This window comes from Camelina sativa, chromosome 8 (genome assembly GCF_030686135.1).
Source record: "Camelina sativa cultivar CO46 ecotype springtype chromosome 8, ASM3068613v1".
Taxonomy (NCBI): Eukaryota; Viridiplantae; Streptophyta; class Magnoliopsida; order Brassicales; family Brassicaceae; genus Camelina; species Camelina sativa.
The window spans coordinates 19,088,940-19,210,835 of NC_141887.1; the positions used below are offsets into that span (position 1 = coordinate 19,088,940).

The 121,896-nt window shown below is 34.8% G+C and overlaps 11 protein-coding genes, 3 long non-coding RNA genes and 4 pseudogenes across 40 annotated transcripts; 11 read left to right on the forward strand and 7 right to left on the reverse strand.

The window, feature by feature from the left end:
* Nucleotides 1-32,162: 32,162 nt before the first annotated feature.
* Nucleotides 32,163-39,695, reverse strand: LOC147940164 (uncharacterized). 4 transcript variants are annotated; one of them, XM_087461575.1, is made up of 10 exons: nucleotides 39,355-39,695; nucleotides 38,087-38,926; nucleotides 37,386-37,953; nucleotides 37,050-37,300; nucleotides 36,910-36,972; nucleotides 36,718-36,789; nucleotides 36,417-36,615; nucleotides 36,244-36,309; nucleotides 35,875-36,133; nucleotides 32,163-34,786 (listed from the first exon to the last, which is right to left on the reverse strand). In XM_087461575.1, coding segments are annotated over exons 6-9 (495 nt in total). In that variant the 5' UTR covers nucleotides 36,720-36,789; nucleotides 36,910-36,972; nucleotides 37,050-37,300; nucleotides 37,386-37,953; nucleotides 38,087-38,926; nucleotides 39,355-39,695; the 3' UTR covers nucleotides 32,163-34,786; nucleotides 35,875-35,905. The 4 variants fall into 4 exon arrangements, 3 of the variants coding, with proteins under 3 accessions (XP_087317701.1, XP_087317702.1, XP_087317703.1); XR_015563808.1 differs by lacking the exons at nucleotides 32,163-34,786; nucleotides 35,875-36,133; nucleotides 36,244-36,309 and having other exon boundaries at nucleotides 36,416-36,615; nucleotides 37,055-37,300; nucleotides 37,386-37,538; nucleotides 37,632-37,953; nucleotides 39,355-39,681; XM_087461576.1 differs by lacking the exons at nucleotides 32,163-34,786; nucleotides 37,386-37,953; nucleotides 38,087-38,926; nucleotides 39,355-39,695 and having other exon boundaries at nucleotides 35,591-36,133; nucleotides 37,055-37,183.
* Nucleotides 39,696-40,223: 528 nt separating this feature from the next.
* Nucleotides 40,224-42,012, forward strand: LOC147940165 (uncharacterized). Its single transcript, XR_015564593.1, has 2 exons — nucleotides 40,224-40,459; nucleotides 41,678-42,012. It is a non-coding gene; the product is annotated as an uncharacterized LOC147940165 (long non-coding RNA).
* Nucleotides 42,013-43,871: 1,859 nt separating this feature from the next.
* On the forward strand, nucleotides 43,872-45,045 carry LOC147940166 (putative F-box protein At3g23950; annotated as a pseudogene).
* Nucleotides 45,046-46,731: 1,686 nt separating this feature from the next.
* LOC104709588 (uncharacterized) lies at nucleotides 46,732-47,497 on the reverse strand. The gene is made up of 3 exons (XM_087461177.1): nucleotides 47,306-47,497; nucleotides 47,029-47,235; nucleotides 46,732-46,941 (listed from the first exon to the last, which is right to left on the reverse strand). The coding sequence occupies exons 1-3, from the start codon at nucleotides 47,495-47,497 to the stop codon at nucleotides 46,732-46,734; spliced, it is 609 nt and encodes a 202-aa protein (XP_087317303.1).
* An 8,179-nt stretch (nucleotides 47,498-55,676) lies between these two features.
* LOC104707277 (uncharacterized) lies at nucleotides 55,677-57,359 on the forward strand. Of its 10 annotated transcripts, none has more exons than XR_015563885.1 (5): nucleotides 55,677-56,279; nucleotides 56,398-56,455; nucleotides 56,547-56,685; nucleotides 56,778-56,894; nucleotides 56,975-57,359. It is a non-coding gene; the product is annotated as an uncharacterized LOC104707277 (long non-coding RNA). The 10 variants fall into 10 exon arrangements; XR_015563892.1 differs by having other exon boundaries at nucleotides 55,760-56,133; nucleotides 56,589-56,685; XR_015563887.1 differs by having other exon boundaries at nucleotides 55,773-56,279; nucleotides 56,589-56,685; nucleotides 56,778-56,933; nucleotides 57,013-57,359.
* Nucleotides 57,360-60,935: 3,576 nt separating this feature from the next.
* Nucleotides 60,936-61,510, forward strand: LOC109126051 (uncharacterized). Its single transcript, XM_019229119.2, has one exon. It carries the CDS (start codon nucleotides 61,077-61,079, stop codon nucleotides 61,338-61,340), a length of 264 nt encoding a protein of 87 aa, XP_019084664.1. The 5' UTR covers nucleotides 60,936-61,076; the 3' UTR covers nucleotides 61,341-61,510.
* A 7,226-nt stretch (nucleotides 61,511-68,736) lies between these two features.
* On the reverse strand, nucleotides 68,737-70,868 carry LOC104707278 (putative methylesterase 12, chloroplastic). Its single transcript, XM_010423593.3, has 5 exons — nucleotides 70,487-70,868; nucleotides 69,784-70,023; nucleotides 69,505-69,648; nucleotides 69,246-69,380; nucleotides 68,737-69,113 (listed from the first exon to the last, which is right to left on the reverse strand). The coding sequence occupies exons 1-5, from the start codon at nucleotides 70,739-70,741 to the stop codon at nucleotides 68,841-68,843; spliced, it is 1,047 nt and encodes a 348-aa protein (XP_010421895.2). The 5' UTR covers nucleotides 70,742-70,868; the 3' UTR covers nucleotides 68,737-68,840.
* A 338-nt stretch (nucleotides 70,869-71,206) lies between these two features.
* On the forward strand, nucleotides 71,207-74,188 carry LOC104707279 (immune-associated nucleotide-binding protein 9-like). 4 transcript variants are annotated; one of them, XM_087461809.1, is made up of 6 exons: nucleotides 71,207-71,341; nucleotides 71,695-71,926; nucleotides 72,223-72,491; nucleotides 72,603-72,767; nucleotides 73,498-73,549; nucleotides 73,834-74,188. In XM_087461809.1, the coding sequence occupies exons 2-5, from the start codon at nucleotides 71,695-71,697 to the stop codon at nucleotides 73,513-73,515; spliced, it is 684 nt and encodes a 227-aa protein (XP_087317935.1). In that variant the 5' UTR covers nucleotides 71,207-71,341; the 3' UTR covers nucleotides 73,516-73,549; nucleotides 73,834-74,188. The 4 variants fall into 4 exon arrangements, with proteins under 4 accessions (XP_087317935.1, XP_010421896.2, XP_087317934.1 ...); XM_010423594.3 differs by having other exon boundaries at nucleotides 73,498-74,188; XM_087461808.1 differs by lacking the exon at nucleotides 71,207-71,341 and having other exon boundaries at nucleotides 71,689-71,926.
* Nucleotides 74,189-76,509: 2,321 nt separating this feature from the next.
* On the reverse strand, nucleotides 76,510-77,111 carry LOC147940167 (uncharacterized). The gene is made up of 2 exons (XR_015563098.1): nucleotides 76,924-77,111; nucleotides 76,510-76,848 (listed from the first exon to the last, which is right to left on the reverse strand). It is a non-coding gene; the product is annotated as an uncharacterized LOC147940167 (long non-coding RNA).
* A 1,203-nt stretch (nucleotides 77,112-78,314) lies between these two features.
* LOC104709589 (immune-associated nucleotide-binding protein 13-like) lies at nucleotides 78,315-79,748 on the forward strand (annotated as a pseudogene). The gene is made up of 4 exons (XR_015563895.1): nucleotides 78,315-78,487; nucleotides 78,757-78,960; nucleotides 79,040-79,308; nucleotides 79,406-79,748. The product of XR_015563895.1 is annotated as an immune-associated nucleotide-binding protein 13-like (transcript).
* A 4,195-nt stretch (nucleotides 79,749-83,943) lies between these two features.
* Nucleotides 83,944-86,387, forward strand: LOC104709590 (immune-associated nucleotide-binding protein 12-like; annotated as a pseudogene). Its single transcript, XR_015563673.1, has 7 exons — nucleotides 83,944-83,989; nucleotides 84,253-84,342; nucleotides 84,599-84,884; nucleotides 84,966-85,238; nucleotides 85,332-85,496; nucleotides 85,590-85,730; nucleotides 85,913-86,387. The product of XR_015563673.1 is annotated as an immune-associated nucleotide-binding protein 12-like (transcript).
* A 3,011-nt stretch (nucleotides 86,388-89,398) lies between these two features.
* On the forward strand, nucleotides 89,399-92,790 carry LOC104709591 (immune-associated nucleotide-binding protein 12-like). Its single transcript, XM_087461179.1, has 7 exons — nucleotides 89,399-89,410; nucleotides 89,520-89,694; nucleotides 89,832-90,017; nucleotides 90,480-90,565; nucleotides 90,629-90,793; nucleotides 92,010-92,144; nucleotides 92,692-92,790. Exons 1-7 carry the CDS (start codon nucleotides 89,399-89,401, stop codon nucleotides 92,788-92,790), a joined length of 858 nt encoding a protein of 285 aa, XP_087317305.1.
* Nucleotides 92,791-93,134: 344 nt separating this feature from the next.
* LOC104707281 (immune-associated nucleotide-binding protein 13-like) lies at nucleotides 93,135-94,814 on the forward strand. Of its 4 annotated transcripts, none has more exons than XM_010423600.2 (6): nucleotides 93,135-93,222; nucleotides 93,319-93,565; nucleotides 93,651-93,919; nucleotides 94,001-94,168; nucleotides 94,260-94,397; nucleotides 94,484-94,814. In XM_010423600.2, the coding sequence occupies exons 2-6, from the start codon at nucleotides 93,340-93,342 to the stop codon at nucleotides 94,691-94,693; spliced, it is 1,011 nt and encodes a 336-aa protein (XP_010421902.1). In that variant the 5' UTR covers nucleotides 93,135-93,222; nucleotides 93,319-93,339; the 3' UTR covers nucleotides 94,694-94,814. The 4 variants fall into 4 exon arrangements, with proteins under 4 accessions (XP_010421902.1, XP_010421901.1, XP_010421903.1 ...); XM_010423599.3 differs by having other exon boundaries at nucleotides 93,187-93,222; nucleotides 93,305-93,565; XM_010423601.3 differs by having other exon boundaries at nucleotides 93,188-93,222; nucleotides 93,298-93,565.
* On the reverse strand, nucleotides 94,745-99,219 carry LOC104707280 (agamous-like MADS-box protein AGL11). Of its 4 annotated transcripts, none has more exons than XM_087461441.1 (8): nucleotides 98,916-99,219; nucleotides 97,321-97,503; nucleotides 95,853-95,934; nucleotides 95,704-95,765; nucleotides 95,516-95,615; nucleotides 95,378-95,419; nucleotides 95,249-95,290; nucleotides 94,745-95,170 (listed from the first exon to the last, which is right to left on the reverse strand). In XM_087461441.1, the coding sequence occupies exons 2-8, from the start codon at nucleotides 97,500-97,502 to the stop codon at nucleotides 94,985-94,987; spliced, it is 696 nt and encodes a 231-aa protein (XP_087317567.1). In that variant the 5' UTR covers nucleotide 97,503; nucleotides 98,916-99,219; the 3' UTR covers nucleotides 94,745-94,984. The 4 variants fall into 4 exon arrangements, with proteins under 4 accessions (XP_087317567.1, XP_087317568.1, XP_087317569.1 ...); XM_087461442.1 differs by having other exon boundaries at nucleotides 98,468-98,938; XM_087461443.1 differs by lacking the exon at nucleotides 98,916-99,219 and adding an exon at nucleotides 98,842-98,902.
* A 2,917-nt stretch (nucleotides 99,220-102,136) lies between these two features.
* Nucleotides 102,137-103,516, reverse strand: LOC104707283 (uncharacterized; annotated as a pseudogene).
* LOC104707284 (uncharacterized) lies at nucleotides 103,449-105,434 on the forward strand. 4 transcript variants are annotated; one of them, XM_010423603.3, is made up of 6 exons: nucleotides 103,449-103,754; nucleotides 103,852-103,928; nucleotides 104,235-104,385; nucleotides 104,479-104,583; nucleotides 104,862-105,071; nucleotides 105,151-105,434. In XM_010423603.3, the coding sequence occupies exons 1-6, from the start codon at nucleotides 103,650-103,652 to the stop codon at nucleotides 105,256-105,258; spliced, it is 756 nt and encodes a 251-aa protein (XP_010421905.1). In that variant the 5' UTR covers nucleotides 103,449-103,649; the 3' UTR covers nucleotides 105,259-105,434. The 4 variants fall into 4 exon arrangements, with proteins under 4 accessions (XP_010421905.1, XP_010421904.1, XP_019084044.1 ...); XM_010423602.3 differs by having other exon boundaries at nucleotides 103,478-103,760; XM_019228499.2 differs by having other exon boundaries at nucleotides 103,509-103,760; nucleotides 105,161-105,434.
* A 30-nt stretch (nucleotides 105,435-105,464) lies between these two features.
* Nucleotides 105,465-109,911, reverse strand: LOC104707285 (N6-adenosine-methyltransferase non-catalytic subunit MTB). The gene is made up of 6 exons (XM_087461444.1): nucleotides 107,502-109,911; nucleotides 107,191-107,274; nucleotides 106,985-107,089; nucleotides 106,779-106,887; nucleotides 106,188-106,339; nucleotides 105,465-106,051 (listed from the first exon to the last, which is right to left on the reverse strand). The coding sequence occupies exons 1-6, from the start codon at nucleotides 109,554-109,556 to the stop codon at nucleotides 105,635-105,637; spliced, it is 2,922 nt and encodes a 973-aa protein (XP_087317570.1). The 5' UTR covers nucleotides 109,557-109,911; the 3' UTR covers nucleotides 105,465-105,634.
* A 1,517-nt stretch (nucleotides 109,912-111,428) lies between these two features.
* Nucleotides 111,429-112,484, forward strand: LOC147940168 (uncharacterized). Its single transcript, XM_087461180.1, has 2 exons — nucleotides 111,429-111,779; nucleotides 111,861-112,484. Exons 1-2 carry the CDS (start codon nucleotides 111,429-111,431, stop codon nucleotides 112,482-112,484), a joined length of 975 nt encoding a protein of 324 aa, XP_087317306.1.
* The last annotated feature ends 9,412 nt before the right edge of the window (nucleotides 112,485-121,896 follow it).

Here is a 121,896-nt window from a genome sequence, read left to right on the forward strand (position 1 = left end):
TCACTCCCCTACCCAACTCTCGTTGGAGAAACATGACCAAGCATGCAATAAGAACCGATTCATTATTGTCAATAAACCCTTTACTCATCTAATCTCTTAGGCTAAGTGAGTGAATCTCTAATATTGGTTGATTCAAGCATTTCATCTACACCTCTCGGTGGTAAAACACCTTAGATCTAATCTCACCCTCTCGGTTTGTTGACAGCATTAAGAACACCATTCTAGAAGGGAATTTATAAAACATAAACAATCAAACTAAGACATCCTAACCGATCAAGAACACAAAATCATCTATCCCATCCCTAGAAATTTTACTACACTACTCGGAAATCATTGCAAAAGACATAGAAACAAAGATAAACGAAAATTGCATTGTATTGAAAGACAGAGTAGAGAAAATAGAGTACAAAGTAGAAATCTAAAGAAATAACAAAAAGATATAAAATAAATCCTAACAAAAGTGGAAAAGGGTTTGAGTCGCTCTAGATCTCTCTCAGAAGCTCTCGCTCTCTAGTTTGAGGGTATGCGGCGTGCTAGGGCGAGAGGAAGAAGAGGGGGGGTTTATATATGAAACCCCATTAACCCTAGCTTCCCAGTCCTGCCCGAGGGTCTGCTCGATGGGGTACACGAGGATGTGCTCGGGTTGCTCTTCGGGTAGGTCCTCGGATTGTTCTTTCTGTTCTTGGATCCTCTTCGATCGGGTTGGCGTTCGGACTGTTCTTCCTGCTCCATAGCTCCTTCGCGTACATACTCGGATTTGACCTTGTTTCTCCCCTTTTTCGGCTTTTAAGCACCTGTTTTCATCCAAATTATGCAAATGAAAGAATGCAACACCCTAAATGGCCTAAATGTTGATTTCTACAGTAAATGACCTAAAAATGCTAAGGTTGGGATAGAAACAATGCAAAATATGGACAAAAAGTGATGCTTAAAATATGTAAATTAGAGAGTTATCAGACCCCCAAAGTTAAATCTTGCTAGTCCTCTAGCAAGGAAGTAGGAGGGTGCGGTTTAAAAACGGGAACTCATAACCTTTATATTCTGAGGGAAGGATTCAAGTTATTGTCCTTAAAGATAGTTTAAAGGTGCTAAGATCAATCAACATACTTACAAATATTTTTCTATGCTTATTACCATGCATCGATCTAGTTCAACCTCCAACTAAAAGTAAAGACTTGCAATTCCAAAGAACATCTCTTTCACATTCATTTAAGTGTTTGGCGAATTCTTGCAAATAAAAGGTAAATCAAGCTCAATCGGTTTCAAGGGTAAGGCTTTTTTGGTAAGGTGGCTTCAAACAAATTCTTTGGGTGGTTTTCTCTCAAAAGAAGAAATGCTAGACAGTTGTGAAAACTATCTAAGATTGAGACAATTTGGGCATACAAAGCTTAACTCTTGATAATCTACCCTTTTCTCATTCATTTCCTTTTTTTTAATCAAACCCCATAGAACAAAACTACCCACAACCTTAATTTTAACTCTTTTTTTTTTTTTGTAATCCCTAAAGTCTAAACTTTAAACATCTAGCTCTCTTTTTTTTTGTTTTTTCTTTCTTTGCTAAACTCCTAATATGTATATATATATATATATATATATATATTTTTTCTTTCTTTCTTTCTAGGAGACTATAGCAAGATCTTTTTTCTCTTATTGAACTGAACCTTAGGAACTTCTTTTTTTTTTTTTTTTTTTCTCAACCCCATCCCAAATAAACATGCTAACCACCTATCTTTCATAACCGATTCTATTAGCTAGTCCAAATGATTCTAACTTAGCTAAATCAAGAGCCAGTTCTTTGTCGTTCTCAATACTCTCAAGGTTTCACAACCTATAGCACAATGAAAAGGTCCCACTCAACAATTCACAACAAGGTTTGAAAGAAAGGTTTGGGTTCAAGGGTAGGAACAAACAAATCGGGTTAAAAGAAAAGATTGGTAAAAATGGAGTGTTAACCCGAGTTTTAAAATTACCATGAGCAAGTATTCAAATTCCATAAGCAAGACAATTTAAGTTCAAATTAAATCCAATAATATAGAGATGATTTAATGTTCAAGTAAGTTTCATACAAGTGGATGAGGCTTTTAAAAGACACAAGGTTCTAAGCAAAGATTTTTCATTTTTTCCAAAGATTGATCTAGCGACAAGGAACTGTGATTAAGGGCTATAGGTTCAATCCTAAAGTTTGATTTAAAACAAGGTGGTTTTAATCATTGTCCCCTATGATGCATATGCAACAATCCTATATGAAGCAAACTAGACTCAATCCTAATATGTAAATGCAACTACATGAACATTCTTTTTTTTTTTTTTTTTTTTTTTTTTTTTTTTTTTTTTTTTAAAATATTTTTTGGGTTTTTCAATGCACATAGATGTAGACTCAAATGAATAAAACTAGCATGAAAAAATTTGAAATAAGAAAATAAGAAAATAAAACACAATATTATATACATTCTAGGACCCTCCCCAAACTTAAATTACACAGTCCCTGTGTAAATAAAAGTCTGAAAAAGAATCCAAAAATCACACAAAATGAAATAAAACTAAATGCAATGTTATTTACAAAGGTTGGATGAATGTGGTACCTCATGAGTTGGTGAAGGAGGTTGTAGCAGTCTCCATACTCGCCAACATGTAGCCAGGGTCGCCACCAGCTTCAGCAGGTGCCGGGATTCGCTCATCAGAGAGCTCGGTGATGCACACGGACGATCTGCTTGGACCAGCATCCGAGGGGTTGATCGGGTAAGGCGTCGCGTAGGTCATCGGGTATGGCATAGGGTAGTATGATGGATATGGTGGGAGAGGTCCGGAATGATCGCCCATGTAACCGCTTGCAAGGTGCATTGAGTAGGGCATCTGATACGACATCTAGTAAGGCATAGGGAAGGTACGTGAGTGATGTATTGACATGTCTTTACAGGGACTATCTTGGTGATCTTGGTCCGAAAGTTAAACCTAAAAGTGTCGGAATCATTTTCAATAAGCAATTTAGTATAAAGGTAATTACTATGTTTCGACTGACTTATTGATAATAATGGCTGACATATCATTACGTTATGGCTGGAGTATTAATACAAAACTGGCTGGATTATTAATACAAAACTGGCTGACTTATATGAATGTCTTGGCTGAGTTATTACATATTGATTCTTTACGGCTGACTTATAGGTATGTATAGGCTGAGTTATCTATATACTATGGCTGATTTATTAATTTGTTGGTGTCAATAGATGGGTTATTGGAAGGCATATCGGACGCTGTTAAAAGCAAGGCATATCTATCAGGGAACTCCTGACGAAAGTTTTAGCGAATTGCCTTCTTACCTATACATGTTAAGAAGGGAAAATCCGGGTACAGTCACGCGTCTTCAATTAGATGATGAAGGAAGATTCAAATATCTTTTTATTGCTTTTGGTGCGAGTATTGCTGGGTTTGCTTTCATGTGCAAAGCTGTTGTTGTAGACGAAACGTTTCTCCATGGTAGTTAAAAAGGGACGCTTCTAACACCCCTAGCTCAGGATGGTAACTTTCAAATTTTCCCAATAGCTTTCGCTGTTGTTGACACTGAAAATAATGAGTCTTGGCGTTGGTTTTTTACACAACTCAAAGTTGTCATTCCTGATGAAAAGGATCTTACGATAATCTCCGACAGACATAAGTCAATAGGGAAAGTGATTGGTGAAGTGTATCCGTTGGCTTCGCGTGGAATTTGCACTTACCATTTGTATAAGAACATCTTGGTGAAGTTCAAAGGAAAACATTTGTTCTTTCTGGTGAAAAAAGCGACAAGGTGTTTTAGGCTGTCTGATTTTAATGAGGCTTTCAATGAGATTAAAGCACGTCATCCCGAGCTAAATGGATACCTCCAAAGAGCTAGTGTCCGAATGTGGGTGCGTGTTCATTTCTTGGGTGAAAGGTACAATTTAATGACAACGAATATTGCAGAATCAATGAACAAAGCACTGTCAAATGCTAGAAGTCTTCCCATAGTTTGACTGCTAGAATCGATACGGAATATGATGACCAGATGGTTTTCTGAACGGAGAGAGGATGCGAAATCGCAGCTAACAACGCTCACTCGAGGTATTGAGAAACTGTTACATGTAAGTTTACATAAGTCAGTCGTCAATGTTGATAACTCAACCATAATAGTTTCCGTATCTCAGCCGTAACTGTTTTCATATATCAGCCATAACCATTATAGTTTTCATATCTCAGTCGTGACTGTTTCCATATCTCAGCCGTAATTGTTTTCATATCTCAGCCCTAACCATAATAGTTTTCATATCCCAGCCATAATTGTTTTCATAGCTTAGCTGTAATTGTTTTCATAACTCAGCCTAAAACGTTTTTTTTGTTCTACTCCCTACTAGGACCGTGCCACCGCATCAAGACTTATTTTCTATTTTTCCTACGTTGATTTTTCCACCGCATCAAGAGTTATATTTTTCCACCGCATCAAGACTCAACGTTGATTTTTTCTATTTTTCCTATCTAACATTATGCATGTAATTTCCCTATCCACATAAACAACCTCCAATGGATAAATCAGCCATTATTCACTATAACTCAGCCGTCACATGAATTGACGAGATCTTTCGTTTTCCCGTAAAAATATAACTCAGCCGTCAAGTCATATGTGATAATTCAGCCAGAACTCACTGTAACTCAGTTGTAACATGTATAGACGAGACGTTTCGTTTCCCCTTTAAAATATAACTCAGCCGTCAAGTCATATAAATCAGCCATTTACTTTCAGATTGTTTCTTGTGATAACTCAGCCGTAACATGAATCGACGAGACCTTTCGTTTTCCCGTAAATAATATAACTCAGTCATCAAGTCATATTTTGGCGGAAAACCATAAGTTAACCTAATAATAGACGTTACATTTCGTTTTCCTATTGTTTTTCCTTTATATAGACCTAATTCATATGTCTTACTCTCTTCCATCTCATTATTCGTTTCTATTGTTTCTCTTTATATTCTTCTAAATCACATATTTGTCTATCTGTTACACCTTCCTATCGATATGGAAGTTGTTCCTCACATTGATGGACAGTTTTTTAGAGAATATTCCGGTTCTAAACCCTGGTGTGGGTATCTATGTTGACAAAACCACTGTTATGTGGTTCAAGTTCCTTCACGTTATCTCTATCGCGATTGGAGGAATACTTCAACACAACTGGCACCATGCGTGGCCGACGTACCGATTGAGTCCTTTCCATTTAAAGAGACGATGGTTTCTCCTCCTCGCAGTAAGATCACTAAAACAAACCACCATATTAATATTATTCTATACTCTTATTATTTCTTTCTTTTAATTGTAGCGTAAATACATGTGGGATCCAAAGCATACTCTAACGGTCTGGACGCAGTTTAATTTGGTGGCTAGAACATTATTCAGATCCCAGATGCGTGCGCTCAAGAGGATATGGGCGAGTGGTGGCAATAAACCCGAGATGCTGACTAGCATAGTTTGGAACGATTTGGTCGATATGTTTGAAGAATTTGGCCCAGATGACATCGGTTTTAAAAAGTGATTTTCATTGTACTGTCGTGTCGTCTTCTATATTTCTTTTTGTTTTAACTTCATATTAATATAAATCAGCCGTTAATGCGATATCTCAGCCATTACGAAGTTATAACTCAAGCATATTGTACAATAACTCAGCCATAATGTATGATAAATCAGTCATGACTTTAGTATAATTGTTTTCATAACTCAGCCATGATTAATAATAACTCAGCCATCCCTTAAATTTGAATAACTAAATAACCGACCAAACCGAACCGAACCGAAAAAATAATAATAGTGATATTCATATTTCCATTCTAAATTTAAATTTTGAGTTATAATAATTTAAAGGGATTCTAATTTAAATTTACAAATATTTCATAACTCAGCTGTTTAAGTCAAAATTTGTAATTTTTAGTTATATCTCATATCTCATAATTTTGAGTTATAACATTTTTTTCCTTTTTTGTTTTTCTTTTATTCGAAATTTTTAGTTATATCTCATATCTAATTATTTTGAATTATATATTGTGAGAAAATCTGACTTTATGAACTTATTATGTGTGTGAATTTCAGCAGACACAAAATTAGTGACTGTTTGCGTTTCCCCAACAACACTTTTTGTAATATCGAGAGACGTCGTTGACAGAACGAAAGACCAAGGAGAAAAAGATTTATAATGCGTTTTCATATTATTGAGAATCTCGCAAATGATAACTCAGCCGTCATAAACTATAACTCAGCCAACCCTCCAATTAGAAGACTAAATTTTCCCAATTTGGTATTATTTTCGGTTATTTTTGGTTATATTCGGCTTCGTTTCGGTATATTAGATTAATCTACCTAAGTACAATATATTTTGGGTTATTTATGGTTATATATTCATCTAACCGACCCATAACCGTAAATAACCGGAAAATAATTTCAAAAAATTCAAATGGTTATCATATTAGTATATCCAAATTACCACCTTAAACCAAACACATTAGAACCAAAACCAATCTGTTAAACTAAAATCCATAATGTTACTCATCTGAACTCTACACCTCAAACTCTAACCCTAACCCTAACCCTAATCCCTAATCTCTAAAGTTCAGGTTTTGAATGTTTTACACATTCTGACCAGAATGTGAAAAATTCACTCTTTGTCTATAATTATTATTTTTTATTGGTTATAATAATAGTAATATACATATTTCTATTCTAAATTTAAATTTTGAGTTATAATAATTTTAATTTACAAATATATCATAACTCAGCCGTTTAAGTCAATAACTCAGCCATATAGTCAATTGTTTGGATTTTTTTTATTAAAATTTAAAAAATTGAATTCAAATTTTGAATTCCTTTTTAATAATAAATCGTTAAAAAATATATTTATTACGCTTGTGAATGATAACAAGAAACATAATTAATGTTTGCGTCTCCCCAACAACAGTTTTTATATACTCGAAAAGGTATATAATAAATTAATATGGTCGTTACATAACTCAGCCGTAACACCATTAATATGGCTGTTGCATAACTCAGTCGTAACATCATTGTTAATTTAATCTACTATCCTAAGTCAGTCGTGTAAAGTACATAACTCAGCCGTCACGTATATTATTGTTAAACGACTTCGTTTGATTTATTGTTTTAGTATAAATGATGGGACTGTAGTGATTTTTTGCTTTAGTAATCGAGTGAAGATGGGCGCAGAGAGATATCTACGGCGGCAACTCCAGGGCTGATGAGAAAACTGCTTCTGAAGCACTAACTGAGGTACATCTCTGGACCATTTGAAATCTCAAAGTATTATCGTAATATTGTGTTTGTGGTAATGTAGGAACTGAATCGTAAGGAAATAAAGATGAAAATGAGGTATGGCAAAATCTGGAGGCACGACAAGGGCATTCCAGTCAGGTGTAATTGTGGTGCAGTGGTTCTCGTTGCCACTTCTAATGATCCTAGCACGAGAGGAGAACTTTATTTCAGTTGTCCGTATGAAATCACAGATGTAAAGATTTGTGTACTCTTATTTTTTTGTTCTGCATCTTGATTTTTTTTATATTGTAATATGAGTTATGTACTATTTGTAAGGGTCCAGGTCAAGGCTGCGGTTTAAGGAGGTGGTGGACTGATGCATTGCGCGATGAGTTTGCCAATACTAAGGAGGAGAAGAATGAGATGATGCAGGACTTGGATGCAGCCAAGAAGCGCATTGAGACTCAAGAAGAAATTATCTTGAATATGGAAAAGAAATATGACGCGATAGAGAAGAAGTTTGAGAGCTTGAACAAGTATCTGTGAGCTTAGTCAAGCTATGTTTTTTATTTTTTTTTGGAATTGGTATGAACTCTCTATGTAGTGGTGTTTTATCAATATATTTTCCTAACTCAGCCATTACTTTATTATAACTCAGCCGTCATAAACTATAACTCAGCCAACCCTCCAATTAGAGGACTAAATAACCGAACCGACCAAACCGAATCAAACCGAAAAAATAAAATTTCCCAATTTGGTATTATTTTCGGTTATATTCGGCTTCCTTTCGGTTATATTAGGTTAATCTACCTAATTACAATATATTTTGGGTCATTTATGGTTATATATTAATCTAACCGACCCATAATCGAAAAGTAATTTCAAAATTTTTAAAAATTTGAAATGGTTATCATATTAGTATATCCAAATTACCACCTTAAACCAAACACAATATAACCAAAACCAAACTGTTAAATTAAAACCCATAATGTTGGAAATATGAACCCTACACCCCATATCCTAACCCTAACCCCTAAATGTCATGTTTTGAATGTTTTGCACATTTTGATCAGAATATGTAAAAAAAATCACTCTTTGTCTATAACTATTACTTTTTATTGGATATAATGATTGTAATATTCATTTTTCAATTCTAAATTTAAATTTTGAGTTATAATAATTTTAATTTACAAATATTTCATAAGTCAGCCGTCAATGTCGATAACTCAGCCATATTAGTCAATTGTTTGGAATTTTTTTATAATTCGAATTCAATTTTTTTAATTAATTTAAATAATATATTGTGAGAAAAGCTGTATTTATTATGTGTGGATCTGAGCAAGCACAAAATTAGGGATTGTTCGTGATTCCCCAACAACACTTTTTGTGATATCGAGAGACGTTTTAACTAGATAATTTATTAGGAATCTGATAGAACGAAAGACCCAGGAAAAAAAGAAGAATATGTTTTGATATCTCATAACTCAGCCGTACGAAGTACATAATTCAACCGTAATTCATAACTCAGCCGTGTGAAGTATATAATTCAGTCGTAACTTAACCGTAAATCAGCCATAACTTTGAAAATAGACAAATCAATGTTCTACATATCCAAGTACAATTCCTACCAAAAGAAATCCAAATTTTTTACATATCATAGTACAATTCCTACCAAAAGAAACAAAACGAAGGACATAATACATTATTTAAACTGACCCATAAAATCAGGTGCCTCATCGTATATTTCTGCTGCCATTTTAACCCGTATAGCCTGGATATTTTGATCACAGATGTCATCGAAAGACAAACCAAGCGCTAGACATTCTACAAACTTTAGAGCGTACAGGTCACAGTCACCAACTTGTACGTTTTGAGGGACCTTGGAGGCACTCCTCCTCCTGAAATTGAACTGATACTAGGTGTACGATATCAGTTCATCATTGCTGGAATCATCCCCATAAACACCCTACAAGCATTCAGAATTTTAATATCACTTTCTTTGGTTGCTTGTCCCACGATGTTATCATAGCAATCAATATGCCTCTTGATGAAATCCACGTGCAGCGCCACCCAGTGATCGCCTCCAGTTTGTGGAATAATATACAGGTGATCCACATCTTCTATCCACTTCAAATTGGCCGGTTGATCATGTCGAATAAAACCATTAACTAACTCTTCATAACTGTTGCCTTTGAATTTAAACAATTTGGGTTTTATCTGGAACTAAGCATAGTCATGAACCATCGTAGTGGTGAACCACGGGTCTATAAACGCAATGAGTTTGTTGTGGAATGGGAAGGGATCTCGTTTGTACCTAACCCTCAGGAGTCTCATATACGCGCCCATGTGCTGTAAAACAGAAAACTGACTAGTAAACAACAACTCAGCCATAATGTAAGAGAAGTCAGCCGTAAACAATAACAACTCAGCCATTATGTATTATAACTCAGCCGTAAACATAATAACTCAGACATCAAGTATTATAACTCAGCCGTAAACAATAATAACTTACTTCATCAGACAGCCACCCAAAGTGATCATCCTTCTTTGGCCAGTTCTTTCTTTTGGTGATGAGAGTCCTATAGAATTCAATATCGATTGATGCCTTGCCTAATGGTTGATTCCTAACAGACAAGTAAACACAGGTTAATATAATGTTAACAACATCTGTGATTAACAAGGGTCTAAAGAGTCATACTCGGATGTCTTTAGGTACTCCAAAAGTTTTTGCAACCTTACCGGATCAACAGGTGCCAGAGGATCATATATTCCAGCTGCAGGTACACATTTCTTCCTCATGCACGTTAGTCCGTTGTCTCCAATATAAGGAAAAATCCTTCCTAGATGATCTTGTTGTGTATTCAATGCACTCCCATCTGGGGAAAGCTTAACACTATCCAGCCTTATACCTTTAAATCTATCAAGCTTAATCTTTTCCTCCACATCTTCCTCAGATTAAGGTTCAAGTAAGTTGTTTTCAGCTATAAATTGTTCTGTCATCTCACATACACTGCTGTCAGAAGCTTCTGCACCAGCATCTGCAACAGCTTCTCCCTTATTCAAAGCAGGTTCTACAAATTGCAATGGCCTCACGGTAGTAGGCTTAGTAGTAGGCTTAGTAGACTTTCTAGCTATTTTCTTTTGCTGATTATCCACAACCTCATCAGCATTTGCCTTCTTTGCCGCCAACTCTTTGGCCTTCTTTGCCTCTGTTTCTTTGGTTCTTTGCCTATATTTCTTTGGCATTTTTCCTAGTGTAAGGTCGTGGTTTCGTAGCAGTTGGTTTCGTAACAGCTGGAGACTTCTCAATGAAATCAAGAGGATCATCTTTATCAAACTCATTATTCAGATTCTTACTGATCCCAGCCAAACCACTGTCATCACCAGATTTATTTACCTGTATAACATAGCGAAGACAATTAAAATAATGATAACTCAACCTAAACATTCTAGAAAATCAGCCATAAAATTAACATAAATCAGACATTACCGGAGGACTGGTGAAGAAGTAGTTATGATGCGTTTTTGGTGGACCTTTTGGTGTCTGTAGTTTTGCTACCAGGTCCGGTCGTACCAGGTCTTTTATTTTAAAATTTGAAAACACATCAGTCGTGTTTTGGCCAGTTTGCCCAACACCCATGGAAAGCACGTGCTCTTTCATCTGTTTGAGTTCCCACTCAAAATATCCAAGCCTGGTTTCAACGCCGGTCATCCTTGGGCCAAATCTTTCATCCATCCTCAATTCTATTCTATCTCCAATCTTTCTCTCCAGATTCTCAGACATATTTGCAATAATTGTATCAATGGTGTCAAACCTTGAGTTTAAATTCGACACCAACTCCACGAGAGTACTAACCGACACATCTTTCCCAACATCTTCCTCCTCACTAGCATACTGAAACAAATACACAAACCGTCGTAAACAAGCTAACGAAAGGTTACATAAAATATAAACTCACTATACACCATATCACTTACCTTTATTCCTTTCTTCTTCTTCTTCCTCTTCTGTGCAGCTCCTTCACCAGATTCACCACTCTGACTGTTGGAATCTTCCACCTTCTGGAGTTTCTGCTTCTTTGCGGGAGGAGATTCAGACTCAACAACTGCTTTATCTTTTAGCTTTTTCTTCTTATCACTCCCCTTAACATCCCAAAAACCTTTAACAAACTTATCCTCATGTATGTCTTGGATCAGGCGATCAAGTGCTGGGTCGTCTTCTTGATCTAGCCAGATATGAAATAACTCGCTTACATCATCCTTCATAACCATTTTACTCACAAGCAGCTGTAACATAAGAGATTATGAAACCCATCAGTAAGTTTTAACTCAGCAATCACAAACCATAACTCAGCCATCACTAAATCATAATTAAGCCATTACTAAATCATTACTAAATAATAACTCAACCATCATAAACTATAACTCAGCCATTACTAAATCATAGCTCAGCCATTACTAAATCAAAACTCAGCCATTACTAAATAATAACTCAGCCACTAATACACCTTACCTCACCAAGCGTTTTGATCTCTTCAGCAATTGCCGATTCCATCGTTGAACGTGTACGATTTCCACCCCATTGAAGCAACGGTATGCCACCGTTTTAAGTTTTTGCATTCCCAAATCGTTCTCCAAAGCATTTGACTGACTCATACGACCAAGCCTAAAACACGGGTGTAAAACCAGTAAGGGTGTACGACTTTCCCGTAGGCCTCAACATATTTATAGAATCAACAAGAGCTTCAAATGCTGACCGACCCCACAGATAAGTCTTCATGGCTTCATCATCAAAAACTCTTTTCGCACTTTCAAATGGTATTCTAGAGTTATGATGCAAGGCATAAAGTCCAATGGCTTGAAGAAACAACAGCCCCAACCATCTACGGGAATTAGGCAACCATCCCCGTCACACTTTTAATCCTTCCCTGAGTTCATCTAACGTTGGACCTTCCCCACCAGGCACATTCAAAAGTCTGAAGAACGCTTTGTAGTCCTCTTAAGGTTCAAACATTTCTGTAGGCATTGGGTCTATGTTTAACCCCGTCATATGAGCAAATTCATTCAAGCCAAACCTGATAGGTTGACCACTGACGAGAAACCAAAGCTCTTTCTTATGTATCCTTAACTGGTTACATAGTAGGAAATCTACAATCTTACCAGAACACATGAATTCACTATCAACTAGCTTAAAAATTATTCCAATAGGTACATCTGTGAAAACCCATCCCGTGACCCCACTAGCCCACCGCTAGCTTGCCCCCATGGATCCTAGAGCTGGCCCTGTAGGGCATCGATCCTAACCCCTCACCGTGGACAGGAACTACTCATCCAAATCCACCAGTAGGTTATTGGTGCGCCAAGCGTTCCTCGAACCCTGGTCCCCACCCTTTAACAACCTTTCCACATGACAAGCTGTCACCAATTGACCTGCAGATCAATTTATATGTGACAACCCGTCCCGTGACCCCACTAGCCCATCGCTAGCTTGCCCCTATGGACCCTAGAGCTGGCCCTGCAGGACATCGATCATAACCCCTCACCGTGGACAGGAACTATTCATCCAAATCCACCAGTGGGTTATTGGTGCGTCAGGTATTCCTCGAACCCTGGTCCCCACCCTTTAACAACCTTCCAACAAGACAAGCTGTCACCAATTGATCTGCAGGTTGTTAAAGGGTGGGGACCAGGGTTCGAAGAACGCCTGGCGCACCAATAACCTACTGGTGGATTTGGATGAATAGTTCCTGTCCATGGTGAGGGATTAGGATCGATGCCCTGCAGGGCCAGCTCTGGGGTGCATGGGGGCAAGCTAGCGGATAGGCTAGTGGGGTCCACGGGACGGGTTGTCACAACATCCTTCATTTCCTTCCACGTATCCTCTCCTATTGAATCCCTAATCTTAGGGAAATCTGCCATCTTGAAATTGTTATTAATGAGTTTACTATCTAGAGTAGACTTTCCTTCTGGGTAAAGTCTTGGGGGGGTAATCCATTGCTTGTTCTTCAGAAATAACCTTAGCCATCTGATAAATATAATTCAACAGTAAAGCATAAAACAAATCAGCCATAACATACAAACTCAGACATAAAGCATAAAATAACTCAGCCACATATACATAACTCAGTCGTAAAGTATAACATAACTCAGCCGCAAAATAAAACAAACTCATAAATCAGTCGTAAAGCATACAGTAAAATCAGCCATCGAATCGAATAGATCTAACAAATCAGCCGTCATATGTATATTAACGACGGCGACAATCAATCAGCTGTAAACCATCGATAAATAAAACAAACTCATAAATCAGTCGTAAAGCATACAACAAATCAGCCATCGAATCATAGATCTAACAAATCAGCCGTCATATGTAAATTAACGACGGCGACAATCAATCAGTCGTAAAGCATCGATAAAAATCCACATTCAGCCGGAAAACTCGAAAATAAAGGTTCGACACATACCAGAACTCGTAAACGAAGACGTCTGTAGACGAAAACGAACACGACAAAGAGAGAAAGAGCGACGACGAAGAAAGAGTGAGCGACGACGAAGAAAGAGAGAGTGAGCGAGCGAGGACGCGAGAGATGACAGCGAGAGAGTTAATAAGACAGAATATCGCCGCCGGAACTAGGGTTCGGCGACGAGAGACGAGAGATGACGAGAGAGAGTTTTTTTTCGCGGTTTATGAACAGTAACTATTCAGTTTCTCTGTCTTTTGATATAAACAAGAAGAAACTGTCTAAAAAAAAACTGTCTAGTGATGTGGAAAAGGTAAAATGATGTGTATTTTAATTTGCTGATGTAGTTTTTTTTTTAATCAAAATCGAAAAACTAAACTCAAGCGTTAAATTGTAATTACACCCAAAGCACTAAACATTTGAGCAATTTTTAGAAAATTATTAGATCTGAGGAATAAACCAAGATTTGGAGTATATCTGAGTAATTCTTTCTAACTATTATCATTGATAAAAGGTACTATTTTGAGTCAAAGGAAAAGACATGTAATAATTCTTGGCATTAATTTTTTTATTGTTTATAAAAGGAAAAAGGGTCCATCGATTGTTAAACTAGGGCTATTTAGATCCGGTTTGTTCATCTTATTTCTGTGTTCTATTTTAAGACATATTTGCTTGAGTAGTTAACTTGTGATTGATCCTAGTCGTCTTTTGCCCTTAAAAAAAAAAAAAATCCTAGTCATTTTACGTAAGTGATGTAAAGTCGTTTGCATTAACTTGGATGAACGTGTTACAACTTGTGTCAGTTGAATTGTAAAACTTAACGAACCATAATCGAACCTATTATTCAAGGTTGTATAATTTCAAAGTTGCATGCGATTGTTCAGTAACTAAGTTGCTAGGCACAAGTAGTCGAGTGTTTTGTAGTTCATGTACAATAAATCATTGAGATTTCCTCATCTAATTTCCTAGCATAAATCGATCCATGATAACCTGAGAATTCCTGTAGCCCAACATTTTGTAGATTGATATTTCAATTGCTTATTCCATGTTTTTCTGTTTATATTCATCGTAAAATCCCCAAACAAAAACCCCTTCTTAATTTTTATTTTATCTTTATACCTTTTTAATATATATATTTATTTTTCTCCAGCTTAGTGTTTCATAAACGCATCACACTCTTCTAGTTCACAATCATATTTTATAATGGAAAAATTTCAGATGAATATATATATATATATATAGATTATGTCTATGATATTTATATATGTACGATCAAATATAGGCAAATCTCAATTTTCAGTCCATGACGTTCCGTTGGTTACACGCTATTATGATATTGGTCCACGATTTAAGTTTTAATGTTTTGGTCCACGTTTTTATGGCTTTGGTCCACGCCATGTTTTGATCCACCTTTTAATGTTTTTGGTCCAGGCTAAGAAAGTAAGAAATATTCGATGGAAAAACTAATGCATATCTGAATTATTTGTTATGAAAAAATCACCATAATTAATACTATCAGAAAAGTGAAGTTAGCAGTATAATTTTTTTGATCGAGTAATTAACTTTTTAAAACTTTTTTTGTCAAAAAAAAATCATTTAGATAAATCAAATTACAATTGGTATGAATATGAAATCATCATATTTAAAACTATTCTAACAGTGAAGTTAACAGTATATTTTGTTTGATCGAGTAATAAACTTTTGTAAATTATATATAATTAATTAGACAAATCAAATTTACAATTGGTATGAATATGATATATAGTTTTATCATTTAGTAAAATATTTATATAAAATGAAATCCAAAATTGTAAATCATTTTGTTTTATGGAATTAAAAATTATGGATATATTTACATGGTATGATGGAGAATTATATAAATTAATTGAATCATATTTCTATATTTATATTATCAGAAAGTGAAGTTAGAGTATACAATTTTTGATCGATATAACTTTTGTAATGTTTAGGTTATATATAACTGATGATAGAGTAAATCAAATTTAGAAGATTACAATTAATATGACTATGAAGTATTTGTATCATCTAGTAAAATCGTATTATATAAAGCTTGATGTCAATATTTCTCATTAACAAGATCGTGACACGTGTCAAATATATTGATTAGATGTTGACACGTGTCAAAATTTTCTTTTTTTTTATAAACGTGGTAAGACAGCTAATTATATTTACAGAATTTTACATGTTTATATTTTTAAAAACTTATTTTCTAAATTAAGAATAAAAACTAACAAAATCAATATATTTTTCATTGTATGCTAATTGTATTATACGTTTGTTCTCAATAAAATTTGACATATGTAAGAAAAACTTAATTTATCAAGCATGCATATTAATCAATAAATTTTGAATAACAAAGTTAAAAAGAATAACATAAGTTATTTAACATAATTTTAGCCAGATCTAAATTGTATTTATTGTTGTAATATATTATTTATTGTAAGTAATACAAAACCTTGAAATAATAATGAACTTAAAAAGAAAAAAATTCAATACATGATGCGTGTTAGTATAGTTTTAAATGTTTTATGCAATTATGACATATAGAAGAATAATATTTAGGATATTTTGGTTAATTGATGAAAATTGACAAAAGTAGTACCTATGCAATTATGACATATAGAAGAATAATATTTAGGATATTTTTGGATTTCCAAAAATTTTGTGGATGTTAACTGATTTTTTTACTGATTATTTTTATTGTTAAATTTAAAATACTAACCAATATACATATTATCTCATTTGATGCTCATATTATTTTTGTTATTAAAATTTCAACTCTAATCCATGAAGAAGTGAATTATGGTTTTATGATGATATAGATAGTTAAATATGATTACTAAACTGAATGTCTAATGATGAAATTTATTTTAGATTAAAAAAATTCAAATATTAAAATATGTATCATTTTTTTAAAATTCATCTAAGAATATTAGTAAAATTTTGTTTATGTTTGATTTTATAATTTCAACACATATATTTTTGTAATGCATATGTTAAAACATAAGATAATTCGATATAAATTATAATTTATGGGAATGAATATTCAGTTATTTGATGAGAAAGTCTCTATATCTATATATATGTATTTATTTTATAAATTACACTCATTTAAAATTGATTATGACATGAGGTAAAATTAGTACTTATGAGATAACAACATAACAAATATATCTTAAATAATGTTGAGTCTGTTTTTTTGCGAATTATATTTTGTTAATTTTTATTTATATTTTCAATTCTTACTAAGATATAGATTTAATATGATGTATTAATTGTCTTTGATATAAAATATTTAGTTCTATGCATTAAGATGAAATGTGTAGTTAAACTTAAAATATGATTTATAAGAGTTTTTGGGTAAAAGCACAAAGATTAATAAACAATAAATATTATGTCATTTATAAAACTTCAACCAATAGGAAAATATACTGCATAGTTCAAATAGTCATAAATTGTTATATTAATAAAAATTGTACATAGAAATTTGAAAAAATATAATAAAATAGAGTAAAAAAAGCCTTAAAACTCTTAAAACTCTTATATAAGGGAACAAGAGAGTATTGAAATGAAATATAAGAAATTCATATTCAATATTAAAATATTACAAGATAAAATATAAATAGATATATATTGCTATTTAATTTTTATCCGCGTAAAAACGAGAACCTTATCTAGTAATTGTATAAAATGTAATAAAAAATTTGTAATCATTATGTTTTCTATTTTACAATTAAAAAGAATATGGATAAATTTACATGGTACGATGGAGAATTATATATGAATCGAATCTTTTCGACGACCCAATGCAAAAATTTGCGAGAGAACCCTAAAACTCTAGAATGGAGACAAAGATAAAATTGGTGGTTCATGAGGAAGCATTGCGAGACAAAGATAAAAAAACTAGAACATTTTGGCTCGTTTATCATTGAGGAGCCTTGCGAGATTCATATCAGTGTGCAAAGAATGGAAATCGCTAATCAATTCTGGGTTTTTCCGAGAGTTCTACGAGTCACTCAACACGTCATCGTCCTCTTCCGTGTCATGGTCAATCATGAACAGAAGGAACCAAACACTGGCGTTAGAGATTGTAGGACACCATGGATGCAAGATATGGGGACTGACGGATTCCCTAGGTTCTTACATGCATCACAAATTACACACCTATGAGGAAAACTTGTGTCTTGAGCTGCACGGATGGAATTGTATTGCTTTATACCGAAACCATCGAAGGTGCACCAACCAATGTATCATGTAGGAAACCCCTTGTTGCAACAGTGGGTTCCAATCCCTTTTTCTCTACATCTCACGGTTTTTGATGTCGTGAGGTTACAAGGTAGTGTGGACATTGGTCCCATTTGTGGTATCTGCGAATCTAGGATTTTTTATATATTCTTCCGAAAAAGGAGAGTGGAAAACTGAAAATGTTCATTGTCTTCGTTCCATGCTGTGGACTAGACTAAAGTATTCGGTTTCTTTGAATGGGATTCTTCATTGGCTTTCCTCTATTGGTAGCGACATAGACGCAAGTTATGTTGTATCATATGATTTCTATAATGGAGGTGATGTGTTTCATACTATACCTTTTCCTGATCTCCATGAATTATATCCACAAACTCGGCGTTTCAAGAGAACAATCACAACGTCTGTAGGATTGTGGTGTATTGCAACGTTTTCTCGGATAATGGAGTCCCTACAATCAAGGTTTGGAGGCTGATCTCTGCGGATGATCATCCTAACGCATGGCAACTCTCGTGGAAAGTCAACACCAATTTCGTGCTCGGTGCTGATTATTTTCCCGTGGTGATGCATCCTTTGAACTATGAGATCGTATATCTGTGGAGTAGGAACGAGAACGCTCTGGTGTTGTTAAACTTGAGGACACACAAGTTTAGGCTTTACAAGGAGTCACCACCGGAGGAGAAGGTGAAAAATGCTATTGATGGTTGCATCATGAGATTTAACGGTTGCAAGGAGTATATGTACTCTATCTACTCAATTTATGTCAATGGCATTCTCGGTGGTGTTCACAATCTCTACTTTTCAGCGTACGTGCTCCCACGCTGGCTTAAACCCACTGCCTCAACGTTCTTCTTGATTATCTATGTTTCTTAATATGTTTATGTCATTTTCTTCTTTTCAGTTTTTGAGTTTTCCTTTTATTTTATGATACACAAGTTCGTGTGTATCGACAGAAACCATGTTTATTAGGATTTACATGGCTGGTTATCCAATTGATTAGTGTCTCAGTCTTGAAACATTTGATGGGGTGTGTTCTACCATAGTGGTTTGGCGGCTTAACTCTTAATGAGATGAATTAGTTAACAACTTTTTGGTAATGTTCACTATCTGGACTAAAGATAAAAAAAAAAACAATTCCAATGACTGAGATGGATTAGGAGGATGCTACGTGAACTTCTCTTTATCATGATTCATTAAGGAGAGATTCAGTCGAAATTAAATCAACTTCACTGCCCTTGGAGATATATTTACTACAACATTAAAGCCACTTCATGAATGTCCACTACAAGAAAACATGATTTTTACGAATACAGTTGACGTCTACATATATAGTCGTTATTTTTAGCGACTATTTAACGACTATTGGACGACTATTGTACGACCATAAATATTGGTCGTACATTAGTCACCTTTTTATGACTGCATATAGTAGTCGGTATGTTAGTCGTAATTTAGCGATTATGTTATGACTATATCGCATACCGGAACATGTAGTCACTAAATAGTCGTTAATTTAGCGACTAATATGCAACTCAAGGTAAAGATAGCTAAAAAGTCGCATATCAGTCGCTGTTTAGGAAAATTTAAAAAATTAAAATTTAACCTCAAACCCTTAACCAAACTCCAAAACTTAAATCATAAACTCTAAATTTTTAATTTTCAATTTTTAATCTTAGAAATTAATTCATAAACCATACAACCAAAACATAGACATTGTTTATATTCATAAACCAAACTTTAGAACTTATAACAAAATCTATCCCAAATCTTAAATCTTAACCCTAAACCCTATACCCCAAACCATTAACCAAACTTCAAACCCTTTAGTAAACTCTAAACCTTATATTATAAACTCTAAATCTTGAACTTTCAATTCTTAATCTTATAAATCAATTCATAAACCATAAAATCAAAACTTAACCATTATTATATATATACATAAAACCAAGGTTTAATACTCACATAAGAAAGTCTAATTGATATAATATATCCAAAAACTGAGATGTAAGGCTGAAAAAAATTATAGTTTTCCAAATCTTATATTATTATCAAAACTTAACCCTAAATCTTAAACCTATATCCCAAATCTTATACTTTAAACATTAAACTTTCAAAATTTAAACTTTTATAATAATTATATAAAAATTATTGCATAAACCATTCAACCAAGATATAACCATTATATATGTATACAAGCAATGTGTAACCATATGCATAGTATATTTAATTATGTTTAATATATTATGTACTATTATTATTTTTGAAATTTGTTGTTTTATGTTTAAATAAAATGTTTATATGGATGGATATATGTTTTTATGTAATAACATATTTTTTTTTTGAATTAACAACAACATTTTATGGGCTAATAACATTAAAATTGAATTGAGCTAGGCCCAAATCGAATTACACTCTTTTAACCCATCTTCTTCCAAACTCATCTTCTTCCTATACTCTTTACGACAAAACCTACTTCTTCTTACTCTCTTCGACAAAACCCTAAGCCGCCTAACTCATGTTCTTCTTCTTCCAATCTCTCTTCTGAATCTTCAATCTCTCTTCTGTATCTTCGATCTCTCTTATCAATCTTCAATCTCTCTTATCAATCTCTCTTATCAAACCCTAAGATACCTAATCGAGGAAGAAAGAGAAAACTTGTTTGTAATGTTTCTCAGAGTCCCGGAGGGTCAAGACTACGACCTACCAATCTACCCAGTCAGTACGACTTCACGCCGGCAGTCCAAGATCCTCATCCGCAGCAGACACCTGAAGAAGAAGTCTCCATTTTGCCACGACATTCAACGCAATCCCAGATGCAGGACTATCCTCCGCCTCAACAACTATTTCAGGGGTCCTTTACTCGCCTACCTAAACCTCAAATACACCGGTCTCCTTCAGAAGAAGTTAACTACAATCCAGCGACTCATGCAACTCTTCAAGATGACCCTCTGCCTTCTCCAGCTCAACGCTCTCAGACTCGTAGTCATCCATCGCATCCATCGTCCCAAGGCAACAACTTCGAAGAAGAAACTGCTGCGGTGTTGCCGGAGCTCTAGGAGGACGTGGTTCGGGCTCTAAATGCCCTGCTTCTGGTGCCAAACAGGGATAAGTTCACCACGGTCCTCTCTCCCAGACCCATACCGAACACCCAATGGTATGATTTTTCTCTCTTCTCATGTATTGTAATGGTGTTTTGTGTATGTTAGAAGAGAAATCTGTAGGTCAATGCTCGATAACGAGAGTAATTTTATTATGATTTTGTTTGGTTTATTGTGTTTGATGATCCAAGTATAGTTAGTATAGGTTTTTCTCTGTTTTTGGAAAGATCTATTGCTTGTGTAATGAGTTTCATGTTTATGTTTACTGATTCAAGTATAGATTGTGTTCATTTATCAAACCGTAAAAACTTTTTCTGGAGATTCATGTTTAGGTTTTTTTTTATCCAAGTATAGGTTTTGTCTGTAGACCCATCTTTGCAAAATGATCTTTGTTTTCTCTTAGATTCTCATGATCATGTGGTTCTATGTTCCATGAGTCAAGATAGTTTTTTGTCTTGGTGAGTCAATGTTTTGTGAATGTGCGTATGCATATTGTTTCTTTTGACTCATTAATTGATGCCTCTTGTATTGTTTCTTTTGGTTCATGTGTATGGAGCTTTTAAGTAACCTACTGACGAAGGCTTATTTGTTCATGTGTATGGAGGTTTACTTGTGACAAAGGATCGAAATTTGTTCGGAAGATTACTAAAATTCTTCTAAACAAATTCGAAGGTCCCTTCTACAGCTGGACATGTGTGACGCAGGACAAACAAGAGAGATACTTCCTTGAGTTCGCGGTAAGGATGTCACATTACATGTCTTCTTTTCACTCATAATAAGCCTTATGTCACATAGCTTTACATGTCTTTTTCACTAAAAATAGCTCCTTCTTTTTTCTAGAAAACCCACACCTGGGATCCTTTGATAATCGGAACTGTTCAAGCTTATTTTGAAGAAATCTGTCAAAAGCGGATCAAAGACATGGTTAGCAATGTGAGGACTAGTCGAGTTCAACCAAACTGGATTGGAAACACTCTCTGGAGAACGATGGAGGATTACTGGGACACTGAAGAAGCACAACAAAAGCGTAAAACCTACTTTGATGCCCATATGGCTGACCGTAACGGCCTAGGTCCTCACGTCCACCTCTCAGGGCCAAAGTCGTATCGACAACTTCAAGACGAAATGGTTAAGTAGCTATTACTTTTGCCACTTTTAATTCTTACATAACTGTTATTTTTTTTAGTTAATCTCTTCTAACATTGCAGGTTGAGGAATTGGGAAGAGAAGTCCAACTTGGTGAGGTTTTCATCAAGGCACATAGAAAGCCTGATGGTACATATGTTGATCGGAAGGCAGAGAAGATTGCAGGAACATATGAGAAGACTGTTCAAGAGAGGTTGTCTCAGCTCAAGGCAGAGTCTTTTGTTGTGTCAGATGGAGAATCACGGCCACGAGAACTCACAACAGAAGAATATGCAGAAATTTTCCTAGAGGTAACTTTTTTTTAAAACCAATACACATTTATAGTCTTGGAGTTTAATTTGTCATCCTCTAATCTTAACTTTTCTCATATTTTCAAGTCCACTGAGAAGGATTCAAGAGGAACACCTTATGGAGTTGGAAGCCTCAAAGACTGCCTTGTCAATGGAACGCATAAGCAAGCATGTGGCTCTTCTACCTTTGTGGCTCTTGAACAACAGTTGAAGGAAGCTTAATGCATGATAGAAGAACATGCTACTCAACTGCAGCGGCGTGATGCAGAAATTGCTGCTCGTGAAGCTGAGCAATCCAAAGTTATTGCTGCCCAGAAGGACAAGATTGAACAATCAGCTGGATAAGGTACTCTTCACTTCTAGCTCATCTTATACAATCAGCTGGATACTTTACAAGTATTTTTGCAATAGGTTTCAAATGGGATCGTTTCTTTTTTCTTTTTTCAATAGTGAGCTTAATATTTCTTTGTACCTTCACCTTTTCAACTTGGCAGAACCTTAAGGTATTGTGGATTGCAAGGATCAGTTATCCTGAGTTAAGAAGGATACAAGCACAAGAAGCCTCACTTGGGAAAAGATTGGAAGAAGCCTTTCATGTTGTTTTCTTGATCAGTGTTTTTTCTTTTTGTTATCTTTTGAACTTGGGGTTGTAATGAATATGATGTTACTTAAGATGTGTTTTGTTAATGTAATATTAATTGTAGTTACTTTTATAATTGTTCAAATATAAGAATTAGATCTAAATCCAATTAAATAGAATTTATAAAACAAAATTCAAATATAAAATTTTATATAAATCAAAATAAATATTTATATAGCGAAATTATTGTGTTCCAACACGAAATATTTATATATAATATTTTTTAAATACATAATCGTAAATTAGTCGTCAATTAGTCACTAAATTTGGTGACTACACGAATACTATTTGGTATAGTCGTAAATTTAGTCGTAAAGTAGTCACTAAATGTAGTGACTACTTTACGACTAAATTTACGACTATACAAAATAGTCTTAGCGTATTCATAGCGTAGTCGCTAAATTTAGTGACTATTTTACGACTAAATTTACGACTATTTATTTTAGCGACTCTCGATTAACGACTACTGGTTTTAGTCGCTGTTGCTTGTTAGTGACTAAATAGTGACTAATAGTGTAGTCGCTATTTACCTGTTTTCTTGTAGTGGTCAAAGGATCCCGATCCTGGCCAAGTAAAAAAATTCATAGTTTGGAATTGTTCTGAGGAGATCAATACTAGATCTGCACACAGAAGGTCAAGGCCTATTCTTTGACCACTATATAGCCTTGTTTTAGAAATCGCTAGGCACTAGTCGGATGGTTGAGGCAGACCTAGCGATTACACAGGGATTAACCGAAAACTAGTTTTAGAGCTTCTAATCATCGAAAATTATATATTATTATTTAATGAGGAAAATTCCAAATAACTTTGATGGTGCTTCTATCTAACATTGGAAAGTTTTAAGGTTTCAATCTTTATAACTGAGGTGTTGATTGGTTCTCCCGCTACCTCCTACAAACTTTGCATATACGAGTGGTAGCGGTTGCTAGCGATTGGTGCCAATCACACAAACCGCTTACCAGTTGCTCCTAACCGCTCGAAACTACTGAATTCCAAAAGCTGTTTCCCATAAGCTTTTGCGGTTGCGAGCGATTACGGTTGGCAATTTTTTTTTTAAAAACAAAAAAAATCAAAAATATTAAAATATTTTTCTGATATCTTCAACCTAACCATTGTACCCATTAAGAATGAGAGAAAATGAAGTACAAATATGATTGAGGAGAAATAAGATTATTTGTGAATTTGATGTAAACCATTACAAAAAAATAAGATTCCAGTGGACAATAACCCGGAAAACTTGATGTAAATAAGATTGTGGGAAGCAGCTTTTAGAATTCTTCCTTGACTGCGCACCCACGACCCTAAGACACAATTTACATATTTTTCCTTATCATTTTTTGTTCGATTTACACCATACTTCACACAAAATCTTCAGATCGAATTATAAATACTCAATTTTCATCATAAATCTAACAAAAGTTTTCTTCACAGATCCGAATTATTGGCCAAGTTTACTAAACTCGCGGCGGTTCGGTGCTGTCGAGCGCTTTTCCGGCGATTAACTGGCTGCCGAGACCGATTTTTAAAACAGGGCTCTATATGAACTTTTCCCTTTTCAACAAATTTTAAATTTTCAATCTGTTGATTGACATTAATTACCATATTCACCATTAACAAAATACAAATCTGTAATTGCTATAATCTTCTCAATAATCATATTGTACATAATATTTATTTTACATGTAATATAAAATTTGTTTATAATCATGTAACCAAATCTCTAATTTGGTTTAATTATCGAGACCGTAAGCTATACATCTTTTTTTCTGAGTAAATTTGAAATATTTATTAAGAAAAGTAAAATTTGAAAGAACAAACAATTAAATAAGTAAATAGAATCCACATAGGAAAAGAAATTAGTGAAAATTATTTAAAAAAGTTAGTTTAATTAAATATATTGAACAAATTACGAGAAATGCCCTAAAATACCATCAAAATGGTTTTTCTTGCTCAAATACCACACATTCCTTATTTTCCCACTAATACAATTCATTAATAAATATAATGACTTTTACTCTTGCATTTTATAAACTCAAATTGTGTGAAAATTTTCTCATCCTTCGACACAAATTTCTCCGACGAGATATGATGGTACAAACTTTTTTGACGAGATCTTCCGGTTACAATGAACTCCATCTTTGTCTTCCTCTGACGTCGTCAATTCCAAACTCTCTTTGAATTCTATAATTGTTTGTCTCGCCTTTCAGTCAATTGATTATGCTCAATTTTGTGAAGAGTTGTTGCTTTGTTGAGGCTCCGTTGTTGTGTTCCATCATCTTCGGTGATATCTGTTAACTTTGTCTAGCTCCGATATTAGTTTAGTGAATCGATCTTGCTCAATTTGGTAGTGGTTCGTCTCAATTCGCAAGCTCAATTTTGTAGTGGTCGATCGCAAGGTTCTTTCTAACTGGATTAGTTTTTCGAATCATAGATTTGGATTAGGTCGTGACTATGATTGAGTTATTCTCACTTTGGGGGAGTGGAAACAAAACAATAAAGGAGTCTGGGATTTTGCAATTGATTTCAAACAAGGAGGATATCTCTTAGTGAAGTAGATGAGAGTATCACATATAAGGTTTTAGCTGAGATGGTAATTGAAGATTTTGGACTTGATTGTTTAGTGAATGATATCAAACTTAGCTATATGCTTTTCTTCAAGGATGAATTTGATGAATGATCGTCAAGTACATACATTTATTAGAAAATTTCAAGATGATCCTGTGTTGCGTTTATGTGTAACGGTGAGTGAATGCACTATAGTTTTCTTATTGCATTAATATATTTATCCCATTTTTGATGTTTCATTTTTTTATGTAGCTGCCTAATTATTCTAGGAATTTTGAAAGTAATATTCAGTCAGCTATTTTAGAGAACAACCGATGCATTCAAGGTTTACAGTTTTCGAACAGTGATATATGTGTTGCATCAGTTCAAGATCTAACCAAGGTAAACTAATCTCTATTTTTTTTACTCAAAAAACAATGTCTTACAAATCATAGAATACACAAGTGCTTTTTGTAATAGGTGCTTGTTGTGAGTATAGATAATAGAGTCTTATATATAGTTAGAATCTTTCTTTGGGCATTTAGTGTTAGGGCTCTTAATGTTATTAATTTAGAAGGATATGGTCTGGCTGAGTAGATATGAAATGACAGGCATAGGAGAAAGAAATGAACTGAAATGATTAAGAATTATATGTTGAAATGAAGTCTGATATTTGTATGTCAGGAAAGTCATCCTAAAGTTTTATCAGTTATCAAGGCATTCCCTAATTGTTACATTTTCTATGTGCTTATGTTTGTAGAAGATTCATGAACCAAGTGGAAGTGACGCCACAGTTTCTGAATCACATACCGATGCCTATTCAACTGCTGAAAAAGTGATTTATGATGGTAGTCCTATAGGTTGTTCACATCACACTCAAGCAACTGATTGTATACATGAGGGGAATTATTTCAAAAACAAAGCAGAGTTGATGATGACGATACGGTTGTTTGCATTTGAGTTCAAGTTTGAGCTGATGATAAAGATGCGGCTGTTTGCACTTGAGTTCAAGTTTGAGTTGAGATCTTTGTGGTCAGACAAAACGAGATTGATATTGGGATGTGTTGATCCTAGTTGCAACTGGAAGATGCGTGCAACAAAGCTCAAGTCATCTGATTTCTTTGTAGTGATTAAGTATATGGGCAAACACAATTGTGATACAACTTACAGATATGCGAACCATAGGCAAGCCACTGTCAAACTGCTTTGTTCTTTTATTTGCAGTCATTTTGCAGAAAAGAAGGCTGGACTCAAGCCTAAACAAATAATTGAGAGAGTTAGATTAGATTATAGTGTTCATATAAAATACAAAAAAGCATGAAGAGCAAAAGAGGCAGCTCAGATTTTGGTTAGAGGCACTCCTAAGGACAGTTACCACAACATAGCAAAATGGTTGTTCATGATAAGGAAAGAAATCCAGGATCAATTGTTTATCTTGAGATGGGTTATGGTACAAAATTCAAATATGTGTTTATTGCATTCGGCCCATCGATAAGAGGTTTTGCTTTTCTGAGAAGAGTGATTGTAGTAGATGGCACCTTCTTGAAGGGGAAATTCAAGAGAACTTTATTAGTAGCTACAGCACAAGATGGAGATCTTCACCTATACCCGATAGGTTTTGCTATTGTTGATTCAGAAAATGATAAATCTTGGAATTTGTTTTTTAGGTGTTTTCGTAGTATCATACCTGATGCACCATATTTGGTGTTTGTCTCTGATCGTGCATCGTCCATTGCAAAAGCACTTACAGAGTTGTAGCCAGCATCACATCATGGAATCTGCAAATACCACCTTGGAAACAACATCAAAGTGAGTTTCAAGGGTCAATCATATTTGTCACTTGTTGATTATGCAATCATCGCTTATACTTGTGAAAAATTTGATAAAATATTCATCCAGATTCAAGCTGCAAATCCTACGTTGGCTGAGTATTTACAAAAGGACAAAGTGGGCTCCTTCATATGCTCCGTCAAATCGTCACAATATTATGACAACAAACATTGCAGAGTCGTTTAATCCGTTGTTGAAAAAACCACGAGAGTTGCCAGTTCTTTCTCTTCTTGAGACAATAAGGCTAACTTTGACTTCGTAGTTTCATGAGAGACGTGAAAAGGCTGCTAAACATGACAAGCTTGTCACGCCGCAAGTAGTGAAAAAATTGGTATTAAGGTTCTCAGATGCAATGAAACTTGATGTTTTCCAAGTTGATGAAGAGGTGTTTGAGGTGAAGGACAACATTAACAAGTTTATTGTTCACTTGAAGAACATGCATTGCAGTTGTTGTGTTTTTGACATCGACAAAATTTTGTGCATTCACGCCACTACTGCTGCGAATTGTTCAAATAGGGATGATAATAAGTTTGTTCATGTTTGCTACTTGACTGAGACATGTGTTAAAGTATACGCTGAAAGCATACACCCTAATGGAGATACAAAAGATTGGATTTTACATGAATCTATAGCGGAATTCTTTTGTGCACCTCCATTTAGTAAGCCAAACAGTGGGAGACCACAAAAAAAAAAAAAAAAACAATGTGTTGGAGAATTTGGGGTGACAAGTGCAGTAGATGTGGCACAGGAGGACACAATAATAGTAGTTCCCATATGATTATTTGTTAGTGATATCTTTCATATAATAAATTTATATGTTTAATCTGTGACATTTTTGTGAAATGTATTTTAACATTTATCAAATTTTTTTTGGTAGGTGTGGAAGAGGATGACCCAACAAAGATGATATGTTTCATACTTTACAGAAATATATTCTTTAATTTGAATTTTTAGTTTTCATTTGATTGGGTAGCCGTTCTGATATGTGAAACATTAAGGCAACACAATTTTATCCTGTAAAGGAATGACATCCTAAATACCTGAAAACCCTTCCTAAATATCATTCAGTTTTTTAGGAGATGCAATTGTGTTACCTTTGTGTTGATTTTTATGAAAACTTTCAGTTTCTTAAACGTATATTGTTGTTTTTGTGTGTTTTAATAGGTTGGGAATGCATTTCTGCATCAGTATTATCAGGCCATTCTAAATTACATGATATGTTTCTACTATTAGGGAATGACATCCTAAATCTCAAAATAGCCTTCCTAAAATTGTAACATCTGCGAACCGGAATTCCAGTTTAGGGGATGCATCGATCGATACAAGGTCGGTTTTCGTGAACGAGTTTAAGTTAAACGTTGCGTTTTGGGGTTAGGGAAAACCGTGGAATCGTTTATAAAAGGGAAACTCAAGGGTTTGGCCGAGTTTGGCCATTTTTGGGAATAAGAAAAGAGAGAAAGTGTTCTTGGTGAGATTTTTGGAGTTCGGTCGCTGTTCTTTCGAGATCTGTAGGTGGGATCGTTGTAGGAGATTACTAGGAGTGTAGATCTGCTTGTTTAAGGTTCAGAATCTTCTTGGCAAAGGTGAGTGCATGATCATGACGTATCTAAGTTTGAGATTTTCTTTGATTTGCTTGTTTATGTATTACCTAGATTGTTAGAACGTTATTGAGTCGTTTGAGGCTTTGTGAGGCTTTCTTGTGGCTTGGGATCGAGTTTTGATGGTGTAGGAACGAAGAAAAAATGAGAAGCTTCGGAGAAAAAACGATGCTCGGTCAGTGCCATGTGGAGGCGTCGGTCGATGCAATTAGGGATTTCGTGAAATGTCAAGCATGCGTCGATCGATGCAGTGTTGGTGTCGGTCGATGCAACCCCAGTTGGTGTCGGTCGATGCATTGGTTGGTGGCAGTCGATGCAATTGTCCTGGTTTGTTGTTTGTTGTTGATTGTTGTTTGATGGTTAGAGTTATCTCAATTGTTTGTGTGTATAGCTCAGTAGATGGAAAGATTGTCTCACTGAGTGTTTATAAAATACTCACGCATCTTATATGTGTTGTGGTGCAGGTAAAGGCAAAGTGTGATCGTGGAATCAAGGCGATGAAGAGGAGGATGTTCTAGTGTCTCGTTAATTGTGGTCTAACTTATGCTAGGTTGTTAGAGATGAGTTATTAAAACATTGCTAGGTTTCTGGTTTAATGTTTTATGTTGCTGTTAGTTGGATTAATGTTGATATTGGTTTATTGGATTATTATTATTGGTTATTGATTTAAAGGTATCATTTATGTTATCCGCTGTTGTGTGATTGTGGTTAGGTGACTAGTGGATATGAGACCACTAGTTTAGTATTATTACTATATTAAAAAATAAACGGCTCGGGTCGTTTCAAAAATAAATAGTTTATAATATTTCTACATATATTTTAATGTTTTTAATTATTTTTGTAATAATAGGCTATGGCTTTTTGGGTACTCTCATACTCAAAATCGATTGGTGTCGCGGGTTCGAATCACGTGTGTGCATTTTATCCTTTTTAAAAATATTTCTCGAAAAAAATGCTACAGCCTTAATGGTTACTCTCACACTTAAAATTGACTGATGTCGGGTTCGAATCACCTGTGTGCATTTTATCCTTTTATATTTTATTTTAGGGAATGCCATCCTAAATCTCATAATAGCCTTCCTAAAATATCACTCAGCCTTTCTCAATCTGGAGAAAACTACCACACATATTCAATTAACATCAAAAAAAAGTTATTTCACAAAAACACACCATGTTCCAAGTATAGATTACATTAAAATCCTATGTGAAAACAAAAACCATATGAATCCATTGTAAATTATAGATCTTACATTTGAAAACAAAAGTCAACCTCTAAACATCTTGATCTCCTTAAGAATGATATTCTGGTAGATATCAAAACATAACTTTGCTTTTATATCTTCTGAATACTTGATATATCATGGTTTTGTGGTTTTTAACCATGATATAAGGAATCTTTTAGAGTCTTTTGATTTGTTTTCTAGGATGTTTTTGAGTCTTTACAGGTTTTCTAGGATTTTAACATGGATGGAGCAAAGTGAAGCGATTTGGATCATTTGGGAGCAATTCATCAAGGAAGAGAAGTTGGATTCGATTCAGAGTGATGGTGTCGGACGACACACTATTTTGTCTATGAGAGAAGCCAGGTTTTGAAAGTTTTACAAAATTACCCGAAGTTTTTCATATTTGCAACACAAGTCTCTGACGTGTTTTAGGACATATAAATAGTATTTTTAGGTTTTACAAACCCTCAAATTATTTTCTAGCAATTTTTATTTTCTGCAACCCTGAGAGATTTTGAGAGCTTTGGAGAGAGAGAGAGAGAGAGATCTGCTTTGTAGAAGAAGAATTCTTGAACTCCTCTTTACTCTTTTAATTTCAAATTGCTTATTATTCAGAATTATGTTTTGTTCTTCATTGAATATATCTGAGTAGTTTGCTTGTTAGGTTCAGGGTTTTTCACAGGGATTTTATGATTTATTAGATCTGTTTATTTAGGATTCATTATCTTTCTAGATCTTCATCTTAGGTTGTTCTTCATATTAATTCTTGATTGATCACCTAGAATTAATACTTTAGGAAAATAAATTGATATGAGAATATAATTGATTTTCCTGATAAAACTTTTTGATGAGCAAAATTAATTCTTGCAAAGAGATTTGATTTAGTGATTTTGTGAACAATCTAAACTTATTTTTAAAGCTGATTTATTACCGACAATTTTGCAAAGAGATTTGGATTTTCTGGTTTTAAATTTATATAATATTTGCAGTGAGAACTTATTTATTTTACAAAGGTGTTTAGAGTTTTAGATCTGTTCTTAATTGCTTAAATCCTAATTATTTCTTGATATAATAATTTGTAATTTCCTGAAAAATTCCCTAGGCCTAGCTTTTTGATCTTCTGAATTTACAACAGCTTTTATTTAATACTTTGCATTGTTAGACTTGGGTCTTTGTGGAATTCGACCCCTAAGTACTGCAGTGATCTCTTAATTTGAGAGAGTAGCTCTAGGGATTAATTTGAACTTATCAATACTCTTCTTGAAGTCTACTCATAATCTCTTCTACGCCCAATGAATGGCATTGCACCATCTTTAGAATGAATGATACATAGTTTGCCTCATGTTAATACGGCGAAAGAACTTTTTAGGGCATAATACTTTATAAATTGTGTCAGCTCATATGGTTATGTGTACCCTTTGGTCCGACATATGAGATAAGGTATCATTTCTGCAAAAAAAAAATTACTATCAGACATATATCTTCAACATAAGATTCACACCATAATAAAAAAAAGTTCATACCTGCAAATGGTTGGATATGAGTTTTCACTAAGTCACCTTTACTCTCATGAGTTTGGCAATCAAAAACAGTAATCTTCCTAAACTTGAAGCTTATTTCCATTCCAATTACGGGTTCGGGTAAATATTTTTGGATTCGGATCGGTTCAGATAGTTGATGATAGAACCAAAAAATACCCTTTCTTTTTCGGTACCAGTTCGGTTCGAGTACTTTGGATTCAAAAGTAACCAAAGTACTCAAAAAAACCTTAGACATCCAAGAAAAAATATGAAATACTTAATTAAAATAAAACTTAAGACCATTTCATTACATTATATCAAAGAACATCCAGACTAAACCTATAAACATTACAATCCAGATAAGTCATTAAAAAAAAACTTAAGAAGCATTGAGAGATATATTTCATTCCAAACCATTACATAAACCATAGCAGTGATAGATTGATAGTGTAACTAAGAAGAATCTCAGCTCGCGGGCGGAGGTGCTTAAGCTGTGACCCTCCATATCACCCGACGTCTTTTGGTGGTGGTTTAACGGAGTGAAGCTCGGAGGTGCTTAAGGTTTCTTTGCTTAGGGACGGCTTTAAACCAAAAGCTTTTTTTCGGTTGCTTTCTTTGTCGGATCTCTGTTGCGTATGGGTTCTCATCTCTAGCTAGGGTTGTGACTTCGATGAATTGTCTGGGATGAGTCTGTTTTCTCCTCTCGGCGAGTTACTTCCTTAGATCTGGGATTATCGTTGGTGCATTACCGTTTCTCTCTCAGTTCTTCTTTTCGTCGTTGTAGGGTGGTTGCGGCTGTTCGACGTTTTCTCTGTAGCGGAGCTTGAATGCTGGTTTTGGCGTTTAAGTCCACTCTAGCTATTTTGTTTTTGTGTTAGTCTTCGAAGAAGCTGTTGGCGCCCTTGAGGTTTTGAAGGATGGCCTCGGATATGGTTGCTCGTGGCAGCAAGGATGAGGCAATCACGCAAATGTCCTAACTTCTCGGTTTGTAATCGGTGTTTCCTCTGAAAGCCTCTAGTTGTTGTTTAATCAATGCTTTTCTTGTTGTATTTTCTCTCATATTGTAGATCTTTTAGTTGTAGATTTTGGTCTTTCTGATTTCTTTGTTTTCCCTGTAATTTCTATCACAAATTTGAACATTGGTATAAAACTTAACCTTTTACTAAAAAAACAAAACTAAGAAGAATTCTCCTCCAAGTTTAGACCAGGAGTCTCCAAACTTCAAATAGCGTCTTTTGTCCATGCCTCTCTTATATCAAAAATAAATCAGAATAGTGGACAAAAATATGAAAACTGAAACTAAAAGTTTGAAAGCAACTATAAGACAAAATATGAAACCAACGTGACATACTGAAAAAGAGTTACCTTCTAATTCAAGTTGATTTGAGTTTCAAACTATGAAAAAGAGTTAACCAACAAAAATGTTAAATCTGAAAGTTATATACAATGATATTAAATGTAGTATAAGATTATACTGTACCTCTTTCAAGTTTATCTAGTAACTCAACATCAGCAAGAAGTTGTGCATTTGTGGCAACGGTTTTTTCATTGAACTGCATATCACACTTCAGCCACTGCTCTGTGCACATCAACACCTCCAGCAGATAATGAGTTAAGTAACTCCTGTGTGGCTCTAGGATACGTCCACTAGTGCTAATAGCACTTTCAGATACAACAGATGTCACTTGCATTGCAAGTACATCCTTTGCAATTTCCGACAAAGCAGGAAATCTTTGAGCATTGAGCTTCCACCAAGACAAGATGTCCCATTTTGTACCAATCATAGTCTTAGGATTTTCCACCTTTTCCTTCAAATAGAGATCCAACTCATTCTTTGCATCTTCAACTCCTATTTCATCAACCATCTCCTTATAAGACAAATCCATTGTATACTTCCATAAAGTATTCATTGTACAGTTTGTCTTCAGCCTCTAACTTGTCGAATGTCAATCTAAACGTAATGGCTCTTGTTAACATCAAGTATGTAGAATTCCACCTTGTCTTGATATCCAAAAGCAAACTTCCCGTAGTCATCTTCCCTGTCACTATTTTTATCTCAAACGAATTACATCTTGTGGAAGAAGACCTCACATATTGAATGACATTAGTAGCATTGTCGACAGTGATGGTGAATAACTTCTCAATGCCTCACTCAGCCAAACAATCAAGTAGAACCGATGAAATTGTGGAATCTTTGTGATCTGCCACTTACCTAAACCCTATGATTAGCTTCCTCAATTTCCAATTAGCATAAAAAAATGCGTTGTGGTGACCATATAACTAGCTTCTGTAACATGAGCAACCCATATGTATGTCGTAAGAGACACTCTTTGTTGATTCGTAGAAAACCATAGCTTCAAAGATGCTTTCCTTGCCACAAATATTTCAACTATATCTCTGGTAGCTGTTCTCCTTGAATGCAGTTTATATAGATTGACTTTGTTGCAAAAGTGTCTCCAAGCCATGCATTCAATAAACGCAAGGGGAAACTGCGCCAACACAAGCATTTCATTGGTAGCTTCTCTGAATATATCCTCAAAAACTTCCGCGTGCCGAAGATTTCCCTCTTGAGTAAATAACAGTCTAAGAATTCTTCTATAGCCATGCATTGTGCTGCTTGTGTATATCCAGATGCTTTTGCAAGTTTGAAGTCCCAGATGTTGTTGCACATCCAAAAATCCTTAAACCATAATGACATTTGCATTTTTTCTCCTTGTCCACTAATCTCGTGAAATGATTCCATACAAGAGACCTTGTATTGAACTTCTTTTGCTGAAGAGGTTCAGAATTACCACCACTATCTTCTGGAACAGCTTTCCTCTTACCTCTACTATCATCTCCTTTTTCTTTTGTGTTAGCTTCTTATGTTTCTTTTTCTCGGTCTGAATTGTCTGGAAATGATGAAGAATCCATCTGAAAGATAACGCAAAGGAAACAAATAAGTAACACATGAAGCTAACACAATCAAATATTTTCCTAAACACAAAGTAAAAGAATTTGGAACATATAAAAGTGAAGTTAAAAAAGCTACGACACAAGTTCAAAAATGAAGACTAGATTATAGAGAAGAAAACATATCCCAATTATTTACATGAACTCGATGGATAGAGAGGAAGGCACTTTCATATATTTATATATATTATATACACCTAGATCTCGACTTTTTGAATTCAAAGAACATAATCAACAATTTATCCTAAACATATATGAATGGCAGAGAACAAATCACGAATTAAACAAAATCTGTCAAACCACATACTTACATGTTATACAATTATATTTATATTATTATATTTATGTGTGAAATGATAGAAGATAACTCTTTAGGAAAACAAAACATAAGGAAACAGACTTACAAACTAAGAAAAATTGAGATTTAGTTGGTAGAACAATTAAAATTAGTACCAAGCAGGAAGAATACAAGTCACAGACAATTCTAATCGCACGAACAACCAAGTCAAACAATCAAATTGAATCTAAGGCCTAAGACTCCATCAAGATCATGCCACTTCTTAATAGGGGACAAACAGAACCCAACTTCCCATTCACAATATCAGTGACTTCTTTTGGAAACACATATTGTGCTTTCAAATGTTATTTTGGAAAGTCTCTTGTTGTGAAAATAGATGGGATCCTGATTTATTCTCAACCAAAATAATCCTAGAGCTGCATCAATGTGCTACATTTAAAATAAGAAAAAGACTTTAGTGTATTGGAGAAATTGAATTAGATCATTATATTAAATTTTTAACATTCAGGATAGCATTCATGAAACAGTTTATTATGTGTAAACATAGTCACGACACAAACAAACTAACCCACAAACCAAACCAAAAGAAAACAAAGATTTGTGAGCAGTAAAGTTTCTTGCAAATACGTCTCTAGTCTTCCCATCATATTCAACCAATGTTGGGTTAATGGTTTTGTATCCATTATCACTCTGAAATTATCAAAAACTTACTTTTAAAAATAGACTAGAATTCTTAAAACATCACTTTTACCCTGGTTTGATATTTGAACTTTTCCAAGAATTTAAATCTTCCATGTTATTGAAACTTGGAGATATGAAAGAATTGAACGTTGGATGGAGAGCATATGTGGCAGGGTTTCTTGGTGCTTTATATGGAGTAATGGTTGAAAATGATGGAGTTGTGAGCCGATTGCTCCGCCTTGGAACTTGATTTTCACTATCCCCGTCAACTCTTTGCTTCTTTCTTGGAAAAACATTTTCAACATTTTTATCCAGCTTCCTCTTTTTTCCTGAAATCGATATGTAGTAAAAAACGTGTTTATGAATGTCTTCTTTTACTTTTACAAAAATCAGCAATGATATATACAAAACAAACAAAAAATGAATTAAATTGACATACCTCAGGTGAATTAAAACAGTCAAGATCGAATGATGGTTTATTGTCATATGAATTATATGTAATGTCCTTTTGCAACATAAAAACATATGAAAAAACTTAAAAACAAATGGTTTTTGCCTTATTCTTTTTCATCATCTAAAAGACCTTAATATAATAAAATTGCCATGATATACCTTCTCTTGTGGATCATGTTTGTCTTCTTCTTTTTCATCATCACCATCATTTGGACTCACTCCTTCTAGGACATTATGACTATGTTCGTGATCTTCTTCATCAAGACCATCATTTATATTCACACATTCTTCCACATGATGACTTTGATTGTCATCTTCTTCATCACCACCTTCTTGAAGGAAGATTCTCTTCATCACCCTACAAGCAAAAAAAATTTTTTAGGAATCTTTATTATAAGCGTATGAAGACTTTCCTATAAAATTAAATTACAGGAAAAAAAAATTATATAATAAATCTTACATCAGCAGTTGAATTGAGCTTCTGGGTCATCTCCTATGTTTGGGTCTCGACATTTGTTTCATCTTTGTTAATCTTCAAACATTTGACAGTAAATTTTATCAATAACTCTCCCAATGTGACAATCACATTTTTATCTGCATCTATGTGTTTAAAATCGTTTTAAGAAAGGTTTATGAATCTTTTTTTTTTTACCTCATTTGTTAAATTGAGCTTTTCGGTTAACTCTTCCATTTGAGTTTCGCTTGGAGTTAAGAACTGGAGATAAATTATTTCATTCGTCAATATAATGTGTTAGAATATTTTCAAAAAGTTCTAAGAATCATTTCATTTACATCACCAGTCAAAACTTCTAGATTTGGTTCACCTTCCTTCTCTTTTGCATTTAGTTCACCTTCCTTCTCTCTATACAAGAACTGTATTTGTTCTTTTCCAAAAAATTGTTCTTTCTTTGCACTCTTCATTTTCTCCATTTGTTCTCATACATAACTTCAACTTCTTGCAGCAGATGTACACACTAAGACAATGAAGGTGTTGGAGAATGTGTTGGTAATTGGAAAGAAACTGTGTCATGTCCACATAAGTGCTGAAAAAGCATTAGAAGCTTTTAGTACATGATTTAGACTACTTTCCCTAAAACTCAATATACAAGTAAGAAACCAATTCCTTACCTCTTTAGGAATCTGAGAGTCAAAAACCTGAATCACATGCTCTGTATTTTGTTCAGCGGGAGAACTGGTAAATGGACGGATCGCATCATCTTTGTACAAATTTGTAATTGGAGAACTGAGAAATAGAGGGATTCCACTATGTTCGTATTGCTCCTACAACACAAAATAAAAACGGTTAGCATTTACATGCATGAAAAAAAAAATTTAAGAGGAAGCTGGAAGTTGATAAAATAAAATATGTTTTACTAGATCGTCAGTATTCGTAGGTTTATAACTTCCCAGATTCTTCTCTATTTTTGATAAACGGTAGTTGATAGCTTTGAATCCATTTGTAACAATGTTGTACAGTTTGTCTAGCTTATCTATTAGTGACTCTCCAGAAGAGGCTGGTTTTAGCGTCTTCTTGTTATGAAATTGGTATGATCTGATAGCAGATTCTTCCATCACGACACCAAAACCTAGTGCTTTTTTTGTTAGTCTTCAAATTTCAGTTTGTAGCCCTTGTTCAATACTTCTACCAACCAATTCAAATCTTGATCATGAGTGTCTTCCAAGAAAATTGCATCTTCTGCATCACCAGGTATAGAAGACAATATGTGAATAACCTTCAACTGCTGAAAAACAATTTATGTTTAGTAAGACAGTCTAAGTTACTATTAGTCCTTCAAAATTAAGAAAAAATAATATTAAATACAACTTACATGATTTGATGCTTCAATGTTCTTGACTTGAGCAATTAATGGATTAACTGTGTACGTATATTTTTCACACAGATATGTTGTTGGTTGTTCAATTACACTCTATGTGCTGAAAGATGACTGTAACATAGGAACAAAATCAAGAATCCACAAGTGTATTGCCAACGGATATCCATGTAAGTCGTACTTATTCTTCATTAGATTTGATGGGACATTCTTCTTAACTGATGTAATCAGAAGATTATATGCATCTTTCCCCCATGGATATTAGCCAAGACATCCAGATGCTGAGCTCTCTTAAGGCTTTTTGCAAGAAGTTTATTCCCTGTGTACCTCTGACAAAAGATGCAATCAATCGCCAGAGAGAACCTTTCATCCGCTGCCTCTGAATCAGTTTCTAGTTAAATATCACAAACATCTTCAAATGTGTGAGCATTTTCAGTGTTAGCCCGGTTATAAAGATTTTCCCGTTCATCTTCATCACCCTCCCAAGCAGAGCATTTCAATCCAGTGACCATATGGAATTCTCTTATTGAGAATCTCATAGGTCGTCCTCCAAATGCATCCAAAGTTCATTTTCTTTTGATTCTTTTAAGCTCCTGCCATAAAACAATGCACCATCTTCCCTGACATCATCAATCCTCTGTTGATAATCTTGAAAATATGTCCTAGAAAGGAATTTTTGATCCTCTTATACTCTGCAACCGAGAGGATGCTTTTCACTTTTGTGATGCGATCGTAGTTTAGAAACTGGTTTATCTTCAAGTCTGATCTTGGCTCCTCTCCTATGTTGAAACAAAGTTGAGGAAGCTTGTTTTCTGTAGGGAAAGAATCACCAATATCCTGCAACAAATAAAAGAAAGAGAAGAACACATATTATGTCAGGAAAGTCATCCTAAATTTCATATATGCTTTCATGAATTTTAAAAAACTAGCATCAATCAGACTCTAGCAGCGCCATTGTACTCAACAAAATTATCATCCCCATTGTTATATCAATCAGCTCTTAGCCATGTCTCAGACCAAATTGTTACATAATGAAGAAAACCCACAAAAGATAGTATTTTTTACTAGAAAATCATAAGAATCTACTGAATTTTTCACCCAATTTATTTAGGTTTTTGTTGATTCAGTAAGGCCAGTATCACACACAATCGTTTCAAATTACCCAAAATCAAACCCTAAATCACACAATTATGGATTTTACAATCCTTTCAATATTTACACTAGCTAGAACGAGAATAGTACGTTTAAATGGATCTGAAGCTTACTTATAAATGGCGATAAACCGATGATAAAGTGTCGTGTGATAAGAAGATCCACGGAGACGAGATTCAACAAAAACACCGACTGTGAGAAAAAACAAGGCTAGATCGAGGCAATGTGTGTTAATACAGTGCTGAATATAGAGGATTTTGGTGGCTAAGGTGAGGCGAGTTGAAGCAAGGTATTCCCGAAACGACGAGATGAAGCAAGGTATTCCTGAAACGGCGAGACAAAGCAAGAGAAGAGATAGAGGCAATGAGAATCCGTCGAGACAGGTAGACGATATAGACCGGCGATTTAGACCAGCGAGGCGACGAGAGTTCGACTGTATCAGATCTCTTCGTTCGAAGAGAGAAGAGACACAAATGAAGGTTTGAGAAATTTGAGGGTATTTTCGTCATATTGTTAAATGAGAAATGTTAGAAATGGAAACTGTTGGACCTTGTGGTATTTTTGACCCAAAAACTAATATTATGGTAGCCATGACAAATGTCCATGAATTATTGTATGAATAGTTATTTAGGTATTAATAATTGTTTTATCCTTAACAGTTTTCTCTATTAAAACATCATTAATATTGTAATATCAATTAATTATATATTTTACAATGAATATTATTAAATATAATAAATTATTTACCTTTTCAAATTCATTTTAAAATTATTGTATGAATAGTTATTTAGATACTAGTAGTTGTTTTATCCTTAACAGTTTTCTCTATTAAAACATCATTAATATTGTAATATCAATTAATTATATATATTATAATGAATATTAATAAATATAATAAATTATTTACCTTTTCAAATTCATTTTAAATTTACCTTACAATTAATATTAATGATATATATGTGTTAGTTTTATAGTGATTTTTAATATAAAAAATTTGAGTCACCACCTAAACACAAAATCAGGATCCGGCTCAATAAACACACCACAAGGCCGGCTCGTCTACTTCTCTAAAAATTTTGAGTCACCACCTAAACTTATGGTGGTGTGACTACGCTGTCTTCTCTCTCAATTTGACTGCTTGCCAGTTATTGTCATAGTGGTGTGATGTTACTGATATGACTCTCTTGTACTTGGATGAAATCGTTCAAACATGCGGTGGTAATATTCAATTCGTGTTTCCATCTCATTCACGACACGCACTTGTATTTCATCAACATGTTGACCATAAAAAAAAAATTATGTTGTGAATCAAATTATATAGTTGCATTTCAAAGTCATTATGTAGTACTCTTATCTAAAAGATAGTTTGTCAAAAAATGGACCGAAAATTTAATTATTGATGAACTAAATGACCAACTATTTAATAAATATACAACTTGAACGGTTCATGAAAGACAACACTATGGACCTGTGCATCCGTCATAATCATCAACAGTTCATATCTGTTCAATTAGGTATTCCTCTATTTCTGCGAATATTTTGTAGGAACATATTGATTTCACGGCTAGTGCTAGGAACCAGAACACATACCCGAACTAATTCGAACATATATCAACATTACCCTTAAGCCAGGACAAAATAGTTTTTAGTGGGACTGAAACCCACCACCTTAAGCAATTATTGGGTGCACTATAGCCATTGTGCCACTTTAATATCTTGCTTTAATATTACTAGATGCAATTGTCCCCACAATCTATAATATGGGTTTGCCCCTTGTTGTTTATACTAGTTCTACTTTTTTTTTTTTTTTTGAAATTTTAGATATAAGAGATTATAATTATTTCATAAAGACTTAATTACATATTCTTTATTTTACACTCATGAATTTTAGATAAAAAATTATTGTTTCTACATATTAAAAATTACAAATAAGAAAAAAGACAAAACAAATAGAATATTTTCAACAATAAACGTGTTTGCCATAACTTTTCTTCACTTTCAATATCAAAATTATAGAGATTTGAATTCGGATTTGTTTGGAATTTGGATTGAATTCGAGTATTTTGTTAAGCTTAATATGTAAATAATCAGAACCGAACCCAAATCTAAAGTATATTTCGGGTATTAGGTAAAACCCGAACCCGATCCGAATCTGATGGGTGTTTATCCGAAATCCGATCCAAATACTAGAAATACCAGAATAGTTCTAGAACTCCTTTACCGAAATACCCAAAAATCTGAAATATCCGATCCAAACCCGAATGGGTAACCGAACGCCCAGGCCTAGCTAATAGTGTCATAAGATTTCTTCATTCTTTCAATTAACAAATATTTCCATGTTTGCTTTATAAATGCTACCCAAAGAGTCGTCACCATAAAGGATAATGTCAAGAACCAGTTTCTTGTAACCGTTTTTTATTGTTTCATGATCTGCAGGTGGGTCAACCGCCAAAACAACATACCAATCGGTTAATTCACCTTTGATTTTCTTCGCAATAGCGGTCATCAATAACTGCATTGAGACGGAGAAGACCACAAAGTTCAGGATCAAGATTTTTTGCCTTGACAGTAAATTCTTTTGCTCTTCTAGCTTCTTCTCTAACGGTGTATGATCCATCCATTTGCATCACTTTTTGGTCAAAATAGTGTCACAAGATCCTGTTAAACAGATAGATTGATCAGTGAAACAAGCCAAAATTGCAACAGTGTAATTTCCAATTCGTTGAACAAAGCTGAACAATTAAGAATCTAAGAGGGAAGTCTTTTACATATAACAATTCCAAGTCAATGATAACACAATTTTTGTATACAAATAGGTTGTTTGCATCCCAAAATTCGCTAAAGATCAATCATGTAATTTAAGATCCAATGATATTGTCCTTCACATTAATATATCTTCCTTAAGATCTGTTCCAAATTTAGCAGTTTAAATCCTAAGAGGTATAAATATACAGCTTAATAAACAACCCCGGCCAATTCTAGAAATTCTACAAATGTACACATGCACCCGATTATTGACAATTATATCCATATATTTAATTGGTTTTAGATCCACGTGTTTAGAAACTTCTCAAACCAAAATCCTTATTTGGTTTATAATATTTTAAAAACATAATAAAATATACTAATAATTATTTATTTAATATGAATCATATGATATATAGAAATATGAGTACACTATAAGAACATATTAATTATAAATAAATAATATCAATTATATTGTATCATCAAATAATATCAATCGTATCATATTATCAAATAACCGTAACCGTATATAACAGTAACCGCTTGAACCGTAACCGTTTAACCGTTTGTTAAACGGTTCTGGTTAAGGTTACAAAAATTTCTAACCATAACCGATGGTTAATAAACCTTAACCGTGACAACCGTAACCCTGGTCATGCCTATGTATAGCTAATAAAACATTTGTGTTTGTCGTCCAGCTTTCTTCTTTAAACCTCAAAATTTGACTCAAACATCAAATTAAGGTCTTGCGATGTCAATCCTTCTTCTTTAGACCCAAAAAAAAATTAATGAAAGAATATCAACTCATCTATAAAATCATACACAAAAATATGTTTTACAGTTCATAAGAAATAAAAAGCACAAATGTAGATAAATAAGATAATTTATATTTTGCATCAATATTTAGAATATTTTAAACTTTTAAAAGGTTTCGAAATATAAAATTTGAACCTTTTAAAAAATTTCAATATTTATAATATTTTAAACTTTTAAAATTTAAAACTTATAATATTTAAAAACTTTTTAAAAGCTAAGACCTTTTAAAAGTTTCAATATTTATAATATTTAAACTTTTAAAATTTTTAAATATTATAATATTTTTTGAAACTGTTTAAAGTTCTAATTTGATCAAATAAAAAACCAGATCAAACCAAATAAAACTTTTAAACTTGGACGCCTGATAAATCAAGCTTTCCTGCTCATTCGTTGTTGGAATCATATTAATCTTATTTATACTGGTTTTCTGAACTATTGTCTAAAAAATTATAACCGATGTGGGATATTGTGGTTAGTTCTTTGATTTCCATAAATTTAAAATTTTCTTTTTTCTAAAAAATTCTGTAAATTTAAAAAATGTTAATGATTGACATGTCAAATCATGATAGGTTGTTTAAAATAATTCTTAATATAGAAAATTCTGGAAATTGTATAAAATGTTAACAAGTTATATGTCAAATTTCTATTGGTTGTTTAAAATCCTATATGAACAGCCTTAGGAGCTTATAGCTCCTACTTTTTATTAGTATAGATTTCTTTTTTTTCGGTTCATTTTAACTGAGTTGAGTAATTATATTTTTTGCAATTGATTTTTTTTTTGGTTTAAGTAATTTAAATTAACTAAATATAATTATTATGTTTTATTTAATCATTATCTAAACTATTAACCATTTTTTTGGGAGAATTAGATAAACTCAAAATTGACCCTAATATACGCTTAATGTTCGGTGAAGATAGCTTAGATCTTGATTATTTGGTCATAACATTAAGCATAACATTAGTTAAATTAAAGCAAACGTGAAAGCCCAAAAAAAACCTAATTTGTAGTTGCAGTGTGTCTTATTGATTGCTAAATACTCGTTAGTGGTGTCGAGAGCCTGGGATTAGGATGGAGCAAAGAGAAGTGAATCTTCCGGAAGAACTGGTGATAAACATAATCACAAAATTACCTCTGCAAAGTATCGTTAGATTCAAGCTGGTGTGTAGAGATTGGAAATCACTTACGGAGTCTGCCACATCTAATTGGTCGATCCTACATGGAAGCTATAGTTGTATTAACTCTTGTTTGGAAGAAATAGAACTCAATATACCACGTGAGTCATCCTCGCATGGTAATTCTCATTATTGGTCTTTTGCAAGTGGAGTGATCCGCAAGTATACTCAAAAAAATGTTAAAATCAAAGAGATTTGGATTATGGCCTGCGCTGATGGGTTGATTTTGTTGTGTCTTCTCGAGGAGGACATGACGAAACGTTACTACATTGGTAGTCCTGTGTTATCACAAATGGGTTCAAATATCTTCTCCTCCGTATCTTCCTCAATACCATTTTTACTTCGTTGATTTGGGACTTGTAACACAAATGCACAACGGTTCCCTCTTAGGTTACAAGGTGATGCAAAGCACAACACACTGATGTTTCTAAAACCTGGACATTTCAGATTTATTCGTCGGATACGGGTGAAGGGAGTGTTCAACACGTCTCTTGTCCTGGTCATGGTGTGTCACACTGTACATCGAATCCTGTTTCTTTGAACGGGAAACTTCAGTGGTTCCATGAGTCCCGTAGTATTTTGATCCATGATTTCTTCTCTTATGATGATCAAGTTCGGGCCATATGCCTACCCGCCAGGATGCGAGGTAGTCGCTGGCATCGAGATGAGCGTCCAAGCTGTATACGGAGTTGCCTTTCCCCATCTATAAGACGGTCTGCACCACATCGCAAGGATACTTTGTGCTTATCGAAGCTGGATTGATAGACGAGTTCAGGAGCTATAATGTTAAGGTTTGGAAACTTAAGAGTGATTCATGGACTTGGGAAAAGGCATGGGAAATCAACATGGCATCTATGGGGCTTGGATTTTACTGTGTGCCAATGGCAATCAACTGTTTTGATATCGACATCATCTACCTACGGGACTTAGACCGCAAATACTTCGTTACTTGTAATCTTCAAACCCAAACAAAATCTGAGAGTACCAACTGCAAGGAAACTATCTTCTGCTTCGAGTCACATTCATGCCTTTCACAATTTGTTCCGTCCTTGCAAATCGTACCTATATAGGAACCCAAGATGATATTGATATACTTTATGCTCTAGCTATAATTTTCGTTTTGTTTCAACTGTTAACACTTGGAAAATAATCAAACTATTTCTAGTGCTTTCAATCCATTTGCAACTGTTTGTCTTTGTATAATTACTACTATTCATACACATATCCTATGTCCTGTCCACTGGCTCTTTGCGTCATGCCTTTATCAAGAAACATATGCAAAATCTACCTCTGGTTTTACAGGTCGTATAATTGATTCAAGAGTACTTATATATATGTTTGCTTCTACATATTGAATCAAATCATTAATCCAAGTAAATAAACGATATGTTGTTTTTCATGCTCGACTCTTGGTAGTTAAGTCCATTTTTAGTTTGAGAAATATGATCCCATGACTCTTCGCCAATGGTCGGTCATAGCCTAGCAACACACACACACACAAACTCGGCCAATCTAAGTAAAAAAAACAAAAAAAAACTAAATAATCATGCCTTTTTAAACTAAATTTGAAAGAACAAACAATTAAAGTAAAAATAAAATTAAACAGAAAAGGTTAAGTAGTATATATATAAAAAACCTATTTTTCTTTTTTCCTTTTTCACATATGAGGCAATTCTTGAAAGCCAAAACCCTAATTATACTAGTTACATACATATTATTAGCCTTCGTCCTCTTTAGTTTATTTGCTAATCAACTAAAGAAACAATCGATGTTTGATCTACCCCGGAAGTGGTAGAGGAAATTCTCTTTAGGGTTCCGCCACATCTCTAAAACGATTGTGATCTACTTGCAAACGTTGGAAATCAATACGATAAAACTACAATGTGTTTCTCTTCAGGTGATGACACCTCAGCATTTTGGAGAATTAAAATAGATAACCAATCAAATTATAAGAATTAATGCAACTCATCATTTATCTCCAGTAATAATTTTCGGTTCCACGTCACTTTACTCTAGATTTTTTTTTCTTATGTTAATATTGATTAAAAAGCATAAAAAGGTAAATGTTACAAAGCCTATATAGGGCTTAATCGGCTAACACACATTTAAGAGAAACAAATTTGAATCTAGGTAACCCAAAAAAAAAATAGTTTGAGAATAGTTGTCATTTCGTCGTTAACTTATGCGACTACTTGGCTACTATCGGAAGACTATTTGAAGACTATGTTACGACAACTTTGAGCCACATTTAATGACTGGTTTGACGACTATAGTGATTAAAACCATAATTTTTTTTTTTTTTTATAATTCGAATTTCTAATCAAAGAGAAACCTAAAATTCACACTTTTAATACCCAAAAGTTCACCACAATCGTAATATGTTAACCACATTAGCAATTACAAAAAGTAGACAATATTTATAATAACCAAAAGAGAACCAAAATGATCAATCAAAAACTATGATTGACACATCATCCCAAAGTAACAAGTTCATAATAACCAAAAGAGAACCAAAATGATCAATCAAAAACTATGATTGACACATCATCCAAAAGTAACAAGTTCATGAGAGTTAAGGACTAGAGAGAAGTAGCCTAAGAAGTAACCTAAGAAGGAGATGTTCTTTGTGTTGGAGGGGCGGTGGATGCATCACTTGATTCAGACACAAGGAATTCCACAAAGGCCGGATCAGTTTTGCGCAAGTACTCTTCCAAGTGTTCTATCTTCTTCTGTTGCTCAGCCACAACTTTGGAATGTTATGCTTCACGAGCAGCAATCTCAGCATCACGTTTTGCATTATAGGCAACTTGTTCTTCAATTATACGATGAGCTTCTTTCATTTGCTCTTGCAATGCTACAAACGACGACTCTCCTTGTTGATAGCTCTTGCCATTGAAAAGATCCTGAAGATGATCCTTGAGGCTTCCAAGTCCAAAAAGATTACCTCGTGAATCCTTCTCAGTGGACTTAGATAAGAAAAACTGAAATTGTTAGTTCTGAAAATGAAAGTTTTGAGGACTCTTTAAATATAGATTGTAAAAATGGTACTTTACCTGAAGAAAGATGGCCGTATAATCTTCTGCTGTGAGCTCTTGAGCTCGTGAAGGATCTGACTCGATCTCAAATATCTTAGCTTGTAGGTTTTTCTCATAAATTGAGAAGATCTTCCCGGCCTTTCGATCGACATACGTACCATCTGGCCTTGTATGTGTCTCTTTGAAAACCTCACCAAGACTCACTGGTCTCCCAAGTTTCTCTTCCTGGAATGATACAAAAACAAAAAAAAAGGTTAAGACATAAGTTAAAGTTACTCATCAAGCCTTGTTTGACTTGTTGATACGATGTTGGCCCAGATAAGTGCATGTCTGGACCGAGACCATTACGGTCTGACATACGAGCATTGGAATAGATTCGACTCCTTTCCTGTGTTTCTTTAGTATCCCACTGCGCAACCATTGTTTTCCAGAGAGTACCCCCGATCAATTTAGGTTGCAGTCGACTAGTCCTAGCATCGCTTACCATGTTTTTCATCCGGCGTTGACATATATCATAGAAAAACTGTTGCATTGTCCATGTTATCAATGGATCCCAAGTGTGTTTTTTTTAGGGGGAAAAAAATAGAATTAAGTTAGTGAAAAACAACAATTAAAACCTATCTATGAATGATATATGACAGAAAACTATACTGCAAACTCAAGGAAGTATCTTTCTAGTCTCTCCGGAGGCACATATGACCAATTATAGTATGGACCATCAAATTTGTTTGTAAAAACTTTAGTAATCTTCTGCACCAGTTGTGATTTGACATCACGAGTAAACCTCAGAACATAAGAATCAAGTCAGAATCAAGCGTAAGCGTAAACCATACCAAAGTCATTTAAAATCAAATAAAAAAAATGTTGTTCGAGAATGTATGAAAAGTCGTCACAATCACTGAACACATGTACTCTTCTAGTTACTACTAACTGATGAGAGACTTGGAAATGACAAAACAATAGTCAATAGTGATGTTTGTCTGCAACCGAGTTGTGTGTCATCTAAAAGCAACAAATTCATCGACTCTAATCTAGAAGAAAACATATGAAAACCTAAGGGAAATGAAAACATGTACTCTTCTAGTTAGTAAGTATAACTAATGAAACACTTGGGAATGACAAAACATTCCACTAGAAAATGAAATTAATTCTAAGTCCATATCCTATTTTAAACGTGTTTACATACCAAGTCGTATTAGGCTTCGGTTTCGGAGAGAAAACGGTTGTAAAAATATAACGGTTTGGCACCATAAGGATGACGTTAAGAGCCCTCAACATGTTCTCCTGGAGTCCCGACAACACTGGATCTGACTCGTCGAAGTTGTTACCTTGAGAAGAAGGATGACTTTGAGCGTGAGAGTTCTGAGCTGGAGATCTCGCAGAATCATGCAAAGGATTCAATTGAACCGGTGGATTGTTCTGAACTTCTGGTAATGACTGAGTTGGTTAGGATCTGTGGTGGTGGATATTTTCTGACCTGCTGTGCGGCTGACGTCGATAGTTGGGGGTAACACGGACTTGTTCTTGAGGCGTCTGAGGCGTAGGATCTTGAGCTGCCGGCGTGAAGTTGTATTGAAGTGGTAGAGGGTTGACCTTTCTCACCTTGGACGGAAGGTTAGAGCCACCGGGTCTGAGAGAAGCGTTGGGGACAACATTTCTCTTTCGTCTAGGCTTCTTAAACAGGAGGCATCGTAAGTATCTCGTTGAGATGGCTTAGGTGAAGAGGAAGACGAAGAAAAGACAGATCGGAGATTGAGAGAATCGGCGAAGAAGAAGAATGGTGATAAATGAGAGATTAGGGTTGTAAAATTAGGGTTAGGTCGATTGTTATGGGCTGGACCGCGTAAATAGATTTCCGGGTTTAATTAACCCAAAATGTTTTAAAATTAGTAGTGAATTAGTTGGTATGTAATTTTATTTTAAAAATATGGGCTTGTTTTGGAGTTTAAAATCTGATACAACACGTAATAACCATGTTTAAACCCAATATTTTGAAGTTAGTCGCTTGTTTGTCGCGAATCAGAAGCCAAAATTAATTTTATAAAAAACATATAATTTAATTTAGTTTATATATTATTTAAAGCATACTACTTATATATACACTATATAATATATTGATCACTTAAAATTTACAAAACATTACTTACATATATACTTAATATAATAAAAATTACATTTTCTATTTCGAAATTAAAATTTAGTCCAACACGGTGAATATCTAATAGTATCTTAAGAATGTGAAGCATAAAAGTCTGATCATTTATTACCACAATCCAAGAACAACACAACATAAACAAAGTCAGAAAAAGTACAATCGAATACTTTAGCTAGAAATGACTTAGAGTAAATGAAGACTACTAATTTTAAAAATTCAGACCTACTGATTCATATACATTTTCGTGAGCTTCTCCTTCATAGGTAATTTTTTACTTTGCAACCAATTCACATCTGCATTAATAGAAAACAAAACCTCAAGTCTAAATAATTAATAAGACATGGTGCACCTAAAATTATATAACAATAAGTGTAGATATGGTAAAGCAAGCATAAAAAATTGACATTACGGGTTAATTTTGTTTGTACTTTTGAAAATGAGAATAATATGAGAATGCCACAATATGATGCTTCTATTTATAGTTTATATGTGAAGAATGCCACAACATTAGTCGCTGTATAGTCGCCAACTTACCGACTCATAGACTTAGTCGCTACGTAGTTGCCAAATTAGCTACTCTGATGCAACTAAATTAAGTTTTTCCCATTTAGTCGTATAATGGTCGTTAATCAACGACTACAGTACCGACTAAATTTATGCAGTTGTAACTTGGTAGTTATGGAGTCCGCAAGTTGTCGGAAAATTAAGGGACTACGTATTTAGTCGCCAATCGTAGTCGTAAATATCCTATTTTCTTTTAGTGGTGGTTTTGTGTGCTATAAAACCAAAAGAAAATTTTGAGAAGTCTCCCTATATGTGATATGTACTCTCATGTAGTTATCTTCGTTTCTTGACTTGTGAAATCTCGCGCGTGGATCATGGTGTGCATCTGATTCGTTGCTTGCAACATGTAGTAGAGACAAGGCTGTCTAGATTTGGGAGATACCACCGAAGACAAAATTTGATTGTGTTGTAGTGTTAAATGGTCATATACAAAATGTTAAGATGGTCCATTGGGCAGTGGCATAGTATGATGAAACTATCAAGGTAAAGAGAATAATGCTTCAAAAGTGCTTCGATGAATTGAACATTGAAGCTTTAAAACGTTTTTTCATATCATATCCATATATAAGCATTTAACTACAATTCTTGTGTGTCTCTTAACAAGTTTGGTGGTCTAAGGATGAGTATGGTGATTATAACTTTGCCCAAACCGTAATTAGGAGAATCTAACAAGTATACCGTGCTATTGTTTTCTAAAATCTTCTTCTATGAGTATAATTATACATGTTGCCTCTAATCTTCACTTTGTGGTCATTCTTCTACCGTATGGAGCCTATGGGATATCTCCTTTAATATTGATGTGGAAAAGATGTCACTTATAGATTAGTGAATCTTTTATCCATTGTTTTTGATCAGAGGTTTCATCTCTATGTTCCCTGGTTTGACAACATTAGGATTTCTTGAACTTGTAATGATGATCTAACAATAAAATTATGAAGGACAAGTATTGATGGGATGCAATCTGGTGAAGGATATGTAACCCGGGTGAAGATATGCAATCAATTATCACTTTAGAGAGTTTAACATACAAATTTGACCCAAGATGCATGCAGTTGGATATTCTTCATCGCTAGAGAATCCATGTTCCAACTTGTAGGTAATAAAATATATACTTGTTTGATTTTTTTGGACCAATCTCTGTGCACTTTATGGTTTCCACAATCGTACGATTACGTTCATCGGTCAAGGTATAGACTTCTCACTTTAGTTTGTTTTGAGGCATTTGTAAGAAACATTGGTAAATTCATACTAAATTACTTGGGTAACACCATGGCAACCAATGTGACAATTTCTTATACATGTTCTTCTTTCTTGTAACTGTAAAATTGTGAATAACATTATAAATACAGAGAATTTTTCATCAAAGATGAATATGGATAAATTTGTGCCTTTGTGGTGATGAATGCTGAGATTCGGAAATCGCTTCATAAAAATTTGAACATCAGCTTTTTGAAGTCTATTGAGAGTGACACATCATTAAAATTGATATCCAATAAGAACATTTCGATTAATACAACTCATATATCTCAATCAATAATAATTATTTCATGTTCAACATAAGCATTTCTGGATTTTAAGGAACTAACACATCATTAAAATTGTGTAACCAATCAAATTATAAGAAATATTATACATCATATCATATCAATAATTTTCAAAAAAAAAACAAATGTTTAAATTTATAGGTTAAATTTAAACTAAATTAATAAATCATTTACAATTTTTTAAAATATAATGATATTAACCAAGTATATTAATCATTGTATGTCGTATCAATATTTCCAAAACATGGGTTTTAATTATAGCTTAAATTTAAAATAAATTAATAAATCATTTACAACTTTAAAAACACAGGTATACTAATACAATCAATACAACATAAGTATCATATTAGTAAGATATAAATATAATATAAATATAATATAAATCAAGATTGACCAAGAATAACACAAAACAAAACTAATGTAAAAATATGTATGTGTGTATAAATGTAAATCATAGCTTTTACAATTAATTGAATTCCAAAAAAAGAAAATTCATATTTTCAGTAATTCAATATATATAAAAATAGTTACAAAAAGTATCCCACGGCGTAGTGCGGGTCTAACCTAGTTTTTATTAAAAGACCAAAGATTTACCAAGAAATACTTTGATATAGCACCAAAGCAGTTTTTGGTTTTCATGTTACGCAAAGAAAAGATGTTTCAAGTCTTCGTACATGGCGGGCGCAACTAAAGGCTCATCTAATCCCAAGTGAAGGTTGAATCGCACGAGAAATATAAATTCAGTCTCTTACACAATATCCTTATTGAGATAGCTCAGATTGTAAGAAAATAATTATTTCTTATCCATGTATGTGGTCTTATAGTTAGTAGGTTATTTAATTGGGTTTGTTATATTTTACTTTTAATCATTTTGGAACAAAAAGGACAATTGTTAAGCTGTATGTCATGCTTATGTTTATAAAGACAAGTTCTAAGCTACATGTCATGCTAAAGCTGTAAAGTTGCATGTTGTGTTTGAAGCAATGCTAGACACTTGTCCTCACACTTGTCACCAATGTCGTCATCTCTACTATGATGGATGGTTGAAATTAAATTAGACGACAAAACCGTTATCAGGAGTAAGGTCCTCTTCCCTCCTATAAATAGATGGTTTGCTCCATCACAAATCATCACAAGAACAAAAAAAACAACACATAAAAAAAAGAGTTTATAGGAAAGGGGACAAAAACCTTATCTTCCATCTAAAGATTATCTAATAGTTTCTTTAAAGTATTCAAGCTATTGAAGAAGAAGAAACCATTCAAGGAACCATCATTTCTACAAAGAGTGGAGGTATTACTTTAATCCACTTTATGATTCTATTATGTGATTAATATAGATGTTTAAGATCTTGGGGTTCATGTTAAAAGTATGTTTAATATGTGGTATCAGAGCTTATAGTTATGAAGATCTAATTAATCCCCTAAGAATAATAGATTTATGGTTTAAAGAACTGAAAATTAAAGCTTTAAGTTATGATGTTTGTACACTTGAATTTTTGTATGATTTAAGCTTCAAATTACAATCTTTGTTCAAATTTTTTTTTAAAAAAAATAAGTGATAAAAGATTGGTTGTGCTTTATTAAGAAATTGATATCACCATAATGGTTTTATCATATAAAGATTTGCACATAGAAAACCAAAATATTTAAATTTTGATATGTTTATGTATTAATTAGCTACCCACATGTAGGCTATTGACATAAAATATGATCAATAATTTATTAGAATGTTTGTATGTGAGTTAATTAAGTATATCCACATGTAACTTAGTTAATCTAATACATCATTCGAGAAAAGTCTCTGAAAGCTATGACCTTAGGATATATTATAACGACTACCCACAGGAGCATTATAATTTGAAGTCATATGCGTTCAATAATTTTTGTTAATGTGATGTTTAAATTTTGAACCTCAATTAAAGCTTGTTATATCTCTAAATCGCAGCATCATTTCCTGCTAGTTTGCCATCTAGGGTCTCTACTCTTCCGAACCTCACTGGAACCACCTTCTCATAATGGAAAGAGAAAGTTGAGTTCACATTAGGAGTACTAAATATGGATTTGGCACTTCGTGAAGAAGAGCCAGATCCCTTAACTATAATTAGTTATGAGGAAGAACCTTCATGAAGCTTGGGAGAAAGCAAACAGATTAAGCATGATGTTTTTAAAAATGACCATAGCTAGCAATATTAAAACTTCCCTTCAAGAAGTAGATAAAGCTAAAGCTTATCAGCTATAGAAGAACGGTTTAAGACTGGAGACAAATCCCTTGCAGGAAAACTTATGGCAGATCTTACAACCATTAAGTATGATGGGACAAGGTCTATGCATGAACATTGCATTAAAACTACCAACCTTGCGGCTAAACTAAAGAATTTAGGAATGAGTGTGGACAATTCATTTCTTGTCCAATTCATCCTAAATTCACTACCTCCTCATTATGGACCATTTCAGATCTATTATAATGCAATTGATGAAAGGTGGACATCTAATGAATTGGCTAATAAACTAGTCCAAGAGGAGGCTAGACTTGGTCATGAAGGCATTAAAGTTTCCCATTATATTCAAGGAGCTGGACCTAAAGTTGGGAAAAGGTATAAAAAGAGCCATCAAAAAGCACCACCCACAATGAATGATTCCGATCAAGTTAATCCGAAGAAAAAAACAAAGAAAGATTACAAGATTAAATGTGCAACTTGTGTAAAAAGGTTGGACACTTTCAGAAAGATTGCCCGAAAAGAAGAGAGTGGTTCGAAAAGAAAGGTAATCTTATGGGTTCCGTAAGATTTTTCGAATCTAATCTTACTTATGTTTCTTCCAAAACTTGGTGGATTGATAGCGGTGCTAATGTACATGTAACGAATTCCGTACAAGGATTCTTTACGATCCAAACCATAAATTCAAGTGAAAACTACTTACTAATGGGAAATGGAGACAAGGCGCCAGTTGAAGCTATCGGCACCTATCGTCTCATTTTAGATGGTGGATTTTGTCTAGATCTATATCAGACACTTTATGTGCCATCTATTTCCTGTAATTTAGTTTCTGTAATCAAACTTGATTTGGCTGGTTTTAAATCTACCGAAGGAGATGGTTGTTTTAATATATTTCTGAACTCTAAACGAATTGGTTCGGGAATATTAGTTGATGGTCTTTATATGTTAAAACTGGCTGATCAACCTTATGAGACACATCTCTCCTTGTATTCTGAAAGTAGACTTAAAAATAAAACATTTACTCATGACTCATATTTCTTGTGGCATAAAAGATTAGGATATATTTCTTACGAAATAATTAAAAGATTGGTAAAAGATGGAGTCATTCCGAATCTTGATTTTACCAATAAGAAAATGTGTACAAATTGCATTAAAGGTAATCAAACTAAACTCACTAAGAAAGGAGCCACAAGAAGTACACAACTTCTTAAAATCATACATACAGATATGTGTGGACCATTTGATGTTCCATCACGTTATTGTTATCTCTATCTATTGCATGAAAAATCTCAATATGTGGATGTTGTACAAGTATTCATTAATGAAGTTGAGAGGCAATTACAGATAGAAAGGTGAAAATCATAAGGTCAGGTAGAGGTGGTGAATTTTATGGCAGATATAATGAAACAAGACAACATCCTGGACCATTTGCCAAACTCCTTCGGAAATTAGGAATTGTTGCACAGTACACAATGCCTAGTTCTCCGTGGCAGAATGGTGTAGCTGAAAGGTGTAACCTTACGTATATGGAAATGGTTAGATCCATGATGAGTCATGCTATCCTACCTATATCCTTGTGGATGGACGCATTACGTACTGCAGTCAATATTTTGAATGGGGTATCTAGCAAAGCAGTTTCAAAGACCCCTTTTGAACTGTGGAAAGGCTGGAAACCAAGTCTGTCACACCTCCAAGTTTGGGGGGTGTCCAACTGAAGTAAGAATATACAATCCACATGAAAAGAAATTAGACTTCAGAATGATCAGTGGTTTTTTTATAGGTTACCCTGAAAAGTTTAAAGGATATAGATTTTATTGTCCACCCCATAGTATGAGAAAGATAGAAACCAATAATGCCAGATTTTTTTAGAATGGTGAGATTAGTGTGAGTGATAAAGTTCGTAATATAACTATTCATGAAACTAGGGTTGATATTACTTTACCCTTAGCTCCAAATGTTGGGGTTCGTTGAACCATTAAATAATGAGGAACCCCCATTGAATGATCACACACTCCATGATGAAAATCTTACCAATAATGATTATGAACACTACAAAAAATATAGATATTGATAGCAGAAAAACATAGCGGTTTTTGCAAATGCTATCGTTAATAAAATTTTGAGGATGATACTATATAATAGCGGTTTTAAAAGGTTAAGAATAAAATTATGTAAGCGGGAATCTAAATTTAGGGCGAGAAGCGAAAAATCACAAAGGAGCGCGACACTTGGCCAAAATATTTAGGTTTTGACTTAAGTTGTAAACCTAAATACCAAATCTAACATTTTTTTTTTCTCATTTCGTAAAGAACCGAGAAAAAAAACTGTTGGTCTCCTCCCTTAATCTCATCTTCTCTCTTTGTCTCTAGATTTCCTCTTGCTTCTTTGTAAGCATTTCCTTCACCTAAAAGACGAGTTGGATTTAGTAGAACAGTAGCATCTGTTGGGAAACAGTTTCAATCAAAAATTTCAAGCTCCTGGCGGTGGCGGCTGTGGGTCGCGTCCCTCTTCTCAGTCGCAGATCCGAAGCAGTGGTGGCGGTGGTCGTTCGCTTCCCTACATAGATGCCGTCTGTTCTGCTTCCTCCGGTTCAATTCGCGACGGTGAATGGATCATTGTCTACATCGACACCGCCTATTCTAGTTAAGTTGTGTTCGTTTTCTTTGTCTCGAATCCGTGGTTAGAGGATTTTCACCTATCTTTATAGACATAACTGAAGAATTCAAACAATTCACAATTGGATTGATTAAATTCTTCAGTTATCAAGAATTAAGGTGATCAGTTTAAGGTAGAGATTGAATTCATTAGTCGTGTTCACCATCACCATTTGGTTGTTGTGGTGGGCTACTATATTTCAGATTCATACACACGTTATTTTTTCTTACATGGGTTCTGGTTTCTTACAGGGAAGAGACCAAAGATTGATATCAGCCCTAGGGAGTTGAAGAGTCTTTTGCTTAAGCGGTGAGTATGATATCATACCATACCATATGTTTGTCTTTCCTCTATACTCTCATTGGATTTGCAGGATAGGTTGTACTCAAATTTGTGATAGAAAGGAGTTATAGCTCCCATCTATCAATTTCTTTGGATGTAGGGATCAATGTAGTGGAGGAAAAGAGTCACACCAATGGCTTCAGAGCATCCTGAGGTTAATGTGAATCAAATGCAGTGCTTCTAGGAGCCATTGCAGGGTATGTCTTTTTCATTGTCCCACGGTAAGTTGTTGGCTCTTAATTTTTTGGGAAATACAGTTTCTCATATTTTCATGTTGGTATAACTTAAGGTACCAATGAGATAACAATGAAAAGCATCTGAGACATGAGAAGGGGTTACTTCAGTTCAGCTTCGTGCAGGTCTCAAAGTCTTTGGAAATATGTGATCTGCTATAGTTTTGCCACAGGTAACCATCCTCAGCCTAATCTCAAAAAATTCAGTTAAGGTAAGGGAGCTCTTGATACAGTTATTAACCCTCCTCTGCAGAAACTTGAGATTTCTGAAAAGTTAATAACCCTCTGCAGAAACTTGAATTTTCTGAAAAAACTCAGTTCATTAAATTGCTTGTTTCCATGACGCAAACAAATCTCGGCTGTCTACAATTGGAAAAGAGGTTTGATTTGGGTTCCAATGAAATCATTTTCCATAGAGTCTGTGTGAGGATTAGGAATCCAGGTGCCGTTGTTTCAAACTTTAAGAGTAAAACCCAAAATATATTTCAAAAACTTTGCGTATGCAATATGAATATGTGTTTTAAAATGTTTACCGTTGTCTTCCACCATATGTTGTATATCGTGTCTCGTGATATGTATCACGATGGAAGAAAGTATAGAAGATTCAAAATTTACTAAAATGTTATTAGACAAGAAAAGTGAAATACTTGTTATTTTTCTAATGAAAAAATGACATGAGTTACACGTAGCCCTGAGATTAATATCTGATATTCGCGATATCCGTATCCGAATCCGCTCCGAAAAAAACGGTTATCCAGGTGAACAGATATGGATACGGATAGTGAAATAGCAAATAAAACGGATACGGATATGAATACGAATAGTGTTAAATTTTAAAAACGAATAACCGATATCCGTTTTTTTCCGAACATCTTTTATTATATACGGATATGGATACGGATAATGCTAAATTTTTATACGGATATTTGTTTTTTCACGGATATACGGTATTTAGATACGGATATACAGTATTTTCCAAAATATGCAGTATTTTATATAAAATACATAATTTTTTTTATTTTTTTTATGGATATCCGCGGATATTCGTGGATAGTCGAAATTTTAACGGATATCCGGATAACAGATATCCAAAATCTTCGGATACGAATATGGATAATAAATTACGGATAAAACGGATACGGATATGGATATCCCATAAATCACGATGTTTGATTGTTATGGAAATGTGGAAAAAGTATACATATATGCAAACGTATAAAAGAGATGTGAATGAGGAGGAGGTTAAAAGTTAAGAAAAATTCTTCGGTTCACCTTTAGGGTGAACAACTCTTATTTAATTAACCAATCAGAATGCAAGAATATGTTATGTTATATCATATTTAAAAAAAATAAATTAAAATTAAAATAAAGAGAGAAAACAAATTATGTATATTTTTTATTAAGGAAACTATGTCGGTTTGGATTTATAGAAAAATGGTTAGGATTTAGATTTTATAATTAAACAAAATTATATGTCGGTTTGGGTTTACAAAAGAGTGAATAGGGTTTAGATTTTATAATTAAACAAAATTATATGTCGGTTTGGGTTTACAAAAGAGTGGTTAGGATTTAGATTTTATAATTAAACGTAATTATATATCGGTTTGGGTTTACAAAAAAAGTGGTTAGGGTTTAGATTTTACAATAAACAAAATTATATGTCAGTTGGGGTTTACAAAAGAGTGTTTCAGATTTACATTTTACAATTAAACAAAATTATATGTTGGTTTGAGTCTATAAAAGAGTGGTTAGAGTTTAAATTTTTTTTAAATGTAATGTTAAATTATATTCAAAAGAAAAATGCTTTGTTACAACTAGTGCAGCGTTTGTATAGAATTTTAGTCTAAATTAGAACATAGAATTAAACCAGACTTTGAAGCAAACTAGACACGAGATTGTAACCAAAGTTGGAAAGCCTCATCAAATCACCTATCTCCCAAACGTCCAATGGCCAAGAGCTGATCTCGAACTTGCCGATCAACCCATCCAACCAAACTTGCAGCGGAATTTACAATTAAACAAAATTATATGTCAGTTTTGATTTATAAAAAATAATTAGGGTTTAGATGTAATAATTAAAAATTGTAATATAATATTAATATTTAAAATTTTAAAATTGATTTATCTACAGAATTTATTTTCTTAATTAAAATTTGTTTCCTTAATTTAAAAGGGTAAATAAAAGAAGTTCAAAAGTTAATCAGTAGAATTTAGCTAAAGGACGTCTAAACTCAAAATAACTAATAAAAAGTTATAAAGAATTTACAAGACAGAAAACGTAACATGGTTTTAATGAATTAAAAATAACTAACTATATTAGCTTTTTTTTTGTCAAAGAAAATATTAGCTTTTTAACATATATAAATTAATTAAAACGGTTCAAAATACAAACCGAAACTTATATTTTCTTTTCCGGGCAAGTAAATTTCCATCTTAATATACGAGTTTCTCAGTGTGGTATGGATCTTGTGCTATTAATATATGCAACCAAAACATGATTTTACGTACCGATGTGTAATAATCCCTGTTTTAGAAATCGCTAAATGCTAGTCGGGCGGTCGGGGTGGGCCTAGCGCCTAGCGAGAAAATCGGAGATTAAACGGGGATTAATCGGGGACTAGTTTTAGGGTTATTTTATTAAATTAATAGTAAATTAAAAATATATAGTACTAAATATATGTATAATTCTGTTTATGTGAAAAGAAAAATATCAAATAAAATATAAAGCTATAGTATTGTCTTTAAAACTACGGTAAATACATAAAAACGTAATTTTAGTTAAAAGTTTGTACATTAGTTATTGTAAAATATCATAAACTCTTAATTTAAATGTTTAAATAACAAAAATATATATAATTGATTTATATTTGGTTCCCAAAATAATCGGTTTATACAACATTAAGCGGGAATTAATCGGATTAGATGGTATAATCGGATAATCGATGCTAGGCGGGGATTAGTCATTAATCGAGGCGGGGAGGGTGGGTCTAGTGATTTTACGAGACGTAATTGGTGCTAGGCAAGGATTTTTAAAACAATGGTAATAATATCTCTATTCTCTTCTAATTAAAAAAAAGAGAATTTTATTTTCAGATAGTACCTTCCAAGAACAAAATCAATGTTTTGTAGGCATTTTCCCATTACGATTTGATTATTACATATAGGCAAATGACGTATGACGTGCTGTTCATTGAATGGTTACCCCAACCAAACCAATACACATAATGGTCCATAGAACAGAAGAGGGAAGTGGGTGCGAAATATAAATATAATTATCATCAAAAACTTGTGAAAAAATGATAATAACTTTCGCATTTTACAAATTAGAAACAGTCCCCACAAAGACAACTTGGCCATTGTTACATTAAGACGCAACCATTATGTGGAATTCCTACTCATTACTTTCAAATCTAACCATAAATAAATACCAAATTTATATTTATTATTTGTCTTATGGAATTAATTTGACAATTCAGCTTTAGACATGTTGGGTCCTTTGTCTATGTAGTCTTGTCTCCACTTTGTCTTCTTCTTTTTAATTCGATTGATCTAATATAAGTGTATGATTTCAAATTGAAAATTTTATCACATCGTGCTTAATATTATTTCTTATTTATCAAAATATTATAATATATGCATGTTTGCATTATCGAAAAAATATTATTATATCAAGAAAAAATAATATACCATCTTTTTCAATTTGTATGATAATATCAAAAATGAATTTATTATTTGATTATATTCATTTGGTTTGATCATAGCAATTGATGGTGGCATGCAAAAATAGACTTACAAATTGGGTCCACACTTAAAGTTGAAAGAAGTAGATAATACCTTCTTGCTACACCATCATGTAACCAACTATAACATCACACATGCTTTGCCACCTCAATCTCACCCATCCCACCCTTACTCTACTGTTTTCAAACCCGGTTTTGATTTAACCAATTGAATCGGTTAAACAAAACTGGTTGAGTTTACTTTGTGTGATCAGTGATATATATATATATTTATTTTTTAAGTTATAGCCATGCATTTCTAATTGGAAAAAGAAAATTATTTTTGAAAAAAAAAGTGAAAAGAAAAATCATCAATATAATAATCCATGTTCTTTTTTATTTTGTTAATATTGCAATACCACTGCCAAAGGATCTGGTTTGTTTCCCATTTTCGTTTTAAACCAAAACATGCTACCCTCCACTTCTTTATAACCAACCCCAACTAAGAAAAGTAGTAAGCTTCTTCACTCACATAGCTATAACAAGAGAGAGACCGAGAGAGATAGAGAGAGACAGAGAGCAACAATTATTTCTTAGAAGTTTCAAAAGCATAGATCTAAAGCAAAGAGCCTAAAGATGATGAAGGGAAGCAAGTCATACACGGAGTATTCATCATCTTTCTCAACGGATGAATTTGGTTATGATCAGAACCGCTCAAACTCCTATAACTTTAATGGGCCTTGCATCAACACAGATCCGGAGATGAAGAGGAAGAAGAGAGTAGCTTCTTACAATCTCTTTGCCACGGAAGAAAAGCTCAAGAGTACTCTCAAGAACAGTTTCAAATGGATCAAGAACAAGTTCTCAGGGGATGATAATAGTATCCGGTACAACGTCTAGATTAGTCAACTTTAATACTTTCATCTACATCTTCTTCGATCTTTCTTTTTAGTTACACTACGACAAGATCATAGTGAAACTTAACATGTATATTAAGTGTGTGAGATTATGTATGTGTGTCTTTCGATAGATTTGTACGTTTACTCAAATGGAAATATCGATTTTGTCTATGTGCCAGAATTATAAAATCCAACTTTTAATTCTTTCTTTGTGGTTTGTTACTTTATTATTTTATATATGGTCGAATTGGTTGAATAGATTCAGATAAACTTTTTATTGCTATTATTTCATTTTTTTTATTGCAAATTCCGATAAACTTAAATTATATAATAATTGTAGGATTTTTTTTCAACAAATAGGTAGGATCTTTTTTTGGGTGATATCTTGTGTAATGGCATTGAAACCGAGCCAAATAACTCTACCATCTTTCTCCACTTCTAGAATACTTCTTATGGTTTAGGTGTTATGAACAATTGATATCGATGGCTACCATATAAACGAAAAATATGCTAAATTCAAATCTAATCATGTATGGATGAGTGGGCTAAAATTCCCAAATGTGAACATAACATTAGAAACAAACTCCAGTTGGAAATAGCACGCTCCATTTTAGTGAAATTCATAAACAAATTATTGTTGTAAATCACTAAGGATGGATCTCCATAATCGGCCCATATACATGTCCAAGTTCATAAGGTCTATTGGCCACCTTCTCTTATTCTAAGTCGGTTTAGGGATCCTATTGTACTAAGGGCTTTATCATTTACTATATAATGTACTTATTCGATTGAATCATTAATAATACAAGAGAATACATCCTTCGAGTATCTCTACTTTCACAACATTATCAGCACGAGTTTGCCCTAAACTCCAACTGAGAAAAATCCCTAAAACCCTAAAGCAGCCGCACAACATCCTTTGTTCGTCCAAGCTATCAACCGGATCAAGTTCGTGATTATTCAAGCTCGGCGATCGGTTCTAAGTTCGTGATCAAGTTTTGTTCGTGACTAGTACGAGGTTCGTGATCAAACTCAAGGTATATCCGAGGTCTTTAGCTCCCGGATCAATTCCAGTCAACCCCAAACGGTGTAAGGTAAATAAATCGAATTCATCGGACACATATATCGAACCTGATCTTAAATATATTAGAACCCTAAAATATACAATTACACAATCAACAAATCAAAACCCTAAAGTTCTAAATTCTAGAAAACCCTAAAGCTTAAAACCCTAAACCCTAAAACTTTAAAATCCGATTGTATGAGGTTTAGAATTGCTTAGGATTGATTGTTTGTTATTGATTGATTGTGATATGTCTTGCATAAATTGAAAACTTAAAATCGGAATTGTTCTATGTAAAACTAAGAACTTAAAATCGAAACCCAAGAGAAAAGTTTTTTCTAAAACCTCTTGTCCTAATTCTATTCAGAATAGGAAAATTTACTAAACTAAAAAGGAAAACTTAAAAAAGGAAATAATCTTATATAGAGAAAAAGAAAACTTTAAAACTTAAAATTATTTGCATATTTCCTTGTTCATACTAGATTATATTTTTTGTCTAGGATTGTTTCATGCATATATTAACTATGTAATAAAAGACAAGAAATTATTTACTAAAATTAATGGTATGGTTCGGTCTTAAATACCGCATGGCCTAGACGAAATTAATTGCATGGTTCGGTCTTAAATACCGCATGGCATAATCCAAAAAGATTGCATGGTTCGGTCTTAAATACCGCATGAAAATAATTGGGTGCATGTTTTATATTTTATAATGGGCATTGGACACTAAAATTACCCTGAAATCAAAGGACCTATGTGAGTGCATTGAAGATGATAATGATTGTACCGAAAAGAGTAGGTACAAGGCGATTTTGCTAATACGCCATCATCTTGCTGAGAGTCTCAAGAACCAGTGCCTTACCATTGAGAATCCTCTTGACATTTGGATAGAGTTAAAAACATATATGGACACCAAAAGACGGTGCTCCTACTAAAGGCTCAATTTGATTGGAAAAATCTAAGGATACAGGATTTTAAATCCGTGGATGAGTATAATTCAAAGCTATTTAAGATAGTCTCGATCTTGAAATTATGTGGTAAGGAGGTTACTGAGGAAGACTTACTAGAGAAACATTCTCAACCTTTCACACCAATAACATACTGCTTCAGCAACAGTATCGTGAAAAGGGGTTTAAGACATATGCAAGTCTAATCTCTTGTTTGCTACTTGCTGAGGAGAACAATGAGTTATTACTAATGAACAATGCAGTGAGACCTCCTGGTACTGCTCCATTACCAGAATCTCACAAAGTTGATATGACCAAGAAAGAGCCTAAAGAGACTAAAGAGTCTAACTACGTCCATAGAAGCAAGTATCACGGTCGTGACCGTGGTGAAAGAGGACGTGATGGTCGTGGCAATTACCATGGAAATAATTATGATGGTCATGGCCTTAGAAATCGATCAGACTTCGGTCGTGGTCGAGGTAGAGGCCGCGGAATTTTCAAACCGCAACATAATACCAAATCCATTTGCCATAGATGTGGTATGGAGAATCATTGGGTAAAGACATGCAGAACACCTAAGCACCTTGTTGCTCTCTATCAAGAGAATTTGAAAAAGAATCCAGAAGCTAATCTGGTTCATCTCGATGGTAAAGGAGATTTCGACCATGAGAATGATGACAAATTGGATTATGAGACTTCGGATTGTCTAGGAGAGAATACTTAAATTTAAAATATTGTCTTGATTTAATTTCCATGTTTCATGCTTTGAATTTTATTGGATTATGATTTTGGTTTAAATTCAATTATTTTATTTCCTTCAATATATTTTTGTTTGTTTTATTATTTTATGTCTAAAACATAATTCTTGTCCATATTGAGAAATGGCTGAGGACAAGAATATAACTTTGGTGGATAGTGGATTAAGCCACACAATTTTAAATGATAAGAGATATTTTGCAAAATCTCATTTTGAAAAATGTCAATATTAACACAATAGCGGGTATAGCAAGTCTAATTGAAGGCTACGGCCAGGCCCATATACTTTTGCCTAATGGTACACATCTTGAAATAAGTGATGCCTTATATTCACCCAGCTCAAAGAGGAGCTTATTGAGTTTCAAAGACATTTGTTTGAATGGTCTACATGTTGAAACTAAGGGTGAAAGAAACCACGAGTTCCTATATATTACTGAAATCACTCAAGGCCGTAAGAAAGTCCTAGAGACTATACCCGCATTATCCACTGGTCTTTACCATGCTAAGATTAATATGATAGAGGCTAATATGGCAATGAACAAGATGTTCAATGAACAATTCACTTTATGGCATGACCGGCTTGGCCATCCGGGTTCTAACATGATGCGTAAGCTAATTATGAATTCAAATGGGCACACTCTTTAAGAGAGACGAGTTATCCCTAAAAATCTCACGTGTGTAGCATGTACACAAGGGAAACTCATTATAAGGCCATCACCAGTCAAAGTAACTAAAGAGATTTTCCACTTAAGACTATACGTCTAGACAATGCTGGTGAATTTACATCTTAAGCGTTTATTGATTATTGTATGTCCAAGGGGGTAAGTATGGAACATCCCGTGGCACATGTACATACACAGAATGGATTAGCTGAATCCTTTATTAAACGTATTCAACTAATTTCTCGACCATTACTCATGAGGTTGAAGCTTCCTGTGTCGGCTTGGGGACACGCAGTATTACATACATCAGAGCTTATACGCATCAGGCCATATAGGGAACATAAATATTCGTCATCCCAATTACTAACGGGTGATGAGCCAGACATATCCCATCTAAAGACATTCGAGTGTGCCGTTTATGTACCGATTGCACCATCACAGAGAACAAAGATGGGACCTCAAAGGAGGATGGGAATATATGTTGGATATGATTCTCCCACCATTATTAAGTATCTAGAGCCAACAACGGTGATTTATTTAAGGCTAGATACGCGGATTATCAATTTGCTGAATCCAAATTTCCTATGTTGGGTGGAGAGACAAACAAGCTGGTCAAATAAATATCATGGAATCAAACATCCTTAAATTGGCAAGATCCTCGGACTCTAGCATGTGAGGCAGAGGTCCAAAAAATTATACATTTACAAAAGCTAGCTAATCAATTGTCAGATTCCTTTGCTGACCCAAAGAAAGTTATGAAATCGTACATACCAGCTTGTAATGCACTAGTACGTATTGATGTTCAAAAGGAACACAATCAAATTGCTACAAATTCTAAGGCACGTCTGAAACGTGGTAGACCAATAGGTTCCAAAGATAAGAACCCTTAGAAATCTAAGAAAGGTGCAAATCAAACCGAGGTTAAGGAAACCATAGACATGGCCGCGGCAAATCCTAAGGTACCGAATGAGGTTTGAGACGCTGAACCTCGAGGTCCTGAAGGTATTGATAATAATGAGATCTCAATAAATTATATTATGTCTGGAATTCAATGGAACCAAAAAGATGTCGACATTGATCAAATATTTGCATACAAGGTAGCACTTGAAATAAATGAGGATGATGAACCCACGTCCATATTAGAGTGCACTCAAAGTTCAGAATGGTTAAAATGGAAAGAAGCCATTGACATGGAGTTAAATTCATTAAAGAAAATGAATGTGTTTTGTCCGATCTTAAGGACACCATTCGATATAAAGTCAGTTGGACACAAATGGGTCTTTGTAAGAAATAGAAATGAGAATAATGAAATCGTGAGATATAAGGTACGACTTGTAGCACAAGGATTCTCTCAAAGACCAGGAATAGATTATGAGGAGACATACTCCCCTGTGATGGATACAACGACTTTTAGATTTTTAATAAGTCTGGCTACAAGAGAAAAACATGACTTGCGGCTAATGGATGTAGTGACCGCATATTTATATGGTCCACTGGATAATGAAATTTATATGATTACCAGAGGGTATTGAGCTCAAAGATAAGAGTGGTTCTCGAGAACAATACTGCATAAGGCTAAACAAATCCCTTTATGTACTGAAACAAAGTGGGCGTATGTGGTACAATATATTGAGTGAGTACCTAGCCAAAGAGGGCTATAAGAATGATCCCATCAGTCCATGTATTTTTATAAAGAAGTTTGCAAACAAAGGGTTTGTAATCATAGCAGCATATGTGGATGATTTGAATATCCTAGGAACCTCTGGAGAAATCACCCAAACAGTTGAATATCTCAAGAAAGAGTTTGAAATGAAAGACCTAGGTAAAACTAAATTTTGTTTGGAATTGCAGCTTGAGTTCATAGATAATGGAATCCTTGTGCATCAAATCGCATATAATGAAAAGGTACTCAAGAGATTTAATATGGACCAGGCTCACCCATTGCCTAGCCCAATGGTTGTGAGAAGCCTAAATTTGGACAGTGGTCCATTTGGTCCAAAGAAGGACGATGAAGAGATTCTCGGTCCGGAAGTGCTATACATCAATGCTATAGGAGCGTTAATGTTTTTGGCTAGTCACACTAGACCAGACATTTGTTTTGCCGTGAACCTCCTAGCAAGACTTAGTTCTTGTCCGACCCAAAGGCACTGGAACGGTATCAAACATTTGGTTTTGTTGATGCAGGTTATCTATCGGATCCACATAATGCAAGGTCTCAAACCGGCTATGTGTTTACGCACGGTGGTACAGCAATTTCATGGCGTTCAATGAAGCAGACCATTGCGGTCACTTCATCTAATCATGCAGAAATCTTAGCTATGCATGAAGCCAGCCGTGAGTATATGTTTGGTTGAAATCAATGACTCAACATATCAGATCAGATTGTGGCATGGCCGATGGCAAGGAAACGACTATCATATATGAGGACAATACCGCTTGCATCGCACAGCTCAAGGAAGGTTACATCAAGGGAGATCGGACGAAGCACATTTTACCTAAGTTCTTCTTCACACATGAACTACAAAAGGCCGGAGAAGTTCAAGTGGTACAAGTTCCATCATGCGACAACTCAGCCGATCTCTTCACCAAGTCATTACCGACATCGACATGCAAGAAGCTCACGCACCAGATTGGGATGTGAAGACTTAAGGACTTTTAGTGATGCTTGGAACAGGGGGAGTAATGCGTGTTGTACTCTTTTTCCTTCACCATGGTTTTGTCCCACTGAGTTTTCCTGGTAAGGTTTTAATGAGGCAGCGTCCCCAAACGTATTATGGTGATCTCTTAGCATTTGCACGGTTATGTCATCCAAGGGGGAGTGTTGTAAATAACTAAGGATGGATCTCCATAACCGGCCCATACACATGTCCAAGTCCATAAGGTTTATTGGCCACCTTCTCTTATTCTAAGTCGGTGTAGGAATTCCATTGTACTTAGGGTTTTATCCTTTACTATATAATGTACTTATTCGATTGAATCATTAATACTACGAGAGAATACATCCTTCGAGTATCTCTACTTTCACAACAATTATTCTTTTTTCCCTTTTAAGTACTTGTTTGAACTCAGGCTTCTGCTTTAGTAATTGAAAAACTGGTAGAAATATATTTTTTGTAGATATATTAATTTTCAAAATTAAATAATTTTTTGTTATTTTCATTTTTGTCCTTTTATACATAATTATAATATGTTAAATTAATTTTTATATTTTTTTTATAGGTTTGGGTTATCTATTTTACATTTATGGTATAGTTTTGAAAGGTAGAGTTTGGTATTTGGAGTTTAGAGTTTAGAATTTAGTTATTTTGTATATAAAAAAATGTATTACTGAAAATTGACAACAAGAAAAAATATTTTGGCAAAAAAATATAGAAAAGGGGTATTTTTGCAAATGCTCTTTATTAATTTGATATAGTAACTCTATATGAAGTGTTAATTTTTTTTTTTTGGTCAAACAGAATCGTATATTAATCAAAATGACCATCGTACAAAATGTCACAAACCATAAAGGCAGATTAAAACTCGCAGAACAAAATCTGTCTCAAAAATCCCAAATTGTGCTAAATTATCAGCAGGTTTGTTATTACAACGCTTAACATGAATAAAGCTAGTCGGTGCTAATTTTGACGTCCAAAAACATATATCATAAACAATCCATGCAATAGAGACATATGATAGACCATTGTTTAGGTTGACTGATGTTACAAAAATACTATGGTGGGATTGCTAGTCATATATAGTAGATAGATTATTTAAAATAATTAAATAAAAGCATAAAAGCTTCTAACAACATTTTTTATTTGTTAATAAATTGGATTATCCAATTTTATCTCCTTTTATCTTTCATAAAATTTTAACTAAGGGAAACTGGATTAGATTAAAATAATTTATTTTGTTCCATAGCCAAATATTAAATTCATTTTCAAGTTTTTTTTTTTGCCATTGAATGCGATTATTCCGAGTAATCTCTATCAAGAATCTTGTGTTTTATAAAAGAATAAATAAGAATATACAAACGTTTAAAAAAAAATTGAAAGTAGTATACATTGTGGATTCAAGATTTGTCAGTGTTTTCAAGGAATCTGAGCTATCTCAAGAAGGATCTTGTGAAGAAACTGAGGTTTAGAGAAGAAAGGGCAATGATCACTTCCTTTGATCTTAAAAACTGCTTCGGGGCTATTCTCTCTAACCAGTTTCTCTTGAACGTCTGGTGAAAGAGCTAAATCATCGAGCGTCTGAACATAGAACCTTCTAGCTTTCCCGTATCTTTCTTCAGTAAGCGACAGCTTCTCCATCATAGGACCCAAAGGTACAGGCCGCCTCGAAATCATAGACAATGCAATGTCCTAACACAATTTTTTAAAAATAAACAATGGTCAGCATTTTGTTGCATTAGGCCTATCCATTAAAACAGAACTTGACCCACTCTAGATTGGGGCATTTGCTGATCACTTACATTAATTTTTGTAAGAGTTTACCTTATTGGGTGACTGATTGAAGTACAAGCCTTTCATGTGTTGTTTCTCAAACATGAACCCTGTAGCGGGTTCGTCCTTGCCGTTTCCATAGATCAAGAACTGCGACTCTTTCATGAACCGTTCTGAAGAACCAAGCTGCAATAGAGACAGTAGTGTGAGCGCAAACAAAGAACATTCATCGACTACAGCGTTGCAGAAATGCTTATTACAAAAGTATTGGTTACAATGGAAGTAAATGACTCCTCAATACTTGTGTTACCTCATCAGCAAAGACATCGAAGGGTCTTTGTCCATCCGCAACCATAGTGGCACATATGAATATGGCTTTTGAGATTTTCTCTGGAAACCGCTCTAACACATACGAAACACATGCACCTCCAGTACTGTGACCCACCAAAATGACCTGAAACAATCAACACTCATTGCTTCACACAAGAATTCTCATAGTTATTGTAAATCTTCCTTAGAACATTGTTAAGAAACCGAAACAACTGAGGTTCGATGTAGTAACCATCTCTACACATGAACAATTTCAAACCTTTTCTTCCTCAGGAAGATTTTGAATGAGCTCGATCAACGGTTTTGAATATTCTTCTAAGGTGGAAACACTATGTGCATCTGTCATATTAAATCCAGATCCAGCCAGGTCAACTGTGACAGGAAATAGTCCAGACTCTTCCAATGAAGCAATAGTTTTATACCAACACCATGCCCCAAAGCCTTCACCATGAACCAAAACGAATTTCTTAACAGTCAAGCTCTCCAAGAACTCAGGTACCTGAAGAGAGATACAACATAACTAGCATAACTAAGACGAACATAAAAAGTGTTTTCTAATCTCATTGTAACAGGTAGTGTGAATTACAAAGCAATGACATTTATGTCTGACAGGAACAATCATCAACTAGTGCTCGAACAAAGTCCTCTACTTCCAATTGCCGATAAAAACTTACTCCAATAACCATAAAGAAGCTTCTTTTCTCACTCATTGTTCTAACCACAATGATTTAAAAAGCAAAGCGCACTACAAGAACCTTGTTCTGTTCTGCTCTAAATTTACACTTCTCTTGGTCCCAACCTAATGTCAAAATCAAAGTTTTAACCTTTAAAGCACTTTTGATCTCTCTCCTCAAACTAACAATCTTTTCCAACCAACAAGTCTTATAACCATTATTAAGGACCAAAGTATAAAAATCCAAACTTTATCATTACTATTGATAAAAAGAAGAAAAAGCTTGGACCTGCTTGTTATTAGAAAATGGGTCAGAGAGTGTTTGTCTTCTAGAGCTAGTAGACCCAACACGCCTAGACATGGATCCATCAAATCCCTGAGCTTGATGAATAGCCATAGACAAAGCTCGTCGATGCAAAGTCTCTTCATCAGCAAGCAGTTTCCTCTGTGAACGATTCACTCTCTTGCTTCTGGATCCTCCATCTCCTCCACCACTTCTGATAACAACATCTTTCTTCTTCATGCAGATTACTCTGTTACCCATCTTCGCAAAAACCCCCTCAATTGAACCCCAAAGAAGAAGATTTTAAGAATTTGTATCAATAAATTGAAAAAGATCTTGACTTGGGGATATAGAGAGAGATGAAGAGTGGATGAAGAAGAAGCACGACGGTGTCATTGATTACGAATTTACGAATAAGGACGATTCAGATTTAAGACAAAACAGCCAAAGCTTGTTAATTTGTTTCGTCTTTTGTGTGGATATTTCTGGGAATTTTTTGATTTCTTGTGTGTTTTCCACTTTTAGTTTTGTTCTCAGTAATTATTCTACTATGTTCCTTCACATAAATTGTGGTACGTTTTTGTATCACTTATTTATTTATTTATTTTCATTAACCTAATTTTCGTATTTTCATTAACGATTTTTTTTTTTTTTTTTTGACAAAGATATTAATCAACGATTTGATTTCCTTTTCCTAGTTGGATTTGTTTTATCTTTTTGCGACGATATAAAATAAGATTTGATGAGGCTCATGCCGCTCATCGTACATATCGATTCGAAAGCCTATATCATACTTTACGCTCTCTCATTAACCATCTAGCTAGTGTTAAGCATCGCTGCAGATTCCTCTTCTCAAGCCAAGTAATTATTCTTCTTAACTATATTCTTCAAATTTACTTAATATTGTTTCCCTTTGTGTTGATTTAGCTATATTGATAGGCCTTACTTGTGTAAACTTCTTACCTATGATCGTCCTTGCTTTATCAGAACTCTTTTTCTCTGATTAGTTTAATCTCTGTTCCCTATTTTTCCGATCACTTTCACAGTTTCTAATGATTATAAATCTCCTAGCTAGGACAGAAAAAGGAATTTTATAGAACTATTGATTGCTTGATGACTAAGCTTTAGTTGAGGCAAGTGATTTTTCATTCTTTGAGTTAATGTCTTTATGTCGAATATTCAAACTTGTGGTACTCTTTTTGTTGTACATGAAGATGGAGAGTGATCTGATATACGATGATTCAAAATCCGCGACACCCTCTAACCTTAGCCGAACCCTAGTTCTGGTCGGTCGTACTGGAAACGGAAAGAGTGCAGTAGGGAACAGTATCCTTGGAAGAAAGGCGTTTATGTCCAAAGTATGTTCCCGTGGAGTCACCAACACATGTCAGTCAGAAAGAGTTGTGCAAGATGATGGCCAAATCATCAATGTGATTGATACTCCTGGTAAGTGCTTCTGAAAAATATATATATACTCTTTAGAAGAATGAATAATTAGTAAAACAAGGTAGTACAGTGGTTAAGGTTATGTTTGCCAAAAAAAAAAAAAAAAGAAGAAGAAGAATGAATAATTTCCTTTCAATTAGTCCAAGGCCAATTGTGTTACGAGATTATTGATGAATTTATGTGGATATATGTATGTTGCCTAATTTCGTCAGGATACAATTAAGCAAAGTCAGATTGACTACAATTTACTTGTAATAACTAATGATGTATGGAATCGATCTTGGTGAAATTTACAGGACTATTTGAAATTTCAAGGGCAGCTGACTCTATCGAGAAAGAAATCTCGAGGTGCACAACAATAGCCAAAAATGGAATCCATGCTATCCTATTGGTGTTCTCAGTGAGGGATGGTCTTAGAGGAGATAAGAAAGTGTTAAGTCACTTGCAAACCCTTTTCGGCAGCAAAATCACTAACTATATGATCATTGTCTTTACGGGTGGTGATGAATTGGAAGAGACTTTGGAGGATTTTTTGACTCCACAAGAGTGTCCACCATTCCTAAACGTGAGTGATTTTTGTTTCTTTTTTTAACTTGAGATGTATAAAGAAGATTGCATATAGATAGTCTTATATGTATATATCTGATCTGAATAAAACTGAATTGTATGGTTGTAGGAAATTCTTGAGCTATGTGACAACCGATTGGTACTGTTTGATAACAAGACCAAAGATAGTCTCAAGAAGGTTGAGCAAGTTGAGAAGCTTCTTGCACTTGTTGAGTTGGTTGCAAAGCAGAACAATGGTAAACCCTATACGAAAGAGTATTTCAATGAGCTACAGGTGATTTTATCATGGCTCTCCTCTTTGACTTTCGATATATTTCTTCATTTACGTTTATGTATATGGTTTTTTTTATTTTTCCTTTTTAATGTCACCATCTGGTTTTATGATTTAAAGACAAAATTATGTGACTACATACATTATTATGGTGTTTTCTTTTAGTGTATTTTTTTTTTTTTTTTGTATAATCGACTGTTTTTATTTGTTGATAGACCTTTAGTACTTAAGGTTTGAATGGATGTTGTGGGTAGAGCAGACTAGATAATCTTATTTTGGTAACAGTTAGGGAAGTGCATCAACCTATGATGATCATTCTGATCTCTCATTTTTTATTACTTTGATATGGTTTTCTTATATCAATATCTGGTTTTTGTTAATAACCACAAAATTCTTGTAACTACATGCACATGCATTTTGGCAAATAGTCCATTCAATCTATGATCGATGCTAGACGAATTGAGCGATTTCTTTTCTCTTTAGTCCTTGTGGTGTCTCCTGATATTTTTCTAATTGACAAATTCTACATCTCTTTATAGTGGATCATTAATTACTCGAAAAGGGTTATTGAAAACATACCATTAAGTTAAAGTAAAGCTGTACTCTTTGCATTCTCGAGACAACATAACTATCTTTGGAACTAAACATATTCAACAACATGCATCATGGAGACCTTTGAGATTTACTTGTAATGACTAATGATGTATGGCATTGATCTTGGTGAAATTTACAGGACTATTTGAAATTTTAAGGGCAGCTGACTCTATCGGGAATAAAATTTCGAGGTGCACAACAATAGCCAAAAATGGAATCCGTGCTATCCTGTTGGTGTTCTCTGTGAGATATCGTATTAGAAAAGATGAGAAAGTGTTTAGTCACTTGCAAACCCTTTTCGGCAGTAAAATCGCTAACTGATAATTCTGTTTACTGGTGGCGATGAATTGGAAGTTACATTGGATGATTATTTGACTCATCAAGAACGTCCACAATTCTTAAAATTGAGTGTTTGCTTCTTTTTTTTTAAAAAAAAACTGATCTGTATATTGAAGATTGAATTGTATGGTTGTAGGAAATTCTTGAGCTATGTGACAACCGATTGGTATTGTTTGATAACAAGATCAAAGATAATCTCAAGAAGGTTGAGCAAGCTCAGAAGCTTCTTGCACTCGTTGATGAGTTGTTTGCAAAGCAGAACAATGGTAAACCCTATACGGAAGGGTATTTCTATGAGCTACAGGTGATGTCATCATGGCTAGTTCCTCTTTGATTCAAGTTTTTAATTTTGTTTGATTTTGTTAAGTCTTTTTTATGCCGTTATATTACCTAAGCACAGGGATATATATATTATATAGTACTATTTTTTCATCATGATTATTTATTACATTTTGAACCAAAAAAAAATACTATTTATTACAATGTTTATTTATGATCTTTGTTGGAGGTATTCGTACTAGGGAGTAATTAAGTATAGTGTTAAGGATACACCTTGATACGCAAGTGATACGCTCTTCAATACTCAATATCTCGTATCATGCTGTATATAGAATGTTCTGTTTATATCTTTAACCTAGAATGTCTTCTCTGTACTGTACAACTATATAGTATCACTTGCGTTTCAAGGTGTATCCTTAACAGTAACATGGTGTGAATACTTGGCTCATGGTGGAGTTTAGAGAATCAGAAATGACCCTAGGGAAACAACTAGAGAAATTTACCAATAGCAATCATATTGTACTTCCGGTGAATATTTCAAGTATATTGGTGATCATGTTGTACTTCCGGTGAATTAGATCCAACCGCCTATGTTTTTGTCCACTACAAAATTGTCCTATTTTAAGTGGACCATATCGATTTGGTTGGACATACTTGTCTATTTTTAGATAATATGTCCACCTGTCTTTTAAGTAGAACAGAGGTATTTTGTGGCATAAAATTGGAAAGTGACAGTTTTGAAAATTAGAATCTAAAAATTGTATTTTCCATAACTTTGGTTTTGAAAGTGGCATTTCTCATAAAAATCTCAAAAAACTAGCTGATCAAGAGCAAGTTGCTCGACTTCTTTTTTAGTATTTTTGTTGACAAAAATGTAAAACTTATTCATAAAAATGAATCGGTATTACATCAAGTGTATCGTTTATAAAGCGCGAGTTTGAAACTACAATTTATAATCTAGTAGAAAACCAAAAAATATGAAGATTTTCATATTGCTGATTTTCTGTGTTTTGTAGAAGAGTTATCCTATTTCGGATCGTCTTGTCGATTATTCTCTTTTTTAATATTATTCAACCTTAATAATACATTTCAGGAAGGGCAAAATACATTTATATATATATATACATATATATGTGTACAAATAACATAACAATTTTATTTCTATCTAATTTGAATAAACTAGTTTCGGTTACTTTTTTATGTCCGGTTATTTTGTCCAAACCTACCTAATATATTGTGTTGTGAAACACATTTTTTGTCACCTGAAATTATTAATGTTTATCTAATGGCTATGCAACCAATAATAACATGTCATGTAATATCTTTAAGCTTAAACATAAGCTTTTAGCGCATCCAACTTAAACTATAAAAGGTATAAGATAAAATAAATGTTAATAAATTTATTTGTTTAATAATAAAATAGAGAGGATACATTTTTAAAGCTTTCTGGATGTAGTTTACTAGCCGTCAGATAAAAGTGGATTCACGAACCGTCAGATAAAAGTGGATTCACGGACCGTCAGATAAAAGTGGATTCACGGACCGAGAAATGTAGTTTACTCAAAATTTAAAATTAATTAATTTTGAATCTTATTTACGTTTATATCACCAAAATGTAGTTTATTCAACATATACACTAATAATATTCATGGCTATACGTATATACATATATTCATCAGATTTTAGTATTATTCAACCTAATAATACATTAGGGGTTAAAAAAAGAAAAAGAAAATACAAATAATATACCAATTATTATTATTATTGTTATTATTATATATTATATATTATTATTATTATAATTATTATTATTATAATAATTTATATTATTATTTTTTTAATTTTTTTTTTAATTTCAGTAAACTAAAAAGAGCTTCTTCGACACCCAATAACAAAGAAAACCAAGACGAAGGACATGAGGACTATGAAGAAACGCTTTAGCCTTCATGGCTATACGTATTATATAAAGCTTATCTTATTAGATAAAGCTTGGTTTTCATAACCAGTGATAAGGAGTTTCTTATTTTATTTTTATTATTTTAAAATTATTGCATATATATTATCTTTTATATAGTGATAAAACCAATAATACATTAGGTCATTAGGTAAATGGCTCAAACAAGTTTTGTTCAGATTTTTATAAATATTTTAAATAAAATGACATCGTTTTATAACTCGCATGGCATTCCTAGAATGAAAACGTGACATTTTAGTCATCATTAATCAACAAAATAGTAATACTGTTTCAATTGATGGTATTGACCGGATTTCGATTATTTGTGTAGAAAATTTAAATTTTAATTAAGTTTACGTTGCTTCAAAGTTCTGTGTATAAATAAGATAAAAAAACTAAGTTCGGGGGGGGGGGGGGGGGGGGAGAGAATAGGCTGTTTTCCCTCCATATACCTACCACATTTAGCATTATCAAACTTTTATAGAACAAGTTAACCATTTTTTTTTTGTTTTTTTTAATCAATTAAATCAAAAGTTTTTCAACAACTAAAATAAAACCATTTTATCCCAAAAAAAAAACTTTGTATGACGAATCAACTATATTCAACATGAAAATTATCGAAATTATACATGTCAAACATTTTTCTCCAATTCCACAAAATTTTGTTCATTATAAGAACCAATGCCAAAATCATAATAATATAACCAATTAAATCGGAAACTATATATAACACGAATCAAATGAATCAAAATTAGTTACCAGAATGAAAGCTGTAATCTTAGAGAAACTCGAACACTTCCAGAAGCTAATTGATATCGTTGATTTGGTTGCACACAACAATGAAATGTCGATACAAGGCAAATGCAAATTCGTATCCATCATTTGCTCCAATTTCAGGAGCCCATGCCTTATTCATCACTAAAATAAAATGAATCAATTAAGTATAAACAATAAAATGTATTAATTAATTGTTGTTGGAGAAATAATCATCACCTTAAGTAGTAAAACAAAAGACCTAAACAAAACTTTAGGGGAGGTATTGGTTTAGGATTTAGAAAGAATTTTAATGACTTTAAAAGTTAGATAAAATATGTTGTTATTCAATCAAAGACTTTTAAAAACTCTTTAAAAATTTAGTGTTATTGGTTGTGGATTTGTAAAAAGTTATCTAAAATCTTGATAAATCTAGTGTTATTGGATTAAGAGTTTTATAAAGTCATTAAAAGTTTTATGTTATTCAAGTAAAACAAAAGAATCTTGGATTATTAATGAATTCAAATTTTATGTTATTGGTTTAGGATTTTATATCATTTCCTTCATAACAAAAGTCATGAAAACTCTTTCATCAAATAGAAAGATTTTACAAAATTAGAAAAAACAAATCATCAAGATTTTAAAAATCTTCCTAAACAATCTCTTAGAATCCTTCATTTTTAATTTTCTATGATTCTAACAATCAGCAATAACAAAAAGTCATTAAAATTCTTTCTAAATCCTAAAGTCATTAATTGGAAAACAAAATCTGAAATTAGTTAAATACTACTCCCTCTGTCCTCAAATATTGATGTTTGAGGGATTTCACACAAATTAAGAAATAATAATTATTAATTTTAAATATAATATTGTTTTCCTACTAAAAAGTAGTATATATTTATAAATCAATGACTATTGAATTTTCTTAATAATCACTTCTTGAAGTTTACAAAAGTTTAATATTAATTAATTATAAGTGGTAAAACATCAATCTTTGTGGAACAAAAAGAAATCACAAAACATCAATCTTTGAGGGACAGAGAAAGTATATATCTTGCATCTGTGAATGTGATTGGTATCGATCGATATTAGTTTTTTTTTTCATTTGTTTCTTAAAACTCCTTTTGAATACCTTAATCACTCTAAATGGTTTAGAAAAAGAAAAAAAAAAACACTATGAGTCCAATAATAATGTATAACCCTTATTTGACATTATTTTGATGAGATGGCTTTCTCAAGGCGATTCTCAACTTGTTTTAGTTCCTTAACACTTATGGAATTCCGAACTCAAATCAGTTTCCTACAACGTTATTAAAAAATGTGTTACAATCAAAATGCACATACATATTGTGATCTCTTATTCCTTACGCTGTCTTCTAGATATTTTTTGAAAAATAAAATAAACAAATTGACCATAAATATAATAATCCTTACTAGTGCTACATCATAACCAAAGTGATCAGTCGTACAGTCATCCCTCAGTGAATTGGTTTACTTTAACTTTAAAGTTAATATGGAGGAATATGGATTGTCCTCTTTACATTCTCGTCTCTCGATACAACAAAACTCTCATTGGAACTAAAACACTATTAACAGCATTTGTTAGTAGGGACTGTTGACATTCCTTCCTTTTTATTATTCTGAAGGCAATTTAAGTTTCTCTCTATTTTCATCCTTTATGTTTAAGGTTTGGATAAGTTCCTTCAGAAAAGAGAGAGTCTGAAGATCTCTTATTCTAAAATTTACTTGTCAATTTTTCAAATGGGTGGAGGATTGGTAGCAAATGAGATCGAAGCTGGTGAAGGTATGTCTTTTGTTTTTAGACTCTTCAAATATCTTTATTTAACTGTTTCTTTGCATTTTTGAAAAAAAAAAACATAATTAATCTCTCTCCTACATGACTTTCATTGTTGTTTCTTTTTGTGTTTGTTTGTCTCTACCGCTTAATTTGTTTTGTTAATTTCAATTCTTACTGTAAAGATCACTAGCTATTAGAATGTGTTACTTTATTGGTTCTTTCTTTCTAAATTTTTCTCATTTCAAGAACCATCACATGTTTTTTTTGTGTAACAGATTCGCTAGTAATGGAACAACATCCTGAAAGAACTCTAGTGCTGGTCGGTAAAACAGGGAACGGTAAAAGTGCAACGGGAAACAGCATCCTTGGAGAAACTAAGTTCCAGTCAAAAGCAAGAGGAAAATTCGTTACTAAAGAATGTATGCTACAAAAAGCCTCACTACCGAATGGTCTTGAAGTCAATGTCATTGATACACCTGGTAGGTGTTTGTGCTATTTTGGTTATTCATACTATCCACACTTGCTGAAAACATACATTGATATTAATGCTTCTTGCAGGCCTGTTTAGTGCTTCCTCGACTACAGAATTTACCAGCAGAGAAATCGTTAGATGCTTATGTCTAGCTAAAGATGGAATCGATACGGTGCTTCTGGTTTTCTCTTTGAGGGCTCGGTTAACAGACGAAGAACAATCAACACTTCGAACTTTGAAGATCCTTTTTGGTAGTCAAATCGTAGACTATATGATTGTTGTTTTCACCAATGGAGATGCACTTGATGAAGGAGAAACTCTGGATGATTATTTGGAAGATTGTCCTGAGTTCTAGGTAGTTTTCTCTTTTTTTTTTTTTTTTTTGCTTTACTTTTACGTAAGAGCGGTCTTGATATTCTAGTCACATCTTATAATTCCCAAATTGCTTGCAGGAGATTCTCAAGGAATGTGGTGACCGTAAGGTGTTGTTTGACAATCGGCGTGATGTCCCTAAAAGAAAGAAGAAAAGCAAGTCCAAGATCTTCTCAAACTAGTCGAAGGGATCTCAAAGAGGAACAGTAGGGAATCATATATGGCTGACTTAGGGCTGGGCATAATACCCGTACCCGAATACCCGACCCGAAAACACCGGTTTGGGTTAGGTACGTGTATGTCTTAAAAACTCTATTGGGTTCTATTCTCTTCAACCTGTGGGTTTGGGTTCGGTTCCAGGTAATACCCGATACCCAAACACGTACCCGGCAAACCCGAGAAAAACAAAACACTTCATTTTAGGATTTTAGAGATTTCATCAGTTTGTTTAGCTTTTGCGATTTTGTCGATGATTCAAAGATACTTCGATGATTTTGTCACGCTCCTACTTCTGAAAATAAAGGGAGGAGAAAAGAGCAAGTTAGTGATGATGCAGAAGGCACTAATTCTGCTAAGAAGGCGAAGACAAGATCGTGGGGTTTGGGACCACTTCACCAAGCTGAAAACAAAACTAGGGAAATGCAAATGCCATTACTGTGGGAAAAAACTTGGGATGTGCTTCTAGCAATGGCACTTCTACTTTGAAGAAACATCTAGAATTGTTCTGCAAATCATACAAGGCATGGCAAAATGCTAATAATTCTTCTCAAATTGTTTTCACTCCTGATGGTGCTGGTGGTAGTCTTAAAGTGAGTAAGATTTCAGAAGCAATAATTAGAGAAGCTACTAATGAGATGTTGATACTTGCAGAGTTACCCTTATCTTTCATAGAGTCCTTAGCTTGGAAACATTTCTGTTCCAAGGCTCAACTGTATAAACCTCTTTCTAGGAGAACAGCATCAAGAGATATTATAGAGCTTTATGTTAGTAAGAAAGCAGCTATGAAGAAGATTCTTGGGCAGAACAGGCAGAGGTTGTCACTGACTACAGACATATGGGTTTCAACCACTACTGTGGCCAGTTATATGGTAATAACTGCTCATTTTGTTGATGCTATGTGGAAGTTAAAGAAGATGGTCATAGGATTCAAGAGTGTTGATGATCATAAGGGTGAGACAATCTGTAAGGTTCTTCTTGAGTTTCTAGCTGAGTGAGATATAAAGAGAGTGTTCTGCATCACAGTGGATAATGCTACAACAAATAGTTCTGCTATGACTAAATTTAAGAAAGCAATAAAGCAGATTGGAGATGATGCATTGATATTGAAAGGTGAATATATGCATTTAAGGTGTGCTACTCACATACTGAATTTAATTGGTAGAGAAGGTTTGCAAGAAGTAGACGACAGTGTGGCTGCTATTCGCAATGGAATTGAATATGTGAGAGCTACAACAAACAGATTGAAATCATTTGATTTGCGTCTTGAGACAGTGAAAATTAAAAGGGGAAGTGTACCTTTGGATGTGAGAACGAGATGGAACTCGACATATCTCATGTTAGATCAAGCGATGAAGTTTAAACTGGCATTTGAGAGGATGGAGGCTGAAGATAAAGTGTATCACGATTACTTTTTGGAAAAGGTGGATGGAAGGAAAAGGATTGGACCACCTACGCCAAGTGATTGAGATGAAGTTGAAAGGTTGGTTTCTACTCTTGTCATATTTTATAAATCCACATTGGTTCTTTCAACTTCAAATTCGGTTGCCTCTCTTACTAAGAACCTCAGTGAAATAACCTTGAGTACAGATTCTGAAGACGGTTTGAAAAAGAAAGCATTATCTATGTTAAATAAGTTGGGAAAGTATTGGGATCCATTTGGAGAACAGGTTGAAATGAATAGGCTTGTGATAGTAGCAAGTGTTTTTGACCCTAGAAAGAAAACAAAATTTGCTGAGCTCTGTTTTGATGCATTGTATGGGAAAGGCAGTGTGGAGTCTACTCATCTTTTAGATGATTTGAATAGTATCTTAAAGGATTTGTATGATGAGTATAATAGAAACAGCTTATTAAACAAAACTGGTAGTGTGTCATCTTCTAAGTCACAAGGATTACCTTCTCAGTCGCAGTTCCAAGAGCAAGTTGCACCTGACTTTCGTCAAAAAGCAGGTATTGTTGATATGGAAAACTTATATGATGATATTGTGATGGAAACAGGAAGTCACAGTGCCTCTAATGAGTTGGAAATATACTTGAAAGATAAAGTGGAGAAACCAAGTATTCTTAAAGGTGCAGAATACGATTTGCTATCTTGGTGGAAGGTCATAGTGAGAAGTACCCTGTTCTATCACTAATAGCTAAGGATATACTTGCAATGCAAGTGTCCTTAGTAGCCTCAGAATCTGCTTTTAGCACTAGTGGTAGAATTTTAGATCCTTATAGGAGCTGTTTAACACACCAGATGGTTGAAGTGTTGATCTGCACAGAGCAATGGCTAAAAGCTGAAATTCATATCAATGAAAGAGGAGTCTCTACAGTACAACATTTGCTTTCGGAAGCTGAGTATGATGATGAACTTATGAGAGGTAAGTTTAATTTTTTATGAACTTATGATTTTACAAGTTTGAATCTTATTTTGACTGTAAAACGGTTGTTCTTTATTACTTTTACTTCTTAATCTTACAGTTTTCATTTTTTTATACAGAATATGAACCTGAATTCAAACATTTGGATAGCTAATCTTGAGAATGAGTCACAAAAGATGATCTTTATAATAGTTAGAAAGGTAAGTTTAAGTTTATAGTCTTTGCATTCGTCATTATTCACATTCTTGTAATCTTGTTATTGACATTCGTTTCATTTTGTTTCAGGAAATATCAAATCAAAGACATCATTCATGTTTCACTTCTAGACAACCTGCAGTTTCTATGTTTTACTTGACTTCTAGGTTTCATTTTCACGTCAGACTTGTATTTTCATTTTGAGTAACTTGAGTTTTTGTTGGATTTGTGTAATACTATTTTGGATTGGTTATCACAGTTTTTAATCTCTTTTAGTCTTTGGATGATAAATTTGGAGTTATATTGTATGTTTTGTTAGGTTTTTTATGGTAAACCGCAGGTTTTTTCTTGTATAACTTCAGGTTGGATTTGGTTTTTCGGGTCAGATTTTGAGTGGTTTCGGGTATCCATTACCCAAACTGAATGAAACCCATTTTTCTGGGTTTTTAAAATTATAACCCAAACCGACCCGAACCCGGTAGTACCCAAACCGAACCGAACCCAAACATTGAAAAATACCCAATGGGCTCTATTTTCCATTACCCAAATACCCGAACCCGAATGGGTAATACTCGAACCCGACTAGATTACCCATATGCCCAGCCCTAAGCTGACTTATCACTTGAACTAAGGGTTTAAAAATATTTGACTCTTTTCTTTTTAATAATATATGTTTCACATTTCTTTATATGTAAAATTTGATACCCTTTCGCATGGGCAGGAGAATGAGGCCACGTTCCAGCAAAACAAGAAGAAGATTGAAGCAATGAAGAAAGGTTTATTTTCTAAACAAGAGACATCTTTATTGAAGGAGTTAGAGAACTCATACAAAAAAATGCTCAAGGAAACCGAAGAGAAGGCAATACATTTATCGGTTATCGTCTCTCTGGTTCCCCTAGTATGTGATGTTTAGATTAGATCTTTATATGTTGATAATGTTGTGTCTGGTCAGGTCTCTAATCAGTTAAAGGAATCTTTGAGGGAAGTGAAGGAGCAACTATCAAAGGCAGAAGCCAGAAGAGAAGAAGCCAAGAATAAGATGAACGAAAACCAAAAACTATCGGCTGATGAGATTAAGCAGTTGAGAGAAGATCTCAAGAATGTCACGAACGAGAGAGATAACTTACGTGCCCAAATTGAGGGGAAAAAGTGCACGATTCTTTGATTAGTATCTTCCCATCCTCAACCTGATACTATTTTGTATAAGCTCTGAATTTAATTTGAATTGCTTCAAGGTTATTACGAAGAGAGTTAAAGAAACAGATGTTGTTTTGTATGACACCAAACTATAGGAGAGTGAATTGCACAAGACAAGGGCATTAAGAAATAAGAATGTTTATTTATGGTAAAGTCTTTATTTCATATATGCACCAACCTACGGAACATTTTATGTATTGTATGAATTTTTCTAATTTTTTTTTTGTGCAATTTTTTTTCACTAATTGCATTGTATGAATTTTATGTATCGTATAAAACCCTTCGTTGGCTTTATTCATATACTCCTATCAGTGGAGAATTGGTTTAAGAACTTCAAATTGAAAGAAGCTTTTAATGGTTTATTGGAAATATAACGTCCCCATATGACTTCTCGAGACCAAAAAAAAAAACACTCATTGCGACTAAAGACATCATCAGCAATTCGTTAGTTGAGGAGCAATAAGACTTTTGATATTCCTTTCTGTGTTTTTTTTTGTCATAAATATTTTTCTTGAAAGCCGAACTCAATGTTCTTGAGAAACGAGAAAGTCTAAAGATCTCGTCTTTTTTTCTTTGTTTCTATATAAAACCAAACCCTACATATCTACAGTTTACTTATTCAGAAGAAACTATACAATTTTCAAATGGGTGGAGGACTAATAGCAGATGATTTCTTAACTGATCCTACAGGTATGTCTTTGTTTCTTTTCACTCTTTGCATCTGTTTCTCTCACTCAGTCGTATGTAATAAGAAGAGAACATTGATGGGATCCATATTGCAATTAGTATTAGTCTAATAAACCAGAGTACACATATATTTTTTTCCTTCCTTTTTTTTTTTTTTGTGAGAAGCATGTATGTAAGTCTATTAAAATATCCTCAAATGAGGAAATAATCTGTTTTCTTTTCATATTAAAAAAATTCTCTAGCTCTTTGTTTGATGATATGTATAGATCTGGATTTGACTGACTTGCTACTGGTCTCGGAGGATGGTTCTGTTTCGGAGGTTACTTGTGATTTAGGTTCACAGCAGAAACCTACAGGTAAGTTTCTGTATCTTTAAACTCTTTGACTCTGTTTTTTCTCTCATCAAAACATAATATGGATCTGTGTCTTGCAAGAGTCGTACTGTAGAATTGGTTCCGTAAAAAGAAATTGACTCTATGCATTTCTGAAAAGAAAAAAAAAGAGTACTATCTTATCTTTTTGCTTCTCCCTTTTGCAGAACAGAGAAGTATGAAACGTACATATAACTACTTTAGATATGTAGTTAAAGTTCATTATCATAATATATACAAGTACAATATTTTTTCTTACTTTTGGACGTCGGTTTGACAGAGTTGCCAAAGGTCTCAGAGCCCTTGCCTGAGGATGGTTCTGTTTTGGAGGATACTTGTGAGTTACGTTTTGAGCAGAAACCTGAAAGAACCCTACTTTTTGTAGGACGTTCTGGTAACGGGAAAAGTGCGACAGGGAATAGCATTCTCGGAAGTCGAGCCTTCAAGTCGAAAGACCGTGCATCAGGGGTAACTACAGCATGTGACGCTACCCAATGGCCAGATCGTCAATGTTATTGACACTCCAGGTAAAGTGTGCGAGTCTGAAAACTACCAAGCAAATGAGTCTTCTACGATATTAAGTATTAACAATCTTAAACCTGTTGCAGGTCTCTTTAGTCTATCTCCATCAACCGAGTTTACATGCAGAGAGATTTTGAGGTGCTTCTCTCTTTCCAAAGAAGGGATTGATGCAGTGCTTCTTGTATTTTTCCTTGAGGAACCGGCTCACTGAAGAGGAGAAATCTGCGCTTTTCGCATTGAAGATCCTTTTTGGAGGCAAAATTGTTAACTACATGATCGTTGTTTTTACAAATGAAGATTCCCTTGAGGATGATGGTGACACATTTGATGATTATTTGAAAGACTGTCCTGATTTAAAGGTTTGTGTATCTTTCACTTTAGATCTCGAAACTTCAGGCAGAACATTTTCACTCTATCTTGTGTTTCTTATTGAGTTTTCTTGTATGTTGTAGGAAATTATTGAGGCCTGCAATGACCGCAAGGTGTTGTTTAGGAACAGGTCTAATGCCCCTGAGAGTCAGAAAGCTAAGCAAGTTGAGGAGCTTCTAAACTATGTTAAAGAAATTGCAAGGTTGAATGGAGAACCATTTATGTCTGATTTATCACATGAGTTGAGGGTGAGGAATAAAAAAAGTGAATGTTTTTTAAGTACACATCCCTAGTTGATGTCTTTTGATTTTTGCTTATTTATTATTACATCTGCTTCTCAGGAAAATGAAACTGCCTTCAAGATAAAGCAGAGGAAGATTTCAGAAATGAGGGGCTGGTACACAGAACAAGAGATGTTTCTAAAGATGAAAGATATGGAGAGGTCTTTTGAAAATCAGCAGCTCAGGCAAATGATGGAGAGGGTACTGTGTTATGTAGTTTTTATATTCTTCATTGATATTTTGATTGAGTCATGCATGTCATAACATTAAATTTAATTAGTGTCCCTCTTCACAGCTCAAATGTGAAGAAATTAATATTTTTGTTAAATGTATTCCAAACTTGATAATTTCCTATGTAACATTCCTCTGATTTACTTTCTTAGGTGGAGTCACAGCTGAGAGAGACAACAGAGAGGCTAGAGCAGCAGCTGAACCAAGAGCAAGCTGCAAGACTTGAATTGGAGAAAAGGGCGATGGAAGCAGAGAAATTGTCAAGTGATGTGGTAAAGAAGCTGGACGAAGAGCAAGCTGCGAGAGTTGACCTGGAGAAAAGAGCAAATGAAGTTGAGAAAAATTCAACTGGTGTAATTGAGAAGCTGAGGGAAGATCTAAGGAGAGCTGAAGAAATGGCCAAGGAGCTCAATGAAAAGGCTAAACAGTGCATCATTCTTTGATTGATACTGTGATCAAAAAGACTAAATTTGATGCTTGATGAATGGAGGGATTGGTTTCTTGTTATCTTATCATTGACGGATATATATTTTCCCTAAGTTGGGTTGGTTTTTTCTGCTTTCTCACTTATTATAATCCTTTGTTTTTGTACCCTTAAAGAATTATGCTAAGAACATTTACAGGGCCCTGTGACTTCTCCATACAGAAAACACATATTGGGAATAAACACCAATATCAATAATTCCTCAACTGAGAGTAAGTAAACTTTTGATATTTTTTTCTTCTTTTTAGTCTATTTTAAGACAAAACTGAAGGTTCAGATGTGAGTTCTTGAGAAACCAGAAAGTTTTAAAAAGTTGGACAATTCTTGGGTTCACTCCTAATGTGAACCCTTTTGTTCACTTCTCCTTATTTTAGCCAATAAGAATCTGACATCTCATAATATATTTAAGAACCTATTTATTAACCTCTTTATAAAATAAAGAAACAAAATATGTATATATTATTATAAAATTTAAAACTTAAACCGCTTATTTATAAACCCAAACCGATATATAATTTCATTCTAATTGTAAAATATAAACCCTAACCATCTCATTTGTAAACCCAAACTGACATATAATTTCATTCTAATTGTAAAATCTAAACCCTAACCATCTTATTTGTAAATCCAAACCGACATATAATTTCGTTCTAATTGTAAAATCTAAACCATAACCATCTCATTTGTAAACCCAAACCGACATATAATTTTGTTTTAATTGTAAAATCTAAACCCTAACCACTTCATTTGTAAACTCAAACCGACATATAATTTCGTTTTAATTGTAAAATCTAAACTCTAACCACTTCATTTGTAAACCCAAACCGACATATAATTTTGTTTGAATTGTAAAATCTAAACCCTAATCACCTTATTTGTAAACCCAAACCGATATATCATTTCATTCTAATTGTAAAATCTAAACCAAGCCAATATATAACTTTCCTTAAAAAAAATTATACAGTATTTGTTTCCTTAATATGTATTGCTTTTTAATTTAATTTTGATTTATTTTTTTAAACAAGATAATGTATAGAAGTGAACAAGAAGATTCTCATTGGTTGATAAGGAAGAAGTGAACAAGAAGGTTCACCCTAGGAGTGAACCTAAGTATTTTTCTAAAAAGTTTTATTTTCTTTTCGTTCTATATATATATATTAATGTATATATACAAATATACAACCCATTAACCTATCTGTTAGAATTACTTTTTTTTGGTAAAATGTTAGAATTACTTGTTTAACAGAAAGAAACAATACGGTAACATTATGTTTGTTTTTTGTCCTTTTTGCAATAACATTAGAAATTTAGAGTTATTTGTTTTTCCTTTTTACATTAGGGTTATGATGTCAATTAAAAAGATATCATCTTATAACGAAATGTTGAACATATTTGGTTATAAAAAATACATAATATTTTATAATGAAATGATTGTGACAAATTAAAAATATGTATTAATAATATCTTACATTGAATGAAAAATATATTTGTTATAAAAATAGATAAAATCATAATTCTGAAGTCCACTCTATAGCTTATTCTAGATAAGCAAAAGTATAGATATATAAGCAAAATATAAGAATTCTACCCCAAAAAAAAGAGCAAAACACAAGAAAAAGAAAAAATTTTGTTATTTCATATACCGAAATCTTCCCCTAAAATTTTGTTATTTCATGCATGGAATATTGGAAATTAGAATGAGCTGTGATGATTTTGACCAAAAAAAAAAGAAGGAACGAACTATTTGTTTAGAGTTATTCAACATTAGAAATTTAGAGTTATTTGTGTTTCCTTTTTACATTAAGGTCATGATGATGTATCATGGCCTAAAGGGCCTTTGATTCTATGAGAAAAATCATATTCAGATGGAACTGAAAGCCGTGTCAATGGACGTTGTCAGCCTATCCTTATACGTACAAGTTCGATCAAGGTTTGTTCCTGGAGAATACAACTACAAAGCGTCAATATTTTTTTACAGCCCACTCTATAGCTTATTCACGATGTTGAAAGGCCCAATGTACTCGATGACACCGCAAAGCAACTCCCGCTTGCCACGGTCTACTCCAATTAACATGGAATAGTCCATGACATTGAGATCCTTCAATCTATTCGTTCAATTAATTTTTTGACCAAAAAAATCAAAACCAACTAGGATATACCTAAAAAAATATAACTTTAAAAATTAAATTATACCAAAGAAAACGGAAAATGTGATTTTTTATCTGAGTTTTCAAATAAAAAAAAAAATTAGAAATTGTGTTTTTTGTAACATTTTCCTTGTTTCCAAAAGTTTTCGTGTATGAAACGGACTTTGATAAAAAAAAGTTTCCATGCAACCTAGAAAATTAGTAGCACATTATTTACCAAAGAAAAAAAGAAACCTAACATTGTGTTTTCTGATGTTAAGAAAAAACTAATATTGTTTTCGTTTTTAGCATTATGTTCCTTTTTACATTAGGATTATGAAAACTAATATTGTTTTCCTATTTGCATTATGTTCCTTTTTACATTAGGATTATGAAAACTAATATTGTTTTTCTATTTGCATTATGTTCCTTTAGGGCTATAATGTATCCAGGGCCGGCTCAGTGAAATTTATGGCCCAATACAAAACAATTACTTTTTAATGGATTTTATAGATAAAAAAATAAAACTGAAACTAAATCTTAAAATTTTAGAAAATGAGGCTTATTTTGCAATAAAAAAAGTAGATAAATTTAAAACTTGAGACCAAATCTATAACTTTCATAAAATTGAAGCCTATTTTTGCAGTAAAAATATTTTTTGAAACCTATTTTTGTTACTAAAAATCTCAAAAAATATGGAGGCTCAACACCCATGTGTCATAAGAATGGGTGAAGGGCCGGGCCTGAATGTATCATGCATGGCCCATATATCTACACAGGGTCTTTGATGCTAATGAGAAAATTCATATTCCAACAACAGCTCCTGTCACGAGATCGCAATCTAAGCGCAGACTCTTATCACTAAACAATTTTCAAATGGGTGGAGGTGGAGAGACTAGTATCAGATGATGTTCCTTCATGTTTGTTTCTTCAATCTCATTGTAGGCGCAAGAAGAGAATATGATTACACTCTAAATATCTACTCTTAGCTCTTTTTTTATTTATATTTATCTAAAGATTCGAATTACATGGAGTTGCTTGTGATTTATATTTATCTTTTTTTATTTATATTTATCTATAGTGGCGACAGAATCTTCTTTAGAGTATTGTTCTCTTTCAGAGGTTACTTGTGACTCACGTTTAGAATAGAGACCTGCAAGAACCGTGATTTTGGTAGCGCGTTCAGGTAATGGGAAAAGCGCTACAGGGAATAGCATTCTTGGAAGACAAGCCTTCAAGTCGAAAGGTCGTGCATCAGGGGTGACTACAATCTGTGAGCTACAGAGTTCGACGCTACCTAATGGCCAGATCCTTAATGTTATTGGTAATGTGTTTATGTACATGTGTGTTTGAATCTGAAAACCATCAAGCCTTGTGCATATTAATATATATATATATATATATATATATATATATATATATATATATATATATATTTGTGCATCTTGTTTGGTTTTGCAGGTCTGTTTAGCCTCTCTCCATCAACCGAGTTTACGTGCAGAGAGATTTTACGGTGCTTATCTCTGACCAAAGAAGGGATTGATGCAGTACTATTGGTGTTTTCCTTGAGGAACAAGCTAACAGAAGAGGAGAAATCTGTGCTTTTAGCATTAAAAATCCTATTCGGAAGCAAAGTTTTAGACTATGATAGAGAGAGGAAGCTTAATTAACGGACGAGAACGCTAAATCTCCAGGAGAACTCAGATTCTCGAACGGATCTTGCTTAAAACGTCGTAACTTGACGAAGAAGCAATAAGGATAGGGCCGAGATCGGGAACAATATCGACCTGGTTTTGCAAGTTCTCCTTGCAGGGCTTGAACACAAGCTCTTAGGGTTGAGAGTCCTCCTCTCTAGGCTTTAGGCAAAACTCTCTTAAAACTTTTTTATTCAATAATCGATTATTACATACATGTGAGGGTTTGATCCCTTTTATAACACCCTTTATGATAAACTCAAATCTAAGACTAAGGAAAGATATAAACATTAAATATTCTAATCCTAATTCTTTCTAAAATAAATAATTAACAATTAAAATAAGCTAACAAATTTAATGGATCCAAATCGGTAAACACTCACGTAAAGCCCATTATATACTGCATTAGACTACATGATCGTTGTTTTCACAAATGAAGATGCCCTTGAAGATAACGGTGATACGTTTGAGGAATATGTGAATGACTGTCCTGATATCAAGGTTAGTGTGGTCTTGCTATTGGTACTTAAACCTCGTTGAGTGTTGAATTGTTTATGGTTATAGGAAATTCTCGAGGCCTGCAATGACCGCAAGGTGTTGTTTGAAAACACGGTGAAAGCCTCTGACATTCAGAGAGCTAAACAAGTTCAAGAGCTCCTAAACTATGTTGAAGAAATCGCAAGGACGAATGAGAAACCGTATATGGACGATTTATCTCACGAGATAAGAGTGAGTGAGTGAAATGATATATCATGGTTTTTAGGTGTTTTTAGCCATAATATAAGTCTTATTTATAAAGTATTTTTGGTGTTTCTAGAGTCTTTTTAAGTCTTTATAGGATTTAGCATGGATGGGAGCATAATGAAGCTAAATAGGAGGATTTGGAGTATTATCAAGCATTGAGGCTAAGCTGTGAAGTTGGGAGACAAGTTCAGAGATATGCGTCGGTCGATGCAAGTTATAGTGTCGATCGATGCATCATCCAACAGAAGAATCGGAAGTTTTCTCAGAGGTTTTGAAGATTTACAAAGTTGCTCCAAAGCTTTCCATATTTGCATCATTAGTCCTAAGTTATTTTCTGCAACCTTTTTGAGAGCTTTTGGGAGAGAGATCTGAACTCCTTCGAGAGAAGAATTCTTAAACTCCCTTTCTACACTTTTAATATCTATTGCATATTATTCAGAATTATGATTTGTTCTTCATTAAATATGTCTGAGTAGTTTGCTTGTTAGGTTCAGAGTTTTTTATAGGTTTTTTATGATTTATTAGATCTATTATTTTTAGGATTCATTATCTTTTGTGATCTTCATCTTAGGTTGTTTTTCATATTAATTCTTGATTGATCACCTAGAATTAATACCTAGGAAAATAAATTGATATGAGAGTATAATTGATTTTCCTGATAAAGCAAAATTATTTCCTGCAAAGAGATTTGATTTAATAATTTTGTGAACAATCTAAACTTGTTTTTAAACCTGATTTTTAACTTTGAATTTTACAAAGAGATTTGGATTTTCTGGTTTTAAATTTAGATAATATTTGCAGTGAGAACTGATTTATTTTACAGAAGAGTTTAGAGTTCTAGATCTGATCTGAATTGCTTGAATCCTATTGATTTATTGATTTTAATATTTTGTAATTTCCTGAGAAATTCTCTGGGCCTAGCTCTTTGATCCTTTGAATTTACAATAATTTTAATTCTGTTTTTGCATTGTTTTTAATTTAATATTTTGATTTAGCATAATTAAAAGATTAATAAGTCTATTGTGTGATCTAGAGTCTCTGTGGATTCGACCCCTAGAGTATTACAACTGCAAGGCTGTTAGTACCATTAGGTTATTACAATTTGAGCATATCATGAAACAATGAACTTTTGTTTGATACACATCCCCTCTTTTGATGTCTTATATGATTGCTTATCTTGGTTGTTACATCTGCCTCTTAGGAGAATGAGACTGTTTTTCAAGAAAAGCAGAGGCAGATTTTGGAAATGAAGATGAACCAACAAGACATGTCTCGGATGTTAAAAGATACGGTGAAATCTTATGAAAATCAGCAGATCAGTCACATGATGGAGAGGGTAATTAATCTGTTTTGGAGTTTTCTATATATTGTTTTGTTACTTATCAGAATGAGTCATGAATTTCACAAAAACATTAACTAACTATATAGTATCCCTCTTATTGCTTGTTCGTCAGTTCGTCAGTTAAAGAAAAATTCAAGTGATGCAGTTGATAAGCTCAGGATGGATCTCGAGAGGGCGGAAAAAATGACCATGCAGCTTAAACGAAATTCCAAAAAGTGCACCATTCTGTGATTGATATTGTGATCAATAGAACCAAATTTTATGCTGACTGAATTGTGCTTTTCTTACGTTGAGAGATAATTTTTTTTCTAAGTTGTGTTAGTTTTTTCATGTTTCTTCTTCTACCCTTTATATGGTCTTAATTTTTCTTACTGATTCTGCCAATAAAAGAACTTAGTCTCTCTCTGTTCAATTATTTTTTTTTTTTTACCTTTTTAAGTTCTTTAGAGTGACAATAGAGTCTTGTTGCTTTATAATATCTTTTTGGGTCAGATCATGTATTTGTTTCTTTCAACTCTATGATTCTCTATCCCTCAATCAGATGCGTAGGAAAAATGCAAGTGAAGTTGAAATCTTGTTTACTCTAGAACTAGTTTTAGATGCTTACATGCACCTTATGTGTCTTGCCTTTCGTAATTGAATGTCGAATAAGTTGAGGACTAAAAAACCATATTGCTTGTTGAGTACTCTTGTTTATTTTGTTAAAGTAACCTTGTTCTGCATGTTATCTCTGTTTCAGGAATGTTGAAATCAAAAACCTCTAAGATTCTTGTTTAGCTTTGTCGGATCACTTCAATGGAAAGGTTTATATTGGTCAATCATAGTGGCAGCCGCAGCTTCAATGTTCTTTCTTCAGGCAAAGTAAAAGCATAAAAGATTGTTATCTTTTTTCTTAAAATTCCTTGCTTGTCAAAGTCAGACTCCTTTTGGTTTTTACTATAAAGATCTTCTCACCGTTTATTCTTTTCTTCCTTCATTTGACTAATGAATATTCTGTTTTGCCTCTATATATTACAAAACTATTTCGTTGTTTTCTCATTTGGGATAACAATTCGTTTTGAGCTTTTCTCAGGTATGTTCTTGATTCTTTTTTTACCTTCTTGATTCTGTTTTACCTTTCTTTTTTCATTTCAAGAACCATCACTAGCCATTAGATATCCTTTTTTAGAGGGTTGTTATATTGGAAACAATGGCGTTTGATTCGTCGGTACTTAATGTGGAGAATGAGTGGAAACCTGAAAGAACTCTAGTCCTACTCGGTCGAACAGGGAATGGTAAAAGCGCAACGGGAAACAGCATCTTAGGTAAAACTATGTTTCAGTCGAAGGCAAGAGGAAAATTCATTACCAAAGAGTGTAAGTTACATAAATCCGAGCTACCAAATGGCCTGACCATCAATGTTATCGATACTCCTGGTGAGTTTTGTAACGCTTTCTATATCAAATTCCACATATTTCTTAAAACATATACACATTGAGATGAATTTAATGGTGCTTTCAGGTCTCTTTAGTGCTTCCTCGACGACAGATTTTACCATCAGAGAAATCGTTAGATGTTTACTTTTAGCTAAAAGCGGTATCGATGCAGTGCTTCTTGTTTTCTCTGTAAGGAATCGGTTAACAGAAGAGGAACAGTCGACGCTTCGCACATTAAAGATCCTTTTCGGAAGTCAAATCGTTGATTATATAATCGTTGTTTTCACCAATGAGGATGCACTTGAAGATGGAGAAACTCTAGATGACTATTTGGAGGATTGCCCTGAGTTTCAGGTAGGTTTATTATGGTTCACCAAGAGCGGTCAATGTTGTAAGAACTATCAGCATCTCTTACATGATGACATCTCTGTATAGGAAATTCTCAAAGAATGTGATGACCGTAAGGTGTTGTTTGACAATAGGCGTAATGCTTCTGTGAGGAAGAAAGAGAAGCAAGTCCAAGATCTTCTCAACCTCGTCGAACAAATCTCAAAGAAGAACCATGGAGAATCTTATATGGCTGACTTATCACTTGAGCTAAGGGTGAAAAAACGATAGATTCTTTTTTACAAAACAAGAATTCACAATTTGTATTGTGTTATCTGAGTTTTATGTTTCATCTACCTTGTTATAGGAGAACGAGGCGACGATCGAGGAAAAGCAGAAGCAGATTGAAGCAATGAAGGGTTGGTCTTCAAAACAAGAGATATCTCAAATGAAAAAGGAAGTAGAGAAATCACATAACGAAATGCTCGAGGGGATAAAGGAGAAGGTACATTCAGGTTCATTCGTTGGTTTATATGTAATGTTTCTATGAATATATCGTTATTACATGTTGGTTTTTTTGTATTTGCTTAGATCTCTAATCAGCTGAAGGATTCATTGAGGGATGTGAAGGAGCAATTAGCTAAGGCACAAGAAGCAAGAGAGGAAACCGAGAAAAAGATGCATGAAATTCAGAAACTATCTACTGATGAGATCAGGAGGCTTAGAGAACAACTTAACAAAGCTGAGAGAGAGACAGCTTCTTTACGCACCGAACTCAACAACAAGTGCACTGTTCTTTAATCATATCTTAATGTTCTGTTCTTTAAAATCATATATATATGCTCTGTTGTATGATCATATGAATCACTAAATAAGATACCATAATGGAACATTAAAAACCAGAGTATGGTCTTAACCATCACACAACACAATTTCCAAATGATTCTTGAAGGATCAATACCTTCATTGTACTTTGAATTATTATAAACCAAAACATATTTTATGTAGAGATAGAAACTGAGTAGAGGATCCTCAGAATGATCGCTTTTATAAATTGCGATTGCAGCTCGTTTTTTTTTCACGCCCACGAGATTATCCGAGATGAAGAATTTTCTTGTCGGGATCAGAGTAAGAACCTCCATTTCCAGATCCAGAACCAGCAGTCATAATGCTATGAGCAAAGTAGTTGCGTGAGGCAGCTAACGCCTCGATTGCGTTAATCTCTGAGCCACTGACCATTTGATGATGGTGTTGTTGAAACCTCTCCACTTCTGCTACCTGTTAAGAAACATACTAATTAGTTAGACATGTGACTGATTTGATATGTCTATGGTATTATGTTAACAATGTTCTTACCTTAGTTCGTAAATAGATATTCTCATTATCAAGCTCAATCTCCTGCAGAATTAATATAACCATATATATATATAAAGATTCACAATATAAAATTTACAGCAAAACCCTATTGAGCTGAGCTTTACTTACTCTTTTCTGCATGTTTTCGATTTCAGCTAGAAGCAACTCATGCTGTATCTCGCAAGAAACACAAAGGAGATGTAGAATATGTATATAGACCATTCAGGAAACTGATCACAGAATAAGGTTATGTATAAGAGAGTCTACCTTCTTGGACCTAATCCTGGAGATAGCTTTCTCAAGGCGATTCTCAACCTGTTTAAGTTCCTTGACACTTAAGGAACTCAAAGAGTCTCCCATCAGATTCCTGCAACGTTATTAAAAAATGTGTTACATAAATAGTAATAGACCACACATATGAATATGGCTAGAGAAGCTGGTCATATATATAAAACCTGTTGGAATTTTGAATCGTTTGGATCTGTTGCCTCAGCTTTGCAGATTCTTGTTGATAGTACTGTAATTTTAAACATCATCATCACAGTAAGAACGTATACGATGTTAACTGTTACGTAAGTAGAGAGATTGAGAAAAAAAGTAAAACCGCGGCATTGATTTCTTGGACAGTGCTGGTGTTGGTGCTATCAGAACAAGCTTTCTTGTACCTCTCAATGGTTGATCTTATGCTGTTACAAATAAACATCCAGTTTCATTCGTTATCAAGAGCATAGAGTAAGAGTACTTATACAATTAATCACTGCGGTATATATTCGGATTAATCATAATATGGCCATAATTGTTTTGTCTAAAAACAACGAAATGGAAATTTAAATGCAAATGTTAACGCAGATAACCAATCACACCATATACCCCAAGCTAATCACACCCTAAAATATTTTAAAATAAGATCTCATTAAAAAATTTTTATAGGTTTTGTCAATATTTGCATCTGGATAAGGATCTTAATTGGTTAATTAAATTGATGGATTTAAGCAATGGAAATAAAGTCAGCATATAAACATATATGTTGCCTTTAGCATTGACAAACAAGCAATGTATATGCCCACCAAAAAAAAAAAAAAAACAAGCAATGTGTATGTACTCTCTGTACGTATAATGTAAAAAAAACAAGCAATGTATATGCCCACCAGAATTTCAGATGTATTATTCAACTCTTTTAATTGAAAGACAGAAAGTGCAGTTGTGAGACTGTGTCATGGAAAAAAAAAAAAAAAGAACTAAATATTATGGATATATACAATATAATAGTGGAAGTGACTTCAAATCAAGATTAAAAAGGAAATGGAAGATAGAAGATGAAAAGGCCAAAAAAGGAAAGTAAAGACATGAAGAAATAGATTTGATCTGCTTAAGATGAAAGCGGAAAGAAGAGTACAACATAACATTACATCTCTCGCTGCACAATTGTTTTAAGTTCCAAGAACAACTTTGTCAAAAAGCAAAAAACAATAAAAAGACTGTGTTGACCAACACTGCAACTGCTAGCTACCTAGCATGAGTTTGGTACTTAAATACATGGTACGATCTCTCTTTCTGTTTCTCTATCTCTTTAAGATTTTTCTTTTTTGATAAACTGACTTCTAAAATTTTCTCAAAATTATTAGGTAATATATGAAATAGTATGTATATTTAGTACTTTTGGATTGTTGCATATATATATATATATATATATATATGTATACGTATATTTCTTGTTTACTTTTGTCAAATATATATATGTATATGTATATGTATATTTCTTGTTTACTTTTGTCAAATATATATATGTATATGTATATTTAGCTAAAAGTATATAACATGCTCTTGAAATAAAAACTTCATATGTACATTATTTGTTATAGGTGATTCTTTGTCTAGATTTGTTTTTTTTTAAGGGTCAACATTTTTATATAGACCAAGAAAAGTCACATGTTTACATTTCAGTATGTTCTATATTTTATCTCAACTATTTAGCATCGATTTTATTCAAACAATCACTAGCTAAATTTGACATATCCCACACTTCATATATATTTCATTAGCATATCTTTAATTAACAAGAAATAGCTTACTTGTTATTGGCATACTCATAGAGTCGGCCACGAGTGGAGAAAACGATGAGGGCAACTTCTGCATCGCAAAGGACTGAAAGCTCATAGGCTTTCTTGAGAAGTCCATTTCTTCTTTTGCAAAACGTCACTTGTCGATTCGTCGAGTTCTCTATCCTCTTTATTTCTATCTTTCCTCTTCCCATCCTTCATTTCAAACAACAAAACAACACTTAGAGTTGCTCAATTTTCAGCATTATTGATAAGACAAATATACCGTTTAACAAACACCCAATTCATAATTGATATATACTACAAGAGGAAATAAAATTATATATACCAGTAAAAAGTGGAGGAGAATAAACAAAACCCTAAAGCTAGAGTTTGAATTAATATACTTAATAGAGATCTACCAAACTCAACTTTTGTTATATATATATAAAAAAGAGAGTAAGGATGTTGTATCCAACTTTCTCGGGAAAATAAATTAAGGATGTTGTTGATTGATCTCTAGGACGGACAAGAATCAAATTGGATCTGATGCTGCTGGAACTAGAGGATTAAGAATATATCCAAATCTTTCACTATGAACCTAACCATACAAGATCAGGATCATATACAATACATGTAATGCTTCTTATAAATAGGTTTCTATATGTAAAATCTATATAATAATTATTAACTTCTCATCATGACTTAAAAAAAAATAGAACCGGGGAGGTAAATCTGACAAATTATTTTGACCCATCCCCTTGTATTGTACGATCTCTCCCTCTCTCTTCCATTAATTTCTAGTATAAGGCTTCATGGGGTCAAATGCAAAAACAACATACGTAATCAATTCTGACTTAGATCTAGAAGATATCATTACAATTTTTTTTGATAAAATTGGAAGATGTAAATACTTACACAGAACTTTTACAAAATTCATTGATCTCTAAACTGATGTATGAAGACATTCTTTAAAATGTATACACAGAAAAATCTAAGAATATTACCAAGAAGAAAAAAACAAGAAAAATATGGAGAGAGAAAACAAATCAAATTGATATAGAAGAAGAAGGCACTGATGCACATGAAACTGAAGTTATATAGTACATAAGGGAAACACACAAGAAAACATTATTACACACAAAGAAGAAAGAGAAAGAGAGGGAGAGAGAGACAAAACCATGCTTAGTTTCGAGAAGAAGGATGAAGAAACACAAACAGATTTGGACGATTTTCAGACCAAAGAACTCCACTTTAGCTGACAAGAAAGGAAAGAGAATCTAGCAGAGATCTACATGGGAGAAACTTAAAAATAAATAAACATAACCTAATTCTTAAACCCTTGTGATCTTTCTTTCTCTCTCTATTTCTTTCATGGGGAAAGAGCATCAAACAGAAGAAAGTATTAAAAAAAAAAGGAAAATATTTCATAATTGTGAAAATTAAGTTTTATGAAGGAAAAAAACCCATGACGAGTTAAGAATTATTATGAGATTGGAATCTGCATATATAGAGAGATATAAATGTAGAGTTTTTGAACGAAGAGATGTGTACAAAGATGGGAACTTGATGAGATCAAGAAGTGTTTTCCTTTATGAGAAGAAGAAGTAAAGACATGACAGACAGACCTGAGAATTGCTTCACCCAACTCAATTAGCTTTCGGAAACTCTCTCTTTCTCTCTCTTTCTCCTTTATAAAGAAAACAAAACAAAAGGAAAAAAAAAAGTTCAAAGAGTTTTTTTTTTTGAGAATCCCAAAAACAAACCCAAATTCTTTTCTCTTCAAAAACCCTAAGCTTCCCACTCAATATGTCTATTTGTAGACGTTTCTTTCTTTGCTCACCTTCCAATGTCCCATAGAGAGAATGTGATTGCTGCGGTTGCCAATGCGATTGTTACATAGTTAAAATAAAAAATAAATAAAATGTGTATGGCAATGAGAACGAAAAAAAGTTATCTTAACCTTTCATTTAAGCTAAAATCTCATATATAAAGTATTATAAACTAAAAATTCCTAAAAATCTGAGGTGTTAATTTTTCATTGTTTCATTTCTAATTTTGAGAGAAATTGAGACTCTAGCTAAGCTACATGCGTCATCATTTCATATTTTGGTCAAGTTCACGGCAGGACCAAGATTTGGGATTTCAGAAGATACGATTTAGGGATGTATCTTTCTAATATTTTCATTACTGGGTATGGCGTAAAAAGGTTTCGTTTCATGGTAGAAAAAAAATGGCAATTAAATTTTTTAATAATTAAAATTCTTGGGGTATCAGTGGTAGCTTATCAGAGTCTGAAAAATTGGAATTAATTTCAATATCATGGTTTTATGAATCCTGATTATAAAGAAAACGCCAGAAACAAGCATACTATTTCACTAAATTATATAAAACGATGACAAATATTGATTGATGACCAAAAGTGTTATAACTTAAAAATAACATTATTTAAGAAAACTATTAAACGATTCAGAGCAATTGTAAATAAAAATAGCTCCTTGCTTACATACGACATTTATTTCTTTAACCATGAAACTTTTTACCATAATATTTTATTATAATCTTTGTCGTTATTTTCAGTTTTGATGATTGTAATAATCTCTAAAATGCTAAAAAAAAAAAGTAAGGAAAAGGTTGAAAGAAAAAAACATTATTCTTATTCTACCATTTCATCCAAATGAGGACAATGTTTCAGACATTATTATTATTATTATTTTTTTTTTTTTGTAACCGGAAGAATCCATGACCGAACCATAAACTAATCCATTAATATTAGAAGTTTTATATTTCTAATTAAAGCGTCGATAGTGACCAACGAAGATTATATAGTCAAAATATGTAACTTTAATCGTAAAATATCTGGATGACAAACCCTATCATATATAAATCCAAAAGAAATTTTTGCACCACTCAAAAATGAGTGTTCAAGAAAACGGTAGGCGGTATGTGGGCCGTGACCCAGCGTCTAGCGCGTAGAACATCTAATTAGGGTTTAAGCGTTTTTAGGTGGTTTAGGCGTTTACAATACAAAACATTATATATATAATTATGTAAAAATATATATTAGAAGAAACAAATAATAATAAATCCTAAACTAAAATTAGTCAAAAATATTTATTTAATTTAGATTAATAATATATGAACATTTATTAATATATATATATGAATATAAAATTTTAAATTTTAAATATATATAGTTAAAAATAAAAAAATATATTAAAATAATATTATATGATTTTAGGCGGTCTAAGCGGTTGTCTAGGCATCTGCTGAACGCCTACGCGGCCACCTAGACCGCTTTTTTGAACCCTGCTCAAAATATATCACAGTGTTCCACCACTCATTGCTTATTAATGTTTATTTTAAACATGTGTGATTTATATTAGTAACCTAACATTTAACTTTACAATTTTTTTAACACATACATAACTTACACGTAAATATACGTACGTATGTTTCATTCTTTCAAGAAAGTGAGAAACATACCAAACAAAAGTTGAAAAGTTGAAAAGTTGAAAAAATCTGTATATGTTTTGTATCTACATTTTGAGATTAATACATATGTATCATGTATATTTTAAAATCATATCGAATTTTTATATTGACACGCAATATTTATGATTTTAAGATTCCTTTGGTGGAAAATTAAAGAGAAAGGTGAATTTGCAGAGCTTAATTTAGGGCTCGAAAGTGACACGCAAATTGTATTTTTGCAGAAGAAAGAGAGATAGGGAAGAGAGAGAAGATGTTGACGTTCTTGGTACATCTCCTCATTTATTTGCCCTAGCTAGCTTCCATCTTCTCTTTTGACTCTTTCTTAAGTAATTTTTTTTTCTTTTTTTTTTTTTTTTTTCCTTCGTTAATCACACGAAACTCTAAAACTCAAAACCCATTTTTATATATTACTAACAAGTTACCAATTTAAGCCACTCAAAATTGTTGTTAAACAAATGTTTTAGAATACGTTGTTTTAGGAAGTCAAATGGCTATTCCACGACAGCCTAAACGTTAATTTAAAAGGTTTTTTTTTTTTGTATAAAAAAGAATAAGCAATCTTTTAGATCTTTTGATAATCAAATGTTAGGGCATATAGATAGATAGATTCTTTAGACCAAAAAAAGAAAAAGATAGATAGATTCAATCCACAAATTTATATGGCCAGGCCTAAAACTTTTTTAATCGTTTAGCAAAAAAGAAAAAAACTACGGACGGCCATCATAACTTATTATTAGCCGATCAACATGGGCTGCTACTCTGTGTTATAACTATAAAATCGGCAGTTAAAAATGATTGTTGTTTAGTATGCCTATGACAAAAAAATAGATTTGAAAATTAATAACTTTAGGATGGGTGAGAAATTTTAGTAAATTAAAAGTTTGATTTGTGCCAAAAGGTTTAGTTATTTTATGAACTCCTAATTAAATTAGATAATATGTTGCCTCAGTAACTTTCCAAGGCATTAATTTGCAGTTGTTTTGGTCAACTTCCACGGCTTCAAATAGTTATAAGACCAAATAAAAGTGATTTTAGTTAAAGTCGAATTTACATCTTTGTTCTTATAAGCGATCATTAAAAAAAAGATTGCTTTTCTTGTATTAAGCTCAGACAACTTGGCAGTATTAATGACGAGTTAGAAAGATGTTGAAGTTGTGCTCGGGACGATTTTGGAAACACGTTTTCATAAAGTTAACACCACCGGTCGGGCCTAAACTTAGAAACCCAATAATACATAGACCAAATACTGTTTCTTTCCAAACAAAAACTAAAAAGAAAATGATTCCTTTTCATATATTTTTATGTATCAGGTTCACAAAATTAAACAGAAAGAAGACATCATGTGTAATCGAGGCATATGAGCTTTCGCTTGTGAATTTTACTGACAGAAAATAAATACAAATTAGTGAGAATAAAAAAAATGGAAAGCAAAAGCGACTAGTGTTGCTACAACCTCCATGTTCACGAGGATTGTTTGTTTTGGAACAAAAACATCAAAGTCACTCTTCTTGTCTATTGCAAACATATATTTCTGTACCAACACTGATCGATGTCCACACTCGCTTTACTGATTTGGTTCCCTGGTCCTGTCCACAAAGCCAGATTAGATTCAAGCCAAGTCCCCAATCCAATCATCTCCTTGCTTATCAGGATATCCGTGGACCGACCATCCTGGATGAGGCAGAATTTGGACCAACTCTTGTGCTTGAGGCTTGAGGGTTACTATATGGATCACATATATCATGCGGTTTCTCTAGATGTTCAGCGTTTTCAGGGCTGCGATATAGATGATCTCACCCGAGGCACTTGTATGATATGGAGGACATTGACACTAAACTATCTCGACGACACCAGCTCGTAGTTGTCGGGTTGATTATCATCTCGATGTATCTAGTTACATCTGTCAAAACATCTCCATCACATGGATTTCCATTGTTCTTCCAACAGATTCGATATCGATCAGGTAAAATTGGTTGTTTCTACCGAGTTTAGCATCAAGCCTTACTTTGAAGTTTGGAGACTCTGGTAGCTAAGCATACAAAATAAATTAAAACCAAACATCTCTTATAATTCAGACTGAAAAAATCAAGAAAGCCTAGAAAGCCAAGTAAGCTTTTTGATATGAAAGATCGATAGAACGCTACTAAATTAATCACAAACCTTTGGTCATCATCATGCCACGGCCATTATAGTAATAACCACCATTAAAACCTTGTGCAGCATTAGCCCGCAGATACAACATAAGCCACATGTACTTTGCCCTGTTAAAATTGGATTGCTTCAGAGTTTTATAAGCCAAGTGACAGAAACTTCTCCTACACGCAACTCAGATTGGCAGAAACACATATTGAAAGTAATATAATCTGAATTGGAAAAAAAGAAGCGCGTGGATATGAAGAAGTGGAATATGCGCGTGGAAGTTGGAGAATCTCGCGCGTGATTTATTGCGGTAAAAAAAAAAAGGTAAGATGTCACAATCTGAAAAATCTGAATGATTGCTTCTTCTTTTTTGCTATTGGAAGCATCTCTCATTACTCCGTATAGAATTTATTATTACACCCCTGTATTATTTATAAATTAAATAGAGACCCAAAAGTTTTAATTTCTTACAAAGCAACCCTTTACTTTTCTCACTCAGAGATATTCCAAAAGGAAACGTCTTTTTCAGAAAACTGAGGACCCTTTGTATCTTTCTACGAGTCTTTGAGCGATTTAAACGATAATTGGGGACCATGTGCTCTGCTTTTCAGGTGAAGACGAAACTTTATAGTAGTAGAAGAAGACAATGTCTTGTAACTTGGTGTGGAACATATGGTCGTTTCTCTCCTCTAAATCTTCCTCATTTCGTCTTATAAACATCTGGGTACATGGCAAGTTTGCACCTTGGGGCTGCTGCTTCGTTGATCAATGAGGTTATGTTCGGCTCCTCGTTGATTGGTTTCAGAAGTAAACGGTTTAGACGAGTTTCAGAGGTTAAGGTTACAAGGAAAGATTCCTTTTTTTTTTTTTTTTGAGTTTTTTGTAGTGAAGTAGTACTCTATTGTTTATGTGGTTGTTTTGTATTTGTAGAGATGGAGGTTTCGAGTTCAACAGATGTCAGAGAAGGAACTGAGGACTAAACACGAACTGTCTCGTTCTGCTAAAAGGTGATGACTTTGTTCTCTCTGTGTGTGTGTAATTGTGGTTAGTGTTTATGAACTTCATCTCTCATTAGAATTGTGTTGTGGAATTTAGAATTAAGCCAGTTATGATAAGAATTGTGTGGTTCTGGTGATTGATTTCTTTATTTAGTGGTGGTTGCTTTGAAAAATGATGATTTCAGCTTCATCAGCAGTTTTCTCTTTAGATAAGTGTGATAGAACCCCTACACTGATTTTGTAATTTAATGAGAACAATCAAAGTTACTTTAGTTTCGGCAATATTTCATAGAATTAGTCTCTCTGATGTTGCAGAAGCGAGTCTTTGAAACGTATTCTGAAGCAATATGGAGTATCAGTTGAAAATTCTGAAGAAACTAAGACAATTAGTAGACTTGATGACATAAATTTTGAAGAGGAGCTTGACGCTGTTGTGCCTTCTTCTATTATAGATGACTCTAAGATGGTATATCACTGAAGTTGTCCTTAAATGGTATCTATCTGAATTGGGGAGATCCTGACTTATATTAGTCTTTGGTTAATTGATGAGTACTGACAGAACACAACTGAGGAGTTACCTGATTTACGTCGGCAAGAGAAATACACTGAGACTGTTAGCACTGCAGAGAATCTTTCAGGACAATACCAACACAAATTGGGACATGTAAGAACAGATCCCTACTAGCCACTGTCCCACTTTCCTAGCCATTAGGAGGACTAAGGATTTTGAGTTTGCTTTCAGATTCATGTTTTTGTTTGTCTTCTTGGATAGTATATTGAGTTTTCTTACTATGTTTGGATCCATGTGTTCAAGCAATGCTTTGGTGGTGTTAGCCTAAACACTTGCATTAGATGTTTGTTTGGATCTTGATGCAACTTAGAATTGTATACAGTATACTCTTAAGTGTTTCTTTTCCCGCCTGTAATCATGTCTCTCTTCAGTTAAACTCAGGTGCTTTGTTCACTTTTCTGCTTCCTGCCGTTCTTGGATTGTGCATTGTATGCATAATTGGGACGCTACACACAATAATCTCCAGAAAAACATCAAAAGGTCATCACCCTGGCTCCAAAGGAACAAGGTGGAGAACTGCATTGAGTGATAGGAACGAGCCACTTGCTTCTGATGAAAATGATTCGTCGCCAGAAGACAGTGTCAGTTACATACTTAAGTTCTGCATAATATTCGTTTACAGATTATGCTTCAGTTGTTAAAGAAGCTAACTGCATGCAGGTCGCTTCAGCGAATCAGGAAGCTACGGATGAAATGAATGAAGCGTGTAGCAGAGTCGAGCTTGAGTACAAGAGATTTCTGTTGGAATGTGGAGTGAGTGAATCTTAGATTCTGGTCTCTTGGAGGTTCCTACAAGTAAATCTTGAGAAACCATGGGTGCTTCTAAAACTCGAAGAACTTTTTGTTTGGTGGTTTGCATATACTGTTATACCAATGAAAACATTTACCAGATATGACTATGTAAATTGTGAATATAAAGGGTTTAATGCGATTTGAATTGGATACATCACTTTGTATGGAGCAAATTGGGAGTATTAGGTGAAAAGCTTATAATGAAATGAATATAAAGTATTGGCTCTACGAAAGTTAAAAAATGAAAAGAATTACAAACAGAGAAACAAAACCGTTAAGTGGCAGAGTTTCTCAATGCAAAAAATCCATTGAATAAACAACAATTTTAGAAACTCTGCAATTTGGGCAGGGCTCAGTTAAAGCCGTACATGTCAAAATTCTTGTCGTCCGGTGGTCTTGAGTTTTTTTCACCTTCAGGCACTCTAAAGCTGTCCATTGGAGGAGGACCTGCAGAGGCTGGTGCCGCTGGTGCCACCCAATGCGAGGTGGTCGGAACAGAGAAGTTAGAACCAGAAGCCTCTTGATGTAAGACAACAACATTAGGATTTGCTTGTGGTGAGTTTCCTGTGGTCCTTCGGTTTGAGGAATTTGCAGAGGCTAGAGACGTTGGATATGATTGTTGTTGCTGATTCTTCATTGGTGATTTGGGCCGCAGCGATTCTATATCAGGAGTAGTCACAACGAGATGTGGTGCGTCTGGAGGCGGATTCCTCCCTCCTCCTCCTTGCCACACTTTACCCTCCTTGTCCGCAAAGTTCCTCACATAAGCCTAAAGCACACAGTATCCAAAACAGGTCAAACACATCTTACACATGCTGTCAAAGAAGTTCCTTGCATAGTTCTAAAGCTCATGTAAATACAGGAGGAGGTGGAGATAGATGTTTGCAGAGTGTATGAGATTTTACCTGTGATTCAAAGTTTGAGGAAGAAAGGCCTTTTCCAACAGTAAGCCATCCAGCTCGAATATTGTGGTCTTCACCAAAAAGCTCAAGCCTCCGGCGACCAAGTGCAAAATGCTCTATTATCCTATACATATCTTCTGGCTTCTGAGTTGAACCTACAGATTTGCAGCGTAAAGTGATTGTAATTAAGTAACACTTACTTCCAATAAACAGTACGGACACAACTTATTTAGATATGCCCTGTTGCAATCAACCACAGAATCGTATATCCTTCTCAATGAACAAGCTCACACTATAGAGAATCCAAGACTAATCCAGCAAACTAATCACATATACCATATCCGAGAGCCAAAGGAAATTAAGGGTTTTGTTTTTCCAGAACCCAAAGCTTCCCTCCCAACAATAGGCCCAAACCAGTACTAAAACACTCGACACCTTTAATCACATGAAGCAACCATCCTATTTGTACACATTTAACTGCTGATGTAGCATAACTGATGAAATGTTATTATATTCACTTTAAAAAAAACAGGAAGCTGGAAGCAGAAGAGAGAGACGGAACAAGATATGACGAGCAAAATACATTCTACTAACCATAAGGAGGCTCTTCAGCAATAATTACGTCAGTATCAATGTTAGCGTGGATTATATGTCCATCAGTGCTACGCCGAACAGTACCCTTTATCCCCATCAAACAGTGCTCCTATACAGAGAGAAACAATTAAAACGTGTTAAGCAAAGATATGCAACAATGCTCCTATACAATTAAACAATTAAAACAATGGCAGACCATACTGAACCTTGGAACGCTGAAACACAGTACGAGAATCATGACGCAAAGTTGGTGCTGCATTACTTTTGTTGGTCTTCACCCAGCAAATATCTTCACACCTTCTGAAACCCCACTGTGACACACAAAATAAAAGAAATATCGATGAAGTGAATACTCTCAAGAAAAACAAACCCAAAACGATAAATGAAATGGGAAATTGTTTAAATCATGTACCTTTTTTAGGCACTGGCGCCCTTGCTCAAGCCCAACACCATCACCAACCCAGAGAAAAATAAAGGAGGGCGTATCAGCTATCGCCTACAGATACATGGAAAATTTTGCTTTTGTTATAAACCACAATAGCAAAGATGGCAACCAACCTTACCCCCAAAATCTACACACAAGTCAAAAACTATATGTTCAGTATCACTATTTCCTCTACCTATTACTCAAGATGAAAAATGATATCTACACTAGTAGATCTAGTGCTAAGCAAAGTTTAGTACAAAAAATATATCCCAAGAGAACGTGTAAAGAATAGTAACCTCAATCTTGAGATTGATAATGTCTTCAAATGTCCAATACTCCATACTATCAGAAACACCAGGAGCTCTATGGACATATTCCTCCCACGGTGGGTCAACAAGAATAACATCAAACTTTGTTCCAAATAACTCGGGAGATAACTCAACTTCATGCAAGTCGCCTTTAAAATACATTGGTGCAGAAGCTGAGTTAGATACAATCTCATCCTTCTTCTGTATGAGCTCCCTCAGCTTGGGGTAGTCTTCCACATTGGTAAGCTCCAGCTCTCGGATGAAATTCTGGGGCCGCATTCCAGTATCCACAAAGTTCTGGGAATAGTCATTTTGCTCTCCCCTAGAAGGAGCTTTACCAGGAGGTCCACCACCTCGAGGAGGAACCCAACCCCCTGAATTTTTATCCGATGGCATTCCACGTCCCATTTGTCCAGAAACATTGAATGCAGGTCCAGAGAAGTTAGGTGGCCCTCCTCTGTCAGAACCTGGTGGATTAAAGAACATATTCGGGTTTGGTGGAGTGCCAATTGAAGGAAATCTTGGGCCTGATGGTCCAGGAGGAAGAGGCGAGAGAACAGGAGGAACAGGTAACATACTGCCATCAACTCCTCCGGCCCCAGGCCAGACAAGAGTCGGGCCAAATGGAGGCATGAAGACAGGGGTAACAGGACCGCCTGGAATTGGCGACATACCAGGAGTAAGAGAATGAATAGGGCTGGGTGGTGGCATTCCAAGGTTCGCAAATGGTGACGCCATGATAGGCATTGTAATCGCACCTTGTTGGTTCTCTCTGCCACCAGCAGGTCTTCCTTTCCCACCCCTTGAGGGTCTGTTCCCTCTTATGCCTTGTGGAGCCTGCGGACCTCTATTAGGGGTTTGCATAGAATGAGTTCGACCAGGGGTTGCACCTCTCTGGTTTCTTGCTTTAGCCCCTGAGTAATCAGAACTGGCTTCACCAGCTTCATCTCTCGAATCCTCCCCATAAGTTCCACACCCAAAAGTCTCACTTCTCTGTCTACTACCTTCCTGGTTGTAAACCCACTCTTCATCATTATTAGTAGGCTTTTTAGGAGGTTGCTGACCCGATTCTGCTCTGACATAATCAAGTGGCTTGGTTTGTATCTCAATTACATCATAATTCTCATTTGAAACGCCACCACTTGACAAAGCTTTAACTGCCTCACCCCTGTTTCCATCTTTCCTGCCACCCAAACGACCATGAGACCTCTCGCCTTCACTCCTTTCACGTCCTTGCCTTGGGAACTCCCGTTCCCTGCCACGATCATAAAGCAAGTCCCCATCTTTCTGATCTTTATCACTACTACTAGCATGTCTTCTCTTCCAAATATCCTTTGAGCCTTCTTGATCCCTATCCCTATCAGACCAGCCATCATCCCTACCTCTGGATCTCTCATCTTTCCGACCATATTTCTCTTTTTCGTAGTCTGCATCCGAATGTTCAGATTCTTGATGACGCTTTCCACTTCTGTCTGGTGTCTTAGAACTGTTAGATCGACCCACTTCTCTCACTGTCTCAGAACCATCCTTACCACTCGTTTTCTTGAGAGGACTACCCCTATCATCATCTTTCACACCTCGACTCTTACTCTTATCCTCTCTACTACTAGCCTTGAAACTCCTATCAGACTTCGAATGACTCCTACCCTCACCATGTTCATTACTAACAGAACCTTTCTCTCCACCACTACTATCATGTCTAGAATCAGAAAGCTTACTACTTTTATAATCACCATCATTAACAGGAACAGCAGCTTCATCCCATCTCTTCCTCTTACTCGAATCAGAAGAAGACCCATGAGTTCTTTCTCTCCCATCTCTTTCTCTCTTATCAGAACCCTTGGAATCACGATCTTGATGCTCTGCATCAACAAGAGACTTGTTATCTTCTTTGCTTTTACTCCCACCGCTTCGAGAACTCTCAAAGTCCGATGCTTTAAGACTCAACCTTCTCTTCTCACTTCTCTCCCCACCTTCTTGCTCTCCATCTTGATACCAAGTGCTTAGCTTCTCCAACGAACTCTCTTCTTGTTTCTTCTTCATTTGATTTTAGTGTGTGCTGCGAAAAAACTGTGCTACAAAACCCTAAACCCACGAAATTAGGGTTTCAACAACACCCACGATTAATTCCACATTCGACGCGACGGTTCGGTCTCCATAAACTGAGTATCCTTACTTAAAACATCACCTCCAGAGTTAAGATTTTTCCAATCTAAGTCGTTTCAAGATTACTGATGAGAATTTTGAGAATATGTTGTGTCGGGAAGAAGAGTGAGTTTGAGGGAGAGAAGAGAAAAGAACACGGCGAAGTGCGAGGAACACGATCAACATACACAAAGTCAAATGAATTGGGCCAAGCCCATTTACATTGTCCAAGAGTCCGATCCACGTGGTGTCTAAAAATTACAGGAAAAAAATGATTATTAATTTGTTAGATCGGCTGGATTTCGAATTTAAAAAAACTAGCTACTAATCCGCGGTCTCTACCGCAGGCTTAACATTTTTTGTAATGTAAATTTGTTTTTTTTATTATTATATTATTTATAATTGTTTGTGATTATAAATTTGGCTGATTTATATAATAATTTTGTATTTTAAAAATATTTATTGAAAGTGAAAACCTTTGTCATTAAAACATTTGAATGTAATGATAAATAAAATTGTTTAAACCTTTGCCGATAATACAAGATTGCTATAGTTCTGAAATAAGTAAACAGATGCAACTAACATTACTGTCATGCATAGTTCATCGGACAATAATAACCATTTGCCTTTAGATCTTGACACAAATAGGCCATTAATTCTTAAAAAACTTCAGATCTTTAGATAATGGGAAGGCTAACATTTTTGTAGCTATGTTTTTTTCTATAAATATTTGTGTGTGGGATTTGATAATGGTGTGAAATAGAATAGAACCTGCAGTAAACAGAATACAACCCGATTATGGTGGGTTTCACATTTGAGTTTATCTGTTTAAATAGATAATTAGATGATTAATTAATTATTAATTATCTTTATTATTCTTAATAATTTTATCTTTTTCTTAACTATTTCTAATGGCATTTGAATGTAAATTTTTACACTTTTTAAGGTTAGTTTTATATTTGTACTTCTCAATTAATATAGTAGGATACACAAAACCATAATAAATTAGGGGAAAATAATTAAATTGCAAGTTCAAATTTTCAGTTTTTAAAATATTGTTTCAGTACTTATATTTTTTCGACTTTATAATTACATAAACGGGTGATTTATGTTGACTATGTTATTTGAGTCACAATGTAAAATTGAAAGATGAAATATAATTAAAATTTTAAAGTTAATTTTTCTGTTATTTTAAGAGATTTATCACACTTTTTAATATACCAAAAGTAATATAGTATTTATAAATATATAATCATTTAGTTATTATACACATATATCTATATATTCAAAAATTTGATAAGAGAATATATAACTAGCTAATTGATTTTACTAATACAGATAAAAAAAAGATAAATAACCTAAAATAGAACTAAAAATGTTTTATAACCAAAAATAGCATATACTCTACAAATTTCCAAAAAAATAGCACTATTTTAATGCAATTTAAATATTTTTAAATTAAGTTTTTAGGTTTGGGTTCGTAATTTTACATTTAGGGTATAATTTTGATGGGGTACTAGGTTTTCACCCGCGGTACACCGCGAGACTAAATTATAAATTATTGTATTTTAAATAAGAATTTTTAATTTATTAAGTTTTTAAATTCCTAATTAGTTATATAAAATATAATTAATTTATAATTTTGTTTAGAATATTTTTTCTTCTGTTTACGTTTTATACAGTTTAGAACCTAATTACATTAAATTTGTTATTAGTAAAACTTCTAAAGCATCGTGGACCCCAATTCAAACACGGGAAAAAACCAAAAGAATGTTGGCGGCTAGGGTTTACGAGGGAGAGAGTCGGGATGATGATCAGGATGCTAGCATGGAGGAGGTTGGACAGCCACCAGGGAGGGGATCTGGTCCGATGGTGTCATATGTAGAGAAGGTTCGGGGTAGCAGCGGTGGTGGGAGGCCGGTTTCGGAGCGAGTTTTGGAGGATGAGTTTGTCACTTCGCGGATGAGGTTGGAGTATCCGAATGAGGAGGATGGGGAAGCAGTGGTTGCCATCGGACAGGAGGTGCTATCTGCTATGAATGGTTTGTGGAAGCAGTGCATGATCGTGAAGGTGTTGGGACGACATATTCCGATGGCGGTGCTGGTTCAAAAATTGAGGGAGGTAGGGAAACCAAAGGGGGGGGGGGGGATGTATGTGGTAGACCTACCGAGACAATTTTTTATGGTGCGATTTGATTCGAAGGAGGCCTATATGGATGTGGTGACAGGCGGCTCATGGAGGCTGTTTGGGAGCGTTTTGATGATGCAAGTGTGGTCACCGGAGTTTGACCCGATGAAGTATGATATTGTGACCACACCGGTCTGGATAAGGATCGCCGACCTCCCGTTAAATTTCTATCATCGAGCAATCATTATGGGAGTGGCGGAGGGAATAGGGAAACCACTACGGGCTGATCTTACCACAACACACGTGGAGCGAGCGAGGTTTGCGAGGGTGTGTATTGAGGTTAATTTGAAGAAGCCGTTGAAAGGGTCTGTAATGGTGAATGGGGAGAGATACATGGTGTCCTATGAAGGTTTGAGTAACATTTGTGGAGTTTATGGTCATACCGTGAGTTCGTGTCCTCAGAAGTTGTCCGAGAATATTGCACACATGCGAATGCAGAATGAGGAGTCGCATTCAGGGGGTGCGGGGGCAGACAATGATGGTTTCACGGCAGTTCGTCGGCCAAATCGGAAGGTGTTAACGCCGGCAAAAAATAATGTGTTCGCGGCAGGTGGATCCGGCGGGAATCACTTGAGGAAGGCTGGTGAGATTACGTCTTCGCTCGGTTCTAGAAATATTTCCTTATCGTTGGTGGATTGAATGCGGAGTTGGTGATGGATGGATTGAAGGAAACTTCGGGATTAAGGGAGGCTAACAAGGAAAATGAATATCTTCGAGTTAAGGGGAATATTCCATTTGGAGTTGTGGGTGTTGAGCAAGAAAAGGAAACCCCGGGAGTGGGGAAGGAGGCTCGTGTGTATGGCGGGAACCGAGGAGGGGTTAGTACGAAGTCCAGTGGGTCGAGAAACTTAAAGAGTATTGGGCCAAAAAAGTCCGGTCCAAAAGGGACTAAGCCTACTCTGGGATTGATTTTTGGGCCTGTTGGTAGTGGGCCAAAGTTGGTGACATCGGGTAAACGTCTGCGTGTAGAGACGAAGAACGAAGGCAGAGCGGGTGGAGCGTTTGTCGTCAGTAGTTTGACGAAGGACGGAGAAACATAGTCGTTACATCCTGGCGAGGATAGGAGGTCGGGGGTAGTGACTAAGACGAGGGCAAGTGCAGGAGAAGTTTTTACCTCGAGTGGGGAGATGAACTCGATGGATCTTGGGGACCAGGTTGGTGAGCAATAACGAGTTTCCCCGGCTGGTCTAAGTTTGCTTAGCGAGTTGATGATGAATTGCCTTTTATGGAATTGCCGGGGGCGAATAAACCCAATTTTCGACGATCATTGTGTTACTTGTTGAAGAAGTTTGATAAGGATGTTTTGGCAATATTTGAGACTCATGCTCAGGGAGAGAGAGCTGAGCGTATATGTCAGCGGTTGGGGTTTGACAGCTCATTTAGGGTCGATGCGGTGGGACAAAGCGGTAGTTTGTGGTTGTTGTGGCATTCTCAGGTAGGCCAAGTGGAGATACTTGGTTCTTCGGACCAGTTTATACATGCGAAGGTGGGGGTTGGACTAGAAGAGTGGCACTTAGTGGTGGTGTATGCTGCACCAATGGTGAGTAGGCGTAGTGGCTTATAGAGGGAGCTAAATGCGGTTGTAGATGGGATTTAGGGATCGCTAGTGATGGGAGGTGACTTTAATACCATCATTCGATTAGATGAGCGTACCAGTGGGAATGGAAGGCTTTCGGTGGATTCACTGGCGTTTGGCAGTTGGATTAATGAACTGGCGTTAGTTGATATGGGATTCAAGGGGATTCCGTATACATGGCGTAGAGGGCGTACGTTTGTTGCAAAATGGTTGGATCGTATGTTGTGTAATCCGCAAGCTCAGTTACGGTGGCAAGAGGCGGTCGTGTCCCACCTTCCATTTCTTTCAACGGATCACGCCCCTATGTACCTGCAGTTTAGTCCAATAACCGTTTGTGACCCGAGGAGGAGGCCGTTTCGATTTGAAGCGGCTTGGTTGGGTCATGAGGGTTTCAAGGAGATATTAACGGCTTCTTGGGATCCGAATATATATACGTCGCAGGCGTTAGGAGATTTGCAGAAAACATTGCGGAAGTGGAACAGGGAGGTGTTTGGAAATATACAAACGCAAAAGGCGCAATTGTTGGGAGAGGTTAAGGAAGTGCAGGATCTGTTGGTGGTGATGCAAAAAGACGAGTTGTTGGTCAATGAGGAAGAGTTAATTCGTAACTTGGACGGGTTACTTGAGCAGGAAGAAACGTTGTGGTTCCAAAAGTCTCGCGAGAAACTGATTGCTTGAGGAGACAAGAATACAACGATTTTTCATCCTACTACTGTTATCAGATGACATGAGGAATAAGGTGGAGATTTTAAAGGATGGGGATGATAGGTGGATATCGGAGAAGAAAGAATTGGCTCTCGGCTATTATAAACAATTGTACTCGTTGGAGGGTCTGAGCGTGAACCGGCCACAGTTACCACTGATTGGTTTCCTGGGCATGACAAGAGGGGAAACAGAGTATCTCTCAAGGCCGTATACAGGGGAAGAGGTTGTCGCGGCGGTGCAGAGTATGGGAAAGTTCAAAGCACCGAGGCCGGATGGGTTTCAACCAGTGTTTTATCAACAATGTTGGGAGGTGGTTGGGAGCTCTGTTCAGCGGTTTGTCTTGGAGTTCTTTTAGTCGGGTGTGTTACCGGAGGCTACTAATGATGCACTCATTGTTTTGTTGGCGAAAGTGGCCAAACCCGAGAGAATCACACAGTTTCGACCGGTGAGCTTGTGTAATGTTCTCTTTAAAGTGATTACGAAGATGATGGTCATCCGACTGAAAAGTGTGATATCTAAACTGATCGGACCAGCACAAGCGAGCTTCATCTCGGTTCGCTTGAGTATTGACAATATAGTTGTTGTTCAGGAGGCACTTCACTCGATGAGGAGAAAGAAAGGATACAAGGGATGGATGCTATTGAAATTAGATCTTGAAAAGGCGTATGATAGAGTTCGTTGGGATTTTCTAGAGGAAACTTTGGAGGCTGCGGGGTTGGATGTGGAGTGGCGTAGGAGAATAATGGGGTGTGTGTCAAATCCATCAATGTGCCTTTTGTTGAATGGGGAAAAAACCGAATCGTTTGTCCCAGAGCGGGGTCTAAGACAAGGCGATCCGTTGTCGCCATATTTGTTTGTGCTATGCTTGGAACGGTTATGTCATCTCATAGACAGTGCAGTGGGTCACAAGGAATGGAAGCCGATAGGATTATCACGAGGTGGACCGAAGCTGTCTCATGTATGTTTTGCTGATGATATTATTTTATTTGCGGAAGCGTCGGTGGCTCAAGTGCGGGTTATACGGTGAATCTTGGATACGTTTTGTATGGCTTTGGGGCAGAAAGTGAGCCTCAAAAAGTCTTAGATTTTCTTCTCCGCAAATGTTAGTCGAGATTTGGAGCATATGATTACGGCGGAGAGCGGTATTGGGGCGACTAGGGAGTTAGGGAAGTAACTGGGGATGCCAATTCTACAGAAGAGAATAAACAAGGAGACGTTTGGGGTAGTCCTTGAGAGGGTGTCATCACGACTTTCTGGTTGGAGAAGTCGGACATTGAGTTTGGCGGGACGAGTTACACTTACGAAGGCGGTTATTTCCTCAATTCTGGTCCATGTCATGAGTACAATTGTATTACTGGCTTCAACATGGGAGAGCTTGGATAAGCTAGCTCGATCGTGTGTGTGGGGAAGTACGCCGGAGAAAAAGAAGCTGCATTTGTTAGCATGGGATCGAGTGTGCTCACCGAAGCGAGAATGGGGGTTGGGTATACGGAAATCAAGGGATATGAATAAAGCTTTGATCGCCAAGGTAGGATGATAGTTATTGAATGATACGGTGAGTTTATGGGATCGAGTGTTGAGGTGCAAGTAAAAAGTGGGTGATATTCATGATACATCGTGGTTAAAACCGAAAGGGGACTTGATCATCAACTTGGCTGAGCATTTGTGTCGGCGTTCGGGAAATTGTTATGCAAGGTTTTTGTTGGGTACCTGGGGATGGGACTCGCATTCGTTTCTGGACGGATAATTGGTTGTTAGACACACCGTTATTGCAGTGGGTGTCGGGTACCCTCCCGGAGGTTGAGAAATACCGCAGGGCGGAGGAGTATTGGAGGGAGGGTGTTGGTTGGGATATGGGACAGATCGGGGATTACCTGCTTGAACATATCAGTCGCTTGTTGTATGTGGTGGTCGTAAAAGACGTTATGGGGATGGAGGACATATTATCATGGCGAGTGGTGGAGAATGGGAGATTTACGGTCAGCTCCGCCTACTCGTTAGTGTCTGGTCGTGGGATACTGACACAGTGTATGACCAGTTTTTTCGACAGAATGTGGAGGGTGGTGGCTCCTGAAAGGGTTCAGTGCTTTATTTGGTTTGTCTTGCACCAGGTCATTTTGACGAATGTGGAGAGGTTGCGGAGACATATGGGGGACACGGATGTGTGTCAAGTTTGTAATGGTGGTCCCGAAACGATTCTCCATGTGTTGCGTGACTGTCCCGCTATAGCTGGGATCTGGGCACGGTTGGTGCCAATAGGGAAGCGTTAGCGTTTCTTTGGTCAGACTCTGTTGGAATGGCTGTTCGATAATTTGATGGCACAGTTGGTTGCTGGAGGAGTAGCCTAGAACAAGCTCTTCGCGATGACGGTTTGGTGGGCGTGGAAATGGCGGTGTAAGCATATATTTGGGGAGAGAGGATTGTGTCGGGATAGATTGGGGTTCATCAGGACGGTGGCTGCAAAGGTTGGTCAGGCGCATTCGAGTATGGTTGGTAGGTCGCACACGGGTCCGCGGGTGGAGCGTTGGATCTCGTGGTCTCGTCCGCCAGAGGGTTAGGTTACGGTTAACACTGATGGGGCATCTCATGGAAATCCGGGAGACGCGACTACGGGCGGAGCTGTTCGGGATGGTGAGGGTGAATGGCTAGTGGGCTTCGCGCTGAATATAGGTTCTTGTACGACTCCAATGGCTGAGTTGTGGGGAGTCTATTATGGCTTGGTGTTAGCTTGGGAGCGAGGTTGGAGACGGGTGATAGTGGAGGTGGATTCGGAGTTGGTTGTGAATTTTCTACGTGTAGGCATTCATGACACACATCCACTAGTGTTCCTAGTGCGTTTGTGCCATGGCTTTATCTCAAGGGACTGGTTAATCCGGGTGACTCATGTGTATAAGGAGGCTAATCGTCTGGCTGACGGATTAGCGAACTATGCGTTTTCTTTACCGCTTGGTTTTCATTTATTAGAAGTTTGTCCGGAGGATTGTAGTTCGGTGCTTGTAGACGATGTTAACGAAATCTTCGTTCCGCGTCATGTTCGCATGTAATTTCTGGTTTTATATTTGCAACAACCCGTCCTGTGGATCCCACTAGCCCCCGCTAGCTGCCCCAACGGACCGTCTGTGGACCCTGCTAGCCCCCCGCTAGCCGTCCCAACGGACCCCAAGCTGGCCCTGCAGGGCATCGATCCTAACCCCTCACTGTGGAATGGAACTATTCATCCAAATCCACCAGTAGGTTATTGGTGCGTCAGGCGTTCCTCGAACCCTGGTCCTCACCCTTTAACAACCTTCCCACAAGACAAGCTGTCACCAATTGATCTACAGGTCAAGGAACGCCTAGCGCACCAATAACCTACTGGTGGATTTGGATATCCACGGTGATGGGTTAGGATCGATGCCCTGCAGGGCCAGCTTGGGGTCTGTTTGGACGGCTAGCGGGGGGCCAGCAGGGTCCACGGACGGTCCCTTGGGGCAGCTAGCGAGGGGCTAGTGGGGTCCGCGGGACGGGTTGTCATAATATTTCAATAAATTAGGGGGCTTTCCCCTGTCCATTACCAAAAAAGATAGAATATAAAATTTTAAAATACTTAGTTTTGTTTTCAATAATTAAACAAAGGTAATATATGCCTATATGGTATGTTAGTGTATATTTTTATGTGTATATATTTTTTTTTCTTTTTGGAATATTAAGAATGTGTTGTAGTATGTGTAATATTTTATAGTTCATACAATAAATAATTTCTAAGTTTATTTTTCAAACTATGACTATAAATCTATAGTATATGAATAACTAATAGTTTTAGTGTTGGTTCTATAGTACAAACCCGCCATGCTAGGCGAATCACGCAACATGTTCAAATATTTTTAATCCACAAAAACTCATCATACGAACCCCGTGAAAGTAAAACATAGTGTGTGAGATTCAAAACTACTTTTTATCAAATCATTTTTTCATATTTTTATCAAGAAAAGAACAATACTTAGGTTCACCTCTTCACTCACCTCCTTATAAAATAAGGAAATAAAATCTGTATACATTTGCAATTATGTTTGTTATCTTTTAAAACACTTAGCTTCTATAAAAAAATGAATATAAGTAAAGTTAATTTGTTTATTAAATTAATTATTTAATATTAATGGCATACATGTAAATAAGTGTCAACTTGAGGATTTATTTTAGAAAAATACTTTGGGTCACCCTCTTCCCTCTCAACCAATCAGAATGCTCTATCTAATATTTTATATAAAAAAATCAAAATTAAATTAAAAAGCAAAACTAATTATGGAAACAAATTCTGTATACTTTTATTTAAAGAAAGTTAAATATTATCTTGGTTTAGATTTTACAATTAAACGAGGTTATATATTGGTTTGGGTTTATAAACGAAATTGAAAAAGACATCTGGACAGACGAAAAATTATCCAGATATGTTCTTCATATCCAAAAAAAAACATACAGACAAAAACGACGAGAGAGAGAGTGAGAGAACATGGGTCAAAACGATTAAATTTGTGATGTCCAGGGCCAAACAATTTTAGACTCATTAATATATGATGGTCAATTTGTCTTTCTTTTAATGGGCCTCTACAGATCCAATGTGATTATTGTTTTTTTTAGAAAAATGGGTGTACAAGTAATACATAGAAGAAGTTATAAAAACATAGATTTTATAACTTATACACTAACATTATGAGGAAACATTGTTTTGCTGATGCAAACAAGTGTGTAGAATTGTAGATAATATACTCCAATCAAAATTAAAAATAAAAATTATACAGTCATTATACATAAACACCAAAAACAAGAAACTGTATATCACAAAATAACAAATTTTACTAATTTCAAGATTATACAGTCTTACATTTCTTAATTTTTAAAAATTAACCCATTTAAAAAAAATTATCATAAAATCAGCCCGCGGTGTACCGCGGATTAAAATCTAGTAATTCTCGTTTCCACACAATTTAACTCTTACCATAATTAATTATGAATTCAAACTTTGTTTTCACCACAACGCTCACATATAAATTAAACATATTTGAATTTATGTAGAACCATTAGAATTAGAACTAAAAGAACCCACAAATATTTTACTAGTTTATTTAGTTAGTGATACAAGTTTTTTTTTATGGAAAAACAAAATTAAGAAAATCTGCCGGCGGTTGCGGTCTGCCTTTAGTGTTAAGACTTCTATCCACTACGATGAAACTTGTTTAATGGAGAGAAGCCTGGAAACTAGCGACATAGTTGATAGAGGCACTGGGTAGCATTCGTTGGTAGCCAGCACCGACCAACAATTGTTTTTCGCCATTTTTTCCTTACACAAACGATCACAATCTTTTTAACACACTTTCCAGGTTTTTTAGGTAACAACCTATTACATGTATCTAGCTTTTCTTGTGCAGTTCCTGTTATTTTCGTATATGAAACATTACAAAATTATAAGTTTTCGTGAAGGATGTGGTGTTAAACATTTTCGTATACAACTAAAGCTTTAAGACTCGTTCAACTTCTATGTAGAGGGTTAGCTAGCTTTCTCACTTCTTCTTCTACCACATCTTCGTATGACAGTATCCACAATCATAAATTAATTTGTTTTACTTACTAAAAACAAATAAATAATTAATTATTTTTATGTATTACTACAAATAACATAAATGAGTTGTGATATCAAATTTTTGGCAGAAAATAATTGTGCTTTTGGCAAAAACAAATACAAAATCCCGTTTTTCAGAAAATATTGAATGTTTTGTTAGAAAAATTAGGAAATTAATTTTTGTAACGTTCCGACCGCCACCTTTTAGTGGTCCCCATGTCTACTTCCAGCCTATGGGTCCACCTCGCTTAATGGGCTTCACATCCTCTCACTAGCTCCGTGAGCTCATCCATATCCGATGGCCAGTTTGCTACATCCTATAGGCTTTAAAGACTTGTTACCATCCCTACAAATCACCACATGATCTTTTCCTATATTTTGCCCTCACTCACAGAGTTCCGACAATCACTTTCTCACTCATCAAGAGCCCATTCCCAGTTTGTCAGTATGCTGCGGGAGATGGGTAGGATCGGTACGACATTGTTCTCGGGTGGTACCGACCCTACAGTGGCTGATGCGTGGAGGACGAGGCTGGAACGCAACTTCCAGTCTCTCAGGTGTCTTGAGGAGTATTGGATGGACATAGGGATCCATCAAATGGCAGACGACACTCATGTGTGGTGGAGGTCAGTGACTGTCAGGAGAGTGCAGAGGAACATGACTTCGGCTGACTTCATGGAGGAGTTCAACTGCAAGTACTTCCCGCGGGAGGCACTAGACTGGATGGAGGTGCAAATCATTCAGTTGACACTGGGGTCTCGATCGGTTCGAGAGCTGGACATGGAATTCAGTTGGGTTCTTCTGTATGGGGGTCGTGCAATGGAGTCCGAGGAGTCGCAAGTCGGAGGTTTTTGAGGGCGCTTCGGGACGACTTGCGGGTCCATTGCAGAGGGCGGAATTACGCCTCGAGAGCAGAGCTGGTTGAGACCGTGGCTGAGATAGAGGAGGACATGAGAGCTCATGTGGTAATAGCTAGTCCAGCGGTTCAGCCAAGAAAGGCTCAGCGTCATGGCGGTTCTAGCAAGGGCGGCAAGCCTGGGCAGTGAACCTAGAGGAAGTGGGAGGCTACTTAGAGACCGAGTGCTGCGGGATGCTACAGGTGCGATAGCATGGACCACAAGGTGGTCAATTGTCCGCAGAGTGTCGAGCAGCAGGCAGTGACAAAGCAGCGGGCGAATACCCGAGTGTGCTACCACTGCAGGGAGATGGGGCATATCAAGCCTCGTTGTCCCAAGTTGCAGCAGATGGTAGTATTAACAGTGCAGGCTGGAGGACAGCATGAGTGCAGCTGTATGTGCATCCATTGGAATGGATCGAGCCGACGCCGCGGGTGTACTTGACCGTGGAGACCGGTGGAACTAATGTAGGAATGATCACAGGTATAACTTCTGAGAATCATACTTGCTAAATTCAGTAGTTCAGATTTTATGTTTTCGCCTGTGATAGAATGTTAGTTTCTCAGCACATGAGGTTTGTGTAGGGACCTTGTTGGTGGGCAGGTTTACGTCCCACGTCTTGTTCAATTTTGGAGCAACTCATTGCTTCATTACCCCGGAGTGCGCCGAGTGTGCTACTATCAGAAGAGATCCCGAGGAGCGTTGTTAGAGTAGCGGAAGGCAAGCTTCTAAGAGTTCTTGGTCGGACAAGGGGAAGTTGTGGAAGCATGAGACCAATTAACCTACCCATGATTTGGAGATGGAGGCGGTGGTTTTCGCCTTGAAGATTTGGAGATCCTATCTATATGGCTGAAAGGTTCAGGTGATCGAGTAGACTTGTTGAGTAGAGTACGGTTAGCTCAAGAGAGTAATGTGGGGATGGTGAATGGCTCTAAGGCTGAGGGTTCAAAGTATCAGGTCTCTGATAATAGGACTATCCTTGTGCACAGTCAGATTTGTGTACCCAGGGAAGAGAGTCTGAGGCAGGAGATACTGAGGGAGGCTCATTCGAGCAAGTTCTCTATTCATCGAGGAGGGAAGAAGATGTACCATGACCTCAAATGGTATTATCATTGGGTCGAGATGAAGAAGGATGTAGCCGATTGGGTTGCAAAGTGTAACACTTGCTAGCTAGTGAAGGTTGAGCATCAGGTTCCATGTACTTTATTGCAGAGTTTACCCATTCTAGAGTGGAAGTGGGATATGATCACGATGGAATTTGTAGTAGGATTGCTATTG

Bases quoted from the DNA above. Each gene is read 5' to 3' on its own strand.
- LOC147940164 (XM_087461575.1), bottom strand. The intron at 36,310-36,416 runs GTATATCATGGC...ATGTTGCAAAAG, and splicing joins AACATGATCCACAAGAGAAG to GACATTACATATAATTCATA. The intron at 36,134-36,243 runs GTATGTCAATTT...TATCGATTTCAG, and splicing joins ACTGTTTTAATTCACCTGAG to GAAAAAAGAGGAAGCTGGAT.
- LOC104709588 (XM_087461177.1), bottom strand. From the start codon at position 47,497: ATGGTAAGCGATGCTAGGACTAGTCGACTGCAACCTAAATTGATCGGG. The intron at 47,236-47,305 runs GTCAAACAAGGC...GTATCATTCCAG, and splicing joins GGCCAACATCGTATCAACAA to GAAGAGAAACTTGGGAGACC. The intron at 46,942-47,028 runs GTAAAGTACCAT...TTCTTATCTAAG, and splicing joins ATACGGCCATCTTTCTTCAG to TCCACTGAGAAGGATTCACG.
- LOC109126051 (XM_019229119.2), top strand. From the start codon at position 61,077: ATGATGAAGGGAAGCAAGTCATACACGGAGTATTCATCATCTTTCTCA.
- LOC104707278 (XM_010423593.3), bottom strand. From the start codon at position 70,741: ATGGGTAACAGAGTAATCTGCATGAAGAAGAAAGATGTTGTTATCAGA. The intron at 70,024-70,486 runs GTCCAAGCTTTT...ATCTCTCTTCAG, and splicing joins CATTTTCTAATAACAAGCAG to GTACCTGAGTTCTTGGAGAG. The intron at 69,114-69,245 runs GTAAACTCTTAC...AAATTGTGTTAG, and splicing joins TCAATCAGTCACCCAATAAG to GACATTGCATTGTCTATGAT.
- LOC104707279 (XM_087461807.1), top strand. From the start codon at position 71,689: ATGAAGATGGAGAGTGATCTGATATACGATGATTCAAAATCCGCGACA. The intron at 71,927-72,222 runs GTAAGTGCTTCT...TGAAATTTACAG, and splicing joins CAATGTGATTGATACTCCTG to GACTATTTGAAATTTCAAGG. The intron at 72,492-72,602 runs GTGAGTGATTTT...GTATGGTTGTAG, and splicing joins AGTGTCCACCATTCCTAAAC to GAAATTCTTGAGCTATGTGA.
- LOC104709591 (XM_087461179.1), top strand. The intron at 89,695-89,831 runs GTAATGTGTTTA...TTGGTTTTGCAG, and splicing joins CCAGATCCTTAATGTTATTG to GTCTGTTTAGCCTCTCTCCA. The intron at 90,794-92,009 runs GTGAGTGAGTGA...TCTGCCTCTTAG, and splicing joins ATTTATCTCACGAGATAAGA to GAGAATGAGACTGTTTTTCA.
- LOC104707281 (XM_010423600.2), top strand. From the start codon at position 93,340: ATGGCGTTTGATTCGTCGGTACTTAATGTGGAGAATGAGTGGAAACCT. The intron at 93,920-94,000 runs GTAGGTTTATTA...ATCTCTGTATAG, and splicing joins AGGATTGCCCTGAGTTTCAG to GAAATTCTCAAAGAATGTGA. The intron at 94,169-94,259 runs GTGAAAAAACGA...ACCTTGTTATAG, and splicing joins ACTTATCACTTGAGCTAAGG to GAGAACGAGGCGACGATCGA.
- LOC104707280 (XM_010423597.3), bottom strand. From the start codon at position 98,255: ATGTCTTCATACATCAGTTTAGAGATCAATGAATTTTGTAAAAGTTCT. The intron at 95,766-95,852 runs GTTTTACTTTTT...TTAAAATTACAG, and splicing joins TCCAAGAAATCAATGCCGCG to TACTATCAACAAGAATCTGC. The intron at 95,616-95,703 runs GTTTTATATATA...ATAACGTTGCAG, and splicing joins ACGATTCAAAATTCCAACAG to GAATCTGATGGGAGACTCTT.
- LOC104707284 (XM_010423602.3), top strand. From the start codon at position 103,650: ATGGCAAGTTTGCACCTTGGGGCTGCTGCTTCGTTGATCAATGAGGTT. The intron at 103,929-104,234 runs GTGATGACTTTG...CTGATGTTGCAG, and splicing joins CTGTCTCGTTCTGCTAAAAG to AAGCGAGTCTTTGAAACGTA. The intron at 105,072-105,150 runs GTCAGTTACATA...AACTGCATGCAG, and splicing joins ATTCGTCGCCAGAAGACAGT to GTCGCTTCAGCGAATCAGGA.
- LOC104707285 (XM_087461444.1), bottom strand. From the start codon at position 109,556: ATGAAGAAGAAACAAGAAGAGAGTTCGTTGGAGAAGCTAAGCACTTGG. The intron at 107,090-107,190 runs GTACATGATTTA...TGTGTGTCACAG, and splicing joins GGCGCCAGTGCCTAAAAAAG to TGGGGTTTCAGAAGGTGTGA. The intron at 106,052-106,187 runs GTAAAATCTCAT...TGTGTGCTTTAG, and splicing joins CCTCAAACTTTGAATCACAG to GCTTATGTGAGGAACTTTGC.
- LOC147940168 (XM_087461180.1), top strand. From the start codon at position 111,429: ATGTTGGCGGCTAGGGTTTACGAGGGAGAGAGTCGGGATGATGATCAG. The intron at 111,780-111,860 runs GTAGGGAAACCA...TTTGATTCGAAG, and splicing joins TGGTTCAAAAATTGAGGGAG to GAGGCCTATATGGATGTGGT.